General features: G+C 47.8%; 2 protein-coding genes and 1 long non-coding RNA gene across 6 annotated transcripts in view; 1 reads left to right on the forward strand and 2 right to left on the reverse strand.

The window, feature by feature from the left end:
• Positions 1–5560, forward strand: part of LOC115612981 — a 6979-nt gene extending 1419 nt beyond the window's left edge. Inside the window, exon 3 of the long non-coding RNA XR_003993218.1 lies at positions 5394–5560. This is a non-coding gene — a long non-coding RNA (uncharacterized LOC115612981). The remainder of the gene's footprint in view (positions 1–5393) is intronic.
• A 5932-nt stretch (positions 5561–11492) lies between these two features.
• Positions 11493–49574, reverse strand: LOC115612980 (gamma-aminobutyric acid receptor subunit gamma-4). The gene is made up of 9 exons (XM_030497940.1): positions 49044–49574; positions 43334–43482; positions 43063–43130; positions 23771–23991; positions 23092–23174; positions 21652–21789; positions 20010–20162; positions 17821–18023; positions 11493–16799 (listed from the first exon to the last, which is right to left on the reverse strand). The coding sequence occupies exons 1-9, from the start codon at positions 49097–49099 to the stop codon at positions 16506–16508; spliced, it is 1365 nt and encodes a 454-aa protein (XP_030353800.1). The 5' UTR covers positions 49100–49574; the 3' UTR covers positions 11493–16505.
• A 24532-nt stretch (positions 49575–74106) lies between these two features.
• The window catches only part of LOC115612917 (gamma-aminobutyric acid receptor subunit alpha-3-like), a 73090-nt gene continuing 3708 nt past the window's right edge, over positions 74107–143488 (reverse strand). Inside the window, exons 2-11 of one of the 4 annotated variants that reach the window (XM_030497795.2) lie at positions 139360–139570; positions 137466–137594; positions 133628–133749; positions 109197–109264; positions 105320–105540; positions 99039–99121; positions 95174–95317; positions 92497–92649; positions 90025–90236; positions 74107–82337 (exon numbers count right to left, since the gene is read on the reverse strand). In XM_030497795.2, the coding sequence (XP_030353655.1) occupies positions 82008–82337; positions 90025–90236; positions 92497–92649; positions 95174–95317; positions 99039–99121; positions 105320–105540; positions 109197–109264; positions 133628–133749; positions 137466–137554 (1422 nt within the window). In that variant the 5' untranslated portion in view covers positions 137555–137594; positions 139360–139570 and the 3' untranslated portion in view covers positions 74107–82007. The remainder of the gene's footprint in view (positions 82338–90024; positions 90237–92496; positions 92650–95173; positions 95318–99038; positions 99122–105319; positions 105541–109196; positions 109265–133627; positions 133750–137465; positions 137595–139359; positions 139571–143488) is intronic. The other 3 variants (XM_030497797.2, XM_030497796.1, XM_030497798.1) reach the window with 3 other exon arrangements.

Raw genomic sequence — 143488 nt, forward strand, 5'->3', positions numbered from 1 at the left:
CTCTGCTCTCTGTGGCATGTTTATTGGTCTGTCCTCTGCTAAAATAATCTTAGTGAAGGCCTTGGCATTGTCTCCATGTGGGAGGGAAGATGAATGTGTGTCCCTTGTTTCAGGGTGTAAAGCTTGCTGAGCAGAGTTGTCCATTTCCCCACTGAAGAGAGAGGGAAGGTGTTTTGTGGGCAGTGGGAAGGGGAATCAGTGGGCCCATGGGAGATGAACAGTAACCATGAGAGCACACGAGACCTGCAATGCCCTAGGAAATCCTAGGGACTCCATGTAGTCTGAACAGCAACAGCACTGAGCTCCACCACTGTCTTAAAACCACCTGAATATCAGTCCTGTGATGTGTTTGTAGCTTGGTGAATGAAGATGTGCTTTATGCCCTAGATGAGAACATGGAGAAAGAGCCACAAAGGCATCATGCAGGCTTCCTGCTGAAGGTCAGCCAGTGGGGAGGGAAGATCTCTCAGCCAGGTCATCCTGCAGCTCTCACCCGTTCTAGTGAAGTCTTGTTCGTGGTGGCCGCTCAGTCCTTCTGCTTTCAAGTCAACAAGTTACAAAGAAGGTTAAATGCAAAGAGGAGGAGAAAAGACAGGATGATATATTTCTGTGCACACACTCCCTCTCCCTCTTCATTCCTTTGAGCCATTTTTAACCCAAGCTAATTCAGCTGGAAATATTAATAACCCTATAAGGACGCCACCTCCTTGTAATGAAGCGTAAAGGTCACTTCTGCTCAAATCACACAACTCTTTCATTTTGTTCTCTGCGAGGAGCAGCTTCTCTCTTTAATTATTCAGTTTGCTTTTATATTGCAGTCGCTGCTCTCTTGTCTCTGATCTCTGACACTTCCCCATTACGCCAGCCCCTGGGAGGCTGGGTGATGCAGCAGGATGGGTCGCACCGTGGATGCTGTGAGCAGCAGTTGGGACTTGCCTGGGGGAGGAAGGAGTGGATGGATGTGAAGGAGAGATAATTCTTGGTTTTCAGAGTTACTTGTTTGATGGTGTGGGTCTGATGGCTTTTCTTCAGGGTGTGGGCTTTGTAAAGCATGTTAATTTTTGGCTGAGTTAAGTCCTTGCAAGTGAGGTGCCACTTGACGTGATGGGAAGGAAAGGGGCTGGGAGGGAGTTGGGAAATTCCTGTCCTCTGGGCTCACCTGATGGGTGAATGGAGGTGGGAGGCTGTGTATGGGAAGTGACCTCTGGCTGTTTGCTGCTCACTGAGTAACGTAGTTGCTTACAAGGTCCCAAGATGAAGCAAAACCTCTGGCATCAGTACAGTATCCTCAGTCCTCAGGTGTCACTTGGCTTATGATGCCCACAGCCAGGGAGGTCAGAGTGAGAAATCGCTGCAAATGTGAGCACTCCTGGGGTATGCTGTAAAAGTCACCAGCACAAAAATGGGGGATGATTATTCTCTGGGGATGAATTTGGGATCACATGCAAGTTCTTTGACAGGCGCCCAAGAGAGGTCTAAGGGCCAGCAGGATCACACCATAGCTCCCCACTGCGCCCAGAGAAGCTTTGTTTTATCAGGACCTCAGGGTTCTTCCCTGCTCTATGCTGGCACGCAGTGAGTCTTCCCAGGAAAGCCACAGCATCCAAACCATGTTCTCTCTGCTACCCTCCGGTGCGGGAGCAGCTCCCGGCACGCTCCATGCCAGGCCCTTGTTCATGTACCTGCAGGGCAGTGGGGCCCTGGCTGGTGTGGTCCTTTCTCCTTGCTGGTGCCACCAGGCTTTGCTTTCTCAAAGGTGCAATAGGGAGTCTAAGACCACAGGCAGTGAGGCAAGAGACTGCCTGGGAATCTGTGAGGTCCTGTAAGATCTCCACAAAAGAGGGGTTGGAAGGGGCTATTCCAGTGTCTGAGATGATTATTGCACGAATTATTACTGTAGTGTCCTAAATAATTAATAACTATAATTAATTGTATGGACCCAAGAGAGGCAGAAACTTTGGGGGTGGCTGTGACCCCTCCCTGCCCCAAGCACTGCTCCCTCCAGAGCTCCTCTGCAGTGTTTTATCTCCCTGACTGTTTAAATGACTTGAGCAATGTGGGCTTTCCTCCATTTCCCCATGGGACTCCTCATTCTCTGCTCTAACTATAACACTGCAGCAGCTATTAGTGCCCACAAACAAACACAAGTCCTCAGTAGCTGGGATGAGTTAAGGTTTATATAATCATGTGAAGATTTGAAAGCTGAAAAGCCTTTCACTGTGTACTGCATTCATCATTTAAAAGGAGCCTGAGTGATGGGTTTTTCATGTGTGTGAGGTTGGTTTCTTTTTCCCCCACTCCCTTGGAGTCCACATGTTGTTGGCTATAACTTGGTGTGTTCAACACCAGCCAAGCCATTGCTAAAGCCAAAATGATTTCTGGACTCATGTTCACATTAATCTGATGGTGGACTCCTGCAAGCCATGCACTGTGCTAGTAGCAAAGAGGCAGACCAGGACCTCTGATAAGAATGTGTAAAATTTTTGCTTGTTAATGGTACAACGTATTTAATGGTATAAGAAGTCTCACACAGAGCTGATATGGTCATTTCCAAATTACAGCTGGCAGCAGAAGCACAGAGACATGAAGCAGCAATGGCACTGACAAACAGGAAGCCTAATGAGCATAGCACTGACCAGCTCTTAGGCAGAGGATGGAGATGTCCTCTTCCAAGCTGTCCTAGTGCCAGGGCTTTGCCCTCTCATTGCCTCTTTTGGGCACTCTGCAAGAACAGAAGCATCACGGTTAAGTCAAGCTACCCATTTAAACTTTGAAGCTATTTTCTCTGATGTTGTCTGAAGAGTGGGCTTCAACAGCAGCTGTCCTTGACACAACTAGCTGCAGAAGATAACTGTTGTCCATAGCATAAGCTGTGTACTAGCATCATCCCTCACTCCCTTCCCTTCTATGATTGCTCCAGCAGACCATTAACAGCAGCTCAATATGCAGTAGCATAGACCACATCGGGGCACAGTTTGCTCTATGTGGAGCTACAAAGGTAGCTTGGTTCCAGCTAACAGCTTTATATGACCTCATCTCTATAAAACCTCATCTTAAACATGCACCACTCATTCAAAATCTCACACAGACATAAAACTCAGAGTTCAAAAGCTGCAACTTTTGTGAGATAGAGAAGGGAAAAAATAGCTGTGAATTTTTAGGTGAAAATCCAGGAACATTTGACTGTGGTTTTGCAGATGTGATTTCTATGCTGCATTCTATTTGGAGAGTACATTTCAACATCTGCCACCATCCTCCTTCAAACCCCTAAGTATGGCTCATGGTAATGAGATTGAAGGATATCAAAAATTCCTAGAGGAGCTAAGGAAAGATAATCAGGATTAGTGTGCTGACAATAGGGGAAGAGGCCGAAAGAGTGAGGGGGCAGCTATGGCCAGGGTTGCCAAAATGTGTGTCATTGCATTTCCAGAGTCATCATTAAGGCAAATCCAGTCTTCTGGCTGACGATGTGGACTGTTTTAATAATGAAGACATTGGGATTACAAACAGAATCTAAGATAACTAGGGTACTTGCTCAGGCCTATATGTAACAATGTTCTGGGTAGTTCATGTCCTAAGCATGTTTGTTTGAAAGCATCTCTGCTGAAATTGATACGGCAGGTATTCCTACCCTAACTGTATACTGTGATGCCTTCTGGCCCCAGCCAAAGGCATCAATTAAGGAAACAAATGTTGGCTTTATCTCCTGGTCTTGTTTAATACCCCAGATGTCTGGTGCAGTACTGCCTTGCTCTTTGGTGTCTGTGCTGCACAGTGACAGCCCTCACCTGGATGGAAACACTAAGCTGTGGCATACAGAGGCTGGTGTAGGTGTCTGTAACCTGAGGGAACAGATGGTGCTGCCTGACAAATGCAGACTGTCCCCCCCCTTCCCCGCTCCTTTCTGCTGCAAATTGAGGCCTTAAAAAGGATTGATGTGGCTAACAACAACCTCATCTAGGATGATTCTTTGGGGGATTAATGACTAGTCGCTGGGGAAAGGTTTAATGGTCCAAAGAGATCAGCAGTCCCAAGCCAGTTTATTAATCAGCTGAGGCTAAGGCCATCATAGCTTAACGGCTCAGATTGCTTGGGGGCAAGGGAGGCAAGGGCTCTGCACAGAAACAAATCCAAAAACCCATGAGATCCCTGGAATCCAATGCAGAAACTCACTGATTGTCAGGGACTAAGATTTAGCAAGGAAATGCGAAAAGAAAAGGGAGTGATGGGCTTGTTTCATGTATGCCTCATGCACTGCAACCCACCTCGCTTCCTCCCTGCTGCAGCGGCTCCTGAACAAGCCTATGGGCTTCCAGCCAGCTTTGTGTCTAGCAGTGGCTACTAGACACCACCAAACCCTATGCTGTTGCCTGGACAGTTGGGGACTACTATTGGGAGATGAAATTTCCTTCTAACACTTTGTTCAGAGATTAAGTTTCTGCCCTGGAGCATGAAATCTGAGATTCTCATTATTTTTATCACAGCAAGTGGAAGTGGAGAAGCTATTCTTATTCATATAAATGTCTAATCCTACTCTGATTCCTCCTGAGCTGTTGCATTTGCTTTGATTACTTTTCCCAGTTATAGCTAAAATAAATTTAGCAGTTAATAATCTGCCTTTACAATGCAGCAGTCCCTGAGATGAGGAAAGGAGGCACTGAGCAGGTCCTGCTATGGACCCTGTCTCATCTCGGGGATCAGGGAAGGCTTGGCTGTATCCTGGGTGCCCAAGAGAAGTTAGATGCCATTTGTATGAAGGACAGGGCTAGTGTTATTCCTGGACTACCTATGTCTTCAATTTAGACCCTTTGGGGTTAATCTATGGCAGGACATCTGAATACAGCATAGGGATAAAGTTATTTCCCCTGGGGCACAGTGCAGGTGAGCACTGGGATCGCTGGGAAAGAAGACCTGTTCCCAGGTACCAGAGACCTTTGGAACAATTCTCAACTGCCTCCATGCAGGAAGACTGGGTAGGAGCCACTGACTTGTTCTGGGCTGGGCTGGGAAAAAGCTGGTATGGGTGACTTGGGGTCAGTAGGCTCTTTACTTGCTTGAAAGTCAGGTCCCTGTGCTTCATCTTCACAGAGTCTGTTTTAAGCAGCCTATAAAGAGTCTGATCTTCTGAGGAGGGCTCTGGCTTTCCTCTGAAATCTGATCACGGTGTGAAACTGTTTCCGTTCTGATACATTTTATATTATTTTTAAGTTTGTTTTTTTTTCTCCATCCAAAGTCATGAACTACATGTGAGAGCAGATGCCTTATCTGCATACATCAGCTGCCTTTGAGGGCAAAACATCTTCTAAACTCATCTTCTGCTCTTCCTCTTTCTTCCTGTAAAAATCGGCCATTTCTGCTCTTCTGAGCTGATTCACTCTTGCTTCCCTCTGTAGATCTCCTGGACCTCTGGCTGGCCTAAGATGGTGAAAACCAGCATGTCCCATACACTCCAGTGCCCCAGCCTGAACAAACATCATGTGCAACACTACAAGTCTCTCCTAACTCAGGGCTTTCAAGAGGCACTAAGACAAACCCTTCCCTGGAGAGGAACGTGGACAATCAGCAGGTAAAAGCTGGTTTTAAAGGACATAGTTGGTGACAAGAAGTGTGGTTTTGTGTGAGTGTGGCTTATGGAACAAAGCAACCTCCTGTACCTTTGGATGGTTTCTGCACATCACTTAATAAAGATTTCCAGTTTGCAAGGGCAGTAGCTTAAATTTGATAAATCACAGAACAGAAAGAAGGTGGCAAGCACCAGGGACAAGCTGCATTCATAGAGTTCCCTTTCTGGAGTGCCATGCCTGGGCCTCAGTGCTTGGTATCCATTTTCATCAGTGGGATGTTGTATGTGGACTCAGTTTTCCATACTTCTGGATCCCAAGAGTTCCAAAATGAGATGATTCTATTGCTTTAGCTAGTGAAGTGTGGGGATCGATGTGCAGCACGCTGTGATTCTCTAAGATCAATAAAAACTTCGTTATGAGACTGTGTAGCATGTAGCAAAATTTTATGCTACTCATTCAGTTTCAGAGGTGCCAGTTCTTGGTGGTCTTGCTTTTTATAGCTATACAGACTCATGTTATTGACTGTGACAATGGCGTTTGCATACTAACACATGGATGTATCACTAAAATTAATCCAATATAAAATCTGCTTGGTTCTAATTCTTGCAGACTGAGGGCTGTATTAACTGGGGGAGCTGTAGCAGCCAACAAGTAACTCCCTTACACAAGCCTGAAGTCTCTCTGCACTAAGGAGGTGGAGGAACAAATCTTCCTCAGATGATGTATGCTGGCCCTGCTTGGACCTCCCCTTAGGCCAAATTCTAAGGTTCCCCAGCAGACGAAGAACACATTGAGGAAACCACCATTAAAAATATGCTAAACTATGTTTCAAGCTGCCCAGTTTTCCCCTAATATAAACATATGCACTGGTTCTGAATTTAAATTCAGGTCCTAAACACTGTAGAAATGTTGGCTACCTATAGTCCACAGGGAATGGTAACCCTATAACCCTTAAACCCAGCAACATGTATTAATGGCTTATGTGAAGTCTCTGTAGCAAACATTTCAGTCTCTTCAGACAGGGAGAAGTGGGTTACTTTGTGAATATCAATGCAAATCAAATAAAACTTATCTCAAGGACAAATGCGTTTGTTCTGAAAATTTGGCTAAAGAAATCAGAAATGGTTCTTTAAAATGTATCAGCCTAGAGCAAGTTTTTATCTTCTTTTTGAGCAGTCAAATTTGGTGATGAAGCCGTCATTTGAAATATGTGGTAGGATACAGCAAAATCACTGTCTTGCAATTTGGACATATGGATCTGAAGATCTGACAAAAATATGCTCTCTGTTCTACAGACATTAGGCTGTTGTCCTTTCATTTGACTTCATATATATGTAGCCACCCTGGCTGGTTTTGCACTGGTCATGACTGCTTTTGTGTTCTCTTTGATGAATCCACTGTGGTTTATTTTGTTTGGTTTGATGGGGTTTTTTTGTTCATTTGTTTGTTGGGTATTTTTTTGGGAGGGGGAGGGGGGTCACATTGGGCACGATAGGGAGTGTTTTGGGAAAAGGATAGTTATTTTATTACATGCATTTGCTGTAACTGGTCCATCAATCTCAGAAAAGCTTGTACAAGGTGCCTAAGTAGAGAGATACAAAGATGGAATTGCTGTTTTTCTCCTTTACTTAATTTAAAATGAAAGCAAAAGTCTTGCTGTGTTTAAAAATCCTCTCTTCTTTGGAGTGAAGTGATTTATGCCTGCAGCACGAGTAGGTACTTCTGGTTCCAGACTGCATGGAACAATCCCAGGCCTATCAGCAACGTTGGAAAGCGAGAGGGAAGATGATGACTCACAAGACGTTTCCCTGTCTGTTATGATTTAGCTTTGTCGCTTTGTGTTCTCTGGATGGCTTAGGGAGAGTTGCTTTTCCCTCAGCTACAATTTGCTGCCAGATGAATATATTGAGAAGCAGAATGTTGAGAAATCTTAGAAAACTAATGGGAAATGCCTGAATGTGCTCGGCACATTTCTCCACTTGGCCATTAGGCTTTCACACCCCAGTGGTGTTGGGCAGAGGGGCATGCAGGGACTTTGAGATGGTTCTACAAGAGTCGTGTGGTTCCTTTTGCTTTTTGGTTTATTACCAGAATAGGACAAGGGGTAATGGTCTTTTAAACCAGAAAAGGGTAGATTCAGACTAGATACAGGGAAGAGCTATTCTATGATGAGGGTGGTGAAACACTGGCACAGGTTGCCCAGAGAGGCTATGTAAGTCTCATCCCTTGAAACATTCAAGGTCAGGTTAGATGGGGCTCTGAGCAACCTGATCTAGTAAGAGATGTCCCTGCTTATTGCAGGGGGGTTGGACTAGATGACCTTTAAAGGTCCCTTCCAACCCAAACTCTTCTGTGATTCTACCTGCTTGGAAAAAGCACCAACATATGGTCTTAGTCACAGATTTAGTCACCTAGCGCTGTATATATTCTTTTGAGGTGTGATAGTTGTAACTTTCTAAATTCTTCCTTCAGCCTTTTCTTCTCACACATTGTCTTGACTTCTTCCCTTGAGCTGTTGATCTCTGTTGGATGCTGTTGCGGCTGGCTGAAGCTCTGTGATAGAAGGGTTGGCTAGTGAAGGACATTTCCTTGAGAGGAGCAATAGATCTCCATCATGGCAAGGACAACAGCAGGTACCTACCATTTTCAAGATGCTGTAAACTCTTGGGTAGAGATTTCCATTTTCCTGGCCTGATGAGTCTCTGCTGCCACGTATATTCTTTGAGGCTACTGGGAATTCCTGTGGCAAACATGAGAGAAGAGTGTAGGCCCAGTTTTGCCTTAAAATTTATTTCAGATCTGCCTGAACCTGGTCTGACTGTCAATATGGTAAAAGACTTTTCCCTTTATGATGGACACAGCTGAAAGCATGGCAGCCCTCAACTGCATGGACTTGAAAAGCAGATTGTAGTATGAATGTCTGAATTGCTGCCACACATATTTCTTTGACCAGACCTAATCTATTTCTTCAGGAAGAGTGATGTATAAAAGAAAGCTAGTACTCCAGTCCTAGATGGGAAGCTTTGCCCTCAGCTCAGCTCTGATTCAGGCAGTGTTTTACCTTGAGGAGATGAAAACACCAAGACAAGCAGAATAATGTGACACATCTGTGTTTCACCTGGCATTTGGAAAGGGGGGGTGTCAGAAAATGTTGCCTTAGGAGGTTTTTTGGGGTCAATAACATAAGAGATGCAAATCAGCCCAATGGCAGCCTGGCAATGGCTCAACCTTTCCCTATAGCCTGTTTTGCTCATGTGTGTGACAGAAGCTAATGCAAAGCTGACTTTCTGTGTTACTGCTACACATGATGGACTTACCACCTTCCTTAGCCTTTCATGCTGCAGATTGATGAAGGGCAGGAAACTTGTGGCAATAGAATAAAAATCATATCCTAGCAGCTGTGAAATGCAAGTCACTACCTTGTTTTTCCATGGATTCTGTGACTGGCCTTGAAAGAGCATGCTGACACCCATCTCTTGTGTCATTTCTTGTCCACAGTGGTTGCTTTCTCTTAGAGCCCTACAGACCTGTTATGGGATATGTATCATCCAGAAACCTCACACCATGTGCAACTTGTATTGATGAGATATGTCTGTGCATTGTCCCCTGCTCCTGTACAGCTGGCTTGTGCATCTTGGACCTGCCAACCATTCGAGTCCAGCAAAGGGCAATCTGATTGCAGAAGAGGTACTGCAGTGTCATTCAGCAGCTGGAGGTAGGAACCTTCTCTCACAGATGACTGGGTGGCTCTGCCATCTGATTTCAAAGCTATCCGCCTTGACATATGGTATCCTGTGCCTCGGTTCAAGAAGGCAGTTAAGAGGCCTGACTTGACTCAGATAAATGGCTCAGCTTGGAGCACTGTAGCTTGATGTTCCTAAAGCTGCTAATCCTAATTAACAGCCTTTCTGAGTCCATTTTATACCACTCTAGCAGCCCAAGTGGGCTTTAAAGTGAATAGAAATGACCCCATGGAGAGCTCTCTCTGGAGATGTTGCTATGCCGACCTGCTTACAGCAACTATTAAGGCTTCAGTTGCTCTCTTCCATCCTACAGTGTTTTATTGTCATATGAGCTCTGATGGTACCAGAAGTGTGGCTGGGACAGATGAGGCCTGGACTTGATTATTTACTTTTTTGGAAGATGTGGGGAGAAGGGGAAAAAACAAGGAGAGAGGGGTAAAATCATGTCAGGCAGCCATATAAAGAATCAGCAACAACAACAAAACCCAACCAGAAAGACCTGAGATTCCTCTAATGGAAAACTTAGTCAATTTTCTTTTGCACAATTCTTAAAAAAACCCTAAACCCAACTTCTTTTTCTCCCCCCAAAACAGTTCTTTATTGAAGGTCTGCAGGCAATAGTGCATTTCGCCTGGGTACCGGGGTTTCCTCGCCCAGTCTGATGGGAACACTGGGAACACTGGGAACATAGTCATGTTATACCCCAGCCTTTCACAGCAGGTACCTGCTACCTCTGCTGGACTGTCAGAAGTTGTGCTGACACCATTTCCCCCAGAGGAGCCAAAGACATCAGGGCTGGCATGGTGTGGCAGTCACCCTGACACAGGCCATCCCCATCGCACTGGGCACAGCAGGTTATGTCTCCCCTCTTGCCTGTGGTGCAGAGCTTGAAACATTTTTGGCCATGCTCATTCTCCTTAAATTCCAGCTTCCCAAAGCCTATAAATGTGAGGCATTAAGAGGAAGACAAATTACAATGAGTGTATTTTTAGGAATATAAAAAGTAGGGGGTTTTTTTGCCTTAGGAACCAGCACCTGCCCTCACCATGCCTCACATAGGAATAACGATGCCTCCCGTGGGCACCCAAAAGTGGGGAAAGACATGGGGGAAAAATCATGATAGAAAAATGATGGTTTTATAGTTTGAGCGTTGGCTTAACGGTTTCCATGGCAATGGGGGGCGGGGGGGCCTGTTCCTGTCCTGCTTGGTTGAAGCTGGCCTGGGATGGGTGCCTGTTGGCGACATGAGCCCTCCTGTGTCCGGAGAACCACGGGTGGCCGAAACACATAAAACAAGACCCCAAACAAAGATTAAGGAGAGGAAATAACTCTTGGAGGTGGCTCAGCCCTACTTCATGTTGCTGGGGAGAGGCCTCCTCAGGCAGGCCTGGTACAATACTTTCTGCATTAGGGTGATCTTGTGGGGGTTTTAATGGTTGGGAGGAGGTTTTTCATTAGCATCGATGTGCCCTTTCCTTCTTCGCTTGGCAAATCAGATGTTTAGGGGAGATTTTAATGGAGTTTCAAGGCTTGAGGGAGTGGTAGCTGAAGGAGAGACATGTTTTGTCTCTCTCCTCAGTTAATTTCTGTAGCACATCAGGCATGACTAATGAATGCTTCTCAAAGGAGCAAAGGGTAAGGTGTCACATACGTGGTGACCATGTGGGCTTAGGGCTGGATTCAGCAGTTGTGCAGGCACTGCTGTCCTTGCTTTTCCATGTAGTTTGAGGATAGGAGGCTGAGTGGCTCTTGTGGGAGGTCTTCTTCTTGGGGTTGTCCTTTTGATTATGATCACCCCAAAAGTCACCAGCATTATAATGGGGAGCAGAAAGGCCAAAATAAAGTCACCAAATATTAATACCCCCCCCCCCCCCCAAAAACACTTTGGGTAACATCAGTATTTTCTTTACAATGGCAACAGACTGAGGGGACCAAGCAAGGGCTCCTCTTGCATTAGAAACAATGATTTTAAATGGTAGGGACTCCTTCTGAGTAGTGTTGATTTGAAGCCACTTCTGCCTTTCCTAAAAAAAATCTCCCACGCACCCCAAAAATATCATTTTTCCCCACTTTCTGACAAGATATTTTTCTCAGAGGAAATAAAACTATTAACCAGCACAGTAACCCCATCAGGAAGGGTATGGGGGACAATTTTTAGCCTTCTTACATGGGGATAGACATGGGGTTAAGACAAGTAGTCCATACTGTTGTTTATTATCTATAATAAGTAGCATCCGGAAATCTCAGTTAAGGATCAAGCCCTAGTGTGCTAGTCCCTGTACAAACACACAATAAGAGAGTCCCTGCCCTGAAGAGCATACAGTCTAAAAATGGTCCCTTACACAGCATAATTTGGAGGGGAAGGATAGGAATTGGAGACAGAAATGGGAAATCAACCTTTTTCCTGACTTCCTTTCATCTTCCAAACAAAAGCCATAAAACATAAATGCTGAGATTATCGTTTTCAGTCCCCATCATTAGCTAGATGTTAGAATCATAGAATCATACAGGTTGGAAAAGACCCTTTAGATCATCAAGCCCAACTGTAAACCAAACACTGCCAAGTTCATGACTAAACCATGTCCCTAAGTGCCACATCTACATGTCTTTTTAATACCTCCAGGGATGGTGACTGAACCACTTCCCTGGGCAGCCTGTTCCAGTGCTTGATAACCCTTTCAAGTGAAGAAATTTTTCCTAATATCAAATTTAAACCTCCCCTGGCACAACTTGAGGCTGTTTCCTCTTCAACTATTGCAAGCACCTCCTTTTAGGTAGTTGTAGAGAGCAATAAGGTCTCCCCTGAGCCTCCTTTTCTCCAGACTAAACACCCCCAGCTCCCTCACCACACTTGTGCTCCAGACCCTCCACCAGCTTCGTTGTTGTTCTTTGGACCCGCCCCAGCACCTCAATGTCTCTCTTATAGTGAGGGGCCCAGAACTGAACATAGGATTTGAGGTGCAGCCTCACCAGTGCCCAGTACAGGGGGATGATCACTGCCCTGGCCCTGCTGCCATGCTATTGTATGGATGTATGTTGGCCTGCTTGGTCACCTGGGCACACGCTGCTCATGTTCAGCTAGCTGTTGACCAACACCCCCAGGTCATTTTCTGCTGAGCAGCTTTCCAGCCACTCTTCTTCAAGCCTGTAGCATTGCATGGGGTTGTTGTGACCCATGTGCAGCACCCAGCACTTTGCCTTGTTGAATCTCATACAATTGGCCTCCCCCATTGATCCAGCCTGTCCAGATCCATCCTTTCTGAGGAAGGTTGTCTTCAGCCTCCTCAAAAGCTAGATTAACCAGTCCAGGCTCTGCAGTCCCTAGCGATACCACAGCTGCTGCAGAGTTTTCTGCCACAAGTGATGATCCTTCGCTTGGTACCTCTGGATCTTTGGGTGTGTTGTCTCCACCTTGGTAGGGGGTGTTTCTTCCCTTTGGAAATGGGATTCTTTTTCCACTGTAGTTCAGATTTGTATTTCTTGAAACCAGGACAACTATTCTGCAGTTAAGCTTCTAGTTCACACTGCTGGATTGTCTGCTGACACTCTGCCTTGAAAGGACAGAAGACAATCAGCTTATCCAACAGATTTCGTACTAGAAGGCTGGAAAGAGGTTTTTTTTTCCAATATCTGCAGGAAAAAAATTATACTCCTGCATGAAGTTTTCAAGGCATTTGAAACAGTACATATGTCCACAGGGGGTGTCCATAGCAGAGCCTAAAGGCAGATATGGCAGATGAGTTCATTGTCCACTTCATCCTGGAAGTTGTAGAGATGATTGTCCAGCAAGAAGTGGAACTGACCACATTCACAGCAAAGTTGGGATATGTGGTGTTCTGCTACAGGATCAGCCAAGAGAGCCAGCATCAAGCACTCTCTGGCCACTAGCAAGTGAACTTGTCATGTAGTAGCTGTCTGAAATAGGTCCACAACCCACTCCAGTGTGATGGCAGAAAAGACAACATGCTGGGAAAGGCAGGTGGTCTATGCCCGTCTAGGAAGGAACCAGTGGGCTCAGCTCCCACTGCCCTGCTACTGGATGTATCTGTACCCTGGATTGCCTGCTTATAGCAGGGAAACCTTTTTTGGAGGAACGTGGACTTTGCAAAGTAATTCAAAAAAAATGGTGGATTTTTCTTTCTGGCTTTTCTTAGCTTTCCTTTTTTGAGATACTGTAGAAACTTAAAAACATGGTTGATTTGTGCATGCCTTTATTTATTGAGCAATTTATGATGGGCACAGATTTCCCTAAGCCAAAAAGCCCCCTCCTTCCTCCTTCCCCAGCCTTATTAATCAGCTTCCTTGTGCTCCCACCCACACTAGGCTATTTTCCTTTGTCAAATCCTCCATCATCGGTTAAATTACCTAGGTGTGTGTTGGCTTTATCTTTTTTGGGTGAAATAATTCTTCAAGTCTACTTTGACCAAGTCCCTGTCATCCTCTTAGGGCTCTTGCACAACCTGCTTCTCTCCTGGCTGATTCTGTAAAAGGCCTAATTTCAACAAGCTGCTGGAGTCTCTACTCTGGTGCCCATGATGATCATCTGTGTCCATCAAGGCTCCCAAGTGCTTCGAAGCTACAGTGAATTACAGATGTTTGGACTCCTTTGCACATGGATGGTAAAGTTTCTTTTCCTTCATCCCTTTCTCAGATGCTCCCCTTCCATGTTTTGCTGCCTGCGCTCACTGCAGCCTGCATTGCCTGCACACCTTTTATGCCACCATTCTGTTAATGAGCATATTTGGCACAGGCCCTGGTTTGCCACCAGGGTGCCCTGTCCCACACACACGCTACCAGCTGCCTTCTGACATGTGAAGACTCGCTTCACTCGGAGTCTGTCACGTGAGCCAGTTTTAATCTAGGATGCTCTTTCCTTTTGGCTCCCCGCAGAGATCACAGGACCCTGTTTAATCCAGCTCCCTGTTGGTGTATGGTTGAGTCATAGGAGGTTTTTCTGTTGCTACATCTAATAGCGCTTTGCTATCAGGAGCAGAACATCAACCCGCTTGGCTGGGAGTCGGCACTGTCACCCAGCAGCTCTCCTTGTCTGGAAGCTGTTTTGATTCTTTTCTTAGACTTCTCCTTCTCTGTGTCTTTCTCTCTAAAACATTAATTTCCTCTAATTAGAGCCGCCTTAACAATTCTTTTCCCCTCTCTCCTCAGTTAATTTCCTCTAATTAGAACCTCCTTAATAATTCTTTTGCTAAATCAATTTCCTTAGTTAGAACCACCCGCCATAATTTCTTCCCATCCTTTCAAAAGCTGTCGGAGTAGCTAAGTAAATTATGCTTCTGGGTAACCTTTATCTCTTCCTTGGTATTTTAAAAGAAGAACTGTAACAGGTTAGACAGGCACAGTTTCCCCTTCCAGAGCTATGCTGGTCTGACCTCATTAGGTTATACTTAGCTGAGTGCTGTACTACTGTATACTTAATTAGGTGCTCTACCTGTTCCTCTGGAACCAAGGTAAGGCTGTATTTGTGAATGAATTAAACATGACACTTCATTATCCAGCTCACATTTAACAGTGTCAAAATGCATCTTTAAACCAGATCAAATTGCTCTCTAAGAACATGTAAAACCTCCTGCCCCTGTTAGCTGTCCTGTGAGCCAGCCGTTCCTAACTTTTTCCCTGCAGCCATGCCAGCTTTCTTCTCGTGACAAGCCTTTTAAGTACTAAACGTTTCTAGAACCTGCTGGTTTTAAAAAGATTTTGTTTGTAATTTATACAGTAACTATTAATGGCACATTGCTGCTCAGTCATGCTGTGGGCCACATCAGCAGTGGGTATAAACGGGGGGCGGTAGCCAATTTACACATTATGGACCTTGGGCCTGAGTTTCCTCTTCTGCATTATGCAGTTTCTTCCCAGTTGAGATGGTGTTACGGATTTCTCCATCCCTTTACGATGGAACATAAGAAACCATCTCACTATGACCTTCCTGAAAGCTACCAGGGCAACTTGCTCCGTTTCCTGATTTTACAAAGAAAATGGCCAAGTATTGATGGCAGCTGGGAGGAGCCATACAGTTTAGTGGTCTGGTTTTTTATGTCATTATGAAAGAAACAAAACAGACATAAGGAAACACATTGGAGCTGCAGGAATGCTCTCTCCCCACCACTGCTAGGTGCAGCACTGGTAGCAGATCATGTTCTCATCTCTATTACCCTTTTCTCAGGTTGGCAGCTACTACCAAGCGTGGATCTGATGGGTTCAACAAGTGGAGCTGTGAAGGAGAGCACTTCCCTGCTATGACACATGGTACAATAAGGCCTAGCTCACATGAAACAGGCCAAAGAAAGCTACGTCACAACAGGCTCACGAGACTAGTTCTGGTCTTTTTAGCATAAGGACTTTCTCCCTCTTTTGGCTATGCCCAATGTAAGCTGCATAGCCTGCTCAGAGTCCTGATCACAAAGCAGAATGTCACCGTGTGCCCTGTAGAGTCTGCTTCAGTAAGGCAGATGGGCCCTTCAAACTTGTGAAGCGCTTTTTACCACCATCTGATGAGAATCAGCAACGCCTCAGTTGGTGGATGCCTTGGGTGCCACTTGGAACAACAAGTGGAGTGATCCATAAGGAATGCGATATTCTGCAGGGAGGCTTGCAGCCGCTCTATCCGTGTAAGTGCCACTGTCAGCTTTCTGGGCAGGTTCAAAACATTCTAGCCAAGCCCAGCCACTGTGGAAAAGCTGTACTGCTGCCTTCTTTGACACTTCTTTCCTTCTGACCTTCCCAAGCCTCTAGTACTCCACAAAGTCTGGTCTGGAGGAAGTGGTGCAGAAGGTGTAAGATTTTATTTCCTTTGCAGTCTTAATAACTATGCAGAAAACTCCATTTGCCATCACTTCGCATGGATTGGATGGAAAAATTAAACAAACTAAGGTTTTTGCTTTTGAGAAAATTCCTAATTTTTGACATGGGAATAGGACGTTTTGGGGCAATTTTACAAGGAGTAAAATGCTGGTGGTGCTGGAGAAGGGGTTCTTGGGGAAGGGTAGATTCTCTAAAAACATATGTTAGAAGGCTAAAAAAACGCTGTCTGTTCTTCTCAGAAGAGATGAGAGCAGGAAGAGGGAATCACCAGGTTGGATTGTTCAGACTGACAATCAATTACAATGGAAGAGATGTTCTCTATGCTCCTTGAGAAGCCCATCTTGCTGGTCTCCAGTCCTTTCCAGCTGAGGACAAAGAACAGCTAGAGATAGAGATAGGCAATCCAGTAGACAATGTTGAAGAGCAGGAAGGCAGTGGGGAAGAATACACGAGAGTAGGAGTCCAGGCGGGAGATGTGAATGCGGACCCTCCCCTCCCGCCACATTCCTGTCTGACAGTCCTCAATGCAGCAGAAGAACCTCTCACATTCCTTTCCTTCCAAGCATGGGGAGCCAGGGTCTTCATCTTCATCATCTTCGATCTCTGCGGGCCAGTGCATGATGTTGTTGATGTTGATGGTGGTAAAGGACGGCATCACCTGTGCACAGGTAGGCGGCTGTAATGGGGGGGGGAGTAGGTGAATTAAAGGGAAGGAAAAGACAAGAAAACATGTTCTAGACATCCAAGCCCCTCCAATTGGCAATAGATCAGTTCATAGCATAGGTGCTGTAAAAACCAATTTACACATGGTTGTAAATCACCACCTTGGTCTACTGTGGGGACTAGCAGCTACCTGCATGACTGTGATTTTCCTCCCTAGGGCATAGCCTTAGTCAGCAAAGATCTAATTGCTCTGATTCCCCATCTCTGCTACTCATAGTGCAGAAACAGGACCTGTTTGGTTTCAGCCATACTGGCCTCTTCCCTCATTCCCCTGAGCTCAGCTGTCTCTAAGGACACAGCGCACAGTCCACATGTGTCTTCTGGTTGCTGTCAGTTGTTGGAGAAAAGCTGGGGAAAGGCTGTGACTCATAACCTCTTGGCCCAGGAGAAGAGGCGTATGATCAGCCTCATAGAAGAGTTCTCTCCACCCATGCTGGGCAATGAGGCTGTCTTTGGTTTCAGCTCTGTCCCAGTTCAGAGGCCTGTTTCAGCTGATGTGTCAGAAGTCCCTGCCATGAGCTTGGGCAGATCTCAAGAGGATGATGAACACACTGTGTTCACTATCCCCACACTCAGGAGGTCTTCCAACAGACAGACAATAAAAGAAAGTAGGTTTCTGCATCGCAGTGTACCAGTACAGAGAGAACAACGTGGATCACCCTGTCTTACAGTGGACACTTACATTTGGTCATGTGAGTTATAAACTATACTGATAAGCTCTACAGCAAATTTAAAGAGAGCAGAGGGTGCCTGGCTCTGACAGGCACCTTGTCTAAGGGAGCATCAGCTGCTTTTTCTAGTTATGTCTCATCTTTCCGGAGCTCAGACCTAGCACACAGAGTGGACCGAGGGCCTTATGAACAGTGTGGGTCAGGCACTAAACCAGATCAGCAATTTCCCTGCAGGCTAAGGAGGGATATTTCTAAATAGTTTGGGGTTCTAACAGCACCCCTCTGCTGGCCCCTTTGACCTACCAGCCTGGCTTTCCTGTTGTTGTGCTCAACTGGTTTCTTGTTTCCCACCAGGTAGTTGAGCGTAGCGTACTCCATGAGAGCTGCAAAGACGAAGATGAAGCACACAGAGACAAAGAGGTCCATGGCTGTGATATAGGAAACACGGGGAAGGTGCTTGCGGGAGATGGTACTCAGGGTGGTCATTGTCAACACAGTTGTGATACCTAAGACAGAAAAGAGATGGTTTTAGTAGTAAAGAGCACTTCTGTCTTCTACATGCATCCAACTCCCCAAACATCCCCATCTCCACTCTTCTGTGTGAAGGAAACTCCTCTGGTTGCCTGGTCCCATTTTTGCTCTGCTCAGCCAGGCTCTGCTCTTGAGGTCCCCTCTAACAATGCTTTATGGAAGAAGAGCCGTACAAAACCCAAGTGTCACGCAGGCCACCAATGTGGACTGGTAAAGGAGTGGGGAATTTGGACTCTGCTTAAGGCTGTACACAGGAAAAAAAGCTTGGATAGTGGGAGGGTAATGTAGTAAACACCAGCCACAAGGATCCCTTTTTCACCTTGGTCTCTAATTCTTACCCATAAGCTTTCAACCTGCTTGTCGCTATTCTTCAGCGACAGCTTTTCACAATCTATTGATTTCTTGATGTAGAGGGCAAGTGGGGAAGAGATTATAAGGAATCTCTTTTGACTTGAATGGGGCTTGGAATTGTTTTTGCAGCAGCAGTAATGCTCACAGACCTGTTTCCAGAGATAGTGTCAGGAGCCAACAAAATATCCGCTGCTGGTATCATGATCCATTATCCACTGCTTTTTAGGATGTGGAGAAGAAGCAGCAACTCTACCTGTTCCTCCTTCTCTAACATTCATCTAAACCCACCTGCCACCCTTTCCTGGGTCAGCCCAATGGCTCAGGGTGGCAGCACAGCAAAAGATTTGCATATTTTCCTTCTGTATGTGCATTAGGAGATGTGATGTGACTTCCCATATATTTGAAATGCCAATGGAACTGGTCCAGTTTCCATCTCCCTAATATAGACTGGCAGGTTTGAAATGTACTGGGGATCATTTGTATTAAGTATAGCAGGGACTCTGGAGAGAATACATTACTCTTGATGTGCTGAGTCCTTTCTCACAGATAGGGCCCCCACCCCCAGAAAACTTGCCTTTGTTTTTCGAGAGAGCCACCATAGTGGTGTCAGCTGCACAGAACATTTTGCATCTTGCTGTTCATTCCTTTCCCAGCCACAGACTATAGTGTACCCTCACCTCCACTGGAATGACACTCCATTCCTCTTCCTGCTCTCTCCATAGGCACCAAAGAAATTGATTTTGATAGGGAGGTGGGAAGAGATGGTCAGAATGGATGGATTCTGAATAGCCCTGCCCGATACTGATGGCCCTAGCCTCTCCTCTTCCCTCGCTTCGCTCAGAGGCTTGCAGGCAGGGCTGGGAATGCTATTAAAGGAAAAGTCAGCGGGGCTGATGGGAAGGATAGCATTGGGAAGCAGAGCTTGACAGCCGAAGTGCATTAAATATTCGTAAAGACCTCTCTAGTGCCTATCAGAGCAGGATTCAATCAACATAAGCATTTTCCTGCCTCAAAGAGCCACCGCAGGTTGCTGAGAAATTCTAAACAATAGGCAGAGCTGTTGCCACATCCCGGACTCCCACTGTGGTGTGACTGACAGAAAGGCCGTACCTACAGGGCTGCCACATCCTGCCAGAGCTTGAGACTCTATGGGTACAGCTGAGCAACTTTGTTCATTACCCTGCAACCTTCACGTCACTGGTCCTACACTGAGCTCTTGAAAAGTGCTGAGGAAATGCAAAACACATGCATATGACAGGAGCCCTTTGGCCAGCATCTCAATGCCAAAGCTCACCCCTTCCCTCTGCTTTTTGGCGCATGAAAATACCACATTGTCAACTTGGAAAAGGCTGTGTTCAAGTCTCAGATCGAGATATGAGAGTGTTGTGCTACCCTGAAATAATCCAGTAGCCCGAGCTAGCACAGCTGGAGATTTGGTAGAGCTTGAGGACAGTGTTACACACACAAAGATGGAGGAGTGGACTATCTTCCAGTAAGCTGAATGACGCCAGAAAATGGCAAAGTGCTTCAGGAGTTTTTGACTCCAGCACTGCCTGTCTGCAAGCCTTGCAGAGTTCGGCAAGCATCAGACATGCAACAACCTGTCTTACCCAGAGATGTCCTGGCTGGTGTAGAGTCTCTCTTGATCCAGAAGGAAACCCAGGAAAGAACAACAGTCAGGATGCAGGGAATGTAGGTCTGAATGGCAAAATAACCCATACGTCTACTTAGGTCAAAAGAAACTGTCATCACCATGTACTCCCCTAGGAAAAAGTAACAGAGACATTGGAATGATAACATGCCTTCCTAAAACATGAAAATCAGCAAAGTTTCAGAATTTGGAGTGTTTCTGATGAGTTTTTCTTGTAGTTTTAACTGCGTTGCCAGCTGATTTTGTGGCTGGCTTTGTGGCTGCCCATGTTGTTAGCTGCATGGGCAGCTATGTGGCTGGTTTGGTGACTCTCCAGCATTGTGGCTGGCTGGTTTTGTGGCTAACAGGCTCTGTGGTTACCTGGCTGGCTCTGTAGCTGTCTGACTCAATGTCTTTGTGACTAATGTAAGAGCTGATTTTGTGATTGCCTGTCTGGCTGCCTGGCTATGTGGGCACTAGGCTGCCTTTGTACAGTCCTGGCTGTGTGTCCACGCACACTGAAAAGCAAACTGGAAAAGTTTCAGGGAAGAAACTACAGAGAGTATTCATCTTCAGCTGATTGCTGTAAAGGTTTCTTTTCTATAGAAGCTATTTAGCTGTAACAGGCTACATGGCCTGGCTTGCTAACTACCTACCTGAGCTGTGACAAAGGAGGTGTCCTTCAATCACTTCCATTGAGACTCTAGTTCTGTCCCTGGAAAAGGCATGTGGTGCTGTACATCCTAATTGCTCATTTGGCAACTTACAGCTGAGGTTCTCCCTCTTTTTCAGAAGCTCCTAGTGAGTATTGGAAGAAAGCCACCTGACAGTCTAGGGTTAAGATGGAGCTTGCAAGCAATTACCAGGAAAGAGAGCTACAAATATCAGACAGACACTGGTGCATTCAAGACACTTTGACTGCGCCACTTCTTGTCCTGGTTTGTGCTGCCTTTTCTACTGTGGTTAGAGGCTGGCTGCTGCTGCTGGCAACAGCAGCTTTCTGCAGTGCTACCTCAACTTGCTGCTTCAGAGGGCTTAAAACATATGAGCTGACCCCATCTGCAGGAATCCAAAGAGGTTTTCCTCTGTTGTCTGTGGGGAGGAAAGGGGATGTGAGCTATTATGAGGAGGAAGAGCTGGAGGGCCTCCATTCCCTGGTTTCTACACACATGCAGCCTTTTTCCTGTCTCTTAAAGCATAATTCAGGTATTCATAACCCCACACAATTTTACAGAGGTAAAGTTCTGATTTCTCCACCCTTTTTCCAGCTATAAGCATCACCCAGGGATCACACAGTATGCACATACTGCAGCAAGGGAGCTCCACCTCCTCTCCCTCCTGACCCTTCAGTTAGGGATAGCTTCATTCACATCAGCATTGTCACCCCACAGTTCACAGATGTCAGTAATTTTGGCCTACCCCTGCTTCGTCTTCCCCTCACCCTTCATCTCCAGCACTTCTGCTCCCTCTAGCAAAGGTCCATCTCTTCATCCTTACATTTCTCTAACTGTGTCATTGTGACCTTCCTTCCCCACCACTGTGGAGCTGTCTGATGACTCCTTTGCCTCCTGCGAGGTCTCCACTGCACTGGTGTTTGTGTGGGGTGCCTCCCTTTGCCTCACCTGCCCCAGTCCTGAGAACTTCAGAGGTGTTCCTCAGGCCAGTGAAGTCAAACTGGTAGAGCCTCCAAGTGCGCTGGTCGGAGACCTCAATGGAGTAGCGCCTCCAGCGATAGACGATCTCCTCGCGTGGGTATCCATCTGGGAAAAGCGGGAGGACATCAGTGAAAGACTTCATCATGTTCCTCCACCTTATTGAGGCAGGTATTTCTGATGCCTTTTGCTTACATTCCCTTAGACATCTCCACATGCCATGAGAGTAGGGACAGCATCTCCCCTTGTGGGCTGCTTCAAATTCTAGGGATGGGAAGAGGAATGCTAGAAATAAGAGACTTCCTAAGGGCTGAACTGGTGGGAATGAAACTTGGGTTGGTGTAAGAGGACTCCCCCAGCCTGAAATCTTCAAGGGTTTTAGATCGTTGGGCCTCCACTACTCCTCATGACTACCTTCCCTCCTCAAGCATGAGTACACCAGGAATACAAAGCTGCCAAGTAGGGGAGGTACAATGGCTGTGGCTGCTCTGACTATCTCTGTACCTCTCACCCTAGAAATCGACCTATGTAAGGAAAAGGAAGGGTGCATTCTCCATGGAGAAGGAGACCTGGCTCCTGCAGGCTGCTTCATGGCTCCTCCTGGCTCTGGCTTTCTTGGCAAAGAAACAAACCTACTGTGAAGCAGGGACCTTGACACCTACGAGAGAGTTCCTTAGAGAAGGGAAGGAGCGAGAGCTTGGCAGCTAACTAAAAGTGTGTTTCTAATTATCAAGCATGTGGGGCATGTACTGTTAATTAGCAAAGAACGAAGGATGGTGGGAGATGAGGGAATGATATCTCCTCAGCATGCTGCCTCCCTCTGAAGCACCTCAGAGCCATATGAGCTGCATCTCTTCAGTGGCAGGGGAAGTGGGAGAGGCGAACCTGAGCTAAGATGACTAAACCAGTTTTCCAAGCAATGCGTGAGGACGGGAATCTCTTGGTGCGGAAAGGCTCCCTGCAAAATTACCAGTGGAGATGTGCCAACATCAACAGCCCTTTCTGCTGATGAGAATAGACAAGTGGGGACTAGGAGGGGAGGTCTGAGGGCCTGGCTCTGAGCTGAGGTCTGGCGAGCCAAGCTGTCCCCTCAGAGGGTGGGAGAAAGGGAGAAGACGCAAGGCAGGATGGGTGCCATTTGTCTAGAGTGACCAGAAGGTCAGTGGAATAATCACCTCTAACTTTCCACCCAAATTAGGAGAAACTCAGAGGTGCTGTGAATCTGTCCCTGAAGACAGGTTCTGCTAGCCCAGGAGTGGGAGGAGGCTTCAGGGCATGGTGGGTAATGGTCCAGGAAGAGAGTCATAAAGATTAGGTGAAAAGGGGAGGATGATCTCTACAAGAGAGTTTTACACTACTGAAGTTTTTCTACTTGCCTTCTAAAACTATTTAAACAATATGTATACTCACAACTGGAAAAAACCAAAGGGCAGGAGTGAGTGTCCATTGGGAAGTTCTGCAGCTGGAGCAGACATTCAGCCTCTATCGTCAGCCTGAGAGGGGAAGCAAGAGAAGAGGAGACAGATTTTGTGTTGAAGGTGGTTTGATTCCAACACCACAATGTGACAGAGGAATTCTCACTTCCTTGAGAGAGAAACACTAATTTGTTGAAGATCAGTCTGTTTGCAGGAACATTTCAACGCAGCAGCAAAACAAAACATATGTTTGGGTATTTCTAAAGTGAGAAAAATCATTTAATTTTCAACATTCAAAAAGCCTTTTTGTTTCATATGTTTTTGAGATTCATTTATGGGAGTGAGAATGTATGGGAACAAAAGTTAAGTGTTTATTACCAGAATGAAATAGATGGACTGACCAACATATACTTTTAAGGTCTTTGTTTTAGGAAACCATTTGTAGTTTTAACTTTTTTTTTCTAGGTATTATATGGAAAACCAGTTTGATTTTTTGGAAGCCTTCATCCTGGGAGGAGGAAGCCCATTCTGCAACCAGTACTGCATGTCTACTCCCATCAGCACCGGGAGACATCTCCACTACCCTGTCCCAGGCCACCTGGAAACCTGCTCTGCTTTGGCCATCCTCTTGTTCCCTCACCTCAGCAGCCAGCTACGGTGCCTGCTGCGTGTACCTGAGCGTGTAGAGCACTTTTCCATCATTCCAGATGCGAAGGAGCTGATTAGGAGTGGTTATCCAGTGGGAATCAGCCCGCTTGGAGTTCCTAAAAAAGGTGTCTGGGATCCAGATGCGGCTCACCATGTTGGTGTTGAGCGTGAGGGCCTTCAGGGTGCTGTTGAAACGAAGACGCCGATCATACCACGTCTGAGCAAAGAAGATATCAATGGTGTATTCCTGTGAAAGAGAAGGAAGAACATGTCTTTCTGAGAGGGACTGAGGCAAAGCATAGCCCTGTCCTCTACTCTGCAGGCACCATTTTGGAGTTACAGTCAGAACATTTGCTTTTTAAGCCTGAGAGCAGGTGTTGGTGACCACTGACCCCTTTCCAGGCTCATCTTTAGCTCAGGGTCAGGACATTCATGGCACACTTGGGAAGAGCCAAAGACTGCGTGTTGACTGGTGTGCTGAGCTGTAGCACATCTGGCCTGACCCGTGCCTGGAAAGCTAAGACCATACAAACAAGGTCTTGGGCTTCCTCTTGATGGACAGCTCAAGCCAAACACTCCTTTTAAGCACAGGCATGAAGGGACAGTGTAGATGTTGGCTGAATCCAATCCTAAATTCAGTTACACCTTTCAAACACAAGGCAAGGAAAGCTGCTCACCAGCTTACCAGAGAAGGCAAGCAGACAGCTCTTTCTGTTAGTTATTAGGATACAGCCCAGGAGTGCTCCATACACCAAATTTGTACACATAGCAATAGTAGTGTTGTGCATAAACCTAATGAGAATCCATCCCTTACTGAGGGACTTAGGCTTTAAATGGCTTATATAGAAAACTGGGGCACTATGGGCTTGCTGAAGATTAGAAAAGGAAGCTGGGGCAGGGGCTGCTATGGACCCAGCTCTTGGTGCAACCGGTTCAAAAGCTTGAGTCTTTTGCAGCCAGAACACGGAGTTTCCACATAATGAGGACCTTTGGTTTTATTTAGAGAGGGTGTACGAGCTCACCCCTAACTAGCACATCTGGGAGGCAGCTCCTGCCCGGATTGGGCTGGCAGCAGTCCACCTCATTAACCCACTGTCCTGCTGCAAGCCAGTTTGCTCCTTACCCTCTTTCTCAACCTGCCTGAGAAGCTGCTAATTAGTGCCAGGCAGGAGCATGTGTGGCACTCAGTGGCTGGCTGAACCAGACCCCCAGATCCGGTTCCACCAGCACATACTAAACACTGCCACCTGCTCCTGACAGCTCCTCTCCAACCTGGACTTTGCTCCCTTTCACTCCTTTTAAACCCCCATGACCACAGAGGCATTGTCTCCCTCTCCCTTGTGGACAGAGATGAACAATGTCTGACTTTGCCATCTCTCCCTCTCATTCTCCTCCTCCCTCTATTGATTTATCTCGGTGGAATTTTTATGACTGCAGCACACCCTCCCTCCGCTGCCCTTGCTGCTGGTTCAGAGCTGACTTCTCGAACCATGCTGCTAAAATAGATGCTGTGCTCTTAGCGCGCTCCCTTGGACAGCTTGTCCTGCTGGGACAGGCAGAGCAGGGCAGCGCACGACTCCCCACTTCATTTTCCTCCCCCTCGCTCCATTGTCAGCCAACCGGCGATGAGTGATTGGTACCAAAACCGTCCTTTGCATAGGAATGAGATCACGAGAAAAGAACGTTTGCCGTCAGGCAGTCGAGTCTCTCTCTGGGCTGATCCTTCACCCTGGTTAGACACAGGGATGAGCAAAGGTGACAGGATGAGGTCCTCACATATCTCTGAGGACAGATGCAGCATGTTCAAAAAGTGATGGCATTGCCCCTGCAGTTCATTCAAAACAGGCATGAGGAGACTGAGCGAGGATAGCAGCACCCCTCAAAGCCAAGCGTGCAAGCATAGCCACTGCCATAAGACAGGAGGTGGGAAGAGCCCACTGAATGCTCTGGATCACACTGGGTATTGCTTGGACATAGGGTATGCGGTGATGAAGGCATGGGGCTGTGAAACACTGAAATAGAGCCCACAGATCAGCAAATAAGCATTGGCACGGCAGCGACAAGATGTGGTAATGGCAGCCCAAGAAAACGACATATATGGGGAGGGCTGACTTTATTTTGTTTGGGGCCATTTTCTTTTCCTTGCCAGCTTCCAGCTGTTGGGGCCAAAATAACACATTTGACATATTCTCCCCCATCCCTGAAAACCCTGTTTGAGCCAGTGTGCTTACATTGCTCCTCCTAAGCAGTATCTCTGGTGTAGAAGAAAGCAACCAAAAATGCAATTATAAATCCATGTTAGATGCCACTATCAATTTCTAACTCCTAACTGGAGTCACTGTGAGATATTGCTTCTGGGGTGGCTGCTCAGGTTAGATGTCCTGCTGGGAAGTTCAGCATTCAGTGCTGGGATAACCAGTGCTAATGTTTTGGGAGAGTGGAGGGTCAGCTATCCCAGGGGTTTAGTATTTGTTGTCAAGCAGAGATTTTCAGAAGGGATCAGCATTAAAGAGCTCCTCTTGTGCCATTCATAGCCAGCCTTTGCAAAAGGTGTAGTGCACAAGTCATTCAGCTCTTCTGAAAAATCTGAGCTGTTATTGTCACTGTCCTGGTGTTTGATCTAATTTCAGAGGCTATTATTAGCACAGCTATTCATGAGAAAGAACTTAGTAGCTGAGCTGGCTCCCTTGCCTGTATATGAGGAACCCATTGGGAAATGTTGGCATTTACAAATGTATTTTCATTCAGAATTATCTGAGGCAAGATTTAGACAAGAATGCTCCAACCTTGGGGAGCATTTTTACCCCTGCAATTCTCTCCCTCATCCCTGTTTGTGTGTGGTGCTTAGCTGCTGGCTGGGGTTAAACCGCAACAGTTCAAGGACTTTAGCACTGCTCCCATCAGGTGAGGTTTGCATTAGTGCTGGCGAACCTTGCACAACTGTGGCTTTGCAGGGGTAGGAAGGTGCTCAGACCTTTCTCTAAGCATTAATCAGATTCCGCTTAGCTGTAGCTGTCTGATTAAAATAGGAGGCGTTTGACCATGGGTTCCCTATGGTCATTGGAAAGGGGCTGGCACTTCTGGACGGAGATCCCAATATGACGCAGTCCAAGTTGTCTTCTGGAAACGCCTCACACTCTTACTGGCCTTAGAAGAGTCCAGGCTGATCAAGGCTGAATGGCTGAAGTTTGGCAGGATGAGCTCAGCCCCTAAAACTTGCTGTTTCTTGAACTCCTGCACCCCTCTAGTTTCTGTCTGCCCCTGATTCATTCTCAAGCATCAGACTTGAGATGCTTCTCAAGAAGAAAGAGGCTTCTCAATACCTCAATTTCCCCGTGTAGAAAAAGGTTATTGTAAAATACGCCTTCAACATTACTGTACCATCTGCTGTGCAGCACATGGAGGTTGTTAACTTCTCTGTCAAAGCACGGGCTTTTTTAGTGTTTTCAACAGAAGGAGCTAACAAAATAAGAGGAATCACTCTTACAGTTAGGTCGCGCCATTTGGATCACACGTGGGGTAGTACATGCATGTTGGCATGCACGCAGTTTTACATCAAACTTCAGTCACAGAATAATGAATCAAACTACCCATAAGGCAATCACTGCCTACCCTAAATACTATCATGATCCTAAGGTTCTTTCCAACCCTAACCATCTATGATTCTGTATGAGTTCATCCAGGGCTGGTGCTAGCTGTGTGGGCTCGTGCCCAACTCAGCCTTTCTGCATGTCCCTGCTGGTCCCCTCGGTCAGTGTCATCACATGGCACTGCTGCACATCACTGCTCAGTCCTCGTTTTCCTCATGTGGGCAGCATGGATGCTGGTGGAAACCCAATTCCAAAAAAAAAGGCAAAATCTGAAAACACTTAATGGAAAAAACCTGTCCTGCGAAAGAGCATTTGTGGCAAATAAAGGGATGTGGAGTTGACAAGAATATTTCATCTTGGAAGAAAAAAAATAAAGCAACAACAAAAAGATTTTACTGCATTCACAAACCCTTTCATTTTTAAAACCACAGTTTAAGTAAAAAGCTATGCAATTTCCATGTGAAAAGTCATGTCAAAGAAAACCCCCTAATTTTCTATCCAAAAGAAAATGAACAGGTTCAGAAATCAGCCTGTCCCCAGCACAAGAGAGTTTGGAGCTGGCCAGTGTTCTCATTGTGTGCTGCCCCAAGCCCTGCTCCTTGGGTCATCCCAGCCGCTCTGCCCTAACCTTCACAGTCCTGGAGCAGTCATTCAATTCCTGACATCCAAATATGGCCAGGACATCCAGCCTGGTCCCAGTTCGCTGCTGCTTCTCTCACCTCTGTGTGTATGTACGCATGTATTGGGAATCAACCAGTATTTCCGGTTGGATTTGGTCCCAGGAACTCTAGACTAATTTCTACCCTGGGTTCAGATGAGTAAGGGCTACCCAATTTCAGACTAAGAGTTTAAACTCACAGGGTTAGCATGACACAACTTGAAATTAGCTGTTTGTATTTCAGGTTACCTTGTACACAGAAAAATAGAGCTGTGCACTACCAGAAGATCTTTTTCAAATGGCTCATTGCATGTGCAATTCAGCTGACCCCTCTCAAGGGTGCAGTTAGTGGGATACAGAGGAATTGGTACCCTGTGGTTCCTCTCTTTCTATCTAGGAGCTTCTTTCTCTGTGTTCTTTAAGAGCTCAGCTTTCTGACAAACGCCCAAGAAGCAAAGCCGTGAGATGAAGATGTCTTAAATGTTTTCCTAAAATAGGATAAAATTAAGGATTTAAAGGTGGTTTTTACAGCTTCACTTGTATTCAACAGCAACAAGAAAACCTCCAAATAGGGAAGACAGAACCTGGAAACAGGTTCCTCTATTTTTCTCTGTTGGAGAGAGAGTTTGGGAAAAATCCTAAATAACAGTGAGAGGCTATGTCCTAGCCAGTCTCATTCTGGCCTTTATTGTCCTGATTTTGGTTTTATTCATATATTCCCTTTCCTCAGCATCTCCAAGCAAATCCCTCGCTGCAGTACAGTAAAGCAGGCTGCTTTCCTGGGAAGCATGGCCAGCATTTCACGTGGGCTGATGTGAATGTGATGGATCTATGCTGTCAATCATAGAGGTAAGCAAAGGAAGTATTGCAGGCAAGCTCTTTGGGGTGCTGCAGGTCAGTAAGATCTCAGGAGTTACTGGAAGAGACCCAGGAATGGGGTGTGTTTCAAGGGCTGATAGGAGGTTCCATGCAGCTCAAGGCAAGCCAGAAAGCTTCTCCTCCAGCCTCTCTCCTCTGCAATACAGGGGTCAGCCCAGGCATCCCCCCTTCAGACAGAACTGTGTTCAACAACTCTATATCCCTGCACAGGTGAGCATTTTCCTCTCCAAGACATCCCACACATCTCTCGCAGCCTGCAAACATGTCTGGCAAACCCCAGGAGCTCCAGGTCCCAGCGACATTACACGCTCAGTAATAGCAAAAAGTCTGGAGACACTCTCCAGGCTAAATAAACAAACAAAATAACCTTATTTTCCAATAATCTTCAAATCTGATGCATAACTTCTTGTACCTACAGCTTGAGGGCAGGAATGTGCTTCTAGCATGACATGTGCAAGCACTCTCCAAAGGGAGCAAGCAGAGAGGACGTGTACTAACAGCATATGCTAACGCCTGACACTGACCACTTCAGAGACCAGTTAGGCAGCGTCAAGCTTCTATTAGTGAGACACCTCGCTTGTGGATGCCTGTGTGTCCCTGCTCTGGGTTGTCTCCCCAACACAAAGAGCAAAAGAATGAGAATGTAAGTTTCATTTGTTTCAAAGGTTCTCCTCTCTCTTAGTCGGACCCCAGAGAGCTTTCTGGACATGATGCCAGAGCAGCTAGGGGAGCCTGCAAGGACAAGAGGAGCAGAGCTCTGATGATCTGTGTTTTCAAGGTGACACACTGAACTTCCCATCTGTTTCACTTCTGCAGCAACACAGGCAGCACTGTCCTTGTCTCAATGTTTTTTGCCTCTGCCCAGGGAATCTCAGTTGAAACAGTGTTCTTTTTATAATACAAACTCGCTGTTAAAAAGCATCACCATGTCCTGTGCTCGTGCCAAGAGCCTTCAAACAAGACATGCTGTACATACTGCTCTGTCGATTGCAAACTCCCCAATCACGGCTTGCTCACCTTTGGGGTCTGCAGACAGGAACTGGACAGGGCTTTCAAAGCCAAGAGCTGGCTTCTGAGCTCTCTATCTGCCCGTTCCCACACACGTCTGCTCATGCCTGCTCCCATGCGTGTGCAAGCAGGGACATCTAAAAGGCAGGCTTTTATACTCATGACAGCCAACCACTCCAGAGTGTTCCCAAACCCCTTTCTTCTGAGCTGCTCCCTTGTACCACTACTTCCAGCCCTTCAGTGATGTTACCTCCTCATATACAGTGCTGAGGTGGAGGCTGATTGCTATGGTGCCCTGGCACATGCAGCCTCTTACTGTGAGCCCCAGGAGCACATGACCTAGATGTGTGTGTTTTAGCAGCTGATTAACAGTCATTACCCAAAGGATCAAGGAAAGACCTTGAGTGGAGACATGACATCAACCAGGCTCTTGTTTATAGAAGCACAATCTGTCTGCACTGTCCCCAACAAGGTCATTACTTAGAAGGCAGAGGTGTGGGCACAGGATGCTGTGTACAGATGGGGCAGAATTAATTAAAAGGGAAGGTACTGAACACTTCAATGCAGTATTATGCAAAGCACCACAGGGAAGGAGGCGCCTCCTTATAGCTTAGTTTTTCATCACTCTCAGGACAAGACACGCCCTGGGTGGAAAGCCTGATGCAAACAAGGCTGCAGCCCAGTTACCATGATCTCTATAAAATGCTTGGGCTGCTTGCAGAGCAAAGCCACACTTGTCCAAAGTCTTGTTTGCATGTCAAACCTTACTGCTACATGTGTAAATGCGCCCTCTGATGTTGGGCTTGAAGCAACTTTGTGCCGGAATAAGAGAGCGGGCAGGGAAAGACAAGAGGTGAGGACAGAAGTACATAGGATAACTAGAAGGGAATACATAGCACTTCAGGCAGGTGCTCTTGTTTATTTGTCCTTTAAGCTCATGGGGTGTTTGACAGGACAAAAAGATGATGACAAACCTTCTCGCTGCATGCTAATGCAGTTAATACCCCCAAGATTGCTCCTCCAGGACAGCTCGGCCAGATTCAGATGAGAAGCTGGAATTTCTTTAATTGCATTTTGCATTCCCATGCCACCCACTGCAATTAAAATGAAAGGTTGGCATGGACAATCTAATATTGCCCAGGACTGGGAGAGCAGCTGCTGCAGCTCCCCTGTACCAGTCAAAGGAAAGTAGGAGATCCTATGAATCCCAGTGTCCAGTCCTAAACGTTCCTGGGAAGGGGTGTCTGGGATGGTCAGCTTGTCCCCATGTAATTTCCCACCCCCATCCCACCTTCCTATGGGACTTTGTTTTGTCTAGTAAGGACATCTTGCCAGGGCAGGGACTGCCTCTATGGACTGAAAGGTTGCCTTTCTCTATGGACTGAAAGGTGTCTAGTGATCTTGGCTGGATGCCGACTGTCTTACAAAGACAAAGTCCCTCCCACCTCAGTCTTAGTGATGAAGAAATTGCTACAGAAGTTATGCTTTGAGATCAAGACAGGAAGGAAAGAGTGGCCAAGACAGGGAACCATAGGAGCTATGCTTTCTGTATGGATCAGAGCCAGAAGCTTCCTTCCAGTGCAGGAATTTCATGGCATGGCACAGCAGCATGCAGAACCAGAAGGGTTAAGAATGGGCAAACAATGTCAGGCAGTGTCCCTCTATCTCAACAGGCTCCTACAGTGGCCGCTCACAGAGTATAACGAGCAGGAAAATCACTACAGCCGTCTCCTAAATACATGCCCTCCGTGGGGAGGAGATGGGGACAGAGTACTCTGCTCCACTGACTCTTTCAAGGAAACTTATTTCATGTTGTCTCTCATGCCCCCTTGCTGTGCCTGCCAGCTTTCCCTTCCTGCCCTGCCAGTTCCTTGATTTAGCTCCTTCTCCCCGCTTCATTTTGTTTTTCCTTTCGCAGTTCTTCTCAAGCCACTACAAAATCACAGCTGAGCCCTAATGAGATTTCAAGGGAGTACCAGGCTGAGGAAAGCAGCTGGGAGGAATGAATCAGGTTACAGAGAAAGAACAATTTCTTTCTGTTTCCCCTGCCGGGTATTTGAAGGACAAAGCAAGCTGGACTGCAGTTACGGAAGGGATACCATGCCAGCTGATTCTCCTTTCCAGGCATACATCCACACTTTGGGCCAAGTGTGATGGTCATTTGGAAGCCAGGACACAAGCCACCAGGCAAGCAGGACTTGCAGAGCTCTGCTGCTCTGTGCTGCCTGCTTCCCATGGCACTCGGTGGCTGCTGGAGAAGAATCTCCTCAGAAACTGGGGGCCGGTATTCCCAGTCTTTCTTTCCAGTTCCCAACTGTTTTGTAGAGACCCAGTCTACTGCAGATGCCTCCTTTAAAACTGAACTACTACACCTTCCCTGGCTCTCCTACATGGCTTTAGGACATGTTTGGATATAAGACATAAAGGATGCACTGGCAGAGCTTGTATATCCCAAAACCATACACAGAAACAAACCGAACAATTTCGGCTCTTGAGCTCAGTCCAAAGTTTCCGGGAGCTGGACAGCCCATTCTCTGCTGCTCCTTAGCAAACCCCAGCACTTGGACCTGCCTTTGGCTTTTTGTGATAGCAGCAGCGATGAGGTATTTTCACCTCCACTCCTGCTGATGCAGTGCGAGAGGACCGGTGTCTAAGCAGCCCCAACCTTGCTGCTGCAGAAATGGACTGAAGCTTGCAGGAAGCTGCATACAGAGCTCACATCCAGTCATGAGCAGCAGGAAGGGAGCTTGGCTTCACACAATGGCTCACTCCTCCCTTGTATTGCAAACTGGGTGTCCAACATCCCCATTCCCACTGCTCCTTCCCATGCCTTCTCTGCAGGACCCTTCCTCCCCAGGCTCCCTGGTGAGATTTACTCTGCAAATCCCTCTGACACACTGCTCCCAGTCACCACTGTGGCTCTTTGTTGTGGCAGGGGCAACCAGGGTCCGTTGTGTCTTCTAACAAGGTGCAGATTCATGTGACAAACTAAGGCTGCAACTCTGGACAGGTCTGTCAGTCTACCAGTGCCAGATCATGAAAGGAAATAGTTGTCTTGAATATTATAATTCTCTTTGCTTTCAGCTTATCTTTTCAAAAAGCAAATGAAGAGAAGATCAACTAGTTATCACCTCAACATAATCCTCCTACCTCTCCCTGTGGATGTAAGAATAACCAACCTAACTCCCACAGGCTTTTCCCACTTCTCTACCCCACGTGTCCTCACTACACTCCTAAGGTGGCTTTGGGTTTCTGTGGAGGAGAATGACAGACCAAGGGACACAGGTCTGGTGTGGGAGGTGTAACAGGTACACTGGCAAAGCTGGAGGGAAACAGAAGCAGATTGGGGGGAAGTATCAGAAACAAGGCTTACAACATTTGTAAAGACCCTACTCTGACCTCCCCTGTTCCCCAGCCACATGGAGACAAGGTGTTTCCCCACCCACAGAAGTGTTTTGGTTCACACATCCCATGTGCATCTGCCTGTGGGTGAGCCACTATCACTGCCTGCAATTCTCCTGTTGAGCAAAGCTGATCAGATGGTTAGAGCCATTTCCAGCTAACTGCAGGTCAGAGCACAACCACAGGAATCCTCACAGCAAAGCCTTCTGGACACAAAGATGGACAAGCAAGTATTATACCAAAGTCCCCAGCTCCAGTCTTATACCAAGGTCCCCTTACTACTATGCTACCAGCACACACCAAGCCCAGCACACAGCAAACCCAAGACCCTGACCAGACACAGTGCCCCATGCAGCCAGCATGATTTCCCTGGGGCTTTGAGGAGCTGTTGCAATGGGAATTGGTGGGGCCAGTCTCAGCAGTGCTAGTGTGAAACTGCTGCAGCACCAGCAAACCCACAGCGGGGAAGGATGGATTGCTGCTGACCAGCATGAGGTAGACCATGTGAAGATCTACCTGCCCACCGACTTGTTGCCCCTAACATGTACCTCCTGCCAGCACAAAAGACACCAAGCTGAAGGCGTGGAGGCACCAAAGAAGTGCCTGGGGGCACAGGGGAGATGTGGGGGGTTGCAGGGAGGAGAGGAAGAGCGCTGCCTCAGCCTGGCCAGCCCCAGTGAGGCTCCGGCTGGCAGTATCACTGCTCCACTGCTGCTCACTTGCAATTTGTATCATGGGCAATTAAACCCTTCCTGTGCACGGAGATGGGATGTAATAGTCTGAATATTCAGCCTTTAACATCAAGACATGAAGAGGTCCTTGAAGCATATTGCCTCTGGTTACCCAGTGCCACTGAATTCTGAGAAATGGTCTCCATTTCATAACACATTTATAGCAGATTTTACATCAGCCTTTTACGGGAGATGCTGGTTGCAGGAAATAAATAGAACTGATTTCTACTGGAAAGAAAAAAAGAAGTTTTGTTGAAAATATATTAAAATTCTCAAAACCTAAAATGAATTTCCTCAACCTCATCATTTCATTCAGACACATTTCTTCTTCTGCAAGCTCACAAAACATTTTGCTTTACCCTTATCTGTTTGATTTGCTTCATTTTGACTTTTATTTTCAAATGCTCATTTTCATGCTTTACTATAGGATAGGATTTATCACCGTATGAAAAGCAAATCAAAACAATCTGATGATACTAAACATAAATATTTTGATTGTCCCTAGACCCATTTTCCTTCAGAAATGCAGAAGAATTTTGGCTGTTTGTGTCAATTGGGAGGGGACAATGAGGCTTCCTCCCATACAGTGCTGTCTGTTCACCCTAGACCAGAAACCCTGGCCTCTGACCAGCTCTTTGACTTGGCTTTCACACACCTGAAATATCCAGACCTTTCCTGTGGACAGATCTAAAGCCTTCAGTTCAAATAAATCAGCCCTGCCTTAAAAATAATTCAGCCCATCAAGTGAAAACTATTGGTACAGCTCAGAGCCTATATCTTTCAAATTTGACGCAATAGTGCTTTCCCTTTGACTTGGAAAAATCAATTTAACGAGGTTCAGAGCACAGATCAGTACCTGAATCAAACATGTTTCCTTGCCTATCCATGCACACATGCCTTTGTATGGAGGAGCGGGGCCATTGAGGACCACAAAGCAACTTCATGAGCTAATGTGCTTGCGATGGAGATGGCTCCATCCATGCTTTTCCCCACAAGATGCAGCTGCATGCTGCGGCTTCAAGCCTCAGCCCGCATGTCCCAGCCACATCCCTACCAGTGTGCGATGGGCAAGGTTGCATTCCCACCACCCATTCATTTGCATCACAGCAAAGCCTCTTTTAATGCCCTGCCAGGGGGCAAAGCTCCTACCAAACCAAGAGAGAGCTGCTAGCTGCCTCGGTTGCCCAGGCAGGGAATGCCCCTCCAGCCTCGTCCAGTAAGGAGAGACTCTGGTCACTGGAAAACTGTCATCATGGTCCATTAACAGGCAGAAATCTAATTGCTGGCACACTCCTCTGGAAGGGGAGACCAAGCGTAGCTGCTGTGGCCATGAGCTGCGTTAGAAAAGGTTTTATGTGGGCAGGGGTGAGAAATATGAGTTACAACGTTCTCAAGCTGGGCACGATAAGCATACCAGCTACTCGGGAAGCACCGACAGTAAGCGTGCCTGCAAGGGTTCAGGGCTAAAAACTAAGCCCTCTGCATTCAGCCTGGCTGAAGAAATGTGGGTTTTCTCCAAAGGCTGGCACAAAATGAATGCGGGATTGAGCCATTCCCACCAGCAGAAGGCCGGAAATCAGATCCGTGAAGGAACTGCAAGAGCTGCTTGCTTCATTATGAATGTTGATTTATCCCCTATTGCTGGAGGGCCAGGGGCTGCCCAAACTGTGTGGAGGCACCTGTGTGCCAGGACTGATGCTGCAGCATAAGAAACCTGACTGAATACAGCCACATTCCCCATTTAGTGTCAGGCTGTGAGCACAGATGTTAATTAACTTTAGGGCTTTGCTCTCCAGAAATGCCTCTGAAGAAAAACACTTTTCTCCCCAGGAAGCTGCTGTCCAGATTTTCATATTTTATTTAGCTCCCAATTTTAAAGGCAAAACCCCAGCTTTTTGTTCATCTTCCCTGATAACAGGCTCCTCGTGTTTCCTGCACAATAAACAGCCTATAAATAAAATACCAACATGGATGTCACACAGAAAATATCTGGAGGGGATTAGTGTATGTTCCGGATAATAAAAGGAGCTGGTTGAATTATTCATGGTGAATAAATGAGCCCTTTCCCAGTTTGGGAGCAGACCCTGAAACTTGCGGAAGCTCCTGGGATACAGTCAGGATGGGAGTAACTCATTTATCTCATTAGACCTTCTGTTGCGGTTCATGCTTTGTCCCACAAGTCATGGATGACTCGTGCTATTCCTCACTGGCTGCCTGATTTATTTTGTTTCTTAAGGCAATGACAAACGATGGCTACAGGACAGGCACTGCCCTTCGCCGTGTGCCCGACCTCACCGTCACGCCAACACGAGCAGCTATGTGAGGGACAGGCTCTCTCCTAGCACTTGAGTACACAGGAACTATCCCTGAACATCAAGAAATCAGGAGATATGAACACTCTCCAAGCAAATGAGTATTTATGAAGACATTATAAATGCACCATCAGCTCCAGTGATGGTGAGCCATCACTCAGGCATGGAAACTAATGGCCACAAAAAGCGCTGGCGCCCTTGGTGAGCAATACCCATTTCCCAACACTTACATTTGTACGACACACATCTTTATCAGGGACCAAACCTGACCTAGCCCATTACAAGAGCACATGTCTTGTGCAACCTCACTAGATTCATGCCGATGCCCACCTCTTGCTGCACACCAGGTAGGCCAAGAAGAGCGCACAGTCCTTGGCAGAGACTTGTGGCATGCTTCAGGCATTGCAGTGCATCCTAGAAGTGGGTGCATCTGGGCTATTGCCTCCTAGATAGATGACTTCTGAAGCATTTTGAAGTCCTTTTAGTTGAGAAGTACTGTGCAACTGCTGGAGTCTATTATTATCAGGGAAGAAGGGGGAGGGAGGTAACAAATTTCCTTTACCTATAGGCTTATCTTGTGCTCCAGAGAAACATATTCAAGCATTTTTAAAAGTGTGCCATTTTCATTTCCTTCCTACTTATTCCAAAGCAGCCAAAGCTAAGTATAATCAGGACTTAAGTATTCCTCAGAGCCAGACAATTATTACCGGTCTCGGTTTCCCCATCTATTAAGAAGAAACGAAGATATTAACCCAAGCCTTGCAGCAGGACACCACGGCTGTAACCCAAGGCTTCCTGCTGCGACTCCCACACTAATGCCTTCCAACAAAGCACAGCCGCCTTTACTCAGGATGCAGCTCCACTTCCATGTGAAGATGCCTCAAATTGTGCTCTCCACAAAGGTGGCTTAGCCCTGCACAGCTTCAGTGGAACCTGGCTCCTCTTCTGGGGATCTTGGCCCCTGCTGCTGGGATAGCTCAGCCATTCCAAGCAGCTGCCAGCTTGCTGCCCACTGATAACGGGGCATCAATGGGGATTTTACCTAAAGAGCTGCAGTTCAGCATCTCCAAGTGGGGAGGAAGCAATCCTTGGAAGAAGGTTGTGCCCACAGCCACTGCCTCCCTGCCCTGCTAAGCCATGCCTGCACAGAGAGCACGAAAAAGCAATGATGAAGTGCCCCAGGTCCCCAAGCTGGCTTTGTCATAGCAGCTCCCTTCTTCACCGCTAACCCTTGTCAGCTTTAACTTTGAAAGGCAAACCTCCCTCCCCGGCTCCTCAGGATTTACATGAAAGCAGTCAGTGGGGAGTTCTTTCCATTCATGCTGGGCTTATACCTCTAAATTATAAAGTGTGTCAAATGAGGATTTAATTTATACTTAACAAGACAACGTTTGTAAATTAATTATTCATCAGCTGATAACGAATAAACATTTCCCCTTTCCCTCCCTCCCCCTTTTTCACAGTGTTTTCACAAATGCACCTCACATGCAAATCTATTCAATCTATTCTGCACTACTACAGACGTGGGAAAATATGTTCTTCATCCTCAATTTTGTTAGCGTGTTGCATGGTAACTAATGCAACCAGGCACAGCATTATGAATTTAATTGTATGCAGCATCTCCTTCCTGAAGAGGGAAGGGGGGAATATTCAACACATGTATTTGGACTATCACCCTCTTGGGGTTGCAGTCCCCTGCTCGCAGCCAGAGATAAGAAAATAATTTGCTGCAATAAGGGAGGCAGGAGCTTAGCCCTACCTGCTGGAAATCACAGGCACTTCAGAGGCAGCAGAATCGAGCCCCTAGTGAATGATGGAGGCCAAATTTGCTCTTTCTATCTTCATTACCAGTAAGGAATCAGATTGAGGTGATGCACAATCTCAGCAGAAGAGCTGTCATCGAGTTTTGCTACAGAATTTGGCACACAAGGGCATATCCTCACTCACACATACCAAAGAGAGGTGTCTCCAGCACCTAAACTGTCCCCAGCTGCACTGGCTCTCACCCTAGACACCTGAAACAGGTAAGGCAGCAGGTCCCTGGATGAGTGGCGTGTCTCCATTCACTTCAGCCAGGAGGCTACCGCAGTGTTTGGGCTATGTTCTCGGTGTTCAACTCCTCAAGCCTCATGCTTGGTTTTGGGCAAGAAAGGGAGAAGGATGTTCAGCTCTGACCTCTAAGAGGAATCTGGAAAGCTCTGGGCAGGACTGGCTCCATCCCCAAGCTCAGAATACAGGCACTTTTTCCACTCCCACCCATGCTGGCTCTCATGGACACTTCACGGACATCCACAGGACTGGAGACACTCAGCCTCAGTAGTTGGCAGCCACTTTTATTTCTACGGCATCATTTTCTGAGAGTTAAGCATCCCTAAAGGAAGGTGACCCAGAAGTCTAGGTGCCCTTGACACCAGTTAACACTACAATCTATAGCAATAAAGCCATTACAAAATAAAACTAGGAGGAAATCCGTCCAGTAAAGAACCAGTCAGCAAAAAAACGTGAACCCAAAGTCTCCTCTGCGGGTCTCTGCTGCCGCAGCCCTCCCCACAAACATGCAAAGAGAACCAAGATGGGTCTTTGCACCAGGCTCAGCTTAGTGGTAAACCAAGGGCACCTAAACTCTATGTTAATGGGAATCTAATCGGGCATCCAGATTCGTGACACAGCTTGGAAAGCTGCGGTGCTGTGGGTGATAACTCATTTGGCTTGAGGTGTTGCTGGCCAGCACCCAGCGGCAGCAGGCGGCTCTGCAAGGGCTCATGGCCAAGCACATCCTTTCCCTGATGGTGTAAACACAGCTTCCCACCACCTGAGAAGCACTAAGTGTCCCAATCCCACCCAAAGACAACAGGTTCATGGCGATAGGGATGAAGTCCCAGTCCATGTAGCATCTGGAGCAAACGGCTGTTTGACCTGATGGTCCCACTCTTCTGCACTGTTTCCCTCTCAGCCCATCCTCTTTCAACCAAGCCCCATCCCACTTCCTATCATTCAACTATCTCCTATCTTTATTTCTGGTTACTGCCACATTTTGCCTGGCAGAGCACAGAGGGTCCTTTCTCCAGAGAGAAGAGAATGTAAATTTGCTCAGCTACCTTAATGGAGAACAAGACTGCCATTCTGGTCTACAAAAGATACAGGAAATCACTTTACAATTCTCCCCCCTTCAGACTTGCCTGCCTTCTGCCAACTCCTGCATGTTAATGTTATTTATGACAAATGATTGATGAGGGGATGCTGAATTCACACCCAGCACAGGACATTTTCAAATCACCTATTCATTTTTAAGGACTGGAATCAGTTTTGTATCCTTAACATGATTTATCATTTGGAGGTTGAGCTACGCAGGGCCAACTTCCAATCCCTGCAAGCTGAAGGCAGTGATGTGGTGAGTAGTTAACCATTTGAGGTGTGAACAGAAGATCATGGGACACCGGCATTCAAACTACATTGCTGAAGTTGGAACCACCAGCATGTCAGGCCATGCTATAGCCTTCAGCTTCAGATTACATAGACCATGCTGGTCCAAGCTGATAACCACAATAATGCTACTCTATTTAAAAGCAGAACTAGGTTTTTATCTTCTACATAGCCTGGTATGTGAAAGGGAAATATTTACATAAGATGCTGCCATCATAATGCACCTAAAAGAGATCAGTGGGACATTTCCCCTCCAGCAGGCTTCCAGCCTACATGAGCCTCTCTATCTGTGGCAGAGAGAAATTTCACCGTGGGCTCAGGAGAGATCTAGCTGGTTCCTTCCCTCAGAAATGTCCATTTCCTCAGGATGCATATGGGAATAAAGAAAGATCAGACATGTGGGATGGGCCTGGTAGCTGGGAGAAGGCAGAGCTGCTCAGGTTGGGAGAAGCTACATAAAAAGAGGCAAAATGGGAATGACATCCCCAGCAGACAATCTGTACCATAGGTTTGATGCCAACCTGCCAGCAGCTGGCATGACCCACAGAATGACTTAATTCATTGCATCAGCATGGAAAAGCAAACAAACACAAAACAAGTGGGTGAAGCAGCCAAATCTAGAGGTGACACCGTGGCAGTGTTGGCACAGCCCCTTTCTCTTGCTTCAGGAGACACTATAGCAAGATGCAACCTCTCTCATGAGCAGGGGGAGGTATTCAGAGTACAGATGGCAGAAAGCTGCCATCCAAGGCTACGAGACCTGGGTCTAGTTGTCCTCAGTATTTTTAGTATCAGCCCAGCATCTTAGGGAAAAAGGTTTAAAGTTCAAGGGTATCACAGATTGATGTTTAGGAAGTTATCTAAGGAGAGGTAAGGAAGGGAAGGGAAGAGGGGAAGGAGAGGTTTGCATAGAGGATCTACTTGGAGGGTCATATGGAGGTGTCTTCAGATCACTGGTGACTGTTGGGATGCAGCCAGTATCATCTGGGCACTTCAGAGAGACAGTGCAGCCAGTTACAACTGATGCCACAAAGTCCCTCAACTGTCTCTACACCGAGTGGTTTCCTCCCCTGCCTGAGCATCTCCTCACCATGCCATTCCCATGAATGTCAATTCCTTCCTCAGGTGGGAAGGCTGCAGATATGTGGATTAGCCCTGTGGCAGAAGCTTCCCCAGCAGATACAGGCAATTCCAAGTGCCAGTCCTGCCTTCACACTCCCGGCTTGCTTTAAGTGCACTGGGAGCCCCTGGGCTTCTGTGCAGTTGTGGAGCCCCACTTCATGAAGTGTGAAACTTCTGCTGATGCTTAGAAAGAGCCAACCACATGGATTGAGCTGCTCTAGGAACAGTCAGGGCTGTCTTCAGCAGCACTCTCCCATGATTCTCTGGTGTCTTGTAAGGGTTGAGCTCACACAACAGCTCTTCGCCTTGGTGGGGATGGCTGTTGTGACTGCCCTGCATCCTGTTTTCACAAAAATACTGGAGAAGCTGAATATGCCTGAAGCTCATATACCTGCAGCCATATATAGTTGGTATTAGCCTGGTGGATCTAAAAACCTGAGAGATTGGGATGGATGTATCCATCACCATGGCGTAAGCTACGTTTCTTAGGAAACCAGACTAGCAGCAGTGCCTGGTATCTCCTTTTAGCAGGAGATGAACTCTGGATGCAAGAATGGATTTTATAAGCCACTCTCTACTGCTAGCACATGCATGGTAATGCAGTGATCCTGCAACAGGGAGGAGAGCAGAACTTCCAGCAGGGGTGGGAAGGGGTAAAGTAAGTGGATGAGAGGGAAAGAGAAGGAATGAGGATGTACACTGTGATTTTGCATGGTTTTCTTGGGCAGTGCAAAGCAGATGGGACAGCCACCTACAACACAACTCTTATGCTCTACCTCCAGGCACAGTAACTGCCAGGGATGTGGATACACCAAATGCCTGCACCCTTCCCCCTGCACTGCTGCTCTTATGTTGCTGTGGCTTTGAGTCCACACACGGGATGGAAGGAGCTTGTGGTACCTGCTGGCAGCCAGGGATGACATCCACATGGCTTGGGCTGTGGTTCACCTGGAGACCAGGCCCACAGAAACAAAGGAAGGTAACTTTTTGACTTGAGGCCATCCCTGCTGGGCCTCCTGGTGGTTCCTCATCATGCAAGCAAGCGTCCAGCCAGGTACCCATCTGGTGGCTTGTGAGCACATGCTGCTCAGAGGCACATGCTCAGACATGGCTGGTCAGAGGGACTGCTTTAAAACTCTTCCTGAAGTGGAAGTGGTACTACAGCTACAATGCCTCCATACCCAGAGGGCTTTTCTCAGTGGAAATTTTCTACTTGGGAAACTAAAAATAACATGCCCATCCCAAGAACTTTCTTTTTCCAGCTTAAGGGGGATGGTTTTGTTTCTGCTCTGTTTTGCATTGACAGGCAAGAAAAGCCAAATTGTCCTGCCTGCACCTCTCCTGTCCTCTCCACCCTACTGCCCAGTGGGCCAAAGGAGTCTTCTAAACCTGACAGCAGTCATGTTTGTTTCTTGCTAGAAAAGAGGGGAAAAATGACTTCACAGGGAAAATAATAATGGAAGTTTCCTATGAAAAATAATCAACAGTTGCTCTTCAGTGCATGGCCTGGGGGCTCTTTAGAGCAAGTGTTTCTGTAGCTCCCAGTGCAGCAGGGTCCCAAGCCATGAGCAGAAACTGTCACAGTCATGCTGACATCAATCTAAGGAGCTGTGTAATGGAGAAGAGCCATGGGACCTGTGTGCCCCTCCCTAGCACTGCAGGCCAGGCCTGGGCATCCAAGTTCCACATCATCAGACCATTGCCATGGAAACCTTCTCCAGGTAGCTATTGCAGTCCTCCTGGGAAGCGCTGATCCCCTTCCCAGCCACCACCACACTGGCTCACCAAGGCTGATGCCCTGAGCATCCTGGTGCCCACACACTTCCCAAGCAGGAGAGGGCAAAGCCACCAGGCAGAGGTGACTGTCCACACTTTGCTAGTGGGGACCACAGAGCATCATTATCCTTCTCCCTGAGCTCATGAGCGTGGTAAGGTTTCTGAGCTCTCCAAGGGCACTTTAAGACCTTTGCTTCTAAACAGGGATGGCTGTCAAGCCTTTCTAGCTCCAGCTATCAGCAGGTCAGAGCACCTCTTCCCAAGGGAAGGGAAACAAATCCACCTCTTCTCATGACAACATCACCTTCACGCCATGTCTAGCCAACATAACACAACCTGCCAACAGCACCAGGCCAGCTACATCCCATGCTCCCAGTTGTGGTGATACCGTGACCCTGCAGCAACAACCCCACTCACCATCTGGATGACAGACACCGGCCCGATGCTGTTCACGTAGATATCCACATCAATAAACGTGGGCTTGACTGTAAACAAAATGAAATAAGTAATGGTGAGCTGAGGCTGAGGTTATTTGTGAAGCTCTGAGGACCAAGGGAGTATCTGGGATCAGCATGGCTCCATCCCACCAAAAATCCCAACTACGGCAGCCATAAAAGCATGGAAAACACAAGACACAGCTGGGCCAGGTCACCACCCATGGCCACAGGGACCTTCAGGGGACACTTACTGCCAATGTCGGGCCTCAGCTTGTTATCATAATTCTTCAGCAGCGAGTTGAGGATCTGTGTGGCATCAGTCTCCTGTGCCTTGGGGGTGAGGACCCAGGTTTTATTAATGCTGAGGTAATCGTAATCGTATTCCTCTGTGCTCTCACACCTGAAGCAGAGAGACAAAGGAGAGAGAACATCACTGTGGCAGCTCTTTGGTGCTCTGTGGGAGCTGGGGCACAGCTGGGTTTGAGAGACTCTAAAGGAGGAGGATGCAGCACTACTAGAATGCAGAACATGAGGACCATCAGCCACACTGACAAGAAGACACCTGGCACCTTTGCTCACTTCAGGGTCCCCAGACATGCAAGGTCAGAACTAGCAGGCATGGGATGCCCCACATCCTCCCCAGCTCTCTTTGGAGACACACTGCTCATCCCCAAAGTGTGGGAGCCAGTCTCTGCCCTCCCCTGTGGCATTCCTGTCCATCCCATGCCTGGCCCTCTGCTGCCAGCAGCTCCTGCTCAGGGAGCTGCCTGTTAACACCAAATACCTCAGCTGCTCTGCCTGCCCCTGAAGCAGGTTTCCTCTGATGAAGAATACGGCGACCAAACAGTACTTTTGGGGGTGCAAGGTATTTACAATAAAAGCATCTCAGAGAAAAGAGGTCCTAAGACCACTAAGCGGGCAGCATGCACGTCTGGTTTGCCAGGAAACTAGCCATCTGCCCAGCACGTATCCTTGGAAATTAAAGCCTTATGCAAACTTCTCTGCCCTCAGGCCAAGACCTGCCACAACCCATTCCCTGTACCCACCAACCCTTCCTCCCCAGCCTTTAATTTAGCATGAGCTGCCATTAAAAGATGCTCCACCTTCCTGATCTTCTAGTTTCAAGCCAGGCAAAGAAAGCTTGCATCCTCCTTTGGGCATGATCCACTTAGCAACAGCTTCTCCCACTGCCTTTTACATCTGCCCTCTCTAAACCTTTTACACCCCTCCCTTTTCCTTTTCCTAAAGGAGTTTTTAGAATCACAGAATGGTTTGGGTTGGAAAGGACCTTAAGATCATTTAGTTCTAACCCCAACGCCATGGGCGGGAACACCTCACACTAGACCATGTTGCCCAAGGCTCTGTCCAACCTGGCCTTGAACACTGCCAGGGATGGAGCATTTACCACTCCTTTGCGCAACCCATTCCAGTGCCTCACCACCCTCACTGTAAAGAACTTCTTCCTTATATCTAACCTAAACTTCCCCTGTTTAAATTTGAACCCATCACCCCTTGTCCTACCACTACAGTCCCTGATGAAGACACCCTCTAATTAAATTACATCCCCATGGTCACAAGAGGGAATTCTAACCACCTGCTGCTGCTCTGGGCAGCTCATTCTTGAGCTTGTCTCTGCAATGACACAGCCATACGTGGGGGAGGATGCCGAGCATTCCCACACTCGGGACACCCCCCTTGACATCTGCCATGTCAGCGTGTCACCCGCTCCAGCACCAGAAAGGGTCTCACAGCAGGAGCTGCCATGGTGTTGACACTTCCCAGCTGGAGCCTCTCAGCTCTGAGGTGCAGTGAGGCACCAGATACACAACTCCCTTCAGCACCTGGGGAGTCAGAGCCTGGCAAAGGTACTTGAAGGGGGAAAACCAGCATTAAATTGACACATTGCAGCCAATTTATCAGGTGCTTCTGTTTGAAAACCCCTGACAAAACTTGCTTTCACAACCACTTTAAAACTCTTTGCATCTCCCCAGCTTTAAGGCATGAGGCTGTGTCCCCTGACAAGGGCTGTGCTGCGTGCAGCTGCCTGCCTGCCACCGCACATTAGGTACTAGTACATCAGCTTGTTGTTTCCTGTCTGATTGCGCTGCACTTTCTAACGATGCTTAAGGAGTCTTAGCAACACTGTCAGGATGCACTTCCCTATGTGAGCAGTGGCAGCGCGGGCTCGCCTGGCTGTGTGCTGTGTGCTGTGGCGTGCCTTCGGAATGCAGCCGAGCTGATGGCTCCATGGCACCCAGCAGCAGCCGGAGGCACAGGGGACCACTGCTGCACCCTCCCAGAGATGAAATGTGGGGCTGGCCCCACTCCTGTGAGGTGCAAACCTGTATCTCTGCCCACAGCCCAACTCGGGGCAGGGGAAAGCAATCCTAACTGCTTCCCTTGGCTGCCGGTGCTTTGGGTGATGTCACTGCACCTATCGGAGTGAGAATGGCTACATGGAATCCTTGTCTCAGTGTTCCCTTGACCCTACTTGAAGCCAGCCCAAGACATGTCACCAGTTGGCACTGAACTCTGCGTGTCCCACTGCCCAGGCAAAACCCAGTTCCTCCAACCCTTAAGACCACAGGAGAGCTCGAAACCCTGCTGCAGGGATGAACAAACATAGGCTGGTTACTCTGACCTCGGGCTTCTGTCTCCCCCCTGTTTAGTGTCACTGATTAACACCCTGAGGCTTGGGGTAACATTTCCAGGGAGTCACATCCATGTTACAGATGCTGTGATACTACCAAAAATATGCTTTTTGTTAATGCAGCTAATCCTGGGCTACTAAACCATACTAAGCCATCTTAGCATAAGCAAGCCAGATTTTGCTGGAGAAAATATGCTTTTTCTGGGTGTCTGCGCACACACAGCCACACACCAGCTCTTGCTGGTCAGGCGTGTGACTGCTGGGCCACTCTATGTGAGATTCTGCCTTCTACCCAGTCTCTCTTCCCGGTGGCCCCTCTTCAAGAAGAGAAGATTCCAAGAGCTATTAAAGAGGAGAGGAATTAAGGTGACATGTGCATGTCCCCCCACAGCTGCTAATGGAAATGTCACACCGCAAACCTGCAGTGATCCCAGCGTGCTGTGAACACTTGCTGGCCTGGCAGCATTGTCTCCTGTCACAAAGTGACTGGCTCGGTGACAGGGGACAGCCAGTTCTCATATGTCTCCATGCAGCCAGGAGGAAAGGCAGACCCACGTCTCCTCACCTCTGCTTGTTGAAACATCAAAACATCCAGCTCACAGCATCAACATCCCCTCCGCTCGGCCATGGGGCTGGGATGAAGCTATGGGCATGGGGTGCGCAGGACAGAGCTGGGACATGGTGAGGAATCCCCTGCTCTGACACATGCAGTCAGGGCTATGGCAGCTCCTGCTGGTGCCCAGAGCAGGAGGCCTGCACAGCAGGGAGGTGTCCTTTCAGATGCACTCACGTGTATGGATGAGGTTGGACAACCCTCCTTGGGCAACCCTTGGCATTACAGCAGGACAGTGCCTGCCTCATTCCCCCATTCTGCTTTGCTCCAGCAAACACCGGTTTTGCTGAGGTTTCCAAGCACACTCATGGCCAAAGTTAAAGCCACCCGAAGAGCTGGTGGCTGGCTCCATCCCCTCAGTGCACAGGCTGTCCAACAAGGTTTCCCTTGGCAGTAAGAGGGGAAGAACAACACGTGACATGAGCCCACTCAGACATACCTGACTGAGATGCATACCCACTGCTACTTGTAACCTGGTGTGTTAATGAAGTCTGAGACCAGTAAAGTGTCATACAGAGACCTGCACCCACTGGGGAGGTGACATGCACCCTCTGAGCCATCTCTAACCCTGAGGCAAGAATGTCCTGGAGTCAGTGCAGATACTGGGCTGTGATTGTCCAGCCCCTCTGCAAACACAGCTCAAAGCCTGCCCTGCTCCAAGGGAACAGACAGCAACAAAATGCAAGAACAACATTTCCCATGGTTGAAAAGCGCTGTGGTCAGTCCCAATTACTACATGCTAGAATGTCCTGCCAGCCACCCATCCCAATGGCTCCAATGGTTGTAGGCACAGGGATATTCAAGCAAATAACTCTAAATTAGAAGCAGGCAGTGGATTTAAGGATGGGGGGTCACTAATCTGTACCCTACCCATTTCACATGTTCTTGTACCTCTCCTTTCACTTCATGAAGCCCCGGTGGTCAAGCCTGCACATTTTCAATCATCTACCAAGCCCAGCTTTCCGGTGGTGTGATGCCATGCAAGGATCCTGCCTTCAGGGCTCAAAGTTGGGTGCCTTGATCCCAGCTGAGGCAGTGCCCTGGGAAATGCTGGTAATCTGGCTCTGTGGTGGGGGGACTGTCCGGGGATGCTGAGTCACCTAGCACAAAGCATCCAGCCCACTCCAGCACCAGGGAACAAGTCTTGCAGCTTGTGCTGGGAGAAGAGCTCGCACACACACATGCAGCAGCTGAACTGGGCTCCTCACCACAGCACCTACCATCAAGTGCAGGGCAGGTGAGATTCACCCTCCACAAGCTATAGCCAGGAAGAACACAGTGAATACAGAGTAAGACCCTGACATAACTTGCTCCTTTTCTCCTTCTTCCCTCACAGGCTTGCTCTCCTGCTCCATCACCCCCCCAACATGCACAGACTCTGGCAAAGTGGGGCTCAGGGAAGAGCTAGACATGAGGGACTGGGCAGAAGCGAAGCCGGGCCAGTGATGGGGTAAATCTTCCTGCTCAAGGGCATGTGAATACATGACTTAACAGCTCCTCCATGTGATCTTGCAGCTTACCACTCACTCTCTCAAAACGCAGTGCTCATGGCAGCGTGCTGCAGGGATGGCAAGACACAGGAACCAGGACCACCACAGACCCCCCTCTAGGTCCTCAATACCCCCCGGCACCAGCACACTGGGTGCCAGGGCACGAGCCATGGGGCAGCTCTTGCTGCCTCAACCTCAGGAAGGCCAAGCCCTGCAGGACCTGGGGCAAGGATGGACATTCTGCTCGCACCTGAGGTCGGGAAGCCTTGGCAGAGCACACTGTTAGTAGCAGGATTCATGCTCCCTGTCCCTGACTGCATTTGTAATGGGATTTGATCAGCTTTAAGGCAGCTTATTCTGCCAATTAGCTTCAACCAGTAAAATCCCTCTCCCCCCAAGCCCTGGGGGGAACAATCTGCTGACAACATGTTCTTTCCCCATCTAGTCATTTAAACGCACCAGTGGGGATAGGAATTGTAAAAAAAAAACAGAGAAAAGAAACTTGAAAACCCCCTTGTGCATGGGGCCTTTCATTGCTGTTTACAGGGAAGCACTAGGAACTGCTGGCTCTGGGAGAGAGCTGTCACCTGCCAGCCCCACATTCCGCTGGTGGCATCGGGCTGGCATCGGGATCCCAGCCAGCACCCGGAGCTGGGACCTGAGGCCAACCTGTAGAGCGAGGCAGAAACCCGCACTGCCCTCCTCCTGCCAGGCTGCGAGCCCTGCAGGGTCCTTAGGGGTGCCAGGGGACGGAATGCAGGGAAAGGGATGCAAGCTCCTTCCCACCCATCCCGACTCTGTGTGGAAATGCCCCGGTGATGGATGGAGCCCTCAGTAGGTGCTGAGCTCCCTCTAGTCCTGCTCTGGGCACCCTCAGAAGGGGCTCAGCACCCGGCAGGATTCAGCCAGCGAGGTGATGGCCGGGTGGAAAACGGGATGTCCTCTTGATTCCCGGCATGCGGAGAAGGGGACCTGGGGTGCAAAGGACACGCAGGCACTAGGTGCTGCTGCGAATAGACCTGCTCCTGCCTTGGGGACGGCTGGAAGGAGCCGCTGGGGGCACAGAGGTGCCCAAACCCCCGCTGAAGCCGGGAGAGGGGGGGATAAGGGGGACGTGAGGATCGATGCTATGTCTCCAGCCCCCTCCCCTCCCCTGACGGGTAAACTGAGGCGGGGAAGGGGCGTCCCGGTCAGCGCGGAGGGCTCACCTGGCGCGCAGGACCGGCCCGAGGGCCAGGCAGAGCAGCAGCACCGTCCCGGGCATCTCGGCGAGGCGAGGACCGGCCCCGGGGGGGGAGGCGGCGGCGGCAGCGCTTCTCTCTCCCCGGCGGGGCTCAGCGCGGGGCCAGGCGGGGGGCGGCGGCGGGACCCCCCCGCTGCCCGCTGCGCCGCGCTCCAGCCCCGCCGCCGCCCGCCCGGCTCCGAGCTCCGCGCCCCGCTCCGCGCCGGCGGGGAGGAAGGGGAAAGTTGGGCATCTCTTCACCGGCGGGGAGGGGCCGGCGCACGGTCCTACCGCCCCGCGCAGGGGCCGGCTCCCCCTGCGCCCCCCCGACGGCCGAGCGCCAGCGGCGGGGGCCGCACGGCGGAGTCAGACCCGCGCATCCGCCGCTGCCGGGGAGCCGGCACCGTCAGCGAGCATCGCCCGCTCCCCCTCTGCGCAACGAGGCGCTTGGTTTCTCTTAATAGTGGCTTTTTTTAATGCACATCAGTGGGTGTTTTTCCTTAAAAAAAAAAAAAAAAAGGAAAGGAAAGAGTGAGTAATTATTGTTAAATTATGCAAAGCGTCAGCTCCCGCTGGGCTGAGCTGCACAGGGAGACGCAGCCGGGAGCGGGTCCTTTCCCACCTGTTGGGGATGCTGTCCCGCAAAAATAGCCGGGAGAGAACATGGGTAGGACCTGCGGGACAGCCGGGGGCGCCGGTGGGGTCTGGGGTCAGCCTGGCGCTCTCTGCTCTCAAGGTTTGTGCCAAGCGTTTCTTCACACTGCTGGCATCTGACTTGTCAACAGCAGTAACAGAGTCCATCTTGGTGAGGTTTGGGTGAGAGTTGCTCAGAATAAACTTTGTGACCGGTACGTGAGGTGCTGGTAATTGTCCTTCCTCATCTGGTTATAGCATGACTTGGAGGAGCCCCTGTTCGGAGGGGCCTGGTCCTGCACCTCTGGAGGATCTGGGAATGCTGGTGACAAATGGGGATCTGGTGCCATCCCTCTGGACTGGAGTGAGACTGGGAACAACCGACTTTCTTCCTCCTGGCTCTGCCACAGCCCTGTCACAGCCTTCCTCATGTGAACATGGACAAATCACTTTCCTGCTCTCTGTCTGTAGCACACTGGTAACCCCTGTCCCATTTGCTCAGCTCGGCAGGGTAGGGGAATACCTGTTCCCTTGGCGCATTCAGTGCCTAATAGCCAGGGCCAGCCTCAGTGGGGACTAGGAGTGCTGCAGGAGTACAAGCAGCAAGTATCAGCAGCACATCTGGGTGATTTTTCAAGGCTCTTCCTACGCAAGCTCTCCCTTGCTGATTCTTGCAATGATCACCTTAAGCCCTCAAGCATGAGATCTGAGCAGCCTCAAAGCCGTAGGAGCCAGCTGCAGGCATCAGAGACAGCATTTGCCTGTAAGAAGCAGCTGCAGATTAGGTTTCTTTACTGCATGCAAAGAAGGCAGCTCTGGGACGGCAGAGTTTACAGCAAGCACATGTCAAAATAGTAAATAACGAATATCAAAGCAGCAGTGAAGGTGAAAAGAGCCCTTTAAGCTTCAAAGCAAGCCACTGGATAATCCCAGTTCTTCGGGGATCCAGGTGAAGCTGAAGTTGGGAAAGGTGCAAGAGGAGTCATAGGGAGGGCGTAGCTGTCAAGGATTCTGGTCACGAACAGATCACAGAACATCCAGGGGTTCGTATATGTGCTCTCAGCTCCCCCTCAAGACGTAGAATGTGAAGTGGTATGTGGGAAAATTCATGGGACTGATTTCTTTTGATCACCCCTTCTTGCTACCTGAGAACTGAGAGATCTGGGAAGGGCTGCTGCTTGGAGAGCTGGAGATGGTCTGAGCAGCGTTAGGGAATCACAACATCCATTTATGATGCTGTTCTGGGGACACCTTCCAGGCAGTTTTATGCACTGGGAACAGCCAAGCAACTATCTTCCCTGGTCGTGGTCTTCATCTACATACTGCTTTTCAAGCAAAAACTGTATTTATCAGCATCTTGGGCTCAGCTTGGGAGAAACCCATTTCAAATCCATGTTGAATGGTTCTGACCAGGAATAAGTACCCTCAGACCAAATGCCGAGAGGGACAAGATGTGCTGTACCACTGTTTGGGGAGGAAACAGCCCCTATTTTCCACTTGGAAGAGACATTTGTTTTGAGGTCTGCTGTCATAGGATGTTCCTAACTTAAACAGGGAATGAAATGTTTTATTCGAGGTGCTTTTTATCTCTTCTGGTATTTCAGTTTAACCAGCAAACTAATAAAACCTGTTATTTACAGAGTCCTTACAAGCTCGGAGCCTGAGGGGGCCGTGCTGCCACAGTAAATGAGGGTTTGATCATGCAGTCCTCACTGCAGAACTTAGCCCTGAGGCACGAGGAGACAATTGCAGCCCTGGCCCGGGATCCCAAACCTTGCAAGGATGGCAGTGCTTTCAGAGGGAGCCCCTCCATAGCCAGAAAGCCCTGTGTAAGCCTGGGCACATCCACAATCCTTTCTGAACCCTGACGTGCTCTCTCCAAAGTTCCTTTGCACTGTCAGTCATGAAATCTCTGCTGCCAGCTCCGGTGTTGGTGGCTGGTGAGGTGAAGGCAGGAAGCAAAGCTCTGCCTTCCTCTGGTGCAAGGGGCTGCTCTCTCCTTGCCTCAGGCAATGCCAGAGACAAGGAATGTCCCTCTCCAAGGAGGCTGATTTTCTGGGCTATGTCAGGAGTGCTGTGATGTAGATAGGTAAATAGGAGAGTAAATAGATACAAGTGGAGAAGGGTATTAACCCAAGCGTTCAGAAGCTCGTTTCTGAGAAAAAACTCAGGCTCTTGACATTTGCCAACTCCTCTTTAGACACGTCTTTCAAGGGTAGAGGAGCAAGGACTAGAGAACTCTGGGCAGAGATAGATCCCACAGGGCTCTGCAGAAACAGATCAGGCTTGAGAACACTGCTGGCAGAGCTGGGGACGTCAGGACAAGGAGCTGCCAGGGCATCTGCAGGCAGCCCCAGCCAGGGCCATGGAGCAGACAGCTCTGAAGGGCTGCATAGAGGTGAATTCACCTTCCCCTCCTCCCATCACCGCTCCACGTCATCTGTCTGAGGACAGAGCACAGTTAGAGCCGCTGTTCTTGATGCTCACTCTCCTCCTGGTAATGAAGCAGGGCTTGTGCTGTTACACAGCCAGTGCATCCTCCGGGAGCAGCACAGGTTCACAGGCTGAGGTTTCCATGGATCTCCTCCCCCTGCCCAGAAGAGCTGTGGGCTCTGGCAGAAGGCAGATGCTGGTCAGGCTGTGAGTCTCCTACAGCAGCATCCGTGGACTGAGTATGCTGACATGCCTGGGATGGGAGCGGTGAAGGACACCTGAGGAGCAGCTGGTTACAGGGTCCCTTTGGAAAATTTGAAGAATGAAAAACCCTGTATAAACCTCAACCCTTTTCTCTGAGTTGGGGCATGTCCTGCATGGTAGAAACATTTGTTTTCTCTACCAGGGCATTTGTTCAACGTAGCCAAGGTTTTGTCTTTTCCAGGCTCACTGGACAGGCTGGGCACAGCAGCAGATGCTGCATCAATAACGGCTCCAGCTGGACCCTGGCTTCCCACCTTTAAGGACAGCGATGATATGTGAAGCAGACAGGACACAGCTTAGTTTTTAGATGCTGGAGTGAACTTGCAGTGCTGACAGATAAAAAAAGTGTGTTTGAAGCCTGAACAAACATGATGTGAACATTTCCCAAGGAGAACGAAGGGTGTGGGAGGACAGCATAGGCCACAGCAAGAGCTGGAGCAAACTGTCCCAGAGGGTGACAAGAGCGTTGATGGGAGCAAGAGCTTTGCTTTCATCCTCTGCTGCTACATCAGGCCAGGCCTGAAGGAGTCTCCACATCCCTTCCAGTGTGGATAGTCCCTCTTCAGAATTAGTTGCTTGGTGGGAAGAGATCACCAAGCTGATAGGTGATCTGATCCTGCGTGTCAGGATGGTTCTCACTGTCATCCCCGGTATGGGAAAGATGCCATTTCCCATGCTTTTATGGTTCTGCTCTTCTGGCACTTTCCCCAGCTCGGGGCTTAACATGTAACACTCCTCCTAGGGATCAATAAGTGAAAAAAGAAAATGTACGTAGAAAAGGTTGGGGAGGGGAAGAGAATTAGCAGCATTTGACAAAAAAATGGGAAAATCTCAGCAAATTGAGCACCAGGTGTTTCAACACTATTTCAAATGGAATTCACAGCTATGCCATCTGATGTCATACATCCAGTACAGGACCATGAGCTGGCAGTTTGGTGTGTCATCCCCAGAATAACTCTCAGGCAGTATATCCATATTTTAAATACTGTTTAACTGCTGACACAAACTTTGGGGACATGCAGCTGCAGGAACAGGAGCAGCTGCTTCTCTTCACTGTAGAAATGTGGCTGCTTCTGGATGGAAACACACTATCTCCTCATCAACCCACGCCACAGTAGTTCAGGGGAGAGGAAAAGGAGACAGGAAGGTCATGGAGGCAAGGAAAGCTGTCATTGAGATGCAAACTGTATTTCAAACAGTGATTCCTCCCAAAGGTGATCAATAGCTTGGAAAAATGGTCTTGGGGCTCTCCAGAGAACCTGCCAGGATTCAGAGCAGAGCCTACACATGCAGAAGATGGTGCTCACAACCTGCCTGACCCTTTCCATACTGCAGCTCTGAAGGCACAAATGAGGGCACATCACACCCACTGGCCTCCCTAGCAGGATGGAAGACTGAGAAAGGGAGGCACAGTTGCCTTTTACTGTTATACCCATAGGCATTTCTGTCCAGAGGTGCGGGGTTGCTCTCTATACTGTCTCAGGAATGTTTATACACCAGTAAATAATGGTAACTGCCCACCTGTGACCATGTTTAGCTGCTGCAATTACAGCTGTTTGCAGCAGCTGATCTGGGCCCTTCTTGTCCCGGCTCTGCGGTTTGCCTGGTGGTTTGATGTTTTGTCCGCCTGAGGATAACATAGAGCAGTTCGCAAGTGGAGAAACCCATGAAAGAAGCTTTCCTCCCAGAGCATCCCTCCTGTGGCAGGTACCGTAAGATCTGGGATCACACAAGCTATGTTGCTTTGCTGTCTGTTATGGGACTGACTGAAGCCCCAGGACAGATACCTGCAGCAAGCCCATATTCTCACACCTCCTTCCTTCTTGGAAGCTATAAGGTGTTTCCAGGATGTCTTTATTTTCCTGCCCTCTGGAGCTCTGGTGTCCCCCAGCAAGAGGGAAATGTCCTTCTCACTCAAATGCCTGAACTCAAGGGACACATTTTGGAGGGGCTGGTTTTTGTTGTGTTTTAGGGAGGCAGTGCTTGCGACTGTGGCTCTGTGGTACCTGGTGCCACCCCAACAGGGCTGCACCAGCAAGAGCTCACTGGGGAGGTGAACAGGCTTGGCACACCTTTATGCACTTTGTCCATCCAGCATGTAGGCTCCCCAGCACATGCCTGCTGCTTGCCTGGAGCAGCTCATCAGCCCCTCTTCCACCTCTGGCCCAAAGCATCATTCATTCAGGGGGAAGAGAGCATCCTCTCTGCTGCTATTATGCACTTCCAGATGGGGGGAAGCAGCAGCACTGCCTCTCCTTCCATGTCCTCTTGGCCCAGATGGGACACAGCAGGACAGTTGTCCCCCATGGCAGCTCTGAGACCCCCCCATGTTCATGCCACCAGGGCTTCCCCCAAGTCCATCGCAGAGCAGAGCTGCTCTCCCAGTGCAGACTACATCCAGCATCCAGCAGCAGCTCACTGCTGCTGGCACTGCCATTTGCACCCTTTCCACCTCCACATCCTGATGAACATCCATGATGCCTCTGCTTGCATGCGTGGAGAAATGCCAGCACTGCTCTGTTCCTCAGCTCTAGGATCTCCCATGGAACACTGACCTAGATCAACCCTGTGCTGCACACACACAATCTCGGGCTGTGCTGCTGTGGCTGCCGGGCACGGCGAGCCTCACTCAGATGCCCCCCTTCGGGATTATACTTTCCAACCAAATAGTTCTCACACCTCATCGAGTGGAAAACCAGCCCCTGACCAGCCAACACAGCCGGTGCCACAGTGCCCAACATCCACCATCACCCTCTGTTTTCTCCCCCTCCATCCCAGCCCCTCTGGTTGCCGAAAGCAATCAGTGGCAGCTGAAGTGCAAAGAAGCCGACACTGTGAGCCGCAATTCACGCTCGGTGCCCTCCAGCTTCTGTGCACCCAAAGTCATCAGAGCAGAAACGCCTGCACATGCGGCATCCCTCTGGAAGAGAGATGCTGGCACTAGGATCTGGCGATTGCCAGCGCATCAGGAATGAGAGATCTTCTCTTAATACTCACAAAGTTCCAACCTTAATCTTGCTCGTTGCTGTTAAGTCTTAAAGAAGTCGGGCTGGTGCATTGAAAGGAGGTAAAATAAAAAGAGGAGGATGAACTCTCTTCAGAAAACTGAAGAGACATAATCTTCAAAGGTTCCCACAAGCCTTCATGCCCCGGCCTGGAAAAGAGGAACGGATAAACACTGAGAACAGCAGCCGGAGCCTTGCTGGTGTTGTCTGTTAGTCCGGTATTTTGTGAGAAAACAGAGAAGTTAAAGCTGGAATATCAGAAAGCAGTTATAGGGGTTGGCCCCTTCCCCTGGGACCCCATCCTTGACAGGCTCAGGTCCCTGAGGCAAAGCCCATTCCCATTTCCCCACTGGGCTATGTCCAGGCAGGGTGTTTGCTGCCCATCATCCTGGGCTATCAGGGCAAGGAGCCAGGGCAACACAGCACCTTGCTCCCACCACCCTGCCTGGGGCTGCCTCCCCCTCCTGCATCCGATTGCCTTGCAGCATCCCTGCAGCCAGCCCTGTGCCAGCATCCTCTCACTCATGCACGAGGGACACACATGGAGGTGTCTCCCGTCTCCTTGTATCCTCCCCTGAGGCCTGGGGGGTTCCTGCAGTGGAAGCTGCTTCCAGACTATGTACTTGTCACTGCTGCTGAATCCCTTAGCTCACAGGTACTTTTAGCCTCCCTGACAGCCCAAGGCACCACACGTTGCCATTAAAGAAGTCACAGCGATGAAAGGTGCTGCTCTTTCACCTTGCAAAAGGATGTGCATGTATCTAAGAGACCAAGGATCCTCCCTGGATACTCCAAAGGCACCCCAACATGGCACACTGAGCATGCACACCTTCACCCCATGCTCTGCAGAGGGATGTGCCCAGCCCAGGCTGTTTGCAGAAGGGATTACCATGCTGAGATGTAGATAAACTGAACCAGATTGTGTCCATGTAAGCAGGGTGGGATCTAATGGGGGTCCTGCACAAGGGGGCAGCCTGTCTGCAGGCTCTCAGCTAGAGCCTGCCAGCTCCAGGCTCTGCAGCAAATTCTGCCTTTGTCATTGTCCATACGTTTGGTGGTCAGGGGGCTCCTGTCTTGTAGGAGGCTGTTAGAAAATGCCTTTCTACAGCAGTCAAATTCAGCCCCCCCAAAGAGCAAGCCATAATTACACCCACACAGCTCTCCACACTGTGCTAAGCTTCACCCCACTGTCAGAAATGCACCCGCGCCGATAGAGTGGATATGTTGATTAAAAGTCCCCCAAAATGAATAGATCAAGAGAAATCTGCCATACCCCTGCAGCAAGGGTGAAGTGCTTTTTAATTAAGGACAAAGAGATGCAAATGTCCTGAATCATCACAAGCAAATAGCAAAATAGCACCTGTCAGAGTATGAAAAAACAAGCACTCAACGTTCTCTTGTGATCAGCTCCGAGAAGGCCTTGAATATGAAAAAAATGAAATTCCACTGAGGGTTGGGAAATGGAGTAGTCTGAGAGCGAGCAAAGAAAATGGCTCGGCAAAAACAAGCTGGGATTACTTGCTGGTGATTCTGGCACGGGAGTGTGCCAGTGCAGCTGATACAAGGGTCCAGAGCATCCCTGGTCCCAGTCAGAACATAACAGGCATCATTGACCTGCCCATCCTGGCTACAGGCTCCTTCCCATGACAGCAAAGCCTGCTCCTCCCAGGTGCAACATCCCTGTGGAGACCCTACAAAGCCCGTAATCAGGAGCACTCAAATAGCCCCAGTCAGCTGGGAAGAAACGACTTAATGCACGCTGAAGTGCTCTACTGGAGGATCAGCCTCGGGGGCTGCTCCATGCCCATCCCCTCGCCCCTGTCAGACCTGCCCATGCTGATGGAGAGAGGGATTTAAGTCTTTCCGGGTAATAAGGGCAACAGGGTTGCATGTCAGAGCCATGCAACAAGACCCTGTAAGCTGTTCTCCTTATTGTGCATTTGTTTGTGAGGCAGCCTGGAACATGCAGGAAGGGTCCTGTACGTGTCCAGAGCCTTTATTATTAAGATTGATTACAGGAGAAACTGGCTGGAAAGGATGCCTGGGTGCTGATGCTGCTGGGGAGAGCAGGCAAGGCATTCTCAGGCTGATCAGGGCAGGCAATTATTTTCTCAGAATAAAAGGATTAAATGGGGAAGTTTAGGAATTCTTTTGCATTTTGGAGGCTTTCATTGCTTGCTTTCACCTAAACACATTTGTGTTCAGGTTAAAAACCCAGACATGGTGGGGGGCATGGTGCTGCCAGGAGCACCCCATGCATGCAGCCTCCCCTCTGGCCGCCAGCTGCTGGACTGCACCCCAAAAGGGTGGCCTTAAGCACCCTCCAGCTTAATAATAGGGCTGAGGCCACTGCTGTCCCCACTGCTGTACCGGAGCCAGGAGGGGATGAGGGCCAGGAAAGGCAATGAAAGGAGCAAGTGTTGGGAAGCATGGCAAGTGCTAGTGCAGTCCAGCAGCAGTGACAAAGGGCCAGGGCTGTGAAAGGAAGGCAGAGTGAAAGGGAAATGCCTGGAATAATAAGTGCCGGACAGATGCCTTTGAAGGGAACTTGGATATCTTGGGTCTCCTGTGTGACCTACTTAAAACTGGCGTAATCTGATGAAGGAGCATCCTCCAGCTCTAAATATAAACTTCACTCTTCATTTAAATTCCTTCCCTCTGCCACCTAAGGGTAGGACTTTGGTCAGCAACTGGGTGCAAGGCACCATATGCATTCCATAGGACCCAGAGTCCTGCAGAAGGGCTCCCCACAGCCCCAGGAGGGATTGGGACCCCAGGGAGGCTGCTGGACTCTTCTCCCATAAGAATGGGCCAGGCAGCAGTAGAGGGACAGCACTGGCATTGCAGGGTTTCCAGGCAGCCTATTTACAAACAGGAGCAAACTGCGCTCCACTAGGGATTGCCCATAGGGGAATTACAGGATGCACTGCTGCCGGGTAGCCATTCCCAGCACAAGCTGCAGAAAACTGCACATCAGGACCCAAAAGTCAGGGTTCTCCTTGTTTATGTGTGATTTGGAGTCAAAGGATTCTCATTTCAAATGAGCCACAAATCTGATCCGCAACAGTCTGAGGCATCTAAACCATTGGCAAATTTAGGCAGAATTTGGCAATTAGTTTAAGTGAGAAGGAAAACGGACAAAACCACAACCCAAGAAAGGACAGCTGCAACCCAAGCACTTTTTTTCCAACCTGTTTTGAAATAAAATGTTTTGCTTAAGAATGCCAAAATGTTTCATCGATCCATTTTCTAAATTAAATGCTTCAAGTTTTTCCACTTCAGCACACCATTTTTCATTTAAAACTGGACTTCCTTTAAATAAAAAGGGTAGAAAAAGAACCACTGTTTTGGTTTGAACAACATACTGAGATGACAAGATGAATCTTTTTCATTTTTACTGTTTCAGTGGAAAGCCATATTAAAATAAATAAAAAAAAGATGTTTTCGTTCAATCTGAACCAAATTTAATACATTCCTCACTCTGCTCCACAGAGTGGAGCAAAATTTACATATTGCAATGTGTATTCCTTGGAGAGCTGCTCTCGCTGAAGCCCCAGCCCCGTGCACAGCCAGAGCTAGCATGAAGGGGCTTAAGCCATTTTTTCAAGCCATTGTTCAAGCAATTCAGCAGTGATGAGGTATCCAGCATGGGGAGACCTTTGAGAGGGAAATAATGACCACCGGCGGTAAAATTCCAGCAGAAACTAAGATCTGCTGCAGGGCAGAGTGGGAGCAGTGGACATCCCAGCCCCACTCCCATGGGAAGCCCAGCAACAGCACATCCCTGGCTGAGATGGGGACACTTTGCTGTTCCCAAGCAAGAGCAGCTGCCACCATCCCAGACTATTGGGCTATAACCAGGGATGCCACATTTCTGCTCTTGTACTTCCTGCAAGAACTATAAAGCCAGGAAGTGCCAGGGACTTCTGGAGCTCCAGGTCTTCCCATTGCCACATGGTGAGCAAGGGCAGGTTTGATGAGAATTCCCAGCAGATCAGGCTAAGATTCATAATATTGTTTTATCAAGGGCTTCTGTCGAGCCCTTACGTTCCCTAAAGATATAAAATTTCCAGCTCATAGACTCTGGGACTGTATGAGCCATTTAGGAACCTTCACATGCTTTATTCAACTTCCTTGCTTTGGTGGCAAAAATGTACGTGGGATTAGAAAGGAAAAACAATTAAATTAAAACCCAAGTCATTACAGAAAGCCAGCAAGCTGCACGTCTCAGTACCACCATCAGGACTAGATGAGTTTGTTCCCTTTGTGGAGATAGGCCCTGCTAATTTTCTTGGCAGGATCTCCCATGTTAAAAGCAACAAGGCAAATGTTTGCTTTGAATTTCCAACAGTGTTTGTGAATCCTGGGAAGCTCGGGGGAGGAGGGAGATAAATTCTCTTAATCTGAAATGCTACACACATTAATTTTTGCAAAGCTCAAATTTAGGGTCAAATTTGAACTGAGTCTTCTGGAAGGAGGAGGAGGAGGAGGGGCGGAAGATATTTGGTGAAGAGAAGAAAGAGGAGACAGGCAAAGTGGATTTTTCTTTAAGCTTGCAGGGAGATACTAAGCTCAATAATCAGACAAGAAAGGCAACTAGCAGCTATCAAAGCAGCAGCCGTTTTAAGAGCTGTGCTCATCTGAAAGCAACTCTTAGTTCTTGTGAAAACTACCACCTTAACAGCTGTCCCAATTAAAGCCAGCCGGAAATTTCCCAATAAACCAGCGTTTTTTTTGTGTCAGAAGATAATTCGCTGAGTCTGGAACGCTGCAAGTTGGCTGAACTCTTGTTGAATCCAAAAGCAGGGCTCCAGCCGGGCCCCGCACTCAGCTGCCAGGTTTGCGCTACGAGCGGCAGCGCTGTCAGAAAAGTCAATTTTGCTGAGCAGCTGCAGGCGCCAGGAAGAGCCTGGTTCCCATAATTTGTGTTTGGGATTTGGTTTGAGCTAAAAAGGCAACTGAGTTCCTTATAAGCTTGAACTCGAGCCAGCTTGAATTTGCTCATGCCATGATCCCATATGCCTGACCTGCTTTAGGATCTGTGGGAAGAAAAACACTCAACCCAAAGTACTGTGGGAAGTCCAATCATAGAGTTGGGTTGGAAAGGACCTTAAAACTCATCCAGTTCCAACCCCCTGCCACAGGCAGGTACACCTCACACTAGACCATGTCACCCAAGGCTCTGTCCAACCTGGCCTTGAACACTGCCAGGGATGGAGCATTTTCCACTTCTCTGGGCAACCTGTTCCAGTGCCTCAGCACCCTCACAGCAGAGAACTTCTTCCTTATACCCAACCTGAACTTCCCCTGTTTCAGTTTGAACCCATTACCTCCTGTCCTACCACTACAGTCGTTAATGAAGAGTCCCTCTCCAGCATCCAAGTCCAGTGCTGGAAGAGGCACCACCAGCAGGAGACCTCATGGCTCTGCCCATGTCTGTGTGAACCCAAGGCCAGCAGGTCTCCCAGGGTCTCTCCTTCCCTGGAGTAGCCCTAGCAGAAGCATCCCAATTCCACCTTCCTTTTTTTATTTTTTTAAGGATAGCAAAAGCAATGACTACAGTTACTAACTTTTCCCAGATACATCTTTGGAAACTGCTGTGTTACCACTGGATTTGTTCCAGCTGCATCTGGAAAACTTTTAAAAGAAGGAAGAAGTCAGTAAGACTTAGTCTAAGACCCTGTGCAAAGATTTGCACGAGCATGGAGAGATTTTATTTACCTGTACTTAAATTATATTTAAATAACAAAAAAGCCACCAGGTAGAGCAACCCAGATTCCCCCCAGCCACCTTCCAAGGGTCAGCCAAGCTCTGAGGTAGCTGCTGGGGGCAGAGGAGTCCCTGGGCCAAACTGGAGCTGTGTTTGCAGGGGGAGAAAAAAAGAGCTGTTAATGCTCTGTGCACCTCCTGACCAGCAGGGAAAAGCCTTTCTGTGAGCAGTGATGATTAATTACTAACGATAATTAACCTACAACAACAGTGGCACTGAGAAACTAGAGCAAAGGCACATGTCCCATCACATGCAGTTCTGAATGAAAACAGAGCCTCTGCCCCAAAGGGATTTCTTTTTAAAAGCTCCTAGAAATGATGACTGACACAACTGGAGCTTCTCCCCATGCGAGCTCTCCCCAGGGGCGTTTTGCAGGGCACAGAGCCTGCTTGTAGCTAGCAGGCTCCCTTCCCACACTGCTGGTTGTTGCTCATGGAGGGAGTCTTCTGCTTCACTGGGTGGCTCCGGGGGCATCCCTGCAGGTCGCCAGTGCACCAAGGCTCCCTGTGCCCCAGGGAGAGGTGCTTCATCAGGGCCCCACTACCTCCCCATCACCAGTCCCATCTAGTATCCATCACTCCCTGGCCCCCCCACCACGCAGGTATGGTACTAATACTGCCCATTGTGCTGCCACTTGCGTCAAGAGAAAAGGGTAGGGGTATGGGGGTAGAGCTAGAAATCATCCCCCTTTGGTCCATTGAAGCGATGCTAAGGGCTTCTTGCAAAGGGCTCTCTGAAGCTAGAGGGAAAAAAAAAAAAAAAAAAAAAGGCATCTGCCACATTCTTCATTTCATCTTGCAAGCTGTGAGATCCCACCCCTCTCACTGACTATCGCTGCTGACATCCCTGCTTCCTACAGAGCAAACGGGCTTGAAACTCTGCAATCAAAGTCATTCGCATTGACTTCCATGGCCTGGTTTCTCTGCCTGGATTCTCGCCACTCCTGTAGCTGGCCTGCCTCTTTGGAGCGGGAGCAGCAGTGTCTCACCTAGGTTTGGGGGTTTGCTGTATCTGTTTCCTTCCCAGAGGAAGAAACCAAAATACCAGTGCTGGATGCCAATGTTCACCTGCAGTTTAGCAGCACACACACACCCCAAGCTGCTTTTGCTTGACCCAGTCTCAAGGCAGAGGTGGATGTTTCCCCGCACACCATTTCACATCTCTGCTCCCTTGCAGGTCACATCAGCAGCTTGCCCGTCCCTGGGTTCTCTGTTTCCTACCTGACTGGCTCATACAGCAGCCCTTCTTCATGCTCCCTAACCAAGCTCTCAAAGAGCTCAGTCTCCAATGGGCTTTGCTGTAGGACCAGTTGCCCCAGCGGTTGGAAGCCAGTGTCCCCAGCGCAGTCACACCAGAAAGGGCTGCTCCTGCTTTGTGTCCTGCTCAGAAAAGGACCACAACAGCATCTCTTGCTCTCGAAGAAAAGAAGGTCTCCATGGCAGCTAGAAACAGTGCTAGCATGACAGTAAGTAAGACTGTGCAAGAAACTTGATTTTTTTTTTCCTCTTAGAGAAAATGCTTCTATTTTTGACAAAAGGCCTTTTTGAGGTATGAAACCTCTTATGAAACTTCTCCCACATCAGTGCTTTACATAAACTATTTTGCTGTAGTTGTGTTATTCATTGCACACATTTTACACCAGTGTGAACTAGTTCTCCAGAGAATAGAAACCAGAGCTAGGCTGTGGGGCAGGGCATCCTGCAAGACACATCCTCTGCAGGTCACCTTGTCCAAGCCATGCCTATCCCAAACAACACTCCAGCCTGGCAGGACTCCTCCAAACAGGGCAAAGCCATGCTACAGAGAGAGAAAAGGGTCACACCAGCATAAGCATCACCTCTAGCTGTGCAGGAAGAGTGTGTAAACAGACCAGGAAACATCACACGGGTGAACCCTGAGCCACAGCCTACGCTGGCAGGAGCTGCAAAGGTAAATGGTGTGATGCTGACATACTCCAAAAGAGCCCGTGGCCCCAGAGAATTTGCAGCAAGCAGCCAGCTACACCCTCGCAAGGACTAACAGTGTGAAGAGTCATCACATTAGTATCTCAGCCTTCTTTCTTTCCTCCGAGCCTGAGGTGTCAGGGCTGATAGCAGATAGTTTGTTTCACAGCGAATATACAGCGATAGGTCAGGGGAACAAGTGAAAATGCCACCTTTGAGGGGAATTAGATCATTAAAATGTCACAGTAGTACCTTGGGAAGCCAAGCAGAGAGTCCAGCCGCAGCTCCTTGCTCCTTCTGCTAGGAAAAATAAATAACACCTGCCAAGCGAGACCAGGCCTTTCTTCTCTAAAGAGATTACTATTTTTTTTGTATCACCATTGTTTCACACCACTCCGCCAGCAAGAGAGTCATGATCTCATTTTCCATTGACACAAAATCTGATTTTAGGGGAGAAAAAGCTTTCCCCCAAGCCTGGACTAGAGGATGAAGGGAGTGCTCTAGGGACAGTAGCACAGAAGGGAAACCTCTACACCCAACCTCTCATCACACCTGATGAACATCAAATTAACACCAGGGCTATGCTCAGGTTATTCCCTTCTCTACCTTTGCACCCTCAGTGCATTTTTCCCAGCAGTGATGTGGCTCTGTGGGTCTTTGTTTCTGCTCCCACATCCACACTGCTATTTGTCATCATCTGAGTGCCCTAGAGATTGCCAGACCTGCCTCCCATCATGTGAGGCAGTGTTGTCCATTGAAAAATATCATGGTCTGGGGCTGTTCGCAACTCTAAAGCTGTTGTGGTTGGAGCCTGTAGGGGATTTCTTGGTGCTGAGCTCCCCAGTGGTGTAATGGAAGAAATAATCCTTCATCTTTAGCACATGGCCTTAGCACTGAGGAACACTGTGCTGCTATCATCGACCACTATCCTTGTTAGAAATTTCCTTTCCAAGTATATGTAGAAGTAGGTCTGCACAGTAATAGCACATTTAAGAAGAGGCCACAATAGGTAAAGCCAAGTCCTCAATGTGCCTCTTGTCCCATCTCCCAGTGGCAGCTCAGAGGAGATGCTGAGGAAAGGGGCAGATATACAGACCCTTCCTGCCTTTCCAGGAGGACCCTCCATGTTTCAGCAAGTCATTTCCCATGAGTTGCTATTGTCCTGTTGTCTCCTTGCCTTCCCAGGCTCTCGCTCCCCTCTCTCCCTTGGCAGGGCTGGGAACTGCTTCCCACACCAGATCAGGATAGAAGTGGAGCCAAAGAATGACTTTGGCTTCCTTATCTAGGTAGCCAGTCACAGGATAGCGGACGGCAGCAATGCCACCACTCCTGGCTTTTCTCTCCTCCTGCTTCGCCTCCAGAGGACCAGCTCCACAAACCTTCCCAAACCTCAGAGCACTCAAGTCCTCCAAGTGGCGACCCCTTTGCTCCCCCCCTGCACAGTGCCTCAGTGCCTAATTGTTCTAATAGTTTTGCGAAGGCTTCATTCATCTTCTGCCATAATTCAAGCCTTTGTTCCCTGCCGTGGTGCAGAGGGAATAAACTGGAGTGAGGACAATGAGAAATAAGACATTGAGGGGCAGATGACTGCTTCCCTTTGACCGAGCACACAAGGAAAATCAAAGCTACCTGGGTTTTTGTTTGTCAACACCAATCTGCTCCAGGCAAGATAATAACCACAAATGCACAGGGCTGGGGTGCAGAGAATGGGAAGGGAGCACTCTATTGTGCCTGGTTGAATGTTTCAACTGCTGGCAAAGCAAAGCCTTTTGTCCACTGGTTATTTTTTCCTTGCAGATTACTTCATTGGTTACCTTTTGTGTCGTCCCCCCCCCCCCCCCCCCTTCACAAGCACCATTTTACCCAATTTGGAGGATATTTCCAGAAGTTTAGGTGTGACCAGGACGGTGCAATTCAAAGCAAGGGCTTCACTAATCCAAACCCTGGCTTCTAAAGGAGGCATTAACTCTGCCCTGGAGTCTGCCTGCAGCAGTAGGATTCACCCTGGCAAGTTTTTGGCCTTTTTTTTGTACTCATTACTTTTAACAAGCCATTTTCAGCTTGTCAGGCACAGACTGACCATTGGGTTTATCTGTCTACAGGGTGATCTCTGTGCCACAGGTCAGCCAGTGAAGCCCCAGCTTGTCCTTTCCTGTCTTTGATTGGATGATGGGAAGATTTTTTAGTCTGAAGAACCACAGACAGAAAATAAATGAAAAGTTAAAAAAAAAAAACCCCAAATTAATATTGATTTATGCTAAAATTCATTGTTCCTTTTGTTTGCAACATATCCAAGCATCAGGAGGATTGTGGTTGTTTTGGAGTTCTCTGACCAGCTGTATCCCTGAGCACAGGAAATAAGCTGAAAAGATCTGGAGTCATGCCACACAAGCAGGTTCAAGGCAGGGAGACATGTAAGAAACAGAATATATTCACAACTGAGGCTTTGATTCTCCAGTCCTTCTGGTGTTTACAAGGATAGGAAGAGAAGGACTGCTTAACTTTGAAACTCCAGAACAGCCCTGATGTCCACAAAGGTTTTAGAGAGTGGTTGCAACACAGCAGGAGCCAGGGATTAAGCTCTAAGTCCATGTTTTGTCCCTGAAAATCTGTCCTGATCACTAATAAAGTGAACTCTGTGCTCTCAAGAAATATTTATTTACATCATGCCCAGCAGTAACAGACAGCTTTAATGACTGGCAGTTAGCAGCCAGGAGCAAAGCCCCAGAAGCCCTTCAGCTGGAGCTTGAAGTGCCCCTGCTGAGCAGAGCAAGGGCAAAGAGAGGGTTGGAATAGCTAAGGGATGCTGACTAGGACAGAGGTGCCTCCTCAGAACCAGGACAGCAGAACAGCAGGGAAGCTGGGGTCAGGGCAGAGGGAGGCTCAGAGACAGCATCTCCATGCACTGCTGCTGCCCCCACATAGCTCTCTGGCCCCATTTATGTGAACCTCATTTATCTCAAATGCTGCAGACAGAGGGAAGAGCTGCACTGTGCAACACTCATTCACTTGGCTCCTGCAAAACAGGTTCTGCTCTTCTCTAACTCCTTCCAGGAGATGGGGAGCCCTCAAGTGCAACAGGTTGTGACTCTGCAGCCTGTAAGCCCAAGGGTAGAGGTGATCACTGCCCAGAGGGAGGGTGACAGTCAGCTCCTGCTACTGAAATTTTGGCTGGGAAGCCACTTTACACAAACAGCGTGAAAACTACAACCTGGGCAAGATTATTAGAGAGCTGCAGCCCTTCCAGGCAGTAGGAAAGCAATGGAGCAAGCCTGTATGCCACGCGAGTCCTGGCATGTTCTGGGTTTCCCAGGCTGATGTGAACCTATTTAAGTGCTGTCCTAGAAAACATCCTTTGGTGTGCTGCAGCACATTCCACTGGCCACAGGGGCTCCAAGCAGAGCCCATCCTGGCATATGGGGCTGAGTGCACTAAGCAGCAGGCACTGAGATACTTAAGATGGGATGTAGTGCATAAAGTTCATGTGTATAATTGTAAAGCAGGCAGAGAATAGACAGGGATCAAGGGTTCACCTTCTCTTCTGATGCAAGCACACAAGGAGACATCAAATGGAAGGGGAAAATCATAGCCCTAAACCTAATTGAAGCGGTTCTTTATACCACAATTAAACCAGGAAACTCTTTCTGCAGGGCATTGTGGACACAGCTGATAAGAATTCAAGGAGCAACTGGACCAACTCACAGAACAACCACCACCCATCAAGAGTTATTAAAATAGAATATTTTCAGTTTTAAGGGACCTACAGCAATCATCTAGTCCAATTGCCCGACTTCAGAGCTGACTGAAAGTTAAAGCAAATTAAGGGCATTGTCCAAATGACTCTTTACCACTGACAGGCTTGGAGCATCAACCACCTCACTGGAACAGAGTTACTAGAGTTTGACCACAGTCTCGGTAAAGGCAGGCTTCCCAATGTCCATTCTAAATCTCCTCTGGCACAGCTTTGAACCATTCCCACACATCATATCACTGGGTATCCGGGAGATCAGCACCTCCCTCTCTGCTTCTTACTCAGGAAGCTATAGAGAGCAATGAAGTCACCCCTCAGCCTCCTTAACATAAGGATAACAGCTAAACATAAGCATGTGGCTTTTACAGGCAAGTCCCTGAGCCACAGATTGCCAGAGGCTGGGAGAGCACCATGGTGAAGCTCTGCAAGATGCATGAGAGTGAAAGAGAGCCTAAGATTATAGGAAGCATCTGCCATTCGACTACTATCAGAAATCGGACAGTGTTTAGACAAGGATTTGGGCTCTCCCAGTATAGCAGCTCTTCTGTGCCTGCAGATTGTGAGCCCAGCGAACACTTGCACTAATGTTGGGTAAATTTTAGGAATACCTGCCTTGTCTCCTGCGTGTAGTTGGGCAACACTTTTTTCAGTAAAAGACTTCTTTGCTTTAAATAAATGCAATTCTAAGGCATACAAAGTGATGCAAAAATTCAGGTCAAATTCCCTGAATAGCTTTCCACCACCACAAAAAACAACAGACACTCTGAAAGGTTGAGGAAATCACATCGAAAAGGTTTGAAGTCCTTCAGAAACACTCCTTTTTCACTATTTCTTGAATGTTTCTATTTCAAGCACTTCCCATATATACCAGGGACAGGTTCCTTGTGAGCCCAAGAAGCACAGACCCAATTGCTGCCCTCCCTTGGGGTTACATCCCCCTAAGAGCTCCCTCCTCACCACCTGCTGTGATGATCTGCTGTCACCCTGGAGGGCTGGTGTAAGTCACAGAAGCTGGACCAGGACCCTGAACCAGCACAAGGCAGTTCCAGATGAGTTTCATCTCATTATCCTCCTCTGTCCCCAAACCACCAGCTGTAACTGAGCTGAAACACCTTCCTTTCCACATGCCTTGAAGAAAACAGCATTTTCTATGCAGGAGTTGAAGTCCCAAGGGATTCTTTCAGCTTTGGAAGAAAGTTCCCCCAAATGGCCACTCTAATCCAGGCAAAGGAAGAGACACAGCATTTCAGAGGGTATAAGGTATGCTGAAAAGGATTTGGACAAACACTGCAACCCAGATCCTGGTAACAGCAATGCACCAGGTTGTCCTTTAACACTTTAGTCTGACCAAACAGCTACATTCACCCATCCTTGGATGTCCCTGGAGACCATTTACAAGGCTACAGAATCAAAGACCCCTAAGCAAGGTGTTGGCAGGATTCAGATGCCAAGTGTTGCCTTTCGTGGCATGCCTTTGGGTTCAGGCTGATTTTCACTTTGAAAGGAAGTCAGCACTAAGCAGTTTCTGCAGTTTTCACACAGTGTCTCCAATCCAGGAACCTCTCCTCAGAAGCCCAGGGCTTTCCAGCAGAAAATGTTCCCCTACAACCCCAATTCATACTAACTCATAGCCAGAGGGGCTGACATCATCCCAGTTTGATTTTGAGGGAAGCCACAAGAATTCATAATCAAATTTCCAACTAAGCATATAGATGTCTAAGTGAATATCTTGGCTTCCAGAATATTTGGCTAATGTAGTACTCATTGACCCAAATTTTGGAAACCAAGATGCTTATTCATTCAGACTGGGTAAAACACAGCACACTTAGGATGCATTTGAAACCTATTAAAGGTTGCTCCCATCAGACCTGCTTTTGTCCCTCTTCATACCCTCCCCAGCACCTAGGTCTCCTTACTGGGCTTAGCCCTGAGGGCCATCGGACTTTCTTCTCTTGCAGGGAAAGGATCTCGTCTCTCCAGGGCCAGGTTTTGGGGAACAAGGCAGCATTAGCACGTCCTGATTGTGTTTAACTCCCATTATTTTGTAGAGTGCCTCATGAAACCTCAGTTCCTCTAAAAGTATTTTCTTCAACTAAATTCCACTCCATTTTCTTCAGGCAGTAAATGAATTTTGTTTACAAAGTACTTCAACAAGACTTGAAATTTCATTTATGGAAAATGGGCCTCAGCCTTCCAAGGCACTCAAAACCATGCTGAAACATGGCAATTTCAAGCACTTACCTGTCTCCTTGCCGCAAGTCTCTGAATCAAAGGTTCCCATGACAACAAAGCCCACTCTCGGTCCAGCAGAATGAATTGTTTGTACCTGACGTCACCATTAGCCAGGACCCAGCAAAATCACACAAATGAGATCCCCAGACAGCAAGGCTGCAGAGAGCCCCGAGAAGCAGTACAACAATTACACTCTAAACTTAACAAAGGAATGGAAATATCATCCAACTTCCCTTTAAAACAACAGAGCAAAAGGATGACCTCCCCCCATTACCCCTGCAGGGCTGCAGAAGCAGACCTGCTCTGCCCCATCACAAGTTGGCCTTGATTTCCACCCTAGGCGGTGGCACAATTGCCTGCACATCCCAGCAGACAGCCACTAATGTTCCCAGTGGGGATGCTGACTCCCAGCACACTCCCAGGAAGATGGCTTACATTACACTGTCCACATGGAAACCCAAAGAAGAAGAGGACTTGCTGTTTTGGGCAAAATGCAGCTTCTCACCACCTTGAGCTCCTCACAGCCGCTACATTCACTCAGGGCTCCTTTGCATCAGCACTTGGAGCATCCTTACCCAAGGTAAGGATCTCCACACAGCTCAGCTCCTTACCCAGGAAACCACACCACCACCATATACCTCACAGCTTTCCTACCCAATTGCTTTGGGATGCTTCCCTTTATAATCATGGGCAGGTGGATCCAATCCTCTCCTCCCATTGACGATGTGAATGAGGTCCTCTGATCCTAGTCGATTGAGGGTTCACACTTGAAAATGAGTGTATTCAGGCAGCAGCTGTTCTCCAGAGGAATGAGGGGGAGTCACTCAGCAATGAATTGCTACAGATGGTCAGTCAAGTGTAATAAATCCTCCTTATCAACCCTGTCTTGTTACTGCTTGTGACTTAAGCTGGGTGTAATAAGGCAGTATGAAGGCAAAGACTAGCTTTACAGCCAAACTAGGGATTACAGTCTGGCACAGATATTTAAACATTCACAACAGCAAAAAGAAATTGTAAGAGGAGCCTAAACAGCTTCCCTTGAATGCCAGGAGATGGGCTCATGAGTTATGGTCATTTCCAGCACAGGCCTGGGCTCATGTATAGCTGAGCTGGGGTCAGACTGGAGACTTACTGCTCCCAGGTTTCTTGAGCAAGTGTAACACCTGCATGTGCTGAAAAAATTGTGCATTGACTTTGGAGAAGGTTTCTGTCTATGTTATATGCATTTTTATATTTATTCTTTTTCAATCCAGATCACTGCATGCTTTTCTTTCTTTCTCTGGTTAAACACAGCAATACTATTTTGTCTCCTGTTCTCCATTCTTCACAAAAGCCCAAGAAGTACCTTTCTCCTTACAAGCAACTTGCCATCCTGCACAGGAGCTAGGAGCCTTTGCTTTCTGATTGCCTTATTAATGAAGCCAGCCCAGTGCAGTCCTTCCCAGGCCTAAGCTTGAAGTTGATGGCACCATGAAGGAGAGTTTGTAGGTATGAAAACTTGGCTTCTTTTCCCCAGCTGTGCTATCTGGGTAATTAAAAAATACTGCTTTTTCCTACCAGCCTTGCCTCACTGTTGTCCTTAGACTATCACAGCGGCAATACCACCTCTGCCCACACCACTGCTGTCAATTCCTAGATTGCTATTTATCAGAGATCCCAAAGTGCGTTTATAGAACACTGAATGCTCGGCTGGCTCCAAAACCTCTCCCCTTCTGAAGAAAATCACAAAGTGCTGTTTTCTCTCTGCTAGCCAAAAGAAGGGCTGTGGGGATGGGGTGGCTGACTCCCCTGTCCCATCAAGTGCCCTATGGTGGTGTCTTCTACACCCCTCCACTACAAAGTATCCATCATAGCCCCGAGGTGACCTGAATCCCACCTGTGGTACCCTTCCCCTGGAGCAGGGACCATGGCAATACGTGGGGTAGACACTTGCTCTGCTGGTAACACTGCAGGGTTGTCCAGGAATGAGACCCAAGGAGGCCTGCGGTTCACACACTGGAGATGTCTCCCCTGCCCTGGGGTCAGAGCAGAGCTGGAGCAGGCTCCTCCTGCTTCCCCTGACCAGGGGCTCAGGGAGGCATTCTGATGCTGTGGGGTGAAGGAGCCTTGGAGTGGTTGACACCCACTGCTTCAGGGTGTCATTGCCTGGTCCCTTCCACAGCCCACTGCTTGTGATCTGCTTAGGGGTGGAAGAGGACACCTTCATCCCCATGAAGGATACTGAGGATCTGCAGAAGGTGTTGAGCATGCCCATGCTGGGAAGCAGCCCCTCTTGCTGCTCTGGCTGCTGTTAACACATCACCCATTGTGAAAAGGGAAGGTGGAGGGGGTAGTAGGAAAGTCACAGCCACTTTCCCTGACCTCTGGTTGCAGTGAATGCATGATTGTGGCAGTGAAGCCTGGGATCCCCTGCGAGGGCCCTGCAGCCTGCCAACGTGTGAAAGTGTAAGGGAGAATGAATCCCAGCAAGCCACAAATCTGCCAAGCGAGGGTGTTCTCCATGGAGTGGGGCGACCACAAAGTCTCAAACCATGTTCCTGCTGACAAGCTGCTGATGGATGAGTTCAGTCAGGAGGAATTGTGCTTTGCAGAAGAAAGCACTGTTGGCTTCTAAAGCAGCCAGCATGGCAATGCTCCTGGGAAGAGCCCTGCAAACAGGAGCATTGGACCTACCCGTCTTAGAGAGTGAAGGAACTACAGAAGAGAGTTCCTTCCTCAGAGGGAACTGTGCCTTGCTGCTGGGGTTTCTGATCAAACAACTCAAATGCATAAAGGCTACCTTAGGGCTGGCTTTGGGACACCTCATGAGGAGGTGGTTTGCAGAAGAGGTTTCTGGAACAGCCACTGTTTGAAGGCAGATGACCACTGTGCCCCAGGCGATCCTTTCCTTCATGGGGCTGTGGAGCTGAGTTGACCCACCAATCACATTACAGCCTGGCACTGGGGACACATTTACCTGTTCCCCATCTTCTGGCACCTTGGGACCTGCACATCAGCAGTCCCCCTTTGCCACTCCATCTCCATCCCCTCCCTGCTCCGAGCACTGCTGTAGAACAAACACCTAATAATAAAACCCAGCTATTGCGTTCCTAAGACACCTGTCAGCCCGAGCACTAAGTGCTGGAGTAATAAATACTTGCTCAGCTCTGCCTCTTCTCTGCCAATTCTCCTGGCTCTGCCTGTTTTCATTAGTATTTCTTTTTCTGTGGACACTGCAATTACACTCTGTTCCTCTTCAGGGCCCTTGTTCCAGGTTCAAATAGAGAAGTGATAATGCAGGGAAGCTTTTCACATCGCTGTTTATTTTAGTCTTCTGAGTCAGGAAGATCTTTTCAGGCTGGGACCAACCCTGTGCAGTTTTGATTGAGGAAGGACTCGGGTGGGGAAAGGGGTGAAAACTTCAGATTCCAGCTTGTATGGTTTAAAAAAGTGGTGGGCTCCTTCCTTGCCTGCTCTTGCTGAGGTCACAAGCTATGCTTCTTCCTTGGGAAGGCATAAGTATGCAGCCTATACTGCTAAGACCCATGGTAACTCTCCATCTGCCACAGCAGCTGTGAGCCCCGGCACTCCCAAGCCTCTTCTGTCATCCGAATCTCTGAGCAAGGGGGAGGATTCAGCTGAATGCAGCAAATTCAAATGCATAACTTTTTTATTCAAGGTTGCAATATGTTTGGAGATATTGTCCCGACAGCAAATCCCTGGTGCAGCATCCAGATGGTGCTCAGGGAATCCGGGAAAGGGGGGAGGGTGTTTCGTTCCTTCTTCAGGCATGGAAAATAACCAGTGATGTCACTGGAGTTATTTGCTTCTCTTGCCATTTCCCAGTGGTAATTGAGGGGGTGAAAGTCCGCACTGAATATGTGAGAGTTGGGTAAATCATCAATACCTTTAAGGGAGAAGTAGTCAAAAATGCAGGAAGAAGTCACAAGGGAACATAGGCTGTTTCAAACTTAGTGCAATAGGAAGAACTTCAGCATTTGTTGCAGGTGATTTTTCTTCTACTTTTGCATTTGAAGAGATTTACTTCATTTCAGATCTTTCTACTCAGTGAGAAAAATCCTTCTTTCTATTAGTTGCTAAATATACCTTTTTGTGCATCCAAGGAGATGCAACGAAGTGTTCAGGTGAAGCTCCTACACCTTGAACTTCCTTGCCAGCAGATCAGAGAGTCTCCTGGGCACATCACACATGTCCATCACACTGTGATATGGCATGGCAAGCTATGTGCTATTAAATCTCAAAAACCAGAATAGCCACAAACAAAACTTCCTTCAGCAAAGGTCTCTGGATCAAGGTAAATCCTAAGTCATGGCTGGATCCTGTTTGAGTGGATCAAAGCGACAGTGGAGTTCATTGTAACAGCTGAACAGCCCAGCAGGGTGGGTTGAACTGCCCACAGCCTTACCTTGGCACACATTTGATTTACCACATGTCCAGAGATATTTGGGCTAAGGGCCTCCATGTCTTTCTCCCCACCAGGTCTTTAAGGCATGATTCAACTGGAGAGTGTATGTGGTGGCTTGGATAAACCAGCATCTTGGCCAAGGCCTCTTCTGGTTGCCCCTAGAGCAGCAGAAAGCTTGATTCATGTTGTGCATGGAGAATTGCCAAAGACCTCTGCTGGAAAAGGAAAACTAACCATGGGCCACACACTGCAGGGAAAGAGCACACCTCAGGGTCTCCTTCTTGCCCACCCAGCGCACCACCACCATCCTGTCTTTGAGTTAGTTCCCAAACTCCCCATCTACACATCTGCCTTGAACATGCATTGTGCCCTCCACTCCCCTGCCATTGGAAGGGAAAGCATTTTAAACATGACACAATGGGAGCTCAAGCTCTTTTATTTCCCCCTGGAATATCTATTTTTTCATGGGTAGCTTCTCTGCTCATCACTGGGACAAACTCCCCAGCTGTGCAGGTAGCCTAAAGCTCAGAGGACTGGCTCCCTATGCTCTCTATCCCTTTGTATGTCAACATCATTTGGCTTCTATTGGTTTGGGACAAAATAGTGACACAGATTATCTTTCTTAATATGAATTTTAATTTGTTTTGATTGGAGTTGGAGAGAGTGGGTAGAGTGGAAAAGCGGAGTGATTTCGTTCACTGAAGAGGTCTAGTCCCGCCTTGTGTGTTAGATCAGGTTAGTAGGTGGTCAGAAGAGTCCTCCTCCTCTTGCTGATCTTATTCATGTAGTTCTTGTTTCTGATGTTTTCTAATCTCTCTTCAGAACTTTACTGTGATTTTTGGAGACATTTTTCTGTTGCGTTAACTTATTGAAAAAGCTCAAAGCTGAAAAAAACCGCAGGACTCAAAATCCTGCCAATTAGAATGAGCAATTTTTCTTTTTTTCTGGCAAAGGTTGAAAAATACGGTTCAAAAATACAAACAGGCATTGAACATTGCACCAAAAAGCATTTGAAACACAAATCTCAGAAAGAGAAAGAGAAGAAAAGTCACAGTTTCCATGAGAAATTCCTTAAGAAAGTGGCTACCAGCTAGTCAATGGAGAAAATAAAATTGACAAAAAATAATAATAATAAAAAAAAGCATTTTCTCTAGTTGTTCATTATTTACAGCTGTAATAACAGGATTGTCATGCATTAAACTGCTGCCAGCTAGATTCTTTCCCATAGCGGAGTAAAGAAAGTCTCACAAGATGGAAAACAAAGCAGAAGACATACTGGGGCACATGTTGCACCTGAGGCAGTGAAAATGAGCGTGTTTTCTGGTGATTTGTTGTAGTGTGCTCTTTCCCATGATGGGCTGCCCTAGCATGATGCTAATGTAACTCTTCCTACCTTGGGCACCAGGTCTGCAGCTAAAGAAGCAGCAGGTACCATCACCCTCAGGTAGGACATTTGCCTGTGGCTATCCCCAGGTCAGTCAGCAGTGGAAATCTAGTTGATGAAGGGATACTTGTGGCCACCTGACTGGATTTAGTCAGCTCAGAAACTCCCTCATTGCAAAGGCAATGTGACAAAGACTCAGGTTTCCTAACTCTGCCCCTACTTTTTTTGTGGTTGTGAAAATCAACTCGTTCAATGTATGATTGCTGTTAGCTTTGCTGGGTGCCCTGCAAAAAGACAGGAGAAATCCATAGATTTTTCAGGGGAAAGAGAGTGCTGCTCGCAGTGTAACATGAGCCAATGGACTGAAGAAGTTGACAGGACCTTCAAGCTGCAGTGAAGAAAAAAGCCAAGAGCCTTTAAAGACTGTGGGAGCATCCTGGCTTACATAGCAAACCTGGGACCAGGCTTCCCTCTCTAGGCAGATGGAAGCATTAAAGCAGAAGAGATCTGCATTGGTGGGGACGAGCACAGAGTTGCTAGAACATCTTATTTTGTCCTAGAGCTTCAAGAGCAAAAACCAGCATAACCCTGCTTGCTTGTGGTGAAGGATGACGGGTCAAATGTTAAGACTAATCCAAGCCTAAGGCTCTCTGCTGTTTAAAGCAGCTCAGATCCCCATGGTGGGAGGCAGGCATAGACATAGAAAGAACCGGCTTTGTTTGCTTATGGGTGGTGACATCCTTCATTCTTGTGGCTGGGCCACGACAAGGCAGTGGTGCCACTGACCACAGCCTTGCTCCAGCAGCACAGGAAGGAATATAGGAGCTACAAATGCTGTTGCAGGATCACTGCCTAAACGTTTCTTCTAAGACAGGGGGAGACAAAGGGCTGACACTGAGGAAGCTGGCGCTGGGTACCACTGCTAGGGGCTGCACATTGTCCACTTACCATGAGCTGCCCAGCATCATCTGTCTTTGGTCCTGCTTGTGCTGGGGTGAGATCAGATCCAGGACACAGCAGCAGCAAAGGCCTGTGCTTTTGCTGACTCCTTCCACAATTAGCACATAATCACATGCCAGCACTTCCCACCTGGATGAGCAGCAAGTAGTGGTCAAGTGCTAGCACTTCCCTTTGCAGAAGAGCTGAAGCTGAAGCACAGCCACTACCTGCAGCATTCCTCTAGCCAGGGACAGCTGGAATGGATCCCACCAGGTTTTACGCTCCCTCCTGAAGCATTGCTCAGGGTGGAAACCTCACACCCCTTTGCAATGTTCAGCTACGCATTCCCTGGTTGTGCTACGGAGTGAGGACTAATTGCTTATGGCATTTAGCTGTTAAAGAGCCATGCTGCCTTCCTGGGAACATCCTAGTGTCTGGAGCAGGGCAAAGGCTGCCTGGAGAAGCTGTGGTATCTGGGGTTAACTTTTCCTGATAGGTGCTGGGCATTGCTGCCAGCAGTGACCTTAGTCCAGGCAGCAATTCTGCATTGAGACCCCAAGATGGAGTGAGGCTCTTCTCCCTTGCTTCCTTTGTTCCCTGTGCCTCTTAAAGCCATCTGAGGACCAGCAGAGAGGGATGCACATCCTTCCAGAAGATTTAGCAAAGACAATGAGAGGGAAGTAAAACAATTGAAAGTGGCCATTTTCTCCTTCAAAGAGAAAGAGGTTTGACTTTTAGATATGAAGAGGTTGTGAGCATAAATATACACACACGCGCATATATATATGTAAAAACCTTTGGCTGACTGAACAAGGTCAAACAGTAAATATTTATACCTGGAAGCCATCAATCTCATCTGTGCTGTGGCCTCTTGCCAAAAATGCCTTCGGGAGTAGTTTAGCTTGATATGGAGAGAGGATTGGTGAATTGTTTGAGGTTTTTTCATTCCTACTTTGACATTAATAGAGCATTTAGATTCTCATGAATGTGCCTCTCACCCTGGCTGAGCCCTCCCCAGCCTCAACAGCCACCAGGGAGTCAGGGAAATGTTATTTCTCTCCAGTCTGCAAAATCCACACGGATATTTGATTGGCTGCGTTAAAGTGTGGCCCCAGAGGCATACAGTTTGTGGGAGAGGGCCTGGAGTGAGGGCTGGCCTGACCCTGCATGGTGCAACAATCCAGTCCCATGGCCCCACAGTGGCTGTCCACCACTCCCAGGACCAAGCACGTGGAATTGGGGGTACTAGCATGTCGCTCAAGTGAGCCCATTGGGGCTGCCTGGTCCTTTCCTGCTCACGGCATGCCATGGCAAGCTGGTAGACCATGGTACCTGTCCTCAATAGCCACTCGTGTTTGACCACGATCCTTGCTTTAACAGCAGTGTGTGTTTAACTGCTCTGTTCCTTCAGCAGCTGCTAAGAGATGCTTCTGCAGCACCCTCCGGGAGATGCAACAGCTCCAGGTTTCTGAAGGTCTTAGCAAGGTTGTAGCAAAGGACCTTCCCATGCAAGGTGATCTGGAGCAAGAGAAATCCCTTTCTAGTATGTGATGCAGCCCTGTAATCCTCCCCAAGGGATAGCTGAAAGGAATCCAAGATATGGACAGAAGAACTTGAGGCAGCAGATAAGAAGTGAATGCACCCTGTGTTTGCAGAAACAGGCTGGTTGTGACCTTGTTTGCACACGTGGCTTGTGTCTGGGAACAGCAAGCATGGGGTCTGCTTGCACAGAGGATGTCCTACAGCAAATGAACTAGGTAGGACCCTGCCAGTGCCCCTGAGCTGGCAGAGATCAGGGCGGGCGTGAGCTGTGTTGGCCACAGCACTTGCCTGTAAAACCTAGGGAGTGCAAAGCCAGCTTTGCTTATGTTGAGCTTAGTGCACAGAAGAGAACCGGGAAGTGTCTTGAGTGTTACAGTCCTGCTGGGTGATCTTCAAGAAGCGCTTGAGAGATATGTGGGTAACTCCATCAGCCCTTTGGAATGGGTGACACCAAGGGACCACTTCTCCCCTCTCCCTTGCATGTCACCCCACAGAAATGTCACAGCACTGATGTGACACTCACAGTGACCATGCACTGCCTCTACTGCCTGCTTGGAGGATCTCCGCCAAACCACTCCTCACCTCCCCAGGGCATGGAGCTCCTGAATGCTGAACTGCTTTGCCCATGCATGTTGTCAGAGGAGAGAATGGGCAAGCTTCAAGTGCCAAAATGTCCCTCTGACATTTTCAGGAGGAATGCCACTGCAGGCTTGGGCTACACTGTGTTTGTCCCAGGTGGTGCAAGCTACAGAACAGGAGCATAGACTGAACAGGTCATTTTTATCACTCTCAAAGACTTGTAACTCCTGCCTAGGAGACTCTCATCAAGCCAGGGAGGCTTTGGGCCTTGCCAGAAGAAAAAGAATATTGGAGTATTAAGGTTCACAGCGAAATGAAGCGCCCATGCTGTGCACACGTATGGATTAGACTATCAATGGCCACGTACAGATCTATTACTATATGTGGCCAATTATAAAAATGGAGCCCTTAGATACTATCACAGCAAGCAGAGAACCCCAGTAACTGATACTAGGTTAGCTCTGGCATGCTCTTAGAGGAAGCCTCCTCCATCAGCAGCCTCATGTTAACTGGGAAGGAAATGTCCCAATTTGAGCCGCTGACAGATTAAAAAAAAAAAAGAACATTATCTTCTCTGTGATGTCTGCTGGCAGGAGATGTTAAACCACTTATTTATAACTATCTTCTCAAAATGCTTCCTTGCTTGGGAGCCAAACTACAAATCCTGTTTGGTTTGTTGTCTTTAACCAAAGGATGCTGGTATTTCTGCTTCCAGCTGGCAAAAAGATCCGGAACCAGTGCCAGGCTTTGGTGGGAATAGACTTGGCTTTCAAGGCGTGCTAACACAGACCCAGGAAGGCAGCCTTTTATCAGGCAGAGAGCAAAGTTTTTGGAGTCAGGAAGAGCAAAGATGAGCCAGCAGACAGGTGTCACCAGCAAGCCAGATTGATGGGCTGTGTCCTGGGGAGGGACAAGCACCTCGGCATTGCAGGGAGGGAAAGACTGGGGGAAGACACAGGCAGGAGATACACCCCGACAGATCGGATCATCCACAAGAGGGAGGAAGCTCAGATGTTGCGCTGATGCTGTGCCCAGCACCGCAGAGAGATCCAGCCCCAGCACCTTGAGCATCACCCCTGGGGCACAAAGGCAGCAGCTGCTGAGGAGCGATGGTAAGACCTGACTTCATGAAGAGCTTTGCGAAGCTGCCACCAACAGACCAGGAATGCGTAGCGAGGTGATGCATGGTAGGACGTGGCCCTTGGGGTGAAGGGGACTTTGGGGAATGCCCAGGCTAGCAGGAGACTACCTCTGCGCCAGGGCCTGCTCAAGTCAGTCAAGTCACTGATCTTGTATTTAAACTTGCCTTTGATGTAATTCCATTTGTAAACACAATATACTCTTTGTTATTGTTTTATTGTGTTTGGTTTGCTTTTTAAGTGTTTCTATTCTGTTCACTTAGGCCCGAGCATTATAGAGACATGAATGTTTTATGAGATACACTTCATCTAGCTTATTTAAGAAAATGACATCCAAGTAGTGTCTAAAACAGACTCACGGCCGGATACTGTGGTACTTCCCAATGGAAAACCCAGGGAGCAGAAGGGCAGCACAATGGCACTGACTGCTAGAGGGGACGCTGCTGGTGTGGATGGAGCACAGGGGTCTCGGTGGCAAGGGGTCTGGGGACACAGTGGGCTCTGCTGGGGAGGCCACGCTGTCAGAACACAGTGGCTGCAGCAGCAGCAGTAGGCCAGTGCCAGGGGATGCAAAAGCAGCCGGGATGTCCCCGTCACCCAGCAGAAGGACTGGGGATGGTGAACTCTCCCTCTGCTCCTCCAGCCTAATGCTGGGTGCGCAAAGGGGAGAGCTCCCAAGCTTTCCTCTCTTTGTCACCCAGCAGGGAGCCCTCAGGAATGAAAGGCACTGTAGAAATGTTTTGGGGTGTAGATGTTATGGGGGAGAATGGGGAGAGAACTGGTTTTCTTAGCATCAGCTTGAAGAGCTTGCCTGATGCTGCCTGCTTGTGTGGATGTGCTTATGGACCGAAAGCACTGGGGGCTGAGCTAAATGTCTCCGAGCTCCGCTCCTCACTGCAGCTGTAGGCAGGGGGAGTGACTGCACTGCTGTTGAGCCAGCAAGATTGGTAAGGGACAGGCAGGACATGCACCAATGCCACCCATGCTGCAGGACAAAGCTCCCTGGCCTTCCCCGCTCTGTCCTACTGTCCCCATGGATATTCCAGGTGGGGTAAATCCTATGCCTTGTGCTCAGCCCTGCTCCTGCATGGGCAGGGGAGAACTAAGCTTGGCACGGCAGCTCAAAGCAATGCTGAAGACATCACCCTTGGGGGTGATGAAGACATCACCTTGGCCTGACTGCATGCACCCAAAACATGCTGGGGCAGCTCAGCCAGAGGGATGGAGGGAGGTTCAGGAAAGAGGGGATGCACCCCATCCTGAGAGCAGGGCTGCGAGCAGGATTAGTGCTGCCCACAGGCTGGGGAAGAGAACTCACCAGGCACAGGATGTCTTTCCTTGTAGCAGGACAGTGTGTCCATGGTTCTGGACACCAGAGAGGGAAGACAAATGGCTTGGATGCCACCATCTTGTGCTGCTGCTGGGAAGGGGACAACCACTGTTTTGGGTCCTTGACTATGGTGGCCAGCAAAGGAGAAAAAGCCTCTCTCCAAGGCACTGGAGGGCTTTCCTTGGAACAGTTAAGAATTGTTTCTTATCTCAATGGCTTTGTGGGATGGCACCTGACTCACATGGCTCTCTGGGACAGCAGTATCACCCTGCTGTTTCAAAAAGCCCCTTCTGCTGTTCTCCCTTGGTGCTGAGGATGCTCAGCAAGGCTCACCAGGGGCAGGGAGGTGCTTGGGGACTGGCCGTCCCTTGACTCACCCCTACAGCTGGCTGAGTGGCCCCTGGTGTGTGCCACAGGAACCAGCATCACTGCTGCTCTAGTGCACCGGAGCAGGGATGCACCATGAGCTGGACTTCCCCAGGCTGTGGTCCTCCCTGTCAGTGTGCCTTACCTGAGAGGTAGGGGCTTCTCTGTCTACATCGACCCATGAGCAGTGAGATACTACTGAGGGCTGCTGAGTAACCAAAGGAAGATGAATGGGAAGCTGGAAGAAGGTTCTGGGAGAGAGAGGAGATGTCAAGAAGGGTAGGTGGATGGGGCCAAGAGAAAGTGATGAACCACCCATCTGAACATGAACTCTATGGCTTCCAGTCCTGATGCTGAATGCATGTAGCCTCACAGCTACTATCATCTCCTCCAAGGCTCCTGTCTTGACTTCCTGACTGACCCTGAGAAAAACTATTTCTCTGGTAGGAACCATCCCACCCTCTAACATGAATTGCCTCAAGAGGGTGGCAGACAGATAAGACCTTTCTCACCTGCTCTTGTCTCATGAGAGACATGGAGGAAACCAGCAGCTGGGTGAACACAGGGGAAGAAGCCCTGTAGGTACCTACAAGATGCTGCCACCCTGTTCCATCCCTGCAATGGCTCCACAGACCACAGCAGTGGTGGGTTCACCACCAGTGTCGGGCTACAAGCTGGCCCCTGCTGCATTGCTCACCTGCATCCACAGCCCAGGAATACCACTGAGCACAAAGCATCAGGCACTGAAGAGCAGCCCAGCAGACTGATGCCAGAGGCCTCCATATCCTTGAACCCAGGCCACCAGGAGCATCCATTATGCTAGGGCAGTCCTTCGCAGAAGAGGAAGAAGGTAGTGGACCCTGGCAGCAGCCCCCAGCAGAGTGGAGTGTGGAATGGCAGTGGCATGCAGACTGTGGGAATGGCAGGAAGTGGAGGCAGGGAGATGGAAGCACAGGCAACTTGGGGGACATCAGACTCACGATGTTAGAGGCACAACTTGTTATGATCCTTTTTTTTTTTTCCTTTCCTCATCAGAGACAAAGTAAAAGGAAACTAAAGCATAAGACGTGGTGAAATTAAAATCACAGTTTTGTTTACATTATAAAAGAACAATCTAATAGGAATAATAATAATATCAAATAAACAATAATAATTAAGCAAAACAGGAAAGAAGAAAGCCCTGGAGAATTCCTGCCTGGATGGTGCTCACTGATGGAAGGTTTGTGTGACTGGTTTTATTGTTTGGGGATCATTCCCTTGATAGCTGACTCCCGGTTTACGTACGTGGCCCAGTAGACTAAGTTGAAGATGGCAAAGAGGACTGGAAAGACGATGCGGGACATCTTGTCTACCTTGCTGACGCTGTTGTATGTCTTCTTACTCTCTGGGAGCTTCTCCTCTGTGCGGGGCATCTTGGGGGGTACGTTGGTGGCAGTAGCAGTGGCACCAGCACTCTTGGAGATGGTGGGCAGGCCAGGGTCCTTCGCAATGTTGAGGGCATATGTGGTGCCAACAATGTTGTAGGTGTTGTTGGTTTTCTTCGCTAGTGCCACTGGCTCTTTTTTCTAGGGAAGGTGGAAGAAAAAAACATAATAGAGATGAAGTGAGTGTAGAATTGCATGGAGAACATTTTGTCCTCTGAATTTACCTGCTTGTCCAGATGAGGAGATGGAAAAGGGTGCGAGGAGCAAGAGACCAGGAAGGCTGCATTGTGGAAGGGAGGGAAGATGTGGTGAGAAGATGGCCAGAACCCATGACATCTGCCACTTGAGGGCTGCTGCAGCATACAGATGCACTGGACTACGGTGGATCAGCTACTCCATGTAAGCCCAGCATACATCATGTAGCACAAAGAGGTCCTGGCCTGGCAGCTATGTCCTGCTGCAAGTCAAATAACTGAAGCCACATAAGCTGGGTTTGTTGCCTCCTTGCAGCCCCTTAGATCATAGCAGTGGTATAAAAAGGTGAGTACAGCTGCATTTGAGTAGTAGCTGCCCTAGACAGGTCACTCCTTGACTGGCTGAGTGCTGCCAGGTCCACGTTGTGTGTTGCCAGGTCAGTATAAGTGAATGCAGGCTCGAACTATCCACACTCCTTGTTTTCTCCCTCAGCTAGGCAATGTTTTCTGTTGCATGTCAGGTTCAGCCATGGAGAGACAATGCAGGAATGTAGTCTTTAGCAAAGAACAGCACTCTGTCTGGCCATCCTGAGGGAAGATCTTGATTTTCTGCTTTGCTGGCCTGCTTCCTGGGTCAGGTGAGAGGAGGAGACATCACAGAAGACTATAGTTCTTGGGGTTTTTGTTGCAGAAATCCAGTGGCTTTAAGAATTTGGGTGACAGCATTGCAATATTTTTGCACCATATTACAAGGCCATATAATACACTGCCTCAGTGCCCTGAATGCCTCACAGGAATACTTCACTATTTAGTATCATGTCCAAAATGCTTCTGGGACTCTTTAGAGCACCTCATGACCTACCCAAGTAAGATACAGAACAGATGGAAAGCATTTGCACTAGCCCTGGATTTCAAGATTGCTCAACATGGTACTACAGGGCAGAGGGAAGCCTTTTGTATCTAAGGGTTGCTGTAAATCAAGGGCGATAAGTGCACACCTCCCACAGGGCTCCAGGGGCAGCCATGCTGTCCATGCTGAAGGGAGGACAGCTTGCATAGCAAATGTCACTTATGTGTCAGACATGACGTACTGAAGGATGATGGAAGATGCTGAAGACAGTTCAAATGTTGATGAAGATGAGTAGCCAGGAAGATGGAGCTAAGCAGTCACGATTGGGGATTTCCTAGCTCCATCTGGAAGAGGTGCTGTCCCACTCCGGGGATCTTCCTGTTGCTGTCAGGGACCCGAGACCAGTGGTACCACAGACCATATCATATAAAGCAATCCGGGTCCACTAGGAGAAGCCCATTGAATGAAATCTATTAATAAGTAGACACCAGACACCCTACTCGTCCTAGCACTCAGGTATTCCATGCAGCTGTCCACTGTAATTACACCAAGAGCCCATGTGAGACACTGCAATGACTCATGGTGGGAATCGAATATCTAAACTCAGAACAAAGTGTGACTTTGGATCTCATTTTCTGTTCAAAAGCAACTGAGACACAAGGTAAGACTCATCCGGGCACTTCCCAGGGGTACTTGGCATGGTCTTGCAAATACATGTGAGAGAACCATGTACAAAGTGATCATCAGGAAGATGGGAGAGTGCACAGCCAGCAGGATCTGTTCATCTCCCCACCTGAGCCTGGATTAGGTAGCAGGCAGCATCACTGGGTAGCACTGGGAGCTCGAAAGGCCAGATCTGCCCAGCCTGCTCCGCAGAGATACTCCAAGGGCTTTAGCTTTCATTCGGTACTTCCATTTTAAATGTGCCCACAATCACCATGGATATTTCTGGTTACCTTAGGAAATGAATTTTCTACAGTGATTTTCAGAGGGACACTAAAAGCAGACTTCTGTGCAATCTTTAAACCCCTCTCCAATGATATCATAGCCAGGCCTGCAGCCTTGTAATAATGCCAGCAATTACAGAAATTAACTTGCTGTTAGAAGGAGGTCTAAATATCTTCAGACTCCAGATCAGACTAAGCCACTGATCAGACCATATTCATGGTCTTTTATGGGAGAAGGTGTTGTGATCTTTAATGATTAACTGAGCGACTGATTTCTGCAATCATTAGAACCACGTTAACTTGTACCCCCTGCACAGCAGGTGAACTTTTCCTGCTAAAGAGCTGACAAGAAGCAAATAAAGGGCTAAAGAGGTTTCACCTTATAAAACATTTAAATATGCTTAAGTATGATTACTTATTAACGCAGCTATGGGAGGTAATAAAATAATTGATAATCAGTAATGAAACGAAAAAGATTGTTGTTCTAGAATGTTATCTGAAGTGCTCTGTGATTATTTTAGTATTAATCAGCCACGTTACTTGTTACAGGAATAAGATTACTACAAGTGACATGGCATTTTCAACCTGGCTAGCTTTTCTGCCCCAGAGCGTGGAAAGTGGATCTGTCTTGCCTGATCAAAGGCATTAGGAAACAGCAGGCTGAAACAGAGTAAAATCAGACAAATATGAATGCTGTGGGTGGTGATAGCAAGCTGCTGCTCCTATTAGTGTGATCCGGAGCCCCCAGGCATCAACCTGGGCTTCTCTGGACCTCAGATCAGGCTGTTCAGGTAGTGCAGAGGCTTGGGAGCCTACAGCCAGGGCCTTTTCTCCACCTGCCTATGGAGTCTTCTGCTGTGGTCAGAGCTGGGAGCCTGGGTAGCCTTTGGGAAACACCCAGAGCACTCGGCTGCCTACACCGAGGCACGTGTGTGTGCTCTAGATGTGCTCTGCCCCTGACATGTCAGGAGAAATGGTTCAGCCTGAAGTTTGCTGGGCTGCGCTTTATAAATAAGTGTTTCAGGCAAGATTTTGACAATCAAACAGAGCAAAATGTGCTTATTGCTGTCAGCTGCAAAGTAGCCCCCAGCCTTCCCCCTGCACCTTCATCTGTGAGGAGCTCCACATCTTATTGAAACAGAAGGGAAGAGTAGAGGAACAGGAGGAAACCCCACATTTGCTTTGAAGACTATTCCTATTTAAAACATTGATGTTGCAAAGAAATTCCTGTGTTTATAGCCCAGTTTGGGCACTTGGAAACTGAATTGCTGCACAAAGCTGTCCCTGCACTGCTCTCCTGAGGGAAAAACTGGTCTAGAGACCAATATGTTCCCTGGATATTGCAGTCTGACAAGTTCTTCCACAACACACATACTGGAAAGGAATAACATTTTTGTTAAACATTCTTGTCTTCAAGCCTCTCTATTGAGGAGCTAATAGCTGAACCTCTAAATTATAGGAACTACAGGTTCTGCCTATGATTTGCTGGAGATTTAGTTCTCTGCACTTGCTCCTTGGCAAGAAATTTGGGATGGAAACACTATTCCTCAGGCCACTCTGAAGGTCACCATCACTAGTATGTTCAGTACTTAAGAAATGCAAGGAATCTACCACTTATCATTCTAGAGAAAAGTCACTTTAATGACCTCCAAACAGCTCTAGTTTCTGACATACTTATATCTTATAATTCAAAGCCCAGCAACTGCAGTTGCTGTTCCAGCAACCATATCATTCCTTCCTCATGCCAGCCAAAGTTCCCCTCTGCAGTGTGCCACAGACTTGATCCTATCAGAGAATAGCAGCAGTGTTTTACACTGTGATGCCTGTACCCTGAGCAGAGCCAAAGGCTCCAAACAATGCAATCTTGCATTAACAAGCAGGCTACATCAATGCCAGGCTGCTGTCAGCTGCTGGTGTAACCTTTGGCATCGCTCATCCCTCCCATCTCTCCATTCAGATTATGTGGGACTGAGCTCAGTGATCTTATGGTCCCTGGATCACCATACAAAGACTCAGAGGTTGGGTGGAGTCAGTAATCAGCCCAACACACCACATAGATAGTGCTGAGAGAAAGAAGGTGAAATGTTGTCGAAGAATGATACATAGACTCTAGTGAAGATGCTGAGAACATAAATCACTTGCAGTGCTATGGAGAGCTACAGGTGATTGCAGGTGCAGTAGGACAAAGGATGCATGGGCTCCAGAGCATGGTCAGCAGGGGAAAGTGCCAGCCAAAGCATATTTACTATAGTGATGCAGAAAAAAAGAGATGAGCATGAACCACCATGTGAGTCTGTAAGACTTCAAACTGGTTGAAAATGGTGGCCTGTCAAGGTTGGTTCTAGTTCCTATCTGTTGGCAAAGGGGATTGAAACAAAGGTGTCACAGTAGGAAAGAAACAAAGAAGAAAGAAGAATTATGCCCTGGGTCAAGGGCAAACTTCAGAATTGCTGAAGAGTAGGTTGGACAAAACATTAGGCTTTAGTCAGTGGAAAAGGCGCCTAGTGCAAATGGTGAATGTCTGTCACTTCTAAAATACAAGAAAGAAAATCATGATGGTAATATCAACAGAAGGGTTTGGAGAATGCTTTGTGGTAACTTTCTCTTCGTGAAAAGACATGTGAAAAGCTCATGAACAGCCTGGACCTAACCTTCTTGCCATGCACTATAGGATTATTGTCTTAAGGATGAAAAGGATAAAGATCCAGGACTATTCCTCCATCTAATGTTTTCATGTGTCTGACTGCAGCTACTTGTATTGCTTTTGTTGCTTCTTGCCACCCAAGACTTAGGGCAATGCCATACAAGCACAGATACAGAGCTAAAGCAGATTTTATGCATAGACATGGCGTTGCAGGCGGATTTAAGTAAGCATATTCCAAAGATCCAAAGCATCTTCCACCCTGAGGAACAGATACTTTTTTTTTTTGCAGGGAATTCCCTGGTAAATGTCATCCTTGCAGATTTCATGAGTTTCCCAGTGTCAAAGTCACCATTAATAGTTGTCTCTCCAGATTCTCAATCTCACAGCCACTCAGAAAGTGACCTTGTTGGCTCCCTATAGTTGGAATGGATCTCACTCTGTTCAGACACAGCTCTTCTGTCCTGATGTGGATCTTTTTAACAGGATATTTTGAGGATATTGGAGATAGGGAGCTTTGCTGACTACTGAAACACTTACCTTTCAATGTCTTTGGCCTCTCACTCTTCCTCAGCTACTGCCATCTCCCACCTTCCTCCTAATGATGTTTTTAAAAATATCATCTCTACTAACAGGTTTTCCACATTGGATCCAGAAACCTCTCCCCAGTTTGATCTGCACCTCTAGGTTGGTTGTAGCAGTCTGCTATACAAAAAGAGAGGAAATCCTTCACCCAAAATTAGCAATCACTGATGGCAGGCAGGAAAGGCTTGGAAAATCTTTGGGTCCAAGAAACACCAGTAAAATCTTTTCAGAGTGTGCACTAGTGGGAGTTTTTGGTGACATCTATGCTGGCATCTGCCTGCCTTTCAGTAACTCCCAGAACCAGAACCCAGCTGTAGCTATAGCCAGAACATCACCATGATCATTTATGATGCAGAGATCAGTGATTCATCAAGATCAGTCCATCATGTTAGATTCCACCTGAAAAAATGCTCTGATCCCATCTAAACCAATGGCTTGGCCGAAGGGGAGAAGGAAAGAATGGAACCACCCTGAGAGAGTGAACATGCTGGGAGTACTTGTAGCAACCAGCAGCTTTTGCAAGGCAGTGATTTCTCTCCAAAGGGATGGGAAGCATTGCTGGTGCCTACATTTGAGGTGAGGGAAGGGCTGATGCTTATTGATTTTTTTTTGTCGTGTTCCTGTAAGGAAACAATCAAATCTGGAGTGAGGATCCTTGCCATCACATCAATGAAGAGCATTCTTTTTGGCTGCAAGGAAGGCTTTCCAGAGACCAGCGCTCAGCCTGGGCTTGTCACTGATAGTTTTACTCCTGCTACAAACACTTTAAAATGCCAATAGTTATTCTTCTGCCTCCTCTTCCTTTTGTGGTTTCAACCACCTGGCTTGTCAATTGCTTCAAGAAGAGCTAATTAAAGGCTGAAACTGAGCCAATGAGGGATCTTCATTGCATAGCAAATTCATTGCTTGGAAATATTCAATTGAATAAAGATGAAAAGCAAACATGGTGACACATCATATTCCCAAGCTCCCTGAAATCCCACCACTCTTCAAGGAGCTCTTTGAGCTGCAGAGACTGGGAGTGGGTTAGCCTTTTAAGATAAAGATCACAGCTTGAAAAAGAATCCACAAATCTGGAATCCTTCCTAATTTTCCAGCCTGACACCAATTGCAGCAAACTCACAAGGAACACTCCCTCTGAAACATTCCTGGTCCTGCTTTATTTTCCTGTTTGATTACCATGTGAGCAAATATTCTGCATGCTCTTATCCTATTGCTTCAGCACTATTAGTCTTGCAGTGCTGGGTCATTGAATAAATTAAGGAGCATGCTGCTTCTATGACAAACTGAAGCTTTTGAGCCTTTGCTGCTTTTTCAGCTGTGCCCAGTTCACATAATTGCCCAAAGCTGTGTGAATCCTGACTTTTTACTGGTTTGCCCATCCCTGAAAGTAACATGGTTGATTTGAAGACGTGTTCTGATCCTTCACTCATGCCAGTGACCTGGGAAAGGCTTCTCTTATCTCTAGAGGCCAGATTAGCATTATTCTTCCCAATGGAAGTGGAAGACCATCAACTGGCCTCCTCTGGAGCCTTTTGCCATGAATCTGTTGCTCAGACAACAGCTGCAAAAGCAAACAGAAAGAGTCCAAGAAACACAAGAGACATTCAGCACTGTGATGGCTGTGGTTCTCCATAAGGCCTCTGTTCTCCTGTTTCGACCTCCATACCGGAGAGATGACTGGTTGTTCGTCGTCTTCTCAAAAGTTACTACAATTCTGCCAGGTATTTGCATACAGCCCCACCACAGTTTTAAACAACACATTAAAATGCAAAGGAGAAAAATATAAAGGCTCCAGAACCAGGAACAAGGACAAAGCTGATTTTCAAATCGATTCGATAAATATAAACAAGGAACAGCATGCTACAGTAAGCGATTTCTCTGTGCAGCCGAGACTAAATCAGTTAGGAAGGAGTGTGCATGAGCACGGGTAGCAGTGGCTGTCAGGAAGGAAGCTGCCAAAAAGGCTGATCCCGAGCGAGAAGTGAAAACGTGGGTGATGCCAGGCACTAATTTACTGCCAGTTGCTGTTTCTGATTGCTTGCTTCCCACCCACCCTCTTTGCCCGAGCTTACAAAGCAGCAGCTGTCGGCAACAGCACAAATGTTAGACCTCCCCATCACTGCACCATGCTTGCCTGTGTCAGAGGGGACCTACAGTCAGGGATACCAGCCGCAGGGGACACAGCAGAGTGGGACCATCTCCATTGGTGAGGCTGACATCCTGTGGCATGTTCGGGTTTGTGTGGCATGCTAGCAACATGGAGCAGGGCATTTATGGGTTGAAGGGAGAAGACTGCCAGCAGAGCAAGACCAATACATGCACACATTCACGTTTCCACTGGCAGATGGTCATGCCAAAGGACAAAGTGAAAAGTGAGGAGTCATGCCTGGATGTTTTTCTCCAGCTAAGCACAGCAAACAGTCCTCCAAGCCCTTCCTCCCTCAAGAACCGCTCCAGTTGAGACCTGAGCTGGGGACCCCAGTAAGTAGCATCCAGCCTCCTGAATAGGTGTGGTGCTGCATGTTACCCACTCCTGGCCCCGGCGCAGTTCTCTCATGCAGCGTTTCTTCACCACCCCTTTCTCCCTGGCCTTGGCCACAGGGCTGACCTTCATCTCTTGGGCTTCCAGCACCTTCTTGCCATCCCAAGCCCAGCTGCGCTTGGTGAAGTAGTTAACAGTGGCAAATTCGATCAGCGCAGAAAACACAAAGGCATAACAGACGGCTATGAACCAGTCCATGGCCGTCGCATACGCCACTTTAGGTAACGAGTTTCTTGCGCTGATGCTTAGTGTGGTCATGGTGAGGACGGTGGTGACGCCTGTGGAAACACAGCAGGAGACAAAGATGGTGTGAGACCATACACTTGTACCCACCCAGTTTCTTTTCAAACCGCACAGTTGGCATTTCCATCACATAGATTTAGGAGCTAAAGCCTAAGCCATGTGGCCCATATTCCCCTTGTAATTGAGGGAGCCTTACCCAGCACAAGTCTCTGGTGCAATTCATAGAATAATATAAAATACTGTAACAGCTAGACAGTTGGGAACTTCATGGAGGACCAGAAACTGGCCACTCATCCAGTGTGGTTCTCAACACTGTGGAGTGTCTTTTGACCTGCATGGATGAATGCCTGGATCAGGGGTCCTGCCAGCACAGCCAAGACCGCCTCAGTAGCCCAAGCTGCCAGAATGAGTGTCACAATGATTTATATTTAAAAGATGATCTGTTGCAAAATGTCTTTTAAAGCTTTTTCATTAAAGCAAGCAACCATTGATATCCATTTTCCCCAATAATGTGCTTTTCAATTAAAAATGCATTAAAAACATTATAAAAATATTGACTAATTTTCACTTCCCTTAAGCCATACTCCTGGTAATTGAAGAGTTTCAATAACATTGTTGACAATACTTTCTGAGAGGCAAAACCCCAGGAATAAACAATTGGAATTCTCATTATTTTCTTAATAGGAAAGCAAGGCAATTTGGGAGCAAAGACATTTTTCACAAAGGTAGGTTTTAATTTTTCAGCCAGCTCTTTCTTGGTCAATCTGAGCTGCTACTTGAGGAAACCTGTCTAATTGCAAACCTCAGACAAACACAGGAGGGAATCAAATTCCCCCAGAGAAAGTCTCTTCCCCAAAGATGGGAGTGGAGGATGCTCCAGAACCAATGCAGATGTAAAAGCCCACCAAGGGCATTGACAGACATGGAGTTGGGTGTGCACTCTGTGGGTTTAGTTGCAAGTGATTCACAGATAGACAAATGAGGAAAGTTCATCGATGACTCTCTATATGTCTGAGTCTCTATATGTCCTATTTTCCATGTGATTTCTCTCTGAGCTTCCCCCTTTTCCTTTTTTTGGATGAAAACACCAAAAAGTAGGTGTGAAGGGGTCGTACACTCTCTTCTTTGCTGCTATTACTGTTCAACGTAGTCTGCATCGTGTGTACCAGCTTGCTCATACCAACCACTCAGGTCCCTGCAGCTGCACTGCTCCCTGGGGATTGCTGTAGGATTTGCCTCATCAGGGAAGTGAAGGTGCTAACAGGAGAAGCTGGGGTCAACTGTAAATTATAGAGCTTGTTCATGACCTATATTTCACAAGCCCCAGTAAATGCAAAAACCATAATGATTCCCTTCTAGTTCATTTAGGAAGATGCAGAGCCACCCGTGACCCTCTCTGCATTCTCATTCCAGTCCACAGCATGGGAACAAGGTCCAGGCCTGTGGAGAGGGTCCAGAAAGGAAAAAGTCAGCCTTGTGGGTTTGTGGGAGTATTTCTATCATGACTCTTGCTACAAAGAAAACGCTTCATGATCTTTGAAGCCACGCCACTTTCTGTCTTATTCAAAACCAGAAGCAGGTGGTACCATATATCTCCTCTCTGCCTGGTGATTTTTGTTCAATATACTCTCTGTTAAGTGGTATCTGCTGGGCAATGTTATTTCCAGGAAATACAAACCTACAGCATCACACATGGTCTGTGAGCATGTGCGTGTAGATGCTGAAATAAAGGTCTTGGTAGGAAAGCAAAAAGCAATTCTGTTATTAAATGTTTGTAAAAGCTATGAATATTTGTGCAATGCCAGCCTGACACTTTGCCTTGGAGAGAGGATCTGAAACCAGCTGCAGAAAATAATAACAATATATTTACCACACAGTTCTACTGCCTCGGACCAGGAACTTGTTACGTGGAGCTCTGACCAGGGGCATGTTAGCGATTTCAGAGGTAGAGCTTTAAATGCCTCCCCATGTATCTATCCTCTCCTCAACCCAGAAGCCAATAAAGATAAGCAGACACAGCCAATTGCATATAATTAGAAGATCAATAGCTTGATTACTGTTAATATTTATGGCTTGGCTTGTAGCAGAAACATGGACAGGAATATTTTTTGCAGTGATTCAGTGGAAGCAGGGGCACTGGGAAGACACTGAGAGCTATCCTGGGACATGGCCAGCAGCTTCTCTGACGCTAGTCAAGGCCTGGAGAAGACCAGCTCTGTTGCTTGCTCTATTTGCCATCATTTCTGGTGCCTTTCTCTCCAGCCTGAGAGGATGCCCCCATGCTCCCGGACTCACCAAAAACCGTTCGGGCAGGGACAGACTCCCTGTTAAGCCAGAAGGAGACCTGGGACAGGATGACCGTCATAATACAGGGTAGGTAGGTCTGGATCACAAAGTAGCCGATCTTCCTTTTGAGGTGGAAGTGTGTGGTCATGACGACATACTCCCCTGCAGAGACAGCCGGTTAGAGATGCTGAGCCACTGGTGCTTTCCAGGATGGGGCCAGCTGGCCACCAATCCATTTCTAAACCATTAAAGATCCATCCCGAACAAACTTTCAAGTTCTTAGATAAAATGGCAGCATGTGTGTCATTCTGTTCCTGGCTGGCATGCCCTGGTATCTTATGGTATTGCAGGCCACCTGACAGCCATGCGAAGGAGGGATGGATGCTGCAGCACACTGTTGGCACTGACTTTGCACATCCTGCATGCACAACCAGGCACAAGCCCCAGTGTAGCCTGGGTGACTTCCACATAGCATTTGTCCTTTCAAAACACTTCTCTGAAGACTTCTTTAATTCACTACAAAATTGTTGTGGGACAAAGGCAAATCAATGTCAATAAAGAACAGGGCAAGAAGCTTTCCCTGTTTTACGCGTGGCACAAGATGCCTCTCCCGACCCAGCTCCCATCCCTTTTCTGCTTCAGCCCAGGGAGCCACACCATGAGTAGTACGCTGTTGCCTGCTATATAACACTTTTACAGCCCACCAGCTAGGTATCTTCAGGTCACCAGCAACTGACCCTGACTTCCCTCCAATCATCACCCCAACGAAGAATGAATTTTGATGAAACCAGACGAGCTCAGCAGTGACCAGACGAGTTCCGCGGTGTCATCAGCAGGCAACAACCCAACACTACACACCGTCCTTCCTGCCCTGAAAGACTATTACAAGAGATGGAGCCTGATGTCACGGACTGGATGAATCCAGCAACTTTACAGGGATTGGTCCATGGACTAAGGAATGATACCTCTCTCTTTGTGTGTGGGTGTGGGGGTGCGTATACATATATATATGAGAGAAAAGCAATGGTATATTGAAAAATGTTTGATCTGAGCATGACGTGAATGGTATGGAATAAGGGGTGGATACTGTCCTGGGTTCAGCTACAGCAGTCGTTTTTTCTCCTTCTTATAGCTGGTGCAGTGCTGTGTTTTTGACTTTCAGCCTGGGAACAACGCTGATAACACCGATGTTTTTAGTTGTTGCTAAGTAATGTTTACTCCGACCAAGGATTTTGTCAGTCTCATGCTCTGCCAGGGAGGAGGGGAAGCCGGAAGGAAGCAGAGACAGGACACCTGAACCAAACTGGCCAAACGGGTGTTCCATACCACAGCACGTCATGCCCAGTATATAAACCGAGGAGGCTTAACCCGGAAGGCCCAGATCACTGCTCAGGTCGGGCTGGGTATCAGTTGGCGGGTGGTGAGCAGTTGTATCCTCTCCCCTTGTTATTTCCCTTATCATTATTATTATTGGTGGTAGCAGTAGTAGTTTTGTATTATACCTTAGTTACTGGACTGTTCGTATCCCAACCCATGGCTTAAACCACGACAGTTCTTTGTCTAGAATTGTCGCCTAGAGAGACCCTAACAGTGCTTCAGTAGGATTCCAGAACAAGGGATTGTATTTCTCTGACAATTCTGAAAATGTTCCACCTTTCGCAACTGTAACCATCTCAGAAATCAGGGCAAGCTCTGTTATTAAAGGTCTGAGCTGTAAATCAAAGCAGCAGCTATCCCTGTTTTCCTTCAGTGCCCTATTCCTCCACTCAAAGCTCTGGATATTTTGCTGGATTATTGTGCCTTTTTGTTGTGAGCATGGTTCTGCTAAATCATTACACACAGGGGCCTTTAGCAGCTTTCTTGCCACTTCAGGTTATTCATCTGTACATTTTACTACAACTTAAGTAGAGAGATCGGCCAGATATTATGACATTTAGTTTCCTGGACTCCCCACATTTTCCCAGGGGAGATGATATGAGTTGTTACAGACAGACACTATTAAAATCAAGTGCACCAGAGAGGAAATATCCTCAAATGAGAGAACTACTGATGCATACAGAAGGAAAAATAAAAGAAAATAAAAGAAGAAAGATGAGAGACACACATGAGGTAACAGAGGCTACCAGTACTTGGATTCAGAGGGGAAGGGAGGTGCAGCAGATGGGAGAGAAAGATGATTAATATTGGTCATTAATCAGAGAAAACATTTGTTTGGGATCATCTTCTATTAGCTATGATAATATCTGTGTGAGGAGATGCAGTGAAAATCCCACTGAACATTATGTTGCATTCACCTCCCCTGGCCGCAATGCTCTCCTGAGGGACTGGAAAGGGATCCAAGACAAACAAACCTGCAGTACTATGCACCAGCTGGGCAAGGTGGGGCAAATTTTCCACACAACGCATCATTCTTAGGTGCTTGAAATCAGTTTTCTAGAGGGTATGAGTAATAAGGCTCTTTCAGTGGAAACCACTAAAAGCTAAACCCTTTACTGCCTCTTAGTGACTGCTCCAGATGTCCCCAGCCATATTCTCCCACAACATGTGATTTGGGAAGTACTTTGGTGCTCACTGTCCACAGGTACTGCCTCTATAATTATGCCAAATCGTGGCATTCAAAGCCCATGGGTGGATCTCATCTGATGGTGTGCTCAGCCCATGCATTGTTTTGTGGTCCCGCAAGTACCTGTGCTGGATCGAACCATCTCCGTCCCCACAACGTGGCCCAGCAGGTCATACTGGTTCAGGCGAGATCCACCCTTTGCTACTTCCACTGATTTATCCTTCCCCAGTGTCCAGGTGTAGATCACCTCTGTCTTTGTGTAGGCATCTATGGAGGAGAATGAAGAATGAGGTTTGTGCTTCTGCTGACCTAAAATACACGAAAATTAGCCTGTAGCCAGATTAGCCCCTGCTGTGCATTCCTCAGAGCCACATGGCTGAGCACAGCCAAGCATGGCCAGAAACCAAGGCTGTTCAGCAACTGTTAAATCAAATGAGCAAAAGGGAGCTTGGGTTTTCGGAAAGGAGCTGGAAGAGAGGACAGAGCACAGTTGTTGGAAGACACACTGTCCCCTTGATGTGCTGACTCTGCAAGGGCTGGCTCCAAGCAGAGACAAGATAGGAAGGTGTCCAGACCAGCAGGCTGCTGGGGCAGCAGGACAGCCACAGCCCTGGCATGCCAGGGATCTGGCAGCGGCTGGTAAGAAAGGCTAAACACAAATGGGGTTGAATTTTAGGTTAAAGAGAAAAAGTTACACATCCCTATCCTCACTCAGCAGCAACCCTCTGCAAGCCCCTCAGCTTTGGAGGTGGCATGCCCTCCCGCCAGGATGCTTTTTCCCCTGCATGACCCTGTGTTTGCCAGCCTCCAGGCAGCAAGGGAGGGCAGGGCTGGGAAAGCCTGTACACACATCACAAGGGAGACAGCAGGCAAATGCCACTGGACTGCTGCAATGGGGCAGCACTGGGCTCAGGGCCAGGGCATCCTTCCAGGAGCCTGTGAGTTCTCCTCTCTACCCCACCCTGCCCAACTCCCCATATGCAAACACCTCTCTAACTCACACCGTCATCATCACCTTCACAAACTGTTGTGATCAAACCCCTACTTGCCCTCATAGCTCTCCCAACATTGCCTGCATGCTCTTGGCTTTGCCAGTCCTGTGGTATCCAGAAATTTAGTCTTTCCAGACAACACTAGGAGCTACTTGTCCCCATAATGCCAAAGATTTCTGTCCATAACCACTCTACACCATCTTTTTTTGACAGGAGCAAAGTTCACTAAAACAAGTTTTTAATTCATGTTTACCACCTGCTTCTCCTATTAAGACATTAAGGGATTCTTTGGCTGGGGTCAGGTCAAGCAATGGGTCGTGTCTACTAGAGAAATGTCTCATCTCCTGCTTTGTAGAAGATTGTGTCCTGAGACAACCAGATTTCTCTGATCTTTTTAAAACAACTACTGTTATCCCTGCACTGTAGGTTCTGGCAAACCTGTTAAATACTAAGCAGGTGCTGTGCAAAGTGAAGGGAGTGGCTTTGATGATCAGCCAGTGTTTCTCAGCACGCCAGTCTGCTGTCTAAGCACTTCTGATGGAGGCTGGCTCCTCTCATCCGATGTGCAACATTCTTCTTTTCCAACCCCTCCTTCCAGCTCTCAGCATGCTTCTGGAGACCTCCATCCTCCTTCAGGCTTAGGTTTGTGCAGCTCTGGCAATGCTCTTCCTCCTTGATGGGCAGCACCTTCTGCTCTAGCAGAAGGGTTCACCCACCATCACTCTCAGTCTATGAAGGAAACCTGCCCACAGTTTCATTGCCGTCATGTCTGAAAACCCAGATGTCTACATAACTGGTCAACTGGGACAGTGCGTCTGGAGTCATGTAGGCACGGCATGGATGCTTGGAACATATTTAATGCCATGAAGCTGTTTTGGTTCGGCTCAATGCCTTGCTTGCAATGCAGTCTAGTCCAATCCAAACAAGGACAGCTCTTTGACATTTTTAGTGGAGCTGGTAACTTCAGCAACACCTTCTGCTAGCCTGATCTCAGCTGTTGTACAAATATCCTATGACTGGCTTAGAAACAATTGTTCTTTGCTGCATATACCCATCTCGTAGGGAGCATGTGATAGGTAAAGCCATTGTCTTCACTGCACTTTGACCAAGGAATGATGCAGGTGGGCAGCTGAAGCTGTCTGAAATGCCTGATGCCCTTACTTCTCCTGCAAGCTCTCTGCCTTCCCTCTGTGGGTGGCTAACATGGTGGCACAGGGACAGATGGCAGCTGATGAGCCATTCAGCTTGTGGGGATCACTGGAAGATGGTCACTGAGGCAAATTTGGCTATCCTTTGAATAGCATGTGTCTGGCCCCAGCATTGTCCTTCTACTTGCAAATCTGACCCACTCTAAGCTTCTTACAAATGAGCAGCTTCCACCTGTCGACGGATTTTTGGTGCAAACACTAGTTTAATCCTACTCCAACACAGGAGAGGTGAGCTCAGATGCTTTGTGGATGGGTACTTCAGAAAAAGCCATACTCGTGTTAATCAGGGGCAGCTCTCTGAGCTGTTTATGTCAAAACTCTCATCATTCAGAGGCCAAATCAGTAAAAAATATCCAGAAGAACCCCAAAGGGTACAGCAGAAATATGTACATTAATCTCTTTTCCTCACCAAGAAACATTATAAGCAATTAAATGTGGAGTAATCTGCCTTCCTGCAGGTCTTGTAATAATCCCAGAATTTAGGCCTGAGGTATGAGACTTTATATCCTTCCTCACAAGGTCAATTAACATTAATAATTCATTCTTCTCTAAGGCTTGCTATTTCACTGGCCTTAGTGATGTCTTGTGGTAATGAGTTCTACATTTAATTAGGTGCTGCCTAAGAAACAACTTTATTTTAGTACTTTTGAATAATCCAGTTCCATGTATGCATTTTGTCATGAGGCAGAGGGGCAGATGCACATGATAAAGATGATTTTTTCCGGTGTCAATCAAACTTTTCAACTTTCTCTTTAGTTAACTCCCAAATGGCTACGGAAAGGAAGTATCAGTTTAGAAAGATTGTGATTCCTGTTTCCTTAGAGTTCAAAAGGGAACTTGCTGGTGGGGGCTTATTCTTTAGTCAGAGGTGGATGAGTCTTCCATCTAACATAGGCTGGGAGTGGTGCTCAGTTTGCTGGACCTGGAGGAAATTCCAGGCAAAGTGGGTCTAGGAAATTTATTTCTACATTACTGTGAACCAATGGCTTGGAATTTGGTTCCCACTCACTTTAGGACAAAACCAAGAGAAATTTAACTTGCATATGGGAGAAAAGAGGGAACATGTTCTCAGGCAGGGTATTGGAAGCCCAGGCAGATGAGCAGCTGCAAGCCTGCAAGGCTGGGGCTGCTTTCAACTCACCAGCAGCCTCCAAACCTTCTGCAAACCAGGACCCTTGGGTGTTGGGACTGAGATTCCCAGAGTTTCCAAGCCTTTTACTTGAAAGCAGCCTGCCTGACAGACTGAAAAGGAGCAAGGGGTTTGTAAGCTCCATTGGAGCATGGAGCCAGAGCAATCAGAGGTTTCAGGCTCTCCCCAGATTGGCAGTTGCGATGCAGGGAAGCTGGAGAGGACACCTAGCAGCAGACACCACTGCTATCGTCCCAGATCTGTCCTCCCAGGATCACCTTGTGATGAAGGAAAAACATCTCCGAGTTTTCCACTGAGTTTTCCAGTCCTGCTGAGACTGGCAGTGCTGGAGAGGCAGCACTGGCCACCCAAAGCAGGGAGGGCAATGGGAAGCTGCTCTTACCGCTTCCCTAATAAACTTACTGCAAACCCAGAGGTGTCCAATCCATCCTGTGAGCCTGAACTGACCACAGATTTGCTTGCTGCCCATTTCTATGGTAGGAATTGCATGTATTAAATACCAGAAACAAATTTCTGTCACATTATCATTAGCAATAGCTAATAACACTGCTACTAAAATACTGGAAAACGCTAGCCATAGAAATGACTGTTCTTTAGCTCTGTAGAGGCTCCTTGCAGAGGCCGATCAAGGTACTTACAGCTCCCAAATTTCAGCGGGCAGGCATGCACATCCATTGGGAAGTCCTCCAAGTGCATGGGGCACTCTGCATGAATCGTTAGCCTACAAGACAAAACACAGGGCATGACCAGAAACACACTCCTGTGGAGGCTCCCACCCGGACCTTTTGCCACGGTGTCTTTGCCATGAGTCCATCAAAGGTGACAAAGGCCTCAGTGTGTTCACTCACCTCTGGGTATTCAGGCAGAAGGACACCAGCTTTGGAGGGACCAGCAGGCCACAGATCTGGCAATCTTTCCCAGTGTATAAACTCAACCCTATTGACTGAGTTCATCTTTATCCACTCAGTGCAATCAGAGTATCTGCCAGAGACCAGGTCTTCTGTTTGCTTATGCACTGTGCACAAAGAGCTCATTAATGCCTGGGGCCAAGGGATATCTCATAGACCATGCTGGAATGCACAAGGAAAGGGCTTCCAGGGAACATGGCCTGCTCTTCCTGGTAGTCTGGAAGGAGCCGAGGGCAGGCAGGTTGTTCAGTCAGGAAGCCACAGTGCTACTGGGCTTGTGGGACAAAATCAATCAGACCCATGAAGTCCCTGCAACTTCAGCCAGCCAGAAGTCATCATGTTCACAGGTAACATACAAAGGGAGCTGGCTTCCCAACCAAAGCGGGAAACAACACAGGCATTCCCTGCTCCCAGTTGTTCTCCCTTGCCTGAGACCTCTCTGCTTTGCCCTCGTGCATGCTGGGGTGTGCTGGCTCCCCAGGATGCTCTCCCTGCAATTAGAGTGCATGCGCTGCTGCTTGCTTCTGCTCACCACTCTGCCCCCCACATCCCTCGACCACCTGCAGCCTGTCTTGCACACACTCAAGAGCTTGCACACCTTTCAGAGCTCTAATTAGCAGAGGTATTCAAGTGAGCTGTGAAATCAATCACCACTCAGGAGAGCACCCACATCCCCTTCTGTTCCCCCACCCCACTGGCCTTCCTCACCACCTCCAGTTGCTGGTGAAGGACTCCTCAGCACCGTATGCTTTGCCTGATGAAACATCGAAATGTCAAACTAAGAGGAATGTACCTCACTTCCCAGACAATTACCATTCTTACCTTTGCTCCTCACCCTGAGCAAAGGAGCTTATGGCCAGATAGCCACAAAGGTTTGCTTCATTGCTCCGATGACCTGTTCAGGTCCAGGCATCTGAGCCCTGAAATGTCATTGTAAAGCCTAAACAGCATGTGAAAAATAGCCAAGATGCCAGCAATCATATAATCCAGCTGTTGTATCCTTTGGCTCATCTGTCCCAGGTGCTTGCAATAACTTATGTAGAACTCTCATGAAATCAAACCCCAACTCCTCATGTTTTCTCTTCACTTTGCTGGCACAATGGCACCAAAAGTGGAACATCCAGGAGGGAAACCATGTTTTTCTCTTTTAAGTCACAGGAAGTCCTTTGAACTGCTCAACACAATGGCAAGAAGCGTGAATCAGGCTAAACATACCTCTCCCAGGGCTGACGGTACAACAAACCACTTCAGCTTCGTTCTCATGGTTACCAGGAGCTTAGCGAAGGCTTTGATGTGTCATTAGAGCCCCTGTCGTTACCTGCGTTGTGCTGCAGGATGAGCGAGAGTCTCAGTCCAATTTCTGGGACGCAAATGCAATAATCCCTTGGTGTCTGTGTGGTACAGAAACATGACAGCACCCTGCACAGCAGAACTGACTTTGTTTATGCCAGGGATATTGCTTGAGTTTTGTACTGATTTCTCCTCTAGGAGGTTCATTAATAGCCACAGTCAGGCCAGATAGTGTTTATGGTTTAGGCTGTATGAGAATCTAGGTTAGGTTTAATTGCTGAGGTTTGAGCTTGAAAGCCAAATTGCTTCTAGGATCCTTGTGCTGGATCTGAAAGCACTGAATTCAGTTCGCATCCTCCCCCAGCCCCTGGAGATTTCAGCCCATGATGGCAGAAATGCAGCGAGATAAGGCGATCTCTGAAGATTTGTCCCTCCTGGGACAGCTTCCTTACAAAAGTCTGCCTGCACAAAACCAAGCCTGGAAATCAGAGCATTTCTACCTTTGGATCTACTCTGGAATCTGTAAGACAGGGAAAAGCAGGCTGTGCAAATCTCATCTTGCCTATTCATCTGTTTGTATGTTTAGCAGTCTAGCTTTGGCCTGCTTGGGTCTGTTTACGCTGTTGTCTAGGATCAGACCTGATGTGGGATGCAGCCAAACAGCTGCCAGCCTGTACTAGCCAGAGGAGTTAGTGCTAGGATGTCCCAGCTGCTGCTCTTGCAGAAAGGAGAGTGATGGTTGTACCTCCATCGTGTGGAAGAACTCTGCAAGCTCCAGCTTACATCTCTCACAAGTTGCCTGGGGGTTAAAGAGTAAAACGACAACCCAAAGCCTTTGCTGGGAGACACACTATGAATTTCTGTGATTTCAAAAAGCAGCCTGAGAAACTCAAAGCCCTGAGCACGCCACAGTAGGTACAGGACTTGTTATCTAGGGTTCAACAGCCCCAGAAGGATTGCACGTGTCCCGGGTGCCTTTACTCAGCTTTCGCTCCTGCTCTGCCTCTGCCTTACCCAAGGGTTCACCCACCCTGAGCTTCCCAAGTGCTCACACGCTGCCGCTAAGGACTTCACGTTGTCTTCAGCAATACAGGTTCCCAAGGCAAAGCCTTTGGATATGCAGCTGAATGTGTCAGCCTGACAGTTAAAGAAAACATCCTTCAAGTGCATAACTTGAGCACATATTGTCTGGGAACTGCTCTGACAATAACTACCAAGCCTCAACACGCCACTCTGACAGTGCCTGTGAAGAGCAGGAGAGCTCTTTAAAGCCTGGATTCACAAAGTTGAATCTCATCAGCATAGCATTAAGCTTTCACTATTTCCATAAGCTTCAAGGCCAGGAAGAACCAGAACATTATCTATGTGCCCCCCACAATTACAGCCAGAGAGTACATCCAGAGATTGCTGCAGCAGCTGAGTTTTTGCCTGTTTCTTATGTAAACCCACACACAATTCCCAGTTTGCTGTACACAGGTATAACACTAGAGCTTTGATGTCCTAGCTGGGCTTTTGTGAACTACTTGGGTCTTGTCTGAGCTCCACAAACAAGACTGCAGAGGCAGGGCTAGATGATAACACTGTGTTGCCCATGCCTTCTAAGGCAGCCAGAGCAGCAGGGAAGAGGCAGAGGGATCAGTAATCCTGTTCATTCCTCAGCAGCTAGAAGGAGGGGAATAGAGCAATGTAATTTTGCGCTGCGGTCACAAAGGCCATCTTGTTACCCAGGTGCCAATGCCTGAGCCAGTGATCAGATGCTTGCACTGCGATGTTGCACCAATCCCTGCCGTGACTAAAGGAAATCTCTGGATGCTCAGCTACAGCTGGTGTGTGACTCCTTGAAGCTCAGGTCAGTGATAAAGAGGCTCTCTCCGGGAGCTATAAATATTGTCACACAGGTGTAATTTCACTGGATGCACACGTCAGAGCTGCTGTTCCACCAGAGCAACTTCATCTATAAATGTAAGCCTTGACTAAGAGAAGTTGGCTTTCACAGCAGGATAAATAGGAAGAGACATGCCTCTAATTGCACATCAGCAGAACTGATCCCTCAAGGATATTGGCTGGTACAAGGTAGAGGAGGAGGATGTGTCTCAGGAGTCAAACTGCATGGCAATGTATCAGTCTAGACTGAGCCTGCACAGCATCACCTGGGCAGCCTTGCCAGTGCAGGGGAAATCTGGCGCAGTCCAAACTCACTCCCTAGTCAGCAGGACAGACTGTACCTCTTTGGGATTTGCACTTTTCTGGATGTCAGCTGTGCGGGGCTGAGATTGGCTTCATGGTCCTGCTCCTTCCTTTGAGAAGGACACGAGCATGTCCCTGGGCATGTTGGAGAACAGCAAATGTACCACTTGGACAGAAAACATGAGTCTCCTCTGAGCCCTTTCCTGGGAGGAGGTTTCAAAGCACTTAACAAGGGAGGGTGATACCATCATCATCATCATTTCACAGGGGAATTGAGGTGTGAGTGCCTGGGAGTGGCAGAGACAGGCAGGACTTGGTCTCTGAGCCTCAGCCTGATGCACAGTCCTGGACCATGCACAGCCTGTGCCCTTGCATCTTCCTCTCTGCGCCCCATTAAAAGAACTTTTTTGACCCTGGGCAGGCATTTCCTTCAGCAGCAGAGAGAAGGGCAATCATCAGATGCACCAGGACAGATATCCCATCCTGGAGGTGTTGAACTGCAAACACGGAGGAGTCCTGCTTCACCCCAACACACTGTCCTGTGCAGTGGGCAGTGCTTTCCAGATGACCATCTGGCCAGCTCTGACCACATCTCCAGCATCAGGCTGATCCAGTACTGCTTGGAGCCCCACCAGGGTAACTGCACACACCTGCAAAGCAGCAGTCTGTGCTGGGTAAGGGACAGATCTCCATGCACTACAGCTCCTGGTGCTGTGCCATACATGACAAAAGGCCTCATATCCAATCCTCAACCCTTGGGTATCTCTGAGTGGGCTTTTCACTTCTTACATCGCCTTGGTACATTTAAGGGGCACCTACAAATGGGGGTCAGATTGTCCTTCATCTCCCCCTTCTCTGGGAGACAGTGAAACTGAAGAATGAGTTGCATTTATCTAAAAAATCCCCTGACTCCATTTTCTTCAAGAAGCTCATTCCCAAGAACCTTGTGATGCTGCTGCCGTCCTGGCACCTGCCCAGTCCTAAACAGAAAAGTAAATGCCATTCTTTCTCAATCACACAAAACTTGCTGAAGCTAATGGCTGTTTGCTGAATAAAAAAGAAGTGAAATGATGTGAAAGCCCTGAAATTGAGTCCTTTTTTTGCTGTCTTATGCCAGTAGCTCCTATAATACTTTACAGTCAGACAAAGATACAAACGGGGGAGTGTTAGTCATCCACATGCAGGTCAGAGAGCCGGGAGCAGAACCGAGCCCTTAAGTCAAGTTGGACTTCTCCCTTCATTTACCCCATCTGCCTCAGTAACGTGAGATCACTGATGTGTGGAGACCTAACCCCCCAGGGCACTGGCAGGATTAGCTCATATTTGAGAACTGCTGCACAAAAGCAGAACATTGTTTATCAATGTAGGCTGTAAAACTTGCTGACGCTATGTAGATTCACAGCCAGCTTAACTATGAAGAGATGAAATTCTGCCTGGTCCTCCAAAAACAGAGGTAAAGTGCAGCATCTCAGCACACAGAATCCACAGTGAAGCCTGTTATTAGTTAGGATCAGCTTGAAGATGGAGGCAGAGAAAATAATTTATGAAAATAAAGCTTTACACCTTTCCAAAACCAACTCAATACCTTTCTTGTGCATCTATGAGCAGCTTGCTGTTTCATTTATAAGCCCATTTACCTCGGAAGGCAAATTTGTACGTCAGCCTCAGGTGGCAATCATTATTTACATGGGTGAAGACCTTACAAGCATACAGGAGTATCTGAATAGTTGCAGAACAAACATACAATTAACCCAAAGGCATTTCTCTCTATTGCAGCTTAGTGGTAGATGTATGTACGAGGGCTGTTCTGAGAAATCTAGAGAAGATGACTGCCCAAGCATGGTTCCCCAACAGTGACTCATGTCTTAGAAGGAAGGCCCCAGTTGCTGGAGCTCGCAGTGGGGTTGCACAGGCTGTATCACTGCCTAGGGTCTCATGCTGCAGGGCTATGTCATGTTCAGTGCTCCCACTGAATGCTCCGTGTTTTTTAACTAATGATGTGCATTGATTACACAGATTTGGATTTTTGATTCCATGAAATAGGAAACACCCCCCCCTCATTGTTCAAACAAGCAAGCTTGGTCTCAGTAGATGTTTCAAATAGCTCTGGTGTAACATGCTGGACAAATTTAGATCTGTTCTCAAGCTGCTGGAGAATAACAAATTCTTCCATCCTAATGTTCCCCTACCAATACTGGAGACCTGACTTCATATCTCATCAGAGGTCAGGAACAACAATAAACTGGATGGTGCACCTACTCCAAAACGCTTCCATTTCATCATATAAAAGAAAAAAGTCAACATGAACAATGAGAAAAAAACTACCTGTAAAAATGTGCGTAATGTTGAGGATCAGTGATGCTACATAGGTATGAAACAAGGATAGCCAGCAAAGCAGCAGGGTGACACTCAAGTGTGCTAAAAGATTCAGTGGAAGCCTGCACAAACCCTGTTGAAATGTGCCCTGAGATCCCATCCTTGCCTGCATGTGCATAGGGACCTAGAAGACCCTGGCCCAGGAGACACAAACTTACCTCATGGTGTACAGGAGGGTGCCATTGTCCACCAGGCGCAGCAGCTTGTTGGGTGTTGTCATGTTATGGGCAACAGATTTCTTCCCGTTGTGGAAGAAGGTGTCAGGAGTCCAGATCTTACTGGCCAGCAGGTTGTTCAGGGGAAGTATTTTCATGGGACCATCAAACTTCAACCTTTCATCTCTCCAGGATTGCCGGAAAAAGACATCAATAGTGTATTCCTTTGTGGAGAAAGGAGAGGAAAAGTAAGTGTTGTTTTACTCAGCTCTTCACTGCAAACAAGCTGCTTCAAGAAATGGTACACTTCTTCGGCCATTAAGCACACTGTGTTTTGGCACACCTTGGTTGACATGAAGTGTGATGCAATAAGAAGCAGCGATTAGTGGTAGTGGAGAAATCTGTGGAGGATAGAGGGCCTTTACCACACTTTGTATAATGACTTACATACGATGCCAGCATTTGCGTTTCAGTGTTTCTGACCACTGCAGACAAGCAGCAATACAGCCCCCAGTGACCAGTAGCAGCCCTGGGGTAGCCCTGATGCACCACCACCTTTATCCAGATGTTTCAGGGGAGGAAACCATTGTGTGCAGCTACACAGGAATTTAAAAAGGCAAAAATAAAATTCCTGGAGATGGAATTTGGCCAGGATACTGCTAATTATACCCCTGCTCATAAAAAGAAATCAAGTGTCATGGCACCGTCTTAATGTTTGATCCCCAGGCCACCTCTAGGAAAGCATTGAATCAAGGACCTCACTAACTTGCGTTACAAGATCCTGTAGTTTTGTTTTTCTTTTTTCTCTTTTCCCTATTTTTTCCATTTTATTTTATTTTATTTTATTTTATTTTATTTTATTTTATTTTATTTTATTTTTATTTTCTCTCTCTTTTTCTTTTTTCCAGCTGGTGTAGAAACCCATTTCCCAGGCCAAATTCAAGCTGGGGCAATTAGAAGTCATTCCATAGAGATGTGGCCAGGGCCAGCCCCTTGCTCGGTGTGCGCAGCCTCAGCAACCACTTGACCAAGCAGCAGAGGCACTACCAGCTCCACAGCTGCCCCAGGCCAAAACGAAACCCATCTGCCCAGTGCCTGGCATAAGGAACTGCTGATCCCTGTGAGCCACCCCATGTCCTTTGAGATTTCATGTCACTTGGAGGAAAGTCTTCACCTATCAGCATGGGCTGCAGCACTGCTCACCTCTGCGGCACACACCTCCTCTTGCTAATGAAGGAGCTCATTAGCTCATCAGGCTTTCAGGGAGAGACAGGATTTTCAGTGGATCTGTGTTTCCCAGCTGTTCTTCCCCTGCCGTTGCAGACTCATAGTCTTTATTTACGGGTTCCTGGAGGCTGCAGGGCCAACTAAACTTATCATTGTGAGTGATTTCTTTCCTGCAGCTCTTCTCAGCAGCATTTAAAAGCTGCTGTGCATCAGTTTCCTACAGGTCAGAGGAATTCCTACAGGTTTTGCAGCAGAAGGCAGCTGAATGAAAGCATCTTGGTAAAGAAATTCATCCCTGCTCCCAGGCCACAGAGCGTCTGCTGCTCAAATGTGAAGTTTCTGGAGCCTGGTTGGGGGAAGGAAAGAGAAGATCCTACATTCGCACGAGCTCTGCCCTAGATAATGTATTCTGCCCTTCATGGACGTGATCTTCACTTTGTGGTTTTAAGCTCAATAAAGGGGTGAAACCAAAAGAATGAGCTTGTGTGCAGTCCCAGGAAGTAGGTTTGGGAAAGGTCTTTATCAGGAGAAGAGCCATCTTATTCTTAACTCCCTATTAAAGAAACAAAACCACAAACCCAAAGAAAACCAAACAAAGAAAGAAGCAAAACTTTTATAACAACTTCCCAGGGTCTGTTTTTCTTCTTTTATGCTAAGGAATTATTCCCAAAGAAAAGAGAAATCATGTTCAGATTCTTCCCCTCTTTTCTATACTTCTTTCCATGAGAGCATCATTCCCAAGTCACCCCTTCCAAGAAGCACACTTTATTTTACATTTTGCTCTTCTCCACCTTATAGAAGTGATCAGAAGCATCAAGGCTGAGTCTGTTTCCAGAGTCCATCCACCAAAGCATAAAACTCCCTTGAACTTGTTTTTTCCCTTTCAATTTTCTGTGGGCTGAGGCGAAGCTGCAAGAGCTCAGTACTGAAGATTCAGATATGTGTCAAGTCCTACCAGGCTCTATTTTTCAAACCAAACTGAAAGAGAGATTAGAAGTCGCTTAGAGCATCTCAGGGAGAAGGTCTACACGTCCTCCTCCATGCTTCAAAACCAGCTGCTCTCCTCCGCTCTCCACAGCAGCTTCACCTGCCTCTCCTCCATCATCATAATTACAGTCTCTGTCTGCATCAAGATGTGCAGGAGCGGCTTTCCATCACAGTGAGTAATGGCTGTGGGACGGATGAGAGCAGGATCACCAGGCAGAGGAGAGCAGGGAAGGAGGAACTTCCCCACTTCCCAGATGAAAGGAACCACTGAAGAAGAGCAGGCTCTCCCCATACCTCCTCAAGTTTCTCTTTGTCATGTTTTTGAATGTATTTAGGACCAGAATGGCAGACTAAAACACATTCGCTATGCATTTGTAAAATACATGGAACTAAAGCACGCAAAGGGGAAATAATTTATTATTCTTTAACTGTCTTCCTGATTCCAAATTCATTTTGTCAAATCACATTGCAGAGAATACCTTCCTCTTTTCAATACCTCATATTTCTTCTTCACAGTTCATTACACACACTCCCTTAATCAAATATGCTCCACCTTGGAAGTAATTATCAGATACTCCCCAAGGGCTAAGATTGCTGAATATATTATGGGTCTCTGCTGTGGTAGGAAAGCAAACGAGATGGAGAGGGAACTGAGATGAGATTAATACTCTTGGCTATGCTGACATGAACTCCTAACCCTGGAGGGAGTGGTCTTTCCAAAGCACATCATCTAGTTCATCTTCCTGACCCTGCTGGTGAGAGCAATGCCTGCTCCCTTTCCCAAAGTGTGCTTCCTGGAAGGCAGGGACTGCCCAGCGCTGCCGTGGGTTATGCCAGCACTAGGTCATCTCTGGGACTGGATGTGTAGGAGGCTCTCAGTCCTGAAGGCACAGCCAACACTGTGCGCCTGGGCATACAGCGTGTGGAATGTAAGCTGCAAGAAACGCTCTTGAGAAAGCTCACTATTAATTATGCTCCACAGTCCTGTTTTAATTAGGAGACAAACCGTTGTGGGAATACAAGCCTAAATTCAGACCTCAGGCCTTTTCGTTAATAATTTTCCTCGAACATGTCAAAATATTGCAATCAGTTCACTCTTTTTCTTTTTTTCTCTTTTGCCTTCCTTCTAGTTCAAGCACGAAGGACACTTTGATGGTGAACTGTTCTCTTCTGGCACCACCACACCAAAACAGCCCAGATCCTGGCATCCTCCCCTCTTCCCAGGTAGAAGGTCAAGGGAAGCTGGCTACGGTGTAGGTGTTTGTCAAGGCATGTAGTCGGTGGTGCATGCTACCTGCAGGTCTCAGTCCTGTGGGCAGACCTCCCCATTTCATTAGGTTGCACTTGCAAGAAAGAAAAAGACCTAAAACTGCAACATGCTTGAGTGGTGACAAGGCATTGGCCATCCAAGGTTGGGTTCTAAAAGCCCAAATGCATGTGAGAAATAACCCTGATCTACCAGCCGCACTGGGCTCCTTCTAACCTTCAAGAAGATGGTGAGGAGCACTCATGCCTGGGCAGACAGCTGGGATGCTTGCTCATGTTCTTGTCAGTTAGGAAAATCCTGCTTTTTCCCAGATTGTCCTGGGACAAGGATGGGACATGCCCATTGATGCTGCAGGAGAAACCATCACCCCCCGTGAGGCAACCAGCCAGTGGCACCTACCATATCTGTGTCTGAGACAGGGCCGAAACTCGTCACGTATATGTCTGTCTTGACTTCAGTTACACTGTCTGAGACAAAAAAAAAGAAAAAAGAGGGAAAAACAGCAATTAGAAAACTGAATTTGTTCGTACAAGGAAAGGGTTTGGTTGTGTTACATGGTGGGTTTTCCTGCCAGGCGCCTCTCTGGTGAGTCCTCAGCAAGCTGGCATCCTGCTCTCTGCTGTGCCCTGAACAATGGCCAATTTTATCACTCCTAATTGGGCAAATTAATCTCTGATGTAGCTCTGCTCCCTTCCACGCTTACACTGAGGATGAATATGCCCTGCACAGCCAGACAATGCATATTTACAAATTGTATGTGTCTACACGATACATAACGTGGTGCAGAGCCACAAATTTTCAATAGAGAGGTAAGCTCTGATGCTTTGAAACGCCTTTTAATCTGAAATCCCTTTGTGTCTCCCAGCCTGATAAACAGCCTTGCAATGTTCCAGCGGTTTCAGGAAACCCTGGGTTTGTTACAGCTTCAGGCTTATCTGAATGTAAAAAGAATCCATATTCTGATTGCCTTTCACTGCCATCATGCTTGTTCTCCTAAAAGCCTTGCTCCTCACGAGTGGCTGCTCTTGCAAAGCTGCTGTTCGCCTGCATCACACTCACCCTTGCATCCCAGCATGTGCCACCCTTGTGAATGCTGAACAGCAGCCTCCCTGCCCCAGCAATACCACAGAGCCCCAGGTCCTACCCCAAGCACTAAAACCCAGGGGCAATCTTAATCACAGGCCTTCAGGCGAAGATAAACTGAAGTGCTTTGCAGAACACAGCCACTAGCATGTGAGCTGAACAGCAGATATAGCTCTCGTTCTTGACTTCATTACAATTTTGGCATGTTTCCTAATTGAAATCTCTGCTGCTGTCCCATTTTGCAGGGAAATCAACACTCAACACAGTGAGTTGCCAGATTCCTACACTCTGCCCACTGGGTTGTACTGAAAAAATGATGGATGAGGTCCACTGAGTTTACCATAAATCCTCACCACTTTTGAGATAGTTCATGCCACTGTGTTCCTTTTGTATTGCATTAGCTGGCTCAGAGCTGCTTTCCCAATGAAATAGCCAATTTAGATCCCTAAAGAAGAATTCATGGTTTATGCACATTACCTCATTTTGGCCACTGCATCAGCTTTGCAAGTAGCCTGGATGGCCCATTGCTCAATTCAGTTAAGGAAATCCTTCTGTCCCCTGACAGTTATTTTGCAGTACTATGAAGCTTAGTTTTGTGCTTCAAAGTTTTGTATCTAAAAATAAGATAATGCATTCTGGCAGGGTTTTCTCCTTAATGGCTAAAATATACATATACATGCCTTTAGTTATTATGGCTGGAAAGCTTCTGACGCAGCCTTTGCTGATATTACTGTGCTATATAAGTAACCCTTGATCTCATTTTGATGTGATAAAAAGGAGGTTAAAGAGAAATATGTATGCGGTACACTTTCTGAAACACCCAGAAGCCGACAAGACATCAGCCTGAACAAAATTAGCTACTTCTGAAAGACTTAAAACACTCGGGGTATTCTCTACGTCTCCAAACAAGTCCCCAAATGAGATACACAGCAGACAAGAACATTTAGTGAAGCGAAGCTCTTTCTGCTAACACATGCAGCGAGAGAAAGCTAATTATGTTTTAGAGAAAACACAAACTCTCTCTCCCTTCCCCTCCTCCCTTCTTGGCATTCAGTTTGCCCAAGATAATAATCTGCAGCCACGGTTATCAGATGAGGATCCATGGCTGTCCATGGCCAGTGAAGCCACTCCTTGCAAGGTGCAGAATAAGTTGACCACTGCACCTGAGGGGGCAGAGGGATTCATGACAGGACCCGTGCTTTACAGTGTGATCCTCGGGGTTCAAGGGAAGGGATTGAGGAAATGTTGAGGAGGTAAAAAGGCAGAACTAGTTTTGGACACCTTTTGATATGATCCTGCTATCTTTACATAAGCCTTTATGTCCGTATCCTGCTGTCACAGAGCTTGAGAGACCCTTTACCACCTCTTCAATCAACTGCAAATCCAAAGATAATTGCATTAATAAATACCATTAATTTATTAATTATAGCCCAGGTCTGGGCCAGGCCATGCAAACCCGCTGAACTCAGTGGGACCCCTCTGTAGAAACTTTCATGGCAAAAGCCAGACTGAACTTTCACTATTAATACGTGCTACTAAGGGTAGGATTGGGCTGGGATCTGGAGGGATTTCTGAAATTAAATAGTTGCTGCGCAAGTAGAGATTTCAGCAGAGCTGGGAAATCCAGAGATAAGTAAAACACCATCAGAACAGAGCAAGCTCCAGCCTCAGAGATTTGCTTCCTTTGTGATCCTACAGCCAAAGAGCATCTGCACTTCTTGCTGCTCTGCCCGAGCTCATCGGCTCTGCAACAGTGAGATGATCTCCTCCAGAGAAATCAGGAGCTCCTCAGCTGGCCTCCCTTCTCCTTACCCTCACACCTACACACACAGAGCCTAAACAAAAGGAAACTGCATCTACATCTGCAGGAAGAGCAAGCTGAGAGGGGAGCATCTCCTGCCTCTGCTCAGAGACGTGGCTGGGAAATCCTCGTCCTTCTCCATCCACAGGCACTCGCACTGCAGCTTGGCTGCCTTGCCCAGTTCTTACCAAAGATTTAATAGTTACGGACTGTACTGTAGAGAATTAGGCACTTTCCCTGGACCTGCTGAGGAACATTAAATGGCATTTTCTTTTCCTAGCATCATCCTTCTCTGTGACTCAAAGTTTTCTCACATGCACAAGAGAGTGGAGCATTCAAGCCTGCTGTGGTGGCAGGCAGGTGCTGCCAGTCCTGTTTTATAAGTGGGGAAACAAAAATAGGAGAGGCTTGGTTCAGGTAGGAAGCTGGAGTAGAGCAAGGACCAGAGCCCACCTCTGGCTGCCGCAGGGAATAGTGCATTGCTAAGTCTCACTGTACCCCAAGCTGCTGCCACCCAGAGACTGGGAGAGCGAAAAAAGACCCTGAAGCAGTCACAAAACAAGAGAGTTTCAGGTTTAGCGTTTAAACATGGGCAGAATTGAGAGACCTGAAGGGCATGCCATGTTCCCAAGCCATTTGTGTAAGGCTGATTCCCTTTATCTGGGGGCTTTTCCCATTTATAGGCTCAGCTTATTCCCAAGCTTCAGCACAACTCTGTTTCTAAAGCCATCTAGAGCAAGCGTGTGAGTGGGAACAAGGTGCTGCAGGTCAATCCGAGCTGCCGCTCTCCCAACACAGCCCAAAGCCCTGTCCATGCCAGGCAATGCTGCCTTGCTCCTGCCTGTAGAAATCCCCCACAGCTGGGCAGATCTGCAATGCAAATGCACAACAAAAGCTGTAACATCCCTTCCCACAGTGTTACCATGGCACTCCCTACACCTGCCCGCGCTTTAAAAGCTACCCCTCTCCTCCAAGTGTTTGCTATGCCAGATCTTGTTGCTGGAGCAGGCGGTAAACATCCCTATTAGCTCTGCAGAGGGCCGGATCCTGCCACCCCTCATCCCACGCCAGCAGCATCAGTTGCTTCCCTTGTGCATGGAGAAGGTGTAAAGCAGCAGTTGTTGCTTCTGAGGTGCTTCAGGGTTTCCATTTCACCCTCCCTCCCCTACTCCAAGTCCCCATGTCCCATCTTCCTGGCCCTGGCTCGAGGCAGACATCCCCTCTTCCCGCAATCTCCCTTTTAAGTGCTCATGACTCCCCACGCCCGTGAGGAGACAGCTATTATTTACACAATGATGGAGTGCTATTTTTACTTGCTTCTTGGAAGCACTAGGAGCATTAGCAGAGCTGGAATACAAATCACACTGCTTTGCTGCCTCTCCCCTCGCCAGCTGCGGATAGTAGAGCTGCCTCTACAAGTGATTATGAGAGGCAGGGGGCACGGGGGGCTGAGGAGGCTCTTATAAAACATCCCGCTGCACTCATCAAGTGCTGTTTGTTTAAGAGTCTCAGCTGTAATATAATCGACTCGGCCGATTGTGTTTCAGCTCTTGAGGTTTGTGGATGCGCTGAACACAGTCACGTTTCCCAGGCAGGGGTTCCCAGAGGCTATACCGCAAGCTGGCACAAATGATGTGCCTGCATCCGAGTGCTGGAGGCTCCCAAACCGTGCGCACTATTAGAACAGGGGCAAAGCCACTGCAGCTTCATGCAGGGGATTCCTGGCTGCTGTGCTGACGTCAGGGAGGCTGCAGAGCCTAATCTTGGAGATAAGCTGGACGACGGAAGGAATGGAGACCTCCTGGAGGCTGTGCTCCTTGTGGCAGTGCTCCCGCTCTGCCTCAGGGATGTGCAGGGATCTGAGGTTGCTTGGAGGCAACAAGTCTGTCTGTACTGGTGTTTGAGTGTGTGATGGCATGGCTGAGATTAGAAAGGAGGACAGTGGTGTTCAGGCTCTTCTGCGCCCGGGCCAGCTCCTGGAGGCAGATGTTTCCACACTGGGCTCCCTATAAACTGCTCTGGATTCCAGGCAGCCCAATATCCTATCTCCAAACTAAAAACTGCATTAACAAGCTGATAATACCCTTTAACACCCTCCTAAACTGCAACTGCATTTAGCCTCAGCAGGGTTTCTCAGTTCGATGAGGTCCCCTTATTCAGTGATCCTCTTCCAAGGACCTATCCAGTGCCCCATCAAATACACAGAATCCTTTGGGAAGGACTCCCACCAGCCTGCGGTGAGGACAATGTCACTGTGAAGAGAGCTGGGATGCTGCATAGCTCTTTCCCAAAAGAGCTATGAACACAAAGCAAACACACTGGACAGGATGATGCTCAACAGCTGACCCAGCATCCATGGGAAGGGAAACACAAGAAATTGGTTTGTACTACCAAATCCCACCTTGTGTCTTCTCCCAAATCCCTGCCACACTAATTAATAAGCAGCAGAAGGTAATTTTTGCAGCTGTAAAAGGAAGCTTTTGGGGTGCTTCGTTCTTTGCCTTCTCAGCCTTTCACTGGAGTGATTTAATTTTCCTTCCAATTTTAGCCCCCGGCACAAAAGAGGCTTCCACAACCTTTACCAGAAGCCCCACGAGCCTGCTGGAGCAGAGCTGCACCACAACCCAAGGCAGTCTTTGCCTTTGGAGGTGGCGCAATGCAGTCCCCAGCCAGAAACTCCACCCTCGGTTCGCTCCTCTCTGACAGCTTCAGTCCCATCGCACCAGCGCTGCTGCCTTTGCCTTGGTTCCTCCCTTGCCAACTTCCTACCTTAGTGTCTCAGATGGCCTTTTAACCTGTGGTGCTGTCTTGTTTTGGGAAGTAGAAGCCAAGGTCTGTCTCCTTTCAGTAAGCAGAGAGGCACTGAGGAAGGAAGGGCACATCTCTGGATGGTGTGGCATGCAGTACCCTCTCTGTGACTTTGCCCATGGGACTGCTACCCGAGCACTGGCAGAGGGGTAGGTGCCTGAGGGGAGCGGGTAACCTTGTCTTTCCCCATAACCTTCCTTCAAAGAGCTGCAGAAATGGAGACATATCACTTTCTACCATCCACGCACAAGCTACCTGATGTAGCTTCATCGCTGCTCTCCTGCTGTGGGGCCATCAAGGCTCCCACATATGATGCTTTTCTTGCATTTTTTGCTAGAGAGCTCAGGAACAGCTGCACAGAAGGAAACATTTCAGTAAACATGACTGCAGTGCAGTTAATGCCTCCTAGGCTTGTCCAGCCCAGCCAGGGGATAAATCTGACTCCAAGGACATAGACTGATGGAGTTCCTGCCACCCAAAGGCCAGAAAGCAGCGTGAGCTATTGCTAATGTCAGGACCACAAACATCCCTACTGCATCCGGGATGCTTTCACATCAAGTATCCTGGGAGCAGAGGCTGTGCATGGGTCAGGAGAGAACGGCTGGGGAACAGAGACAGCAAAGAAACCCAAGGAGGTACTGGCATTTCCTCCAACATCTGTGAAAGGGAGAGTAGAGCTAGAACGCAGATTGATCTGGACAGATCTCAGCACCACCCTTTCTCCTCCTCAATTGGTTTTGACTTGGGGATCTTAGAAAACATACAGAGAGGTCACAGTCAAGCTCTTCAAACTCCCATTCCAAACTAAAAATATATATCAGCTTGCCTGTTAGTGCCTCAGATCCTTGAATAGGAAATTACTTGTTCAGAAGCAAAAGCCAAGTCCCATGTCACAGACATTCACCCATGTTTGACAAGTTCAGCCTAGGCATCTTGCCCAAAAGTGGACAGAAGTGTGCGTGTGTTCTTCTTAGAAGAAGAATACGCCAAAACATACACAGGGTGCCTTGGTCCTGTCAGCTGCTTTCCTTACATAGGAATAAATCATAACTGCCTCCATATATAGAACTGAAGCGGTTCAAATCAGTAAGAAGCAAAGGCTTTAGATGGGACACCACACAGCCCACAGAAGTCAATGCTGAATGGTAGTGGTCATGGCCAAGAGTGTCACCAGGAGGGCTGGCAGCTGTCCCAGTCCTTTGCAGGCCAGACAGAGCAAAGAACAGTGTCAGGTTTAATTCCCCAAACTACCTAAAACATCAACATATCTCCAGGAAAATCCACTTGGGCACAAGCATCAAGACACAACACAGACCCCATTGGCCCCATTTCATCTAAGGGGAAGGGTAACCCCAGAGAAAGGTCAGCCCACCCTGACTGGCTCTGATGGTACCTGCCTCTCTCTCGTGAGCATAAAGATGAGGGTGACCAGGAACCCATGGATGAAGGCTGCCATTAGCCTCATGGTTAAAGATGACATGGTTAAAGATGACAGGATGCTCATTCACTGCAAAGTGGGGTCAGCCAAGGACAGAACACTGGGAAATTTGTACTCCACAGAATAAACTACATGGTAAGGAAAGAAAGAATACAAATGTCTGAAACAAATGTCTTAGCAAAAGCAGGGGTGAGTAAAAGCCTGCAGGGGATTGTAAACAAGACCTTTGGTTCAGATCCTTATCTAGCTCTGCCTATGTGTCAGAAACTATTTGTCTAATGCAGTTTTGCTTGGCTATTTGCAGAAGTGGTCTTGCTTGCAGAAGTGGTCTCCCTGTCTTACTCGTAAAACTGAAATAACTCAGCCTGTGTAACAGATCTGACCACCTCAGTTACACTCCCAGTGACTTCTGCAGAGTGATGATCAAAAAGGCAACACATTTACGCAGGAAACAAGGCTATCTGCTGCTCTCTGTGAAAGCATCCAGCCTTTCCATCCCATCCTGGGGTGCTGAGGCATCTCTTCACAGGGGTTGGCTTATTCCCCACTGCTGCTGCTCAAATCTCTGGGGACTGCCAGCGTTTTCTGTACAGCCAGTTCCCAAGTTGCTGCTCTGTGAGCCACGGTGATTAATCACTACCTTCTCTCTAGTGTGATAGTACATCAGTGTCTACAATTGCATGTCCTCCAGCCAGACTAGAGAGAAGTCATCGAATCTGTAAACACAGATATGCATGTGCTATCACTTCCAGCTGTGCTCTCTCTCCTTTTTCCCCCCCAACTTGGATATTTCGGCATAGGGGAGCAAGAAGTTCTAAAGAATTTCAGGGTCTCTCTCAAGAGACAACAAAACCCCTTACACATGATGAGAGAGATCAGCATGATCTACAATTACATGTGCTTAATTTTAGCCCAGATGAAGTGAGATGATGCCTGTTAAATCCCCCAAAAAGACAGCCTGCTGCCCTGGCTCTCTTTCTCAGCACGGCCATGGGAGAGCTGATGCAATGAAGAGATTTATTCTCTGTCTCACACAGCATGCCGCATACGCGGCTTTCTAACACGGCTGCATCCGGAGTCCTCTGCAGAAACTAGATACAGGACCATGAAATGACCCAATTACCACTTCAGCATGGCTTATCTAGGATTTATGGCACACAGTAATGCCTAGATGGATGCCTAATTCCTAGGTGATCCTTGAGGCAGAAGTCACCTGGGGCATAAACCCCTTGAGGGAAGATCAGCTCAGTTCTTGGAATTAAAAAAATCCCTAAACTGTCTCCAAATGCGCTATACATGTGCTCTGACCCAGGTCTGAGCTCTCTCCACGCCTATGTACCATGTTGGCTATGGAGTTGGTACCAAAGCATAATTACTGCTGAAAGCAGAGGAGTCAGGCACACCTTGTTCCTCCTTGCTTCCAAGTGAGTATTATCTCACATTTACCAAGAGTGAGGGATGCAGCTTAGAGCTCTGTCCAGAAGAGCAGCCTAAGAGAGATGCTGCCCTACCAGTAGTGGAGCCAACAAACCCTGCTTTCCCACAGATCAGCTATTCCTGCCTGTTTTCCTGATGCCCAACACCACTTCATGCCATCCAGTTACCTCTCTCTACTTTGGGTCTTTTTCCACTCAGCTGCATAATTCCTCAAATCTTGCAGGTACTGAAAATCTCTGAGATATCTACCTTTCTGTCAGGTTTTGTTCAGATCAGACAACAAGCTCAAAAGCTTTTAGAAGACAAAAGGCAGAAGGAAAGATATGATAAGCCTTACTCCGTTAGGAGCCCAGGCAAAAAACCTCTGCTGCACAATCAAAAGAACTATGCATTTGGCTCATGTAGTTTAATTTAGCTTTCCCTCATTGTCACGTGCAGGCATGCATATGCATATATTCTTATTACTGCATTAAGTGACAGAGAACACACATCCAGAGGTTAGAATCGGTATGTGGTGCAATTGTAAAGTCCAAGCAGAAAGGAGTGTCAGATGGAAGAGAGTCAGAAGGAGCAACTGCTAGAGGGTGTACAGTCATGGAGGCTTTACACACACCCCTCATTCTCACACATACAGACTACAAACAGAGACTACAAATTACTTGTGCTATTTTTACTACAGACAGAAAAGACAGAAAGAACAAAGCTACTGTAGTTACTATTTTAAGGACTTAGGACACCCTCAGATGCCATGAAGACAGAGGAGGAATATATACGTATGAATATGTTTTTAGAGGTTCTACAGTGCCTTGAGACCCTGTGGTAATGGAAGAGAGATGCAACGTGTTTGTTATATATTATAAATACAATGAGAAAATGTGTGAATGTGAATTAGCATGCATAATTTAACATATTCAGTATTAAAGCCTGTCCTTGATGGCTATGCCAGAAGCACTCAGGAAAGGGAATCCCTGCTGCTCCCAGTGGATGGGGGAAGAGCATTCAAACAACGCTGTGTTGCTGACTGGTACACATGGTTGTGGCCCTAATGAAATCAAAGCCAGGGGAATTTTGCTGACCACACAGTCCTGCAGGGTGCCTGTGTGGCTGTACACACAGGAGGGAGCAATGAGATAAGCGCAAAAATGCCAGACTGGTGCTTCAGCATCAGGCAAACCTCTCCATGTTACCTGCAAAACACCTGTATTTTGTGTTGGGCCTGCCTTCCTGACCTCATCTTCAGTTTATTTCTCTCTTTAGGAGTCAATGAAGATGTTCCTGTTGATCACATCAAGGGATTTTTGTGCACAGCACCCTCAGGGAAAGACTGCAGCAGGTCCCCTCCTCTAGCACTGTGTCTGAAGTTGCACATACACAGGAGAGAGAACGCACCAGAACACAGCAGCCATGAGGCTGCTGCCTTTGCTGTATTGCTTCATGTGTGTGTGACTCAGCTGAGAGAGTCAGTCATTCAACCAGGCTTATCCAGAACCTGTATGGACATGGTGCACCTCTAAAGCTTCTCCATCAGGGAACCTGCAGACTGGCCCTGGCAGGTTATTGCTTACTCTGATTCCTAAAAACTCTGAACCTTTTGCTGCCTCATTCGCAGTAAGCCTTTCTTTAACCGAAGTCATCACCTCCCAACAGGCCACATGTGCTTGAAGAGGAGCCGCAAAAACTTCAGATCAGTGCCAGTAAAATCCTTAGCATTTGTAAAGCAATTACTGAGCTCTGTAATTCATCACAGATCAAGGCATATCCCCAGGAAAAAGATAAGCACAAGGGTGCAATACAGAACTGCAATTGCCAACCTGTTAATCATTGATACATGGAAAACATCTGGAAAGATTGGAAAGCCAGGAAGCAAGCAGGGAAATGCAAGAAAAATCAAATGAGAAACACACTGCTTTGCATCAACTTTATGTCATTGTGGAAGGAGAAGGAATAAACAAGATGTCTCAATCAAGTACATGAAGTTTACAGGCTGAGCTCCGAGCTCCAACCCATCACTGATGCTAATCTGCGCTATGGCACTGAGCATGCAATGCGGTTCTGCTGTGCCTAAGATTCCCCATCTGCCTTTTAGCCTCAGCACTGCCTTCCCATGCCTCTGGCTACATCTTGTGTTCCAGGCTGCTCTGCAGGCTGAGGATTGCCAGATGCATGATGGACTGTAGCGTGCAAAAGAGAAAAAGAGAGTGGTGACTGGGGTTTGTTGTAGAGCTGCTAGGAAGGGTGCCTTTAATTCACAAGCTCGTCCCTTGAGGCCAATGCCAGGTACTGAGATGAAGATACAAGAAAAACATAGCAGGGAGCAACACAGTAATTTGCACTCTGGTTCCCTTATCCATTAGCTCCTGGCTGGCATTTCCTTCAGCGGGAGAACTTAATCAGCTCCTGCGACAGTATTCCTCCGGTGACGCTGCTGGCATCCTTCACCACCACCCCAGGGCAATGCAGACAAATGCTTTCCCTTCCGTACACTCCGCAACGTGGTCCTTGCCTGCGTGATTGCTGTGTGCAGAGCCAAGGTCCCCACCGAGCTGCCTCTTCCCCATCACGCACGGGTCACTGGGCTGCACGGCCACTGCTCATTTACTTCTCAGCAATGCCAATACATCATACAAATCAATGTATTTAATTCACATGGCCTTGCACTGGTCAATTTAGCGTTTCCTCTGGTGCTGGAGTCCTGCTGTGCAGCACAAGCTCTCCTCACCACTGGGCTCACCCAGCTCTCTGTGTTCCCTCTGCTGTCAATGCACCAAGAAAAGCATTAGACAGCACGGACTGCAGTCCACCTCTGCCATGTGGAAATAACCCTCCTGTGTTTGCTGTCCCAGACTTGCAAGGGTAAAAAGCTCTCCACAGCACAAGATAAATCTCTGTATATGCACCATGCCCCTCCATTGCATCCCCTCTCACCTAGCTTCCCTATGCCTCCCAGGGAAGTCCCTGGCTGGCAAACGGGAACAGCAAACCCCGGGAGCAGCAGGGTGATCCACACACAGCAAGATGGGCTTATTTGTTTCCTCAGGCTGCTGTTTTATCCCCAGGTGAGCAAAACCCTTTTAGAGGAAATTCCATTATGGCTCTAAATCTTCCCCTCCCCAGCACTGTTCAGACACCAGCATCATCTGTCCTGCGGACAGAAAAGCTTTTTATCACAGTTACTCACAAAAATTCAACCACCAATATAAAATTTTCACTTCTGCCCGCTACATGAATTATGATATGCTGCATAACACCCCAATACTCCCAGAGACAAGCAGAGGGCAGATGCCTCCAGATGTAATTTTTAATTTCCTTTGCTGGGGAGAATGTTTTCTTGTTTTAGCGACATGCATTCAAAGCGTTCCAGTTCCCATGGCAACTCCCTGCTTCCACTGGAGATGTCATTTTTCATGCCATCCTTTCAGAATTAGACATCTCCTAGCAGAAGTTTTGAAGAACTGTCTCTCTTAAACATATATTTATTAGAGACAGTGCCTGAGAGTGTGCTTTATTGACACGTTTCTTAGGTGACTCAGCCTACGGAGGAGAAAGCTGTCTTCAGAAATATGCTGGCTGCCAATCTGCCTTTTCTCAGCTTCTGTTTTCAATCAGAACTCTCCTTTTTCTGCCACATACATTTAGCCAACACCCACTCCCCTTTTTAGTTTTTCTAATCCCTTTCTGTTACATTCCCTTTTCCTCCGTGTCCAGTGTCAGCGCAGCTCCCCAGTAATGCAGCAAGGGAATGCCCAATCAATTCAAAACATGCTGAAAGTATCTGCACCCATTCACTGCCTGCTGGCATGGGTGCTGCATGGGGACTCCCTCTTCTCTTACAGGCAGAGACATCATGGGCCTCATTATACGTTTACATGCAGAGAAACTCCCAAAATACTGCAACATATAGACCACTACGAGAGCCTCTCAGCCTCCAAAGGCAGCATCAAGAGCATTTGCACTGTCTCTTCCCCCAGCTGCTTTCCATGTGCTATATGCCCATAGCCCACTGGGCACCACATGCCCTCTAAGAAGGGGTGAGCACTTCAGAGCACTGATCCTGCTCCCCAGTGCAGAAGCCTGTGCATGGGGCTCCCACACTGGCTGGGGGAAGGATTCGTGCCCTGGGTCTTGGTTATCTGATGCCACTTGGGCACCTCTGTTGCAGTTGTTCCCAGCATTGTGGTACCTCTCTGGGCTCCATGGATGTGGAGTTGATGGATGCTGAGGTGGACCTGCCTCCCTGCCTAACACGCTGCCTTCCGTGCAGCACCAAGGCACACCACCCACCTCCCTCCAGTCCTTCACAGTCCTCACCTCACCATCACACTCAAAAGACCCTACATCTCTGGCTCAGAACCCCCCTGCAGAGAAAGTGACGTGCAACATCTCGCCCACAGCAGCTCCCAAAGAATTTTTGCAAGACCCCCGAGGACAGTTTCTATTTCAGGCTGTGCAGGCAGCCCCCAGCCCTGCTGCCTTCCAGGAGCACAGAATTCCCCCTCACCACAGGGATTTCCAGGCTCCCTGGCTCAGCAGGTACCACAGCGCCCATGATCCTCACTTGCACCATGCTCAGCATCACCCACCCAAGCTTCCGACAGGTAATTGGAAAGAGGCAGCGCCAGCCATGGCAGGTGTCCCAGTGGGAAAGCATCCTAGAGCTCTTTAATAGATCTGTAACATTACAGCCTCAAATTGCCTTCCTTCAGGAGACAAATCCAGGTAAATTGGTAGGAGCTGAGCGGATCTGCAGCTGACAGAGCTAATCCCAGGCATGTTTAAATGCAAAGGCCCAGGGAGCCTCACTCAAACCCGACATGATCGCTGAAGCTCGCTGCTGTGCTTAATTCTCAGGTGCAGCCTGCTCAGAGGAGTGTGAAAAGCAGAGGAAAAGGTAGAGTGCTGGGAGCAAAAGCCACACACCAGCCTCAAGATCAGGACATCAGCCCTCAGCAAACCCATGCATCAGCCAAACAGCAACACAGCAGCAGCTCCTGTTCACCCCATCATGGAAATGACATGGACAAACATTGCTGCTGTCCCCCAGAGAACGTTTAAAAACATTTTCTTAGCCCAGCCTCCAGCAGGGACACACAGGCTCAGGGGACACTTCTTGCTGACTCCAGACTTCACATGGTACCATCCCACCAGCCATTAATCAAACGTCTTCCACTTGCATTTTTATTGAAAATCAATTTAATAAAGTAGGTGGGAGTCCACATGCTTCCATAATATCAGATAAATATTCATGGGAGCTTGTGCTGCTTTAGCTAAATGAGTTTTTTAAATTTAACTGGTGCAATTTCCTTGTTCCTTAATATATAGCTTGGCTTGCCCTTGTTCAGGAACAGAGAGGAGGTGGGATTCAGCCTCGCACCAGCCCACCCTCAGGCACAGCAAGGAACAATCCTTTGCCAACACTCTTTGACAAGGATATTGGTGCCTGTAATTGGAAACACACTGGTCTGCTGGGGTCAGCATCACCGGGTGCGAATCCCTAGAGCCAAGGCTGGATGCAAAAGGGCCATTTGGAGTTGAAATCTCATTCCCAACTACTAAGAGTGTGGCCATCATTTCTATCTCCACTGGCATGCCATTTGATTTCTGCTTTCCTCTTCCTGTTTTGCTGCAGCAGCAAAAGCTAATGAAAGCCATCAGAAAATACATTCCCCTACTGCTTATTGAAAGGGGTTAAAAGGCTTCCAGCTACTAAAATACACAATGCACCAGCGAAGGAACTGGAACACAAGCCCACAAAGCTTCAAAATCTGGGAGGCACATGAGTCCTAGGAGAAAGGATGAGCGCCAAGCTCACCCTCGCTGAGACAACCTCCATCCACAGCCTTGGCCAGGAGCATCTGCCCTGGGGCTGGCATGTTAACCCCTTGCTCCTCAAGGAGGCTGCAGAGCAGAGCCGTCACAGAGACTCCTCACTGCAGTCCTCCTCCTCACAGGCAGTTATTAGAGTCCAGACTGAAGAAAGGCAAAATCTGACACATTGATCAAATTTAGTAGGGAGGCAGGATTCAGACAGTCCTTATCAGTGAGAGATTTCACAGCGCCTAACAGCCTCTTTGTTAACTGGAGCAGTGAGGAGCTGCAGCTTCCAAAAGGCGGCAATGCAGGGCAATTCAACTACTGCCAGGACTCTTGTCACATTATCCTGGTGATACCCTTCTCATGAAAGGCAGTGCTTTAGAAATCAAGCACATCATCATTCTGCCTTTGTTATTAACGCAAACTGACTTGTTTTCATCGTTACAGCCTCGACCTAATTCCCCGTGAACATGCTCCCTACAGCTGCTCAGATCTCTGGACAGGATTTGCTTTCCCTGTGCTTTAATGACATGAAGGTTGTGACTAGCCCTGCAGACATGCACAGATAGCCTGAGCCCAGGAAGAGGGTGCAAACAGCCCCTCCACCCTGTGCACTCCCACACATGAGCTACTGAGGGTGGTGTTTCCTATTCCCCAGCTCCAGGGTATATGAAGACAAATGGAGTCCATGAGGTGCCACCATAATGATTTCCCCTTCATTCCCAGCAGCTACCTATGCCGCAGAGGTGGGCAATGTCCACTTTCTGATGCCATGAGATAGTCCAGTCACTCAGTTGCTCCCAAAGCACAGCGTCAGCTGCGGGGATAGTTCTGCAAGCCTCTGAGCCTACTGATTTCTCTCCTATGAAGAGAGCAGTCCTGCTTCTGAGAGATCATCCGTGCTGGAGACAAACTGCCTGTCACAAACAGCATTAAATACAGGGTATCCTATTCGATGGATAATGGTATGCTTTTATGTTTTTTCTCTCTTGGATGCAGGTCACACAACTAATGTCATTTCCCAATGCTGAAATCCTAGATGTGAAAAGGTAAAGCTTAATTGCCTTGAACAGCAACCCTTGTATTGACTCCAACATAAGGCCCATAAATATTAATACAGCTATATTTAGCTCCTTTCAATTATACATACAAAATTAAGCATCTTTCTGGGAACAAATCAGTCTAGATAGGGTTTAGGTTTTTCTCCTTTTCCCTTTTTAATGCATTCTGCATCAAAATAATAATAATTCTAATAGAGCTAAGACTTAAAAAATAAAACCAAATCTCTAAAAAACCACAGTGGATGGAGGGAGCCTTAAAGATGCTTTCACCAGGCTCAACCAACTTGCAGGTATTCAGAGGCACTTGCATATTCCTAACCTCACCCTGCCCCACCTGGCCCCGCTCTTGTTAGATTCAGCCCCTTTTCTGTCTGGCAGCAAACTGGGACCCACTGAAGGTTTGTGCACAGAGAGGGGCACACAGGGGAACCAGCCTGAACTGGGACCTCGGGGTCTCAGCATCACTGCTGGGAGAGGGATGGTCAAGGAGGGATTCCTGCCCAGCCCTAGGGCAGAGGTCCCATCTTCAACATGGCCGTACCCACGCAATGTCTTCTGCAGTTAAAGACCTTCTCTTTTGTATAAAAATCACATCCACTTGCCTGATTTGCAAATTAATTGTACGTCGCTTTCCTTGCAAAAGTGGACTTCATGGTATTAATGTTACATGGCAAAGAGAAGCTATCAGAAAGCTTCTCTCATAATGATTGATCAGGAAAGAAGAAAGGGGATTTCATCCTTTTGTTCTTTAACCCTTCCCCGTGCAAGCAAACAAGACCCTTTTCTAAGAAAAGGCTTTTTCTAATTCTCAGGTGAGACCAGGTTCGTATCTCCAAAGGGAAGAGCATTAATCTTTCAAGCACAAAAGCCTCTAATTCAGTTCCCACATGACTCTTTACAGAAAACAACTTGTGGAAAGAAGTTTGAACTTAATTTTTTGCAGGACAAGGGCCTTAACTGGCTAAAGTGACATTCACAGCTCCCCAACAGATATGCCTTCAGGTAAGTAAGGAGGAATGCAGGGCTACAGAAATCCGATGTGTCCTATATGGATACAAACAGCTTCGTAGACCAGAATTCAGATGGGTGCAGTAAGCCTTGTGCAGAGCCTCTCCCACCTTCCCCTTTGCAAGTTGCTGCATTGCTTTTTTGTTGGTTGGTTTGGTGTGGGGGTTTTTTATGGTCATCAGATCTTTTCCTTGAAGTTTCTTGTACCGGAACTGATCCTTCCAAAACAGGGGCATCTGAAATGACTTTTGCAATGTTGAAATAGTGTCTTGAATTTTCAGACATGATTTATTTTACTCCAGCCATGAATCATTCCATCCACTAATTCAGTCTGAACTTTGTCATCAATAGGATTTTCCAGCAGGTTTGGGGGGAAGCAAAATAAATCATATGCTTTTTCCATGCCAGTTGTTTTCATCACTTTGTTTTGAATTATGTTCTTCCAGAAGGTAAAGTGAATGGGGTGTCCTTTTCTCACAATGCATAGTGCAGATTAAAAACTCTCTGTAGGCTATGCTCTATGCTTAAAATTGCCAGTACTCCACAAAGACTTTATTTTTTAATAAACATTAAAAATCTGCCTCAGAGGGACAAACAGCTAAAGCTGCAGGTTAGTACACACAGACAAAACAACCATTACATGAAATTCCTGCCCCACCAGACTCAGTGAGAGTTTTGCCATTTACTGCAATAGGGCGAGAATTTCACTCTGACTTTTAACAGCACTTGGTTATGGCACGCTGCATGATTTAGCCTCATAATCCTGCAGTAACTCGCTCCCCAAAGCCCCATGGAACTCTCAGAGCCTCATGAACACTCCAATATTTTTATTTAATCAAACAATCACCTTTAAATAAATGAAACAGCATTAACAAGCTAACAGGTCTGAATCAGCAGCATTAATCCCCCCCACCACAGGGGGCCCAGGTAGATGTGATTTGATTGCTTCTTCCAGATGGAACAGGGCTAAAATTCACCACCAACATGATCAATGACTTTGCCTCATCAGGCATAATCAGTGCCTCTGTACAGGCACATGAACTGATGAAAATATTTTATCCTCTAGCACAATGAATAAAATAACTGCTGTTTCCTCAATATTTGGAGAGCTGTTTCACCACCAGCTTCCCAGAATAAAGCAACTAAAGTTGGTTTTAAGCTCTATAATACATAACAATAATAATAATAAAAATCTTATTTTACAATCCAGAAAGACACGTTATAAATCTTTTACATGGGATTAAAAGAACAGAAATTCTAATGAGTAGCTGCTGTAGTCCAGCAGATCAATAAAGACATCCTTGCAAGAAGTTTATAGCCATCTATAACATCATCTGCTAATGTTCTTAAAACCATCTAACACATGTTCAACATGCTTAAACATCAGCTCCCTCCTTCCAAAGTTGTTATAAACAAATAGCATCATCTCACCTCCAACAGCTTTCCCCTTGGGCAGCGATCACCTGCCTAACAGTCACACTGATTCACTGCAGTTCTTATCTAGCATTGGAACTCTGAAATGTTAGTCCAGTACAAAAAAATCCTCCAAATGGATTCACTTTCCTAGAAAAAAATCTCATCCTTTGGGAAAAGTCTTACTTCTTGACTACATGTATGGATATGTGGACTCCTCATTGGAACCACACACAGCAAGTAAAGGCACCATCTTAAAAAAGGCATCCAAAGTAGCCTGAGAAACACCTTCCCCTCCACAACCCTGGCAGCCTGGGGACTTGGTTGCAGCCCCTCTGCCTAGGAGTGCAGAGCCCAAGGACACCCTCATTGCTGGTGACTGGCAACACGACTACCCCATGGAGAGGGTGGCTGGGCAGGGACCCATTTTGATGGTTTGCTCCCTCCCATGGCACTGCAGGGGCACAGGCAGCCCTCAGAGGACCCAGCGCTGACCTGAAGCCCGAGTGCCATTTCACACCAAAAGCTATGATTCTCTTTTCACAATGGGTTTCTGACCCCTCCGGAGTGTTTGTGATATCCCTGAAGCTTTGATACAAGCTTGTTGCCCTAAGCAAATTCATAACTTATATAAGAGAAGACTTTCACCCATAGGCATAGCTGTCAAGCCCGTATTCCTCAGTTGCCTTCTGATGTGTGCATGCCTTTTCACACAGAGCTCCCTCTCCCTGTACGCTGTGGGTTTAAACAGCAGCACAATGGGGATTCCTGAGGGAGGGAGGAGAGCAGTGGGGCTGTGCAAATGCATGGCAAAGCTGCCTTCGGAGAGCTGCATCCAAGGGGAAGACAACCTTTAATTTGTTCATAGATATTAACTTCAGAAGTTTGATGAGACAGAGCAGGGTCCCCGTTGCCCAGAAAGGTAAATAGAAGAAAATGCTGTTCAGGCAATGCCTAAGCTTCAAATTAAAACTCATCAAGGCACCTCAGGTTTTTGTCTTTGTCTAAGACATGGATTTTGTTTTTTCTAAAAAAGGGATCAAATTCCTCCCTGGAGTAATCAATACAAGGCATGAAGTCAGATCAGAAAGAAGAGATGAGAAGTTGGGAGAGGTGGAACATTAAGATGGAAAAAGAGATTAAACACAGTCCTGAAACCCTGGAAATCATAACGCACCACCAAGGACCACTGGGTTTCTTATCTAATGTTTCTCTTGCACAAACAGCAGACGTAGATGATGTATATGACAAACTGCAGGCAGCTTCATCAGGCACAGGTGAAAAAGCTGCAGAAGAGCTCAAGACCAGATGGAGTCCTGGTGACAAGCTGCAATGGGGAGCAGGACACACTGCACCGGGACTCTGCCACCACCACTCAGGTGTCCCACAGCAACAGGCAGTGCTGATGCTTCTGCTGAGGGACCAAGAACAACCCTGATTCACTGAGCACCCAGAAGCTGGGCTGCTGCGTGCTGTGACTTTACATGCATCTGAAGAGCTTGTAAGGGTCCCTTCCCCAGGGCTTTGCAACCTGTCTGCAGAAGAAAAGGACAATTTCAAGATTTCATCCAAATTTTAGTTCTTCAATCTGGAGAATCTAACAATTTCTACTACTATTATAGGTTACTCTTACCGCAGTGAGATTTCTCCTTGCCAGGCAGGTAAGTTTTCACTGTTTCAGCTTGAAGAGTAATGTACTTTCGAGAGAAGACAGTTCTATAATTTAATTATTCCAACTATTTCAGCCCCTCTGCCTTCATGTTCACATGATAACAGCCAAGCCCTTGCCTGCAGGAGGTCAGGACAAAATGACAGATGTACTGAGGTGTAACACACCAAGCATCTCACGGGAACATCTCAACCTAAAGGGAGCTGCTCTGAACCTAATTCCAAAACCTCTTGGCCATCAGCACTTGAATCAGTAAAATACACATGGCAAGACAGGGATACAGATGTTTCCTGCTTGCTCAGAAGCCATCCTGCCAAACCACACCATCATTAAAGAAGCAGGAAGAAACACTGCACCACAGAAAGAAGAGACAGGAAAAATTCCAACCAAGGAGTGCTCACAAAAGAATGAAGGGAATACATCAGCAGGATAAATATTAACAGGTGGCAGCAGATCAAAACCATTAAGCAGGGCAGAGCTGACATAGTGAGGTCAGATGAAAAGCACCATGGGCCCATGCTGGGCATCCCTGATTTGAGTCTTATTGCGAGCAGAGCCTGAACACACCAAAATCTGCTCAACCCCAACGTGGGCAGGGAGATGCTGACACCAAGCCACAAAGAGCAACTCAGTAAAGATAAGGAAGAGGAGGCAGCCGTGAGCCTGGATTGCTTTTACTCTCTGGATATGCCAGTTGTGAAGGTACAAACTGCTGCTTTCCCTCTGCCTGCATAGGACCCTCTTGGTGCCAACCCTGAGGACAAGGAATAGGCACCGTGTCCTGTCCCCAAGGAAGAATAAACCAAAGGCCAAGTGCCTTCTTCTGCCTAGGAGATTGCATTGCTTTAATTCAGCTGCCTGTGTTTGCTGGCCCCAGTAAACCCCATGCTCTGAAAACTTCGGTAGGCTCCAAACCCACAACTGTCCAGAAGCACATCGTGCAGACACAGATCAGCAGGATGCTCACTATCCCTCAGTGGGGCCAAGTCAGCCATTTAGGGACTTCAGAAACATGTGGTAGAAACTTCAAGGAAATACTGTAAGTGGTAAGCTAAGCAACGCTGCATCCAGGAGGGATAACACAGATAGATCCTTGCCTAGCTGCTTAACGCGGTACAAATTACTTTTTAATTGCAGTTGGAGAAACTGGCTTATCTAGAAAGTTCACAGCCCATCTTTTAGAAAACTGAGCAGCCTACTCTCTCCTCCTTTTCCTTGGGGAAAAATCTTTTCCTCGTTGGCATCCCCTGGAAAAGGCCAACAGCTTTCCTCCAAACACCCAATATGGAGACCTTGACCATCACTGCTCCAGATGCCCTCTGGGTTCCTCATCCTTACACTAAATAGCACCTCAGACACACCCCGCTCCCAAGATGCAGACAGTGTCTGGCTGAACTGGAAGAAATCCCTACCCTGTTGTGCAAACAGCTACAGAAAAGCCCCATGTGCATCCTCCCTTAGCAGTAAGATGCTCCCCAATTGCTTTGTATTGCCAAAGCATGCTAAAAGGATTCTCGAGGCTGTAAGGAAAGAAAAGGCTGGGGCAAGTCTGGAAACCTCCCCTCCTGTCCCTCCCCAGGCACTGACAAAGTGGTTGTATTTTGGTTACAGCGCAGTGCACCAAATTTCATCAGATAGGAAATAGGGCTGCAGGAGGTACAGCTGCACAGGGACCATGACGGAACCTCAGACGACCCAACCACCACACACCTCTCATGTGCTGGGCATCACACTGCCTGTGTAAGGATTGCAGAACTCCACTCACTCTTCACAGTAAGCAGCACAAGGATATGCAGGGTATTTTTGTGCATCAGTCATTCTTGGAGGATCACTCATAGCTCCATCACTCACTTCCCACTCCTTGAGCATCTCTTCTTTTTGGGTATACGATGTCTCTCTCTTTGTCAGCCAGTTTTCTCTCTTTCTCCTGGCTATATCTCCTCTTTCCTACTTTTGCAAGCAAGGCAAGCTCCAGGTTCAAAACTGAGTGAGGCCTCTCCACACACCAGCTCTGTAGGGAGCCCAAGCAAAGAGAATTTGAGAGCTATAAATAGATGCCCCTAATCACAGACCCTGCAGGGCTGGGCAGAGGATCTGTGCACAGCTCCAGATCAGGAGCGGAGGCCAGTGCTGTCCATAGAAACTCTCTCAATAGGAGATTTTCTTATCTTACAAAGTTGGCCATGACAACAGATGTCTCCAACCCCTCAGGGTCCATTTCTGTTCCTCTTCTGACTTAATAACTAATCTGGCTCATGTTTTCCTAGAGGAAACACGGGTTATCTGCTGATGGTTCTCCGAGTCCTACAGCATGATGTTTATGCAGCTACCCTTCCCCAAGCCCAGACTGTATTTCAGTGGTATGGGGCCAAAAGACTAAGTTCTGTCCCTAAAAGCAAGCCAGTCCCAGCTCACATGGCAGAGATGGGTAGAAGCCTACCAACCACATGAGACTTCTCTGTGACACCAATGGTAGCATGCTATGTGGCATGCCTTCAGAATGACAGGTCTGACAGCCACCTCCCCCCCCCAGCTTTCATCTTCTAAGCTATCCTGGAGTATGCTCACAAACCTCTACTTGCCATCAAGACTACAAGGACTCCTTGCTGGAGAGCCCCGGGGGACAGGAGCGGCAGCAGCAAGACAAAGGAACACCCTTGCCGGGAACCTGGCTCTGCAGCACTGGGCACTCCTGAGCAGCCTTATCACTGGTTTGCTTCAGTTTGTGTCTGCAGCATCCTTGCAGGAAGAGGAGCTCTGGCATGGGAGCTATTAGAGTAGGTGGCAGCAGATGGTGAAAACAGAGGGGATAAGAAAATAAATACAAAGAGGCTATCTTGAGGGGAGAAGTCACCACATCAACACTCTGCTGCTTACACAGTCTCTTTTCCCAAAGCCTAAACAAACACTGCTCAGTTCCCGGTACACGAGGAAACGGCTCTGCCAAGTGCTGGGGACAGGCACTCGGGCACACACAGCACTGCACAGCCCCGAGAAGTGCTGCAGCTCTCCATACCCCAACCCAGTGTTTTCGGGGGACCTGTCTCATACAGAGAAGAGAAACCAAGGCCAAGTAGGGGAGCTGTGTGTCCTGCTTCCCAGTGACCCTCAATGCAGACCTGTCGATCTTTCCACTGCGTGTGTGTGGGCACAGTACCACCACATCTGTTCTTTCCACAGACACCAAGGCAGGACTGTGTGGTGCTAATGGATGCTCTCATCTGACATATTCAGAAAAGCAAAAGAAAATACTCTTGATGGAAATGGGGAGAGCCAGTGCTGGATCTACAGGGACTGCCCAGTACTCTCACAGGAAAACCAATATACCCTGTAAGTCACTGAATCACCCAGCAGCACAACTGCTGATCTGAAGCAAAGTAATCCCTTTCACAGATCGCACATAACCCATCACTTGATGTCTGCCACCCCAGGCCATATGATTAACCCCTAAGTCTGGAGTCTGCAGCAGGACCATTTCTGTTCTTTGGCCACGAGCAGCAGTGGGAAAAGACTTTGCCTCTAATGTTCTTCCTGATAGCAGCCCTGACAGCTATTCTATTCCAAGGAATAAAAGCCCAGACTTGCAGAAAACAGGTCCCGCTATAAGTGGGTAAAGCCTGGCTCACCAGGCTGCCCCATACACATACACTGAGGACAACTCCTTGCCAGCCAAGAGCCCCCAAAACCTATAGCTCTTGTTAAAACCTCCCATCGGGGTCCAGAGGAGTGCTCCATGAGGGGAAATCAGAGGTGAAAGCAGACTTTAAACATGCATTGTCTGGCATGGCAATTTATTATGTTAAACATATTATTAAAGGATCTAAAGCAACAGAGTAGAGATATTCCAAGAAAGGTTTTAACTTCCCCAGCAAGGGGCTCCTGGGAGTCCTCTTGTTAATACTTTGCATGGGGTTGTCTGCAACCAAGCCTACAGTGAACATAAATGCCCCCTCAGTCCCCTTTCAGAACTCGTTTCAGTTAAATCAATACAGCCATTGGGGAGACCTGAGGAAGCAAAGCTATTAGCAGGACTGCAGTTAATTCTGGGAGAAAGAAACAAGCAACAAAAGCAATAAAACTGATGGATGGCTTATGCAGACACAGTAACCCTTTTCCGCCTGTGTCCTGCAGCATGGCAGCCCATCAGAGGCAAGATGATCACTAGGAAAGCCCTCCTTCCCATATTTTGCATGGTTTCTGCTTGGGATCAAAGTACTCCTCTTTCCTACTTTTGCAAGCAAGGCAAGCTCCAGGTTCAGCAGAGGGCCATGGCACAGAGGTCGACATGGGCCTGGGAAGACACAACAAGAGGAATGGCGGGGGCAGTTCCAGGCTAGCACTGTATCACTGGAGCCCCCATCAGCATGCAAGAGCTCAGGAAAGCTCATTCTCAACTTCCCTTGGCACCAGGACCTTCCAGAACAGTGGAGCACACAGTGACTGCAGCTTTGGGTGGGAATCGTGGTCCAGCAGCACAACTTTGCAGTTGAGCATGAAAGCTCAGAGCAGTGTAGGGACAGCCCCCATGGCACACAGTCACTGGCACCTGAGAGAGGTTGTCATCTCTGCCACAGCAACAGTCCTTGACAACAGCGCATCAAGAAACCACACAGCTCATGTCTCCCCCATCTCGCTAAGAAAGCTCCTATCTGTCTTCCCCACATATCTCTCTCTTGCTTCTGCCTCCTTACATCCTGCTACATAAGGGGGAAGGGAGGGACCTACCATGGTTTTGCTTCCTAAAGTGCCTTAAACAACTATAGGTGCTTGGAGAGAAAGTCAGCAGCAGTACCTCCAATGGCAGCGATGTTAAAAGCAGCTCAAGGGACAGCAAAGCCTGGCTGACTGCCTGGTACCCAGACTAGCACACACAGAAGAGCTCGCCAAGTGTCAGCTACATGGGAAATAACTAAGAAGATGTCAAGATAGAAGCTCTGTAACAAAACCCACTGACTAACAACCAGCAACACGAGTTGAAGGTCCTGCAAACCGGTAGTATCATCATTTCTGAAATGGTAAGGCCTATAAAAGTAGCAGAAATAAGTTTAATTATGTTTGCTCCATCTACAGGCCTATCAATGTAATGTCATAGAAGACCACAGCAGTCAGACGTGCACTTCTCACCTCACAAATTATCAAAAAAGGCAGCACAGACTCAAAATAGGGAAACCGGCAACAGACTGACTCTGGACTGAACCAGCCTCCCCTGACAGCACCAGCCTTCATAAGAAGTCATCTGTGCAACCTCTCATTTCTAAAGCTACACAGCTGTGGAAAACATCATCTCTCCATGAAACTGACCTCCAAGTCCAGGTCTCAGGCGGTTGTCGTATCCATCCAACAGCCTGTCCAGGATCCGGGTGAAAATGGTGATGTTGTCTTTGCTGTCATCGACGACGTCTGAAACATGTTTCTGAGAAAGCCTGGCATGTAAAGGGGAAAAAAAGAGATAAAAACATCATCAGAAGAGAAACCTATCCTTTCCATGCTCTGAAGAGTTACTGGAAATGAAGGGATGTTGGTTCATGCTCCAGCCTACGCTGCAGTGGGGCATGCCTGTTCATACAGCAATGAAACCAAATAAGTTTTCATGTTCCTAACTCTGTTCAATGCAAGAAGCCTGGAAGCTCCCAAATAAGATGAGTTCCTCGGGGCATTTGCTGCCCCAGGTGGACTAAAATAAGTAGTAAATTTCTCAAAAAAAGCTGATCTCCCCAAATAAAATACTCAATGCAGTTTTGCAAGCCCAAGGGGTGCAAACAATACATTTGATTTGATATTTGCAAAACATTTGCATTTTGCATCTCCCTTTCAATCAACAGAGGAGCCTGGGCATGCTTCTGGAACTGGCTTTCCTCTAAAAGAGATTTCAGACAACTGCTGTGGCTCCAAGCACAGCTTTGCCCAGCAGAAAAAGCTGTTAGGACCAAAACAAATGGAAAAGCAGGAAATTAAGTAAGAGAAAAACAAAAGAAAAATCTATAGAAATGCAGAGATTGCAAGGAAGATGGAAGAGGAAATAAAAGAGACACCGATGAGGCCAAAGAGAGATTAAGAGGCGCAAACAGGCAGCAGGATGGCTGAGGAAGCCCAGCCAGGCAGGGGAGAAAAGGCTGATAGAGCAGAGGGATCCTAAGCAGTGGCACCAGGAGCCCCACATAGCCCTACCAGCAAATCAGCCCTGTGCCACTAGCCAGAGAGATGAAATGACTGGGGAGCGCTGCCCATATGAAGACTACAGACACGGCAAACTAGAGACATAAGATGCTGGTGCAAGATGTAGATGCAACTGCCAGGGAGAGCACCTATGATGCACTGAAGCAGGGTCCCACTGCCACAGCTGGGGCAACAGATGCCTCTAAATTGTTGCTTTAACACTTCTGCTCCTTTCCTTTTCCTCCCCAGCCTCATTTTCTCTTGCTCCAGTTGATGTGTGCAGCCACCGCTTTAAACATGCATCAGGAAGTAATTGAGGGGAAAAAAACAACCCCAAACAACCTACTAAAAAACCCCAAATAAACAAAAAAACAAACAGAAAGAGGAATATCATTTATAGAGTTCAAAGCTTAATCCTGCTGCATTCCATCTGGTTAGACTCATCGCCCATGACACTATAGGTCTATTTGTAAACACCCTGTGAAGGGTCAGCAGGGTGACAAGTAGCAGAGCTGGCTTGGAGCTTTCTATCAGAATGTTCTCCCAGCAGAAACCCCCACTTCTCTAAGATAAATTAGAGCAAAAAGTGTTTTCTAGCAAAAGAGGAAAAATCAAGAGCAGGGTATGAGTATTTTTAGAGCCAGGCTGAATCAATACTATACAGCATGTGGCAGCTAATTGAAATATTCCATTTTGGGCAATTTTGACATTAATTTGCATTGGCATCAATAACCAAACACTCTGGGAAATTGCATTTCAAGTGCTCGAGGTTTATTTCTACAGGGATTGGATCCCATCTCTCACAAGGCTGCTTAGCCTCTGGTTTTAGCAAACCAATACCTGATATTATGGGAGAAGTGGTCAAGTCAGGAAGCTCGGCTATAAGAGCCAAGAGGGTAATAAAATGCTTAAACTGCAGTTCCCATGGGGGATGGGGAGTGAGGTATGGTCAGGAAAACACCCGTTCCAGCCCTAATGCAACTTGTCAGATCAGAAACATCAAAACACCACTGGTATTACAAACTGCATCACAGCCTTTAGGACTTAGCATTCCAATCAAAACATTGGTTTTGGTTTTCATCTGGACTTGAAATACTTGAAAAAGCTGAACTCCCTGAAGAAAAGTAGAATTTGGAAGAATTTAACAAATGCCTGCTGTAATTAGTGACTTTCGATTGTAACAGCTTTCAATAGATGTCATGCTTAAAAGCAATCTGTACCCGTGTCTACTGATGGGTATATAACCATCTATAACTTATGAATAGCTACCGTGCTCATGAAAGCTCATTCATTAATGTTTTATAAGCTATCTTTAAAAATCACCTGCAATATAAAGAGCAGGAGGACAGATTTTTGTGAAGGAATTCCTGGAGGAGGCTCGGCGGTGATGGGAAAAATGAGTTTACAAATTTCAAAGCCGTTTTACTTAGCCTGACATTTGAGGTTCAACTTCAATGTGAGTAGCATGGGACTCACTGAGGAGGAAAGAGCAGCGCAGGCAGGGTGAGGGAAGGGTGCAGGCAGCACCTCTGGCTGGCACTGATTGCAGCTAATTCCCCAGTCCAGCCAAGGTCTGGGCTGGCTCACCTGTAACCTTAACATAAAGCTAAAGCTGCCCTGTAGCAAGGCGTAAGGAACTCCAAAGATGTATGGGGATCACGGTTTTAAGATAATTGAAAGCCTTTAAGCAGGGAAGGCAGAGGTTTGCAGCAAATTTAATTAGGATAGGCTTGAGGAAAAGTCATTACCTCGCCACCCGTCCCTGTGCTCATGCTCTCTGGAGAGCTGGCTGCCACATCAGCACACCAACTCCAAACAAGGGTCCTCTTCTATGCAATTTAGGAAGCAAATCCTCCTGTGGACCAGAGTGATACCCGCATGGCAGGTAGTGAGGGAGCAGTGGCAGCATCGGTGACTATGTGATGGGGAGCAAAAGGGCAGCACTGGGGAAGGCAGATGCATGTCAAGGCATGCTCGGGATGCATTTGCTTATGCAGAGTTAGATCCAAGCAGGTGAAGTGGGGTGGGCAGGAAAAGGCAGGAGCGTGCATCTGGGCAAACAGCTCCACGCAGAGGGGTGAAGTACGAGTGGCAGCACCAACATTATTTCATGCATGGAAATCCCTGATCGCTGCTGGACTTGTAACTCAGCAGCAGCACTTCAGTGTCCATACCTGGTGCTCTATGGGCTTTCCTGGCGCTCTATGGGCTTTCCTGGCTTTCCTATAGAAGTCATGTGTTATTTGCATTTCTCTCCCTCTGGCAGAGCAACTCCTTCTGCATGGCTTTGCTGGTGGTGTCTTTGTTTCCTTTCCTCGGAGGGCTCTCTGAGCTCACCAAGCCTCAGCAGAGGCTCCAGTGAGATGCAGAGGAGGGCTGCAGCGCCTGTCACAGGCTAACAGGCTTTTGTCTTCTCCTGACAGCTCCCAGAGGCTGGCAGCAGTGCTCCCCTTGATGGGACAGCTGGAGTCTGCACATCCAGGGGCACCAGCACAGACACAGAGCAGTGTGCCCAGCCAGGGCTGGCCAGAGTCCCCCTGCCCCATGCTGCAGCGGATCAGGTGTGCTGCTCACATGTCCTTATAGTATAAGAAGCCCAACAACTGAAGCAGTTTTATTTTCTTTTCTTTAAAAGTATTCAGAAATTGAAGGAGGGGAATCTCCCTTCCAAGTCCTTGCCCAGAGTGAACTGCGAAGAGGCCAAATCTGAAAATTGGTTTTGTTGCACAAAAAACGCTGACAACTGTCCTCAGTGAGAGGACCTCAAATAATACTGATGCAATCAGTCAGCTCAGCCATGAGGGACTGAACAGTCCCTGGGGTGAAAGGCATGGGGATGGGGACAAGTGGAGGGTTAAACACAGCAGAGACTCTTCTTAGCACTTTGCCCTGGACTACTTCACATAGGTACTGGCCCCGGGATATTTAAGCACAGCAGGAGGACCGCAGCCTTGGCCAACAGCCTCGGCACTCATCACCTTACCCAGCATCAGCAGGGAGAGCCAAAACCAGAACTAGGACTCCAAGGCTAACAAAGGAGAGCGAGCCCATTCCTGGGAGCTTCAGCGCCATGGTGTCAGCACACAGTGACTGTCACGCAAGCCTCCAAGACCTGCCAGGGTGGGCACAGAGGAGAAGGAGAGAAGAGAAAATAGGTTTTATTTACTAGGAGAAAAGCAATCTGATCACTTCATTTTTTCCCAGCAGTTTATCCATGTTAACCAGCAGTCCGTATTGCTGGGGTCCTGTATTTGAAATCCCAGAAACCCTGCTAGGACCAAAGGCAGCAGCATCCTCTGCACAGCACGCGGTCAGAGCCAAGCATGTATATACACATACAAACCTTCACCCCATCTTCACATGGCATCCAGCAGCTTCCCAGCTGCTTCAGCGAGTGCATAGCTCCACTTCCAAAATGACAGCACTACTGGTTCTTCCACCCATTGCTCCCCCCTCAGCCCTCAGTTGCTGCCTTCCTCTCACAGCAGTTGCCAGCTCCCTGCTACCTGTGCTACCTTGGGGACACCCACACAGCAGAACCACTTGCAAAGCCTCAAGACCCATTTTTTCCCCAAACATCTTTTTCTGGACAGTAAGGGCCTCATTTAATTCTGGTAATGACACTGCCAGAAATTGTTATTAAGTTTGGGCACTGAGGCCCAAGGTAGTGGGAGTGTTCGGCTGTACTGCACTTAGTGTGCTCAGATTTTTCATTAATTTTACTTTTACTTTAGTTTTACTTTTATTGTGATGTTATTGCACATTTAACTGCCTTCCCCTTTTATGTATCTCATTATGTTGATGCACCTTGGAACAGCACTGCCAAGCAACAGCCTGTATAAATACAGCTTGTTGTGACGTCTCCCCAGCACAACACCATGTCTGGCACGCAGGAGATTCAGCACAGCAGCAGCTCAGCACCTTGGTAGCCAGGCACAAACAGCCACTGTGAGCCCCCAAAACCGTAAATGAAGGCTCACTTTGATCACAGCCTGCAGAAAGGGCAAGATGTTGTTGCCAGCCAAACCTGACTTCTGGATTTCCCCACTCAATAGGCACCGACATTGCAAAGCCTCAGGCAGCTCCTTCCAGCACAAGGGAAGGAGATGCTGGGTTGAAAGCCAAACCCCACCACGTGAATGGCATTTCTCAGCTGGCAGAAGGTGCTTCAGAATGAAGAGGGCAGGTGAGCTCTCAGTGCAAGTGCTCTCAGTGAGCAGGGGTTTCTGCACATGGACTTGGAGGCAGGAACCCGCAGCATAAATCCCATGCAGATAGAGCAGGGAGCTCTGCCCCAAGCAGGATGAAAACACGTGCAGGTCATGTGTGACATGTACATGCAGCGATGTGTATCTGGCTACCCCTGCCACAGACTGGAAGAGGAGAAGGGGCACAACGCTAGGCTGGGTCATGTGTTATGCCACAATTCTGCATCAAGCTACCCCTGGTCGTACACAACACTTTGACCCTACAGTCTTCTGGATGCTGTGCCTGATCCTTGCTTTTTAGCTCAGTATAGCTCTAGGAGGACATGAGCTGCCACACAGTCAGAAGGAAAGAGCCGGACACTACAAGTCCTTATCTGTCCATCTCAGGATTTGTTCTGGCAATATGTTCATTAATGGCAGGCGGAGAAGTAAAAAATAACATTGCCTTGCATAGAGCACATTCATACTTCAGACACGTCACCTTTATCTTCCTCCCCATCATCGAAAATCCTTGCAACTATTAATGCATGGGTTAATTTTGTGCATGGGATCATTTGTAGGTGTTCTCAGGCCTTATTTAATCAGGATGCTACCTGGGGAAGTAGAGCCTTCACTCTGAAGCAGCACACACTTACCAGAGGCTGCAGGAGCCTTCTGGCATAGACTCACCTACACCTCTGGTGAGACAAGCCCTTATTCGAGATGGCTCCTCTGGTTCCTGCCACCTTCCAGCTGAGAAGGGACACGCAGTCTTGGAAATTCAAGTATTTGCTGATGAAGCACAAATTAAGAGGCTGAACATCTGTTCTGTGGGAAATTCCAACAGTTTGGGGAGACGCGTTCCAAATCACAACAAGGACAGCTAAAATGTTGATGTTTCCTACAAGGCAAATTCAAAACTCCTTCAATTAGAAGCTCCTCAACAGATTTCCTTTCAACTTTTCCCTTTCATTTCACTTATACTTGCATATTATACAATAGGATTTGATTTTTTTTAATTAAGGCAATTTCAAACATAAGCCAAAAGCCAAAATCCCACCATTGCTGCTTCCCTCTCCCCTGCCCACATCACCACTGAAAAACTTCACTGAAATCAACACTTTCCCATTCAATTGCTGATTTCAATAAATAGTTTGTTTTGGCAGAATTTGCACTGCCAGCAGTTTTTGAGCAGAGATACCCACACAAATAAGAACCTTTTGGGTTTGCAGCAGATGCCTCCTGGCTCTGCAGGAACCCTTCTGACTCCTTTAGAAGATTTTGGAGCATCTTAATTAGATTTGGTGAGGCCAGGGACTCAGGAGATTACACACCAAAGGTGGAGCAGAGCAGCTAAAGAAAAGAGGACCAGAAAATGGTGCAGCAAGGTAATTCAGAAAGAGATAGGGTCAGGAACAGTGACAAAAGCCAGAAGCACTTACACCTTCCATGCAGGTGTGTGTAAGACATGCCTGTCTGTGCCAAGAAGATCTAAACAACCACATTCCTACCAGACCGTTTTCATACATACAGTTTTTCTTCAATATTATTAGGAGATGAAGGGCTAATTTTCTACTTGGATAATTCTATTGAGGAGGGTGCTAGCCAAGGATAACAAGGCTGCTCATATAAAGTTAAATACATGCTTAAGTCTCATTTCAAGCATCAGAACCAGTTCTATACACCTGCACTGAGAGAAAAATCTTCTTTCACTACTTGCCCAAGTGATTACTTTGCCAGCCATGGCTCACTTTGCTGGCACAGAGAGTGCCCCCCAAATGGGGTGTGAGAGTACATGCATGGCTGGTTTGCTATGGCTGCATTTAGGAACTCAGGAAGGACAACACAGCATGGAAAATAACTTGGCACCGTTTCCTACAATTTTTCTTTTGGTTCTTGTATTTTTCCTAGGGAGCTGGATAGAAGAGGATGAACAGTATTATCCCTGTTTTTTGCCTCTTTTATATTTACTGATGGATTTGAGAAGCAGACCTGGTCCTGAGGACTGTGGTTGACGTTCCTGATTAACACAGGGGCTTAAACCATTGGTGAGGAACCCTGGTAGCTTCGTGGCATTGAGCCAGGGCTGGCCAGGGAGTGCTCAGACACTACCAGAAGGAACAACCCCCTTCCAGCACTGGTGCTGCTCATCACCCTATTGCCAGGCAGAAAACATTTCTCTCAAGGATGTAAAGAAGCTTTTGCAGAGGAGGAGGCTTCACCCTTCATACAGTTTAAGGGATCTTCCAAAGCTCCCCATAGCCAGAACCTAGTGTGGTCCCCACGGCACAACAGCTCTCAGCATTACCTCTCCCTTTTCCTGGGGCTCTTGCTCATCCAGGCCCAGCACCAACCACAGGGACACACAAAGTCTCAGCTGGTGCAACTGCTTTATAAGCCTGATAAGTACTGGCCACACAGCCTCTCTAACAACGTTTCTGGGCTGGCAGGCTTGTAAAACCCCTCCTGGTTTCAACAGCCAATTAATGGAGCTCCTCAGATTTCCGCACAAGAATCACTCTTGCAGAGGTCTGCCTACCCCACAGCAATTACTGCAGGGAGGAAGGGGTCCCTTGGTGTGCAGCACCATCTTGAGCAAAGGAAAGGAATGGAAACACCCATGAGTGTGCCTCAGGGAAGGGAAAACTGGGGCTTCTCCAGCCTAAACTATGAACTACAGCTGCCCTTGCAGAAGGTGCTTAAACAAAATGCTATTCAGTTGTCACTTCCCACTCAGGAAAGCTCTGAAACAGTCAATGTCTTGATCTGAATACTTCCAGGGACCCCTGATCCTCTTGGAAGGGGAGGAAGGATGCAGGCAACATGCATGTAGCTGCATGTAAATGACTGAGGGTTTAGGTATGCTAATTGGAAGGTGATAGTCTCAAAGAAGAAAAAAATCCAAGATTTCTTACTAAGTCTTGTTGAAAAGAAACTGCACAGTATCCGTGAAGAAAATAAGCAGAATGCAAAGATTTATAAGCTCGGAAAAGAGCGGTGCAACTCCTTAGACTGACCCCTCTTTCACATAAGTTAAAGAATGTCACTCTCTAGCTTCTGGTTCTCGTATATGCCTATGCAAGATGGAGCCTATAGGGACTGTACGTGTTCAAAAGAGCTCTGCACTTCCTTTCTCCATCTGTCCATTGCTCATTTCTTAATGGCACAGTTAGTGAATGCATATATCACTAATTCTGCAGTTGCTGGTAACCTCCACAGCTGAATCTGATGCAGATTTTCGAAGGAGCCCAGCTAACACTTGGCAGCTGGAATCAAGCAATACTTGAGGTTTACAATTCTGTGCACTCTGGATTTTGGCAGGTGTCTTTATAACCACATACTAAAGGCATCATAAACATACCTACTCCTCTCCAACACACGCAGTCTGTCCAATCTCCAGAGCATCATAGCATAACAACACTCCCCAGAAATACAGCCTTCCTGTTGGATGTGCAGTTTTGGAACGAGGATTTGGAAAAGCTTTATTGTCGTCAAGACAGTAACATGTTCCAGCCCCTGTTCCTAGTGAGCTGGGTTTGGGAACCAATAAAGTGCTGGCACCTTCCAGGTCAGCGTGGTACCCAAAGTTAACATAGTTACTAGGGTATCTCCTGACTTGTCATAATGAGCTTGATCTTTTCAGAAATCCTTATTCTATAAGTGATTAAATATTCTGAAATGCCTTCTTAGGAAAGTGTGATTAGCACAAGCTTACTGCTGACAAGGGAAAGACAGATAGAGCTCTGGAGGTGGAGAAAGGTAAAGTTTGCAATAAAACCTGGGAGAACAGCAAGCATCAGAGAGGGAATGAAGAAAGAAAAGGCCCATAAACCCACGTGTGTTCATTTGTGAGACCCACATCAGTATCTCTCCCAAATTATTGCCTCCTTGGAACATGCACAGCCAAGGAAACAATCCGATTCACTTAGTAATAATCTAATAATGCAGGCGGCATTCATGAAGCAGCCCAAAGGACATATTTGCCCCATCGCTGCACCCAGAGATGCTGTGTACCTGCAGTGTCAGTAGGTCAGCATGCACCAACACCAGTGGCATCAGCTGAAGGAGTATTGAGCTCTCAGAGCTCCCATTCAGCCCACAGCCCCCAGGACCTGCAGCTGCTCCACTCCTTTGCCAAGTGAGGTATCTCAGAGAGGGCTGTGCAATGAGGAGCTGATGCTGGGAAGGCAGCTGGAAAACAGACTGGAAATTAGAAGCAGCCTCAGTGCAAAAGCCCAGCTACAAGCACTTCCATGCAGGGAGAAGAGGGTGATCTTGACCCAGTGGGTGACAAGCACTTCCTTCCACCTGCACAATAGCACAACCAAGCACAGCACTATAGGTGACCTCACACCACCTGCATATTTACCCCCACTTGCACAGCACAAAAAGCTCCCTAAGGCTCTTCCTCATTGCACTAAAGCCTCTGTAAAACAGGTCCCGGGCATCAGGAGAGATCCTCAGACACCTCTCAAGGATTCCAAAATCATGCAGACTGCACAGGCTGTGCTCTGCCCAGCCATCCCTGACCCTCCATGAGCACACCAGCCTTGTGGTGATGACATCTATGCACCTTCTATGCACTTCTCTGGGTAAAGCTCCAAGCTTTCTCTGCAGAAACAGGCAGCCAGCAAGCACTCAGTGCAGCGGCAGTAAATGCAGGCAATGTACATGCTACCCTGTGTCCCTACTGGGGAGGTTTTGCTTCAGTTCTCAACTTCTTTGGCTAAAAGAAGGGTCCCTTGGAATAAAACTCCTTTTATTTGAGGACAGGGACACCAATGAGCAGCCAAGTTTCATCTGGGAGCCTGGAAATGAT

This window comes from Strigops habroptila, chromosome 9 (genome assembly GCF_004027225.2).
Source record: "Strigops habroptila isolate Jane chromosome 9, bStrHab1.2.pri, whole genome shotgun sequence".
In the NCBI taxonomy this organism is placed as follows: Eukaryota; Metazoa; Chordata; class Aves; order Psittaciformes; family Psittacidae; genus Strigops; species Strigops habroptila.

Bases quoted from the DNA above. Each gene is read 5' to 3' on its own strand.
- LOC115612980 (XM_030497940.1), bottom strand. From the start codon at position 49,099: ATGCCCGGGACGGTGCTGCTGCTCTGCCTGGCCCTCGGGCCGGTCCTG. The intron at 23,175-23,770 runs GTACACGCAGCA...TTCCCCTCTCAG, and splicing joins AAAGTGCTCTACACGCTCAG to GCTGACGATAGAGGCTGAAT. The intron at 20,163-21,651 runs GTGAGGCAAAGG...ACTTTTTCCTAG, and splicing joins AGTTCTCAGGACTGGGGCAG to GGGAGTACATGGTGATGACA.